This window comes from Salmo salar, chromosome 01 (assembly GCF_965601325.2).
Source record: "Salmo salar chromosome 01, fSalSal1, whole genome shotgun sequence".
Taxonomy (NCBI): Eukaryota; Metazoa; Chordata; class Actinopteri; order Salmoniformes; family Salmonidae; genus Salmo; species Salmo salar.
The window spans coordinates 145,109,944-145,211,206 of record NC_138291.1 but is presented as its reverse complement, the minus strand read 5'-3'; the positions used below and the strand labels follow the sequence as shown (position 1 = coordinate 145,211,206).

Genomic DNA, 101,263 nt, shown 5'->3' with positions numbered 1-101,263 from the left:
TCTTGATCAAATTACAATAAAACCGATAGACTTCACTTTCTTTCGATCTATCATTCGGGTCAGTCGACGTGCGTCTACCAGTTCTGGCATGTTCTCCCCTAAACCACGAAGACTCATTCGAGACGTCAGAGATAACGCTTCCTGGGTGTGATCATCATCAAAATCTTCCTTCATCAAGGGGTCAAGTAAGCTTGGTGACATTTTGCACAAGTGGCCCTACATGAAAAACAATGACAGTAATCTAATCATTGTACGAACTAGAAAGAGTTTTGTGGTAAATTAGGTAACTACCTTGTTTGTATGATCAACTATAGCAATAACTCACTTATTTTACATAGGCAGACTTGTTCCAACTTTATTTATCTTTGCCGCAATGGTTTATGGGTAATCCGGAGTGCAGCCAGCCATCCAGCTCGATCGAAACGGCGTTGCTGAAAAAGTGGAAGTTACAAAGGTAAACAGGGACGCTGTCAACACAACACTAGCGAGAAACGATGGAATGGACCTCAACCGACAATTTTTCTACATCGATGTCTGTGGACACCGAGGATGTTACTATCTAGGCTAGCTAATGCCAATTGTTGAACAGCCACATAGGCTACGAGTCAAACAACAATTCGCCCGTTCAGTCTATTCAATTTCAGCAGTGCAATGAGTCTGAACGAACATTCATTGCAAGCACTGTCGTGGAGGAAGCTTTACTTGAGTCGAGCAAAACTGAAGGCTTCCAGTCGAACGTCTGCTCTACTGTCTGGGTTCGCTATGGTAAGGAATAAACTGGCCCAAAGTCAGATGCATAGCAGCAGAGGCAATTATTTGATGTGCCTAGCATGAGGACCAGCATCATACAAAACCAGAAACGTTATCTATTCATCATGTTGTATGGATTTCTTGCACTCCCTAGTTTAAAAAAAAGACAGCTCTGCTTCATTTTGGAAGGTCATGTTCCAGACAGCTTGTCTTGTTTGCTTATGTCACAATGTTCATCCCCCCCTTTCTTCTCTCAGGTAGCAATGGTGGAGGTTCAGTTGGACACAAGCTATCCATACCCACCTGGTCTCCTCATTGCCTTCAGTGCCTGCACCACAGTGTTGGTGGCTGTTCACCTCTTTGCCCTGATGGTTAGTACCTGCGTCCTGCCTAACAGAGGCAGTCAGTAATGTTCACAACCTCAACTCGGTGAAGGAGTCTCCACATGAGAGAATGCACCACCACATAGAGCTGGCCTGGGCCTTCTCCACAGTCATTGGCACCCTGCTCTTCCTAGCTGAGGTGGTGCTCCTCTGCTGGGTCAAATGTTTACCCATTAGGCCTAAGAACCACAACCCCAACAATGGGACCATATCTGCAGGTGTGGCTGCTGCCATCACCTCCACCTCCATCATGGTGCCTTTTGGCCTGATATTTATAGTCTTTGCTGTACATTTCTATCGTTCCCTTGTCAGCCACAAGACAGACAGGCAGTTCCAGGAGCTGGAGGAGTTATCCAACCTGACCAGGCTGCAGAATGAGCTGGACAGTAGAGGGGAGTCCCACTTGCCATCCCCCGGCTCTCATTTCCCATAAAGACTAACCTCTTGTTGATAATGTCTATTTCAAGCCAATCCTTTGTTGCCAATAGTTTTATTTCTATTAAAGCATTACATAATTTCAAAACATTTGATGTTACTCAGTTTCCAAATGTTCACATTTCTAGAGAAAAAAATAAATTAAAATAAAATAATTATTCCAGTCGATGTTACTTTTAACTGTGAAACTATACCAGTTAACACATCGGTGTCTTAAAGATGCATTCCAACCAATCGCAGCACTCCAACGAATAGCAGCTGTCAGCAATTCCAACACCACGGATAAGCTCATATTTGAAACGCATGAAAGCCATTACAAAAACAGAATTTCTATCCAAAAACAAAGCGATTAAATGGCTAAACAATTGAAAAGTGCGCAGGTACTTGCTACTGTGATTCCTGAAATGCAGAGCCTGTAGAATTATTTTTCTAATTAAAAATTATACTTTAGTTACATTGTTTGCTAACTCAGATGCTTAACTAGCTCTGTCTTATTGACCACCCAATATTGCGGTTAATAACTTTTTTTTAATAAAAAAAAGCTAAATTAGCCGTGCTATGAATACAACTCTCATCTGCTGTCGACATCAGGATACGATTTAAGAGCACTAGTTAGCTCCAAAAGTGGTTAGTAACTTTGGCTGCATGCTGACGGTGCATTCAGAGCCGTCCAGTGGCTAGCCACACTACAACCTTCATTTTACCAGGTTCCCATGAAGCAATTGCAATGACAGTCAACCACAACATACCCGAGAGTCTCCTGATTAGCACGGGGTAGTCTGTGTTTAATTTCATTGTGTATTAAAAACACAGTTTGTCATTGTGAGGGGATTACGCCAGTGGTTTGAAGGGGGAATTAGGCTTCCTGGGAAAACGTGGTCCAAGGTTGCAACAGTAACCAAGGGGGCCGGGGGCTAAGCAAAGGGTCATTTGGATTCGTAACATACCACACAAATTGCTGAATCGTATGAAATCATACAAATTGCTAAATTCATAACATATCACACAAAATGGATGACATAGCACACAATTGGATGAAGTCGTACAACAAAAACGGGTAGCACTTTTGTCTTGTGACCAGCACTTTCAAAACTACTGGCTGAAGTTACACAAGCGTTTGAGAATGCATCTTTCACTGGCACTTGGAGCATTTAGGCCAGTTTTGTTATTTGTTTTACCTTACAGATAATGGTAGGAGGGGGCTAAAGAGGCCTCTCATTAAAGGGATAGTTCACCCAAATTACAAAATGACACTGGTTTCCTTACCCTCTAAGCAGCCCAAGGACAAGGTATGAAAGCAATCTATGCTTTGGTTTCCCTGACACTGTTTCCACATGTTAAAGGTTTTAGCATTTGTGGCACAAATCACATTGGGTCAATATTAGCAATTTTCACACATCATGTCCAAATCATAAGAAAGTATCTAAAATTGATAGTAAAGCTCAAAAGTCACTTAGAAGTTTTGAACATGATGTGCAAAAAATTACTTGAATGGGATTTGTGCCTCAAATGCTAAAACGTTAGCTTGTGGAAACAGTCCCAGGGAAATTAAACCAAAGAATGGATTGCCGTCATACCTTGTCCATAGACTGCTTAAAGGGTAAGGAAACCAATATGTCATTCTGTAATTTGGGTAAACAATCCCTTTAACTACTATATTGTGACAAGGTGGCTTGCCTCATTGTATTCTATGAGCACCAATGAACGGGCACGTACCTCTGCCCAGGCGTTGCTGATGCATGCCAGATCTTACAACGCTTGGATAAGTATTTTAAGTACCAGCTAACCACATATGTTATAACAATCTGGTGTCCGAAGTCACAGTTGACGATGTGGCATGCAACCATTGGTTGATGCATGCAACGTCTGACCAGCAGAACTCGACCATTGTCTTACTTCTGTCAGTTCTGTATTCAACCTAATGTTCAGGTTTCAATTCATGTTTGAGAGATTAAATGTAAGCATCCTACTTAAGTTATTTTTAGTTTAATCGGTTTGCCAAATGTTGCTGCAAACTCTACAAAAAGTGTTTTCATAGTTGTAAACTGTGGTATTGAAATAGCATTTTGTGCCATGATTATTTGGTCGCAAAATATGAATGTGACTAGAAAAGCGTCAAGTTATTTTCACTGCTGTTTAAACAGTGAATACAGAGATTAACTGCACATTCTTTCTGAACACAATTGGCTTTGTAAAAGTGTTATCTGTAGCTTTCATTTTCTGTTCAAAGTGCACCTTTTGTGACTTGTTTGTTTGTACACTGAGTGGGTTGGTTTTGGCAAATGTAACTGTTTACTTTTTGTTTTGCTTCTAGGAATTTGTTTGTAATACCTAGAGTTGCCACTGGGGAATGATGACCAGATGGCACCATGATCTCATTACAAGTCAAATCATGTTCAGTGGTCCCGTTTTCATAGAAGTAAAATTACTAAAATCCTCCTCATGATGATGTGCTCTCTTTATTCGTTACATGATGGAATTTAACAGCATGGTAAGTGAGCATGGTGTCCAGAGATCAGCAGAGATGGAGCACTTTAGGGTGTTCTGATGTTCTTTGGCTTGTCCTATTCACCGTGGTATGTTGATTGTGTTTCCATTAAAACTGATCTCACATCCAACAGATGTACCTTAAATAGAGAAAAAGGGGACACCTCACCATACAGTGAATTGATATTCACATAAGCAGGAGGCTCAACACTTGCAACACCTGGTAAAGACAAACCTCTTAAAACACTTCAAAAGACAAAGTATGTACCTTAGGAATCGGGTATATTGTTGGTGTTGGTGCCTCCGCTCTTCCAAAGTCAGACACTGTTCCACATTTGGCCACTCCGTCCACCCAGAAGCCCTCATAAAGCTGACCTTTGTCCAGGTAAAAGAACTTCCCATGCCCATTTTTCTTCCCATACTTCCAGTTGCCTTCATACCTGTTTTCATTGGCTTCAAAACAAATGAGAGAAGTCGCAACCTGACATATAGTCTACGGCTAAATCCATTCAAACCCAAACAGAATTCATTCAAACCAAATGACAACTTTTTAGTGTTTCATTGAATTACATCCATATTGTCAAAATACACTAATGAAGATGCAATAAAACTTACTTCATCTTTCTCACCCATCCACTTGCATACTCTGGAAATCAACTTTTTGTCTTTCACACACCCCTGGCAACAGTCATTACTTTAAACATTTTTTAACCTTTATTTAACTAGGCAAGTCAGTTAAGAACAAATTCTTATTTACAATGACGGCCTACCGGGGAACAATGGGTTAACTGCCTTGTTCAGGGGCAGAATGACAGATTTCTTGTCAGCTCGGGGATTCGATCCAGCAACCTTTCGGTTACTGGCCCAATGCTTTCGGGGAACAATGGGTTAACTGCCTTGTTCAGGGGCAGAATGACAGATTTCTTGTCAGCTCGGGGATTCGATCCAGCAACCTTTCGGTTACTGGCCCAACCACTAGGCTACCTGCCGCCCCAGTCATGAGATAGTCTTAAATGTAAAATAATGTGCCCTTACCCAGACGAAGCATGCCCTGGCCGTGATGTTTGTTTTTCAGCCATTCTCCCTCATATATGTCCCCATTGTCATAATACATCCTGCCCCAGCCACTCCTCTGATCCTCACTCCATTCTCCCTCATAGCAGGCAGTGTCACTGTAGAAGTAGGTCCCAAACCCCTAAGGTAGATGAGAAGACATATAGAAACTTGCCCTTGTTTCACTGAGGCCAGGTGTCTTATAATAAATGAAGAAATAGAATAGGCCTAGGTTTACATTATTTACATTCTCAGCCTAACAATACAAACTTTGTCCTGTGTACATACATGCTTCTTGTCATTTTTCCATCCACCTGAGTATTCCCTTGAATACTCATTGGTTACAGACAGGAGTTTGCTGTAGGTCCCATATCCATCACGTTTGCCATATTTCCAGTCTCCATCATAAATGGCCCCGGCCTTCTTCCAAATTTGAGTTCCTTTGCCTAGAAAAATTAAATGAACAGTGAGAAAAGCCACCCAAATATTCATTGCACATAAAAAAAAGTAATAATAGGTCTAGCTGGTAACAAATTAAGTGGTGACCAATACTATTGAAGTTATAGTGGGGGAAAAAAAGAAGTAATCTACAGTACCTGACAAAACTTTGGTCACACCTACTCAATCCAAGGTTTTTCTTTATTTTTACTCTTTTCTACATTGTAGAATAATAGTGAAGACATCAAAACTATGAAATAACAGATATGGAATCATGTAGTAACCCCCAAAAAATGAATTAAAAGTGTTAAACAAATCCAAATATTTTATTTGAGATTCTTCGAAGTAGCCACCCTGCTTTGCACACTCTTGGTATTTTCTCAACCAGCTTCATGAGGTAGTCACCTGGAATGCATTTCAATTAACAGGTGTGCCTTGTTAAAAGTTCATTTCTGGAATTTCTTTCCTTAATGCGTTTGAGCCAATCAGTTGTGTTGTGACAGTGGTGTTATATAGAAGATAGCCCTATTTGGTAAAATACCAAGTCCATATTATGGCATGAACAGCTCAAATAAGCAAAGAGAAATGACAGGACATCATTACTATAAAATATGAAGGTCATTCAATATGGAAAATTTCAACAACTTTGAAAGTTTCTTCAAGTGCAAAAACCATCAAGCGCTATGCTGAAATTGGCTCTCATGAGGAATGCCACATGATTGATTTGATTAGGATCTATTTTAGTCCTCACTTGGACTAACCTTCCAAGAGTCCTTAAACATTAAAATACAATCACATTTTCACATACAACACTGTTACAGACTGACATATTGACCAGATAAATACTCTAACAGTCTAAAAAGATACATTGATTCTTCATCGACCATAGTCCAGCACAACTTTCCTGTGTATTATATTTAAATGGTTTTAAAGTAATGTTTGAATTTATATATTGAAAGGTTTCTGGTTTGCTCAGATAAATTATTCAATTTCTTTATTGCTCTAAATCGATAATGTTATTTTGCCTATCTCTCTTTTCTGTCTGTATAACACATGGTGGACAATCTATTCCTAGTATTTACTGAATGTCTGTCTCTTACCAACATTCTCTTTTGTCCAAATGATTTAATGATCCACTAAATCAAAGGCTGCACTAAAATCTAAAAATAGTACTCCACAAACCTGCCATTATCCATAGCATTGAGCCCCTGGTCAGTCATGTCAACCAATGCAGCGGTAGTGGAATGGTTTTTGCGATAAGCATGCTGATTGGCTGTAATCATATCATTCTTTTCCATGTACTCCCATATTTGTCTACTCACAATACCCTCCAATATCTTACTGAGTGAAGGGAGTAGACTAATTGGTTGACTATTGGGAGGAGTAATTGGTTCTTTGCTGTCTTTCAGGATAGAACACAGTTTAGCATGCCTCCATACATTTGCAAATGTCCCCTTTTCCAGTAACCAATTAAATATGTATTTCAGTGGAGCTGCTATCTGGGGAGCAGCATAGCGATGAAAGAAATTGGCCATAAGATCATAACCTGTAGATTTACCATTGGGTAATGACTTCAATAGGTTTAACACCTCTACTGACCGCATTTCTAGCTAAAAGAGCATGGTTTTTTTGCTCATAGTATGATCATCAATCCATTGGACAACAGCTTGTTTGGAAGTATGGGTGTTTACATTATCGCTCAGTAAATACATTTTCTTTGTAAAAAAAATAAATTGCAAAATGATTGGCAATGTCAGCTGGTTGTTATTGTTCTCCACACTAGATAGGTATGATGAAATAGATGTATCAAGTAAGCCATTCACTGTATTCCATACCTTTTTACAACCACTAAAAGCATTTTTGTAAAATATTATTTTTTTCTCGATTTAATTTAACTGCATAATTACGTAATGTTCTATAATTCTGTTCATCAAGTTCTAGTTCAGATTTGGCTGCTAAGACTTTTGCCAATTTCTTTGAGAAAAAGCCACACCCAGTTCCTCATCAATCCATGGAGATGGATGAGCCCCAACTGTACTACTGCTTACTGGGGCATGATGGTCCATTACCTCAGTGAGCAAATCAATAAAACATTCTGTAGTGTGATTTAAATCATCCTCTATATAAATCAGCTGTCAGGCGGTGGGTGTAGCTGGTGCACGAAGTCAGGCGCAGGAGAGCAGAGATGAGTGAAAAACGCACTTAAGAAATAGCGCACAGTACACATACCAATGTGCGAACAATAGCGGTTGCCACAAAGCACAGGTGAAATCAGCACCCAGAAAAAAAACCCAGCCAGAAACGTACTGACCTGAACAATACACATTCACACACAAAGACAAATGGGAAACAGAGGGTTAAATACATGACCAGTAATTGGGAAATGAAAACCAGGTGTGTGGGAAACAAAGACAAAACCAATGGAAAATGAAAAGTGGACCGGCGACGGCTAGAAGACCGGCGACGGCTAGAAGACCGGCGACGGCTAGAAGACCGGCGACGTCGACCCCCGAGCGCCGCCTGAACAAGGAGAGGAATCGACTTCGGCGGAAGTCGTGACATCAGCTCCCAGGGTACAGCAGCCAAATCATTCAAAAATAGCTCATGATTACATTTTATTTTATTTATCATGACCACAAACCTTGGGGTTTCTTTGGAACGTTGGTGTTCATGGTAATGGCCACAATATTATGGTCTGTCCAGCCCACTAGCATTGATCTGACTGTTAAGCATTGCAATGGTATATTAGAGAAGATCAGATCAATGCATGTATCCAAACGGTGACCCAACTTGATGATCTAGTAGTATCATTAACCATTTGTTTCAAACCACAGTTCTCAGCACATCTCATCAATTTAGTTCTATTCAAATTATTATGATCCTTCCAATTTATATTAAAATCACCCAAGATAAATACATCTCTGTTACTATCTGTGGCCTGGTCAAACCCAGGTCATAAGTCATCCATATAGGACACCTTAGAGCTAGGTCTATACACACATCCTACCAATATGGGTGCCTGGTGAGGCAGATGTACTTGTGCCCATAGTGCCTCTATTTGACATACATTGTCATCCCTCCTCTCAAAAGGTATATGATTCTGAATGTACAGTGTTACACCCCCACCATTCCTATTCCTGCCCCTTCTAAGTTGACTATATCCATGAATGTTAATTTGCCCATCATTTACAAATCAGGAAAGGAAGACCCAGAGTTACCTCTGCTGCATGAGTTACCAGCCTCAGAAATTGCAGCCCAAATAAATGCTTCACAGAGTTCAAGTAACAGACACATCTCAACATCAACTGTTCAGAGGAGACTGCGTGAGTCAGGCCTTCATGGTCGAATTTCTGCAATGAAACCACTACCAAAGGACACCAATAAGAAGAAGAGACTTGCTTTGGCCAAGAAACATGAGCAATGGACATTAGACTGGTGGAAATCTGTCCTTTGGTCTGAGGAGTCTAAATGTGAGATTTTTGGATCCAACCGCTGTGTCTTTGTGAGACGCAGAGTAGGTGAACAGATGATCTCCACATGTGGTTCCCACCCTGAAGCATGGAGGAGGAGGTGAGATGGTGTGGGGGTGCTTTGCTGGTGACACTGTCTGTGATTTATTTAGAATTCAAGGCACACTTAACCAGCATGGCCACCACAGAATTCTGCAGCGATACACCATCCCATCTGGTTTGCGCTTAGTGGGACTATCATTTGTTTTTCAACAGGACAATGACCTAACACACCTCCAGGATGTGTAAGGGCTATTTGACCAAGAAGGAGAGTGGTGGAGTGCTGCATCAGATGACCTGGCCTCCACAATCACCCGACCTCAACTCAATTGAGATGGTTTGGGATGAGTTGGACCGCAGAGTGAAGGAAAAGCAGCCAACAAGTGATCAGCATATGTGGGAACTCCTTCAAGACTGTTGGAAAAGCATTCCATGTGAAGCTGGTTGAGAGAATGCCAAGATGGTATTATTCTACAATATAGAAAATAGAAAAATAAAGAAAAACCCTTGAATGAGTAGATGTGTCCAAACTCTTGACTGGTACTGTACGTTCTTAGAATCAGTTGAAAGATTTTAAATAAAAAAAATGGAGAGAACCAGTCACAGCCTATGTGTCTGAACGGTGACACAGTAAGCCTAATACTTGGTGTGTGCAAAATCTATGTCATGCAACAGTAGTACCATGCTTCTTGCTGTCCAGCCAATCCCCTGTGTATTCATCTCCATTGACTGAATAAACAGTGTGTCGCAGTCCACACTTTTGTGCCTTTCTGTCCCATAATTTTGACAGGGGCACCACCTTTCCAGGTTTCTTCAGATGAGGCATGGCTGTAAGCAAAACATACATGATTTTCAAACATTGTTTGAAAAAGTTATTAATTTAAAGGCACAATCCTTAATCAATTTACAGCAGAACTGCAGTCCCACCACCACCTGGTTTGGAGGATGCTGTAGAAATAGATTTATCTGGTAACCACTAGACTACTGCTATGGATGCAAAGACTTGACAGTCCATTCATGGTACAGGTAGGTGAAAATAGTTTATCATTTGAAGCTAGCTATAGCTACATTGTTTGTTTACAATGACTGATCAAATGACAACCAAAACAGAAACAAAATAAGAACATTTCGCAGATTGTGCCAACTAAGTTAGCTAGCTAGCTAATGTGACATTTTTATACATTTACTTTTACAGCTAAAAATAAGTTATTAACCCAAATTGTACCTCGTATGTGTCCAAGCGAACGACTCCTTTTAGCTCAGTCCACTTGTCTTTTCAATTTTCAAAGTGAAGTAAAATGTAACATTAGGTCAATATAGGTGGTTAGCTAGCTAGGTGGTAAAAGACATGCGAGGCAACAATGACCAAGCGTCCTATCCCCATAGCAACCAACTTGCATAGATGTACAAATACTAGATTTCGTTCAGGCTGAGAAACTTTCTCAGTTTTTGTAAATGTGTCATTATATTTCCCTCAAAATCATTATTCAAAACATTCATGCAAATACAGTTCTGTTTATGAAAATGTTACTGTAGTAGGGGTTCCTGTCTAGTAAGTTTATTTCTGCACTTTAGAACAAGTGACGACACAAATGTACATTTGACAGTAGTAGGCAGTCGGGCGCATGCGCTCAAAATGAAATAAGAAAATAATCGTGGACAGCTGTACTAGCCGTTGGAGGTTCTGTACGGTGGGAGTCGGCGAGTGCCGCTTACTGACACAATGTCACTGCAAAGGTGTCAAACTGAATGGGGAGAAATTGACCAAGAATATCAACAGTTACAGGTAGGCCTATGTGAAGCCAGTTTGATAACTAGCTAGGTGCGTGGCATGACGTGGACTACAGCTAGTTCAGAAAGAGAGGTTGGAGGATGATAACTGATATAACGTTACTATTGTCAGCTCAGCTAGCTTTCTAGCTAACCCAGCCAACATGGCTAGAAGCTAGCTAGCATACTAACTTGATAAAGGGTTTCATCAGGTATTTTTGTAAACGATATGTTGTATTTAGGAGCTTTCCAATATAACGTTAACTAATTCATTTCCTGCGGTATCTGCAAGTCAGATGTACTTGAATTGGTACAGCTAGCTTTTAATATACGCACATGTTAGCTAACGTTAATTATCTAGCAATAATGTTAGCCTGTTTAAAGTCCTTATAACCAGCAAGTTAACTAGCTAACTCCGATTAATAACAATGATTAGGTAACGTTGGTGGATTTCACTAAAACGCAACTAAGTTTTCACCTCGGCGCAGTTAAATCAGTCAACCAATGCGGATAAGTAGCAAATAAGTGTCACTTAACTCCGGGTGTAGTCGTCTTCCTTGCTCTTATTTCCTTAATTGCTACCACTTGAAACGACTGGATAGGTTTCAATGACATTGTAATGTTGCCTTCCATCCACCTGTCATATTCTGCTAGACCAGGGACCATAGAGAGAGGAAATAAAGTAAGCCACTGAGACGGCCTCAAACTGCAAGAATAAAAGGGGGGGGGGGGGGGGGGGGGGGGTCTGTCCTAGACCTTATCCATCGCGGCTTTTCTAAATTCAGACTTTGAAAATAATTGCCTGACAGTTATCAACATATCTGAGTACTGGTGAGCAATGTGCAGTCATTTGTTTTCCATTTTTATTTCTAGGAAACTCACAAAGTGTACAGACAGAAGCTCGAGGAGCTCACCAACCTCCAGGCAACATGCAGCAGTGCCATTAGTAAACAGAGGAAGGGTCTAAAAGACCTCCGCCACAGTCTGCGCAAGTAAGTAGCCTACTATTAGTGCTGGCAGCTTGCAGTTATTGACAAAGAATGGTCCAGTCTTGTTTTCCTGTACCAAATGTCCTCAATTAGGACCTGAGCATTTAGTGTTTTGTTCTATTACAGATGTACAAAAACAAGCGATGAGAAAGAAACGGAACTGATCAAAGACATCCAAATGCAAATTAAAGACAAAGAACATTTCTTCTTTGATATGGAAGCCTATTTGCCAAAGAAGAATGGGTCAGTGTATTTGAGGACATGGTTCTTTTTTGGTTGGTTACAGATTTTACGCAGTTTGTCATTAGAGGGTGTAAAAGTATGTTGTAAAATATTTCTCTTTTCAGATTGTACTTAAATTTGGTCCTTGGTAATGTGAATGTCACACTCCTCAGCAACCAGGCTAAGTAAGTGTGTTGCTTCAGCTTTAGCAAAATATCTGTATTCAGTCACATCCGTTTGGTTGCTGCGTCTGATTCCTTGTTGCTTCTTTTCGCTCGAGCAGATTTGCCTACAAAGATGAATATGAGAAGTTCAAGCTTTGTATGACAATAATCTTGATGTTTGCTGCCATAACCTGTCTCTTCTTGTTCAATTACCGGTGAGTTGATTATATTATACATTTTCATGTTTCCTCATAGCATCGCTTAATGTTTTGTTAAAGCAAGGTAGTTGTAAATGTCTGTTTTGTTTCAGTGTCACAGATGAAATCTTCAACTTCTTGCTGGTTTGGTACTATTGCACTTTGACCATAAGGGAAAGCATCCTCATGAGCAATGGGTCCAGGTGAGCTACTAAGCTTTTTATGTGACTGAATTATTTATTTACTCCATGAGATTCAAATACTAGACTAGCATGTTGACCTAGTTCTGCTTCTTTATTCTAATTCCACTCAATGTGTCCTTTCAGGATTAAAGGGTGGTGGGTCTCCCATCATTACGTCTCTACCTTCCTATCAGGTGTAATGCTTACCTGGTAAGTCCTTTTTATTTATTTTCAACTTTGAACACTTTCATTAATTGCGGTCGATCAAAATCGATTGACAGTTACCCTCAAAGGTTGCCTGACGAGCAGTTTGATTGATAAATGTTATTTGATCGCCTGTATTGATTGGTTCCTCTGTTTCTTCTCAAAGGCCAGAGGGGTCCATGTATCAGATGTTCAGAAGTCAATTCCTTGCCTTCTCCATTTATCAGAGTAAGCATCTACTTTCTCATTTTATCTTCGTATGTGTTGAGTTTTTTTGAAAACAATTCGCAAAGTGTAAGTCTGTCATTACTCATACATGATTAATTGTAAAAGTATTTGATTCATTTGTTGAAATTCATCACTGTGTTTTTCAGGCTTTGTGCAGTTTCTTCAATATTACTACCAAAGTGGCTGCTTATACAGGTTACGAGCTTTGGGGGAAAGAAATCAGTTGGACCTCACAGTGGGTAAGATGAGTTCCTTTTCAGTTAAGACAGTTTCTAAGGCTTGCTTATTGGTTATGACTTGGGAAAGCTTTTGAACCATTAAGTCACAACCAAAATTATTGGCACCCTTGATTAAAAAATATATATATATTAAAAAAAGGCTGTATAAAATAAATAATACAAATACTGAGCTATATTGTATGTTAAGAAAAAACAGAACATTGTGCGTTTGCATTTGTTGGATGAAATGGAGCTCTTTGGCCACGCACACCAGTGGTGGGTTTAGCGTCGAAAAAAGGATGCATATACAGAAAAGAACTCCATACCTACTGTAAAATATAGTGGGGGGGGTTTTGCTTAATTAAATTGTCGCCAGCAGCACAGTTAGTAACCAACGGTCTGGTTAACATTGAAACCAGCTGTGCTAGGGCAAGTAAAATGGTCAGAGTGAGGTGTTCTCTCATTTACGTCTGGAAGTAGCAAGCAAGCTAGCTAACTTTACCCAGTTAACTTGGGTGCTTGACTGCCGTTGTGAGGTCAGAACGTTCACATAAACCCTATTCCTTGGCCAGAGTGTGCAGTGTGCGCTCAAACGCTCCAAGAGTAAAACGCTCAGAATTTACGAACGGACAATCTGACAACGCTCTGAATTTACGAACGCCCAGGGCGCACTCTGGCACTCCAGAGTGAATTTATGAACGCACCCCAATAATCTGGAAATATTCTCTATGGAGGAATGATCTCTTAAAATCCCTTCCAATGTGTTCTCCAATCTCATAAAACACTTTAGAAAAAGGCTCTGTGCCGTTATTCTTGCAAGGGGAGGGTGCAGGAGTATTGAAAACACGGGTGCCAATAATTCTGACCCCTATCTTTTTGAGAATACTTTTTTATTACTTGTGAAGTAAAATATTTATCTCTGAGCAGTTGTATTAGTATAAAGTAATATAATTTTTGCATACAATATCTCAGTATTTCATATAATGTTTTTTTTTTTCTTATCTTGATCAAGGGTGCCAGTAATTTCAGTCATTCCTGTAAATCAAATAACCATGTGTTGGTGACCAATAAAATGTTATTGCGAGTGTAGCGAAATGCTTGTGCTTCTAGTTCCGACAGTGCAGTAGTATCTAACAGTACTCTAACAATTCCACAACTACCTATTACACACAAATCTAAGTAAAGGGATGAGCAATTACCGAGTGGCATAGGCAAAATGGTATAGAATACAGTATATACATATGAGAAGAGTAATGCAAGATATGTAAACATTATTGAAGTGGCCAATGATTTCAAGTCTGTATGTGGGCAGCAGCCTCTCTGTGCTAGTGATGGTTGTTTAACAGTATGATGGCCTTGAGAAAGAAGCTGTCTCTCTGTCCCAGCTTTGATGCACCTCGCCTTCTGGATGATAGCGGGGTGAACAGGCAGTGGGTCGGGTGGTTGTTGTCCTTGATCCTTTTGGCCTTCCTATGACATCGGGTGCTGTAGGTGTCATGGAGGGAAGGTAGTTTGCCCCCGTGTGATGCATTGTGCAGACTGCACCACCCTCTGGAGAGCCTTGCGTTTGTGGGCACTGCAGCTGCCGTACCAGGCGGTGATACAGCCCGACAGGATGCTCTCAATTGTGCATCTGTAAAGGTTTTAGGTGTTAAGCCACATTTCTTTAGCCTCCTGAGGTTGAAGAGGCACTGTTGCGCCTTCACCACACTATCTGTGTGGGTGGACCATTTCAGTTTGTCTGATGTGTACGCCGAGGAACTTGAAGACTTCCACCTTCTCCACTGCTGTCCTGTCGATGTGGATAGGGGGGTGCTCCCTCTGCTGTTTCCTGAAGTCCACGATCAGCTCCTTTTGTTTTGTTGCCGTTGAGTGAGAGTTTGTTTTCCTGACACCACACTCAGTGCCCTCACCTCCTCCCTGTAGGCAGTCTCGTCGTTGTTGGTAATCAAGCCCACTACTGTTGTGTCGTCTGCAAACTTGATGATTGAGTTGGAGGCGTGCATGTCCATGCTGTCATGGGTGAACAGAGTACAGGAGGGGGCTGAGCACGACCCTTGTGGGGATGTGTTGAGGATCAGCGAAGAGGTGTTGTTTCCTACCTTCATCACTTGGGGGAGACCCGTCAGGAAGTCCAGGACCCAATTGCACAGGGCGGGGTTGAGACCCAGGGCCTCAAGCTTAATGATGAGCTTGCAGGTTTACTATGGTGCTGAATGCTGAGCTGTAGTCAATGAACATCATTCTTACATGGGTATTCCTCTTGTCCAGATGGGATAGGGCAGTGTGATGGTGATTGCATCGTCTGTGGACCTATTGGGGTGGTAAGCAAATTGAAGTGGTTCTAGGGTGGCAGGTAAGGTGGAGTTGAGTCTCCCAAAGCACTTTATGATGACTGAAGTGAGTGCTACTGGGCGATAGTAATTTAGTTCAGTTCAGCATTCTTGGGTACAGGAACAATGGTGGCCATCTTGAAGCATGTGGGGACAGCAGACTGGGATGGGGGGAGATTGACTATGTCCATAAACACACCAGTCAGCTGGTCTGCACGTGCTCGGGCTAGGGATGCCATCTTGGCCGGCAGCCTTGCAAGGGTTAACACGTTTAAATGTCTTACTCACGTTGGCCGTGGAGAGGGAGAGCCCACAGTCCTTGGTAGTGGGCTGCGTTGGTGGCACTGTATTATCCTCAAAGCAGGCAAAGAAGGTGTTTAGTTTGTCTGGAAGCAAGATGTGGCTGGTTTTCTTTTTGTAGTCTGTTTGCCTGTAGACTCTGCCACATACGTCTCGTGTCTGAGCCGTTGAATTGCAACTCCACTTTGTCCCTATACCGACATTTCGCTTGTTTGATTGGCTTGCGGTGGGAATAATTACACTGTTTGTATTCCGCCATATTCCCTGTACAAGACATTTGCATGTGTGTTAATAGTTCTTACAAAGAAGTGGGCCACAAGCAACCCCATGACTGGAAAAATGGGACAAAGGTGGTGCTTTACCCTTGAGCAAGTTGCTACTCTTCCATGTTGAGTGATGTCCCAGTTGTCGGAATGCCCTGCATGAGTTCACACATGTCCTCTTTGATTAAAAGTTTACATTTCTACTGCCCAAAATTCCAATTATGATAGACTGTAGAAAAATGTATTTAGTAAAATCTTGCTTACCAGAGGGAGCTAATGGACAACATTTTGCAATCAGTTTGCAGCTTCCCTTTGAACATAGTATTGTTCAAGAGGATAAAGGTTTTGTCCCTCTTGTTTAGCTGTTTTTGATATAGCTTACTTTACTCTACAATGCGTTTTAGTCTAATGATTAACCTGTACTCCTGACAAAGTTAGTTGAACTGGATGTAAACATACTGTCTTTCGGGAAGTTTATGCATTATTCAATGTTTTGGATTTTCCACCATTTATTAATTGTTTCTTTTTTGCAGAGGGGTTCCAGTCATGGATGTGGAGAGGGCTCACCTTCCTCTTGCCATTCCTCTTCTTCGGACATGTAAGTCTAACACAACTGTACTAAAATGGTTATCCAGGGATGAGGTCTGAGTGTGTGCCAGCTTGTTTCACACAGACTAGGATGAGGCATTATGGGGGAAGAGAGTGGAGTGGGGAGACTTAAAAGATGGTATTGCAAAATCTGTCACACTTGTAAAATAAGTGTTGCCCAACATGATTGCAAAGCTTACATTTTGTTCCTTATTTCAGCTAAGATGGTTATTTCAGCTGTTTATACTTTTACATGTACACACGCCAGCTGCCATGCTTGTGTTCTTGAATAAGGTTTTAGGTCTTAGACTGAGCTTTTCTCTCTCAATCCCATTCACAGTTCTGGCAGCTGTACAATGCTTTGACCCTGTTTCGGTTGGCAGGACATAAAGACTGTAAAGAGTGGCAGGTAAGGACAGAAATTCTACCATCCAATCTCTGTAAAATCCCTTGTTTTCAAATAGAATACAGTACAACATGCCTCTACATCCACCCCTGTCTCGTTACAAGACTACTCTCTACTCAGTCACTGGCCACATCATCATGATGATGCAAAATGCATCCATTTTGTGTCATCATGAAGTAGCTGGCGACACTTTGCTTCTTAAAAGCCCAATATCTTGGAAACTTCACTACTGACATGCCACATTTTTGGAACTGTGTATAAAAATCCCTTTAAGAATGACACCTGTGACTTCATTGTACTAGATGTCATCAATGGAAGGTTTAACTTCCAGTGTCAGAGTAGTCTTGTAAAGATTTTCAGCAAAAATTGGATTTCTTATTTAATGCCTTTTTGTGTCTTTCAGGTATTTATGTTGGCACTGACATTTCTTGTCCTATTCCTGGGGAATTTTCTTACCACATTGAAAGTTGTTCGCCAAAAAGTCCAGGAAAACCCAGAGAAAGTGCAAAAGCAAGAGTGAATACGAGTCTGACTACAGCTCAGACTCCCAAGTGACCATGAAACAAATGGCACTTTGAAACGCACAATCGATGGAAATATGGACTGCAGAGGGTTTTTGCCAGGAAAAGACGGAGTGAAGAGACTGATGTGTGTCTCAGCCTTGATGACAGCTGCAACATTAACCAATAACCTTGGCTGAATGTGCTTTTGTTTCCAATAGTTTGTCGTTGTCCTTGCTACCCATGCAATCACAACACAGAGCGGCCTTCTTCTGGCAGATGAACCACTGCGATCCTGGACCATTTGAGGCTTGATCCTGTAGATTTAGTGTAATTGGACAGACTTATTCATTATGGTGTGGATGTATTTAGGACGGAGCATGAACTACATGTACAGAGATCCACTCTTTAAACTATATGCAACTAAACAAAGACGGGTAGCATTAGGTCATGAGAAGAGGTTAGATTACCTACAAAGTATATGTACTGTCAATATTTCACACAGCTGTTTTTGGTATGGAATATTTGAATACATCCACGGCACATTCATTTTTACTGTTCACAACTACAAGTGTCTGTCGTTTTGATATTTTTTTCAGTAAAGATGCATTGAACTATACAATTCTCCCGGTGTGCTGTTTGAAAGTAAACCAGTTTCTTTTCTCTGGATATTGACATGTTGATGCAGGTCCAACTTATATAAAGAAGTAAAGCCTGCTTTTTATTTCAGCAATGTACCAGCTAAGACTTGTTAACTGATCATAGACATTTACAAACTTTAACAGCAGCCATTTACTACCATTGTTGGGTTGATTTGGCAACCATAAATTGCACAGCTGTACTATTTTAAATAATGAATATAGTAATACATGTCAAGGTTTTAGTATACAAGGATTTTCTTTCCCTTCTGTAATGCACCTTGTTAAACTGAGTTCCTGGTGTTGTAACTTCTCACAGTGGATTCAGAATTAAGACACAAATCCATCTTTAAATAAATCCTGTAATCTAGTTGAAAATGATAACCCTTTCAATTAATGATTATTTGAGACCTGTCCAATTCAGGCTGTGCTGGTTGTTTTGAGTTCACCTTTGTCACAGTATGCTGTAAAGGTCTACTTCAAACAATTACTGCTATGAGCACTGGTACTTTGAGCAAATGATTGGGAATAATGTCTTCAGTACAAATGTGCAGGCATGATCAAGTTCTATAACTCTGCTGACATACCGTATGTATTGTAACGCATCAACTCTGAACTAAGGCAAAATCTCATGAGCTTGTGTATCCCTTTTCAGTGTCATTTAATTTTGAGCTGTAGTGTTAAATCTGAACAACTTTATTACTTAGTGACAGCGCGCTCTAATGCCTCATCTCTCCCTGTAGCCTGTCACAATTACTTGATTTGTTCCATTTGGAATCAAGTGTTCTGTTTTGTTATTGAGAAAATCTAAGGTCTTAGATATTAGTCTTGTTTCCGTAAAGAAGAAAAATCAATTCTACGCTCGAAGGGAGCCACTCTTTTTGTTATACTTGTAGGCAAAAACCTGTTATTGACCATTAGACCAAAATATTACATTCTGTTTGTAACATCAAAACTGCCGCAATGCACTATACAACAGCACCTATTTCCTCATGTTGTGGTATTGGTTTCATGTCATAAGACTGTACCTTGTGCCTAAACGTATCACTGTAACAAGAGACAATGGACTAAGTGATTATTGCTTCTGTCTCTGATTACATCTGATTAAAGGATGTTATCTGAGAGGCATTTTATTTACATTGATATAAGGCCCTGTGTTTTGGAACTAGCAAATATTAATTGATAAGTCATGTAACAAACGTATTTGCTTAGCAAAGAAATATATACATCAGCTTTCACATTTTATTCAGTTGCCTAGCTACAGTACTACTGTAGGACACATTGCTATGTCAGTATTTTTTTCATAGCAACCACCACTAGTGGGCACTGTCATTAAACTTTAGAAAACTGCAATAGATATTTGTCCAGACTCCAGCTCTGAAAGGAACTGATGTCTATCAGCTTTCAACCACAGTAGTAAATGGTTGTAAATTGTCCTGACAATGTAAAAGGTGCAGACTACTTATCATCCTCTGCAGAAAGGGTAAGTCGCTTACATGAACATGTGTAATGGCAGTGGTGTAAAGTATTCAAGTAGTTTTTTGAGTATCTCTACTTTACCATTTATGTTTGACTACTTTTACTCCACTACATTCATAAAGAAAATGTAATTTTTATGCCATACTTTTTCCCTGACACACAAACGTACTTGTTACATTTCAAATGCTTAGCAGGACAGGAAAATGTTCAAATTCACACACTTATCAAGTGTAGGCCGTCATTGTAAATAAGAATTTGTTCTTAACTGACTTGCCTAGTTAAATGTTTTTCTTTAAAAACACCCCTGGTCATCCCCACTGCCTCTGATCTGGTGGGCTCACTGAACATATGTTTTGTTTGTAAATTGTCTTAGTGTTGGAGTGTGCCCCTGGCTATCTTTTAAATAAAAAAAGAAAACCATGCTATCTGGTTTGCTTATTTATTACAAGGAATGTGAAGTGATTTATACTTTTACTTTTGATACTTACAGTACCAGTCAAAAGTTTGGACATCTACTCATTAAGGTTTTTCTTTTTACTCTTTTCTACAATGTAGAATAATAGTGAAGACATCAAAACTATGAAATAACATATGGAATCATTTGGTAACCAAAAAAAGTGTTAAATCAAAATATTTTATATTTGAGATTCTTCAAAGTAGTCACCCTTTGCCTTGACAGCTTTGCACACTCTTGGCATTCTCTCAACCAGCGTTGAGGTATGGAATGCATTTCAATTAAGAGGTGTGCCATTTTTGGAATTTCTTTCCTTAATGCGTTTGAGCCAATCAGCTGTGTTGTGACAAGGTAGGGGGGGTATACAGAAGATAGCCCTATTTGGTAAAAGACCAAGTCCATATTATGTATTTTGATTTAACACTTTTTTGGTTACTACATAATTCCATGTGTTATTTCATAGTTTTGATGTCTTCACTATTGTTCTACAATGTAGAAATCGTACAAATAAAGAAAAACCCATAAACTTTTGACTGGTACTGTAAATATATTTAAAAACAAATGCTTTTAGACTTTTACTCAAGTAGTATTTTACCGGGTGACTTCCACTTTTACTTGAGTCATTTTCTGTTCGGGTATTTTTACTTTTACTCAAGTATGAGAACTGGGTACTTCTTCCACCACTGTGTAATGGGCAAACTATTCCTTGAGTAGGTATATATTTATAGACGACTTCATGAAACAAATCTTGCCAGGTGATAAAGTGATCAGTGGAACAAAGCTCTTCCTAGGAATTGAACTGCTAAAGAAATTGACATTCAACCTCTCAATGATGGATGGTGAGACAAGCTTGAATGTTAAGTCCCCTATTTAGGGGACTATGAGCAGTTCTTGGACCGGTTCCGACTGACATTTGTGTGTATGGGCGCTCTGTGAACCGCGCAACATGTACAGGCAGAATTGAAGCGTTCATGTAAGCCAATGATGAGATCATAGAGATCCTATTAAATTAAATTCAAATTCTATGGCTGAGATGCAGTAGGTGTAATTGTAACAGTGTAGGTTCCGTCCCTCTCTTCGCCCCACACATCAACAACTGACACCCCACGAAGCATCGTTACCCATCGCGCCACAAAAGCCGCGGCCCTTGCAACGCAAGGGGCAACCCTACTTCAAGTCTCAGAGCGAGTGATGTCACCGATTGAAACGCTATTAGCGCGCACCACCGCTAACTAACTAGCCATTTCACATCGGTTACACTCACCCCCCCTTTGACCTCCTCCTTTTCCGCAGCAACCAATGATCCGGGTCACGGCACCAATGTAACAGTGTAGGTTCCGTCCCTCTCTTCGCCCCAACCCGGGCTCGAACCAGGGACCCTTGCACACATCAACAACTGACACCCACCGAAGCATCGTTACCCATCGCGCCACAAGAGCCACGGCCCTTGCAACGCAAGGGGCAACCCTACTTCAAGTCTCAGAGCGAGTGACATCACCGATTGAAACGCTATTAGCGCGCACCACCGCTAACTAACTAGCCATTTCACATCGGTTACAAAATCTGACACCTCATTTGCATAGAGAGCAACACGTCACATTTTCTGGCCTATCCAGACAAGGGATCGATTTCCTCTGGCTGTGAACCTCGCAGCTCAGCTTACAATATGGCATATGAAACGGGAAAGCAACTGCAGCAAAAGCAGTGTCATCTTGCTGTGATGTTCTCAGATGGATTTAGAGATCAACATGAAAAAACCCAATCACTTCGTAGAATTCAAACAAGAGCACTTTTTCTTGTTCACAGGGGGACTAAATCACTTTGTGCTTAAAGCTGAAGTTGTAACGAGTTAGCAGGCATTTGAATGGCGTCTCTGGGCAGAAATGGTACCAATTTTGTACTGCCGCTAAGTACAGTTGAAGTCAGAAGTTTACATACACTTAGGTTGGAGTCACTAAAACTTGTTTTTTAACCACTCCACAAATTTCTTGTTAAGAAACTATAGTTTTGGCAAGTCGATTAGGACATCTACTTTGTGCATGACACAAGTAATTTTTCCAAAAATTGTTTACAGACAGATTATTTCACTTATAATTCACTGTAACAATTCCAGTGGGTCAGAAGTTTACATACACTAAGTTGCACGTGCCTTTAAACAGCTTGGGAAATTCCAGAAAATTATGTCATGGCTTTAGAAGCTTCTGATAGGCTAATTGACATCATTTGAAACAATTGGAGGTGTACCTGTGGATGTATTTTAAGGCCTACCTTCAAACTCAGTGCCTCTTTGCTTGACATCATGGGAAAATCAAAAGAAATCAGCCAAGACCTAAGAAAAAAAATTGTAGACCTCCACAAGTCTGGTTCAATTCCCAAACGCCTCAAGGTACCACGTTCATCTGTACAAAATACCAAAGTCAAACAATTTAAAGGCAATGCTACCAAATACTAATTGAGTGTATGTAAACTTCTGACCCACTGGGAATGTGATGAAAGAAATAAAAGCTGAAATAAATCATTCTCTGAACTATTATTCTGACATTTCACATTCTTAAAATAAAGTGGTGATCCTAACTGACCTAAGACAGGTAATTTTTACTAGGATTAAATGTCAGGAATAGTGAAAAACTGAGTTTAAATGTATTTGGCTAAGGTGTATGTAAACTTCTGACTTCAACTGTATGATCATATTTATTTTCTATTTAGAAGGTGAAATATTATAGTAAGTCGTTTATAATTTGAGCATTTCAACCATTTCCAGCCCTATTCACCCACTTTTGTTGAATAGGGGAAAAATCATATATGATTTGTCATATTTGTATCATATTTGTACTGTGTACATGAGCTTGTGTCCTTAAAAGTGATTACAACTCAGCAATTTCTAAATATTTTTACCCAAATGGTGAGATTTTAATCTTTCTGGCAGTATAAGCATTATTTGGTATTGTTTATGGCCCTCTCATGATAAATAATTACTTTGGTATGTCTATTTAGGCAGAAATCTACATTTTGATATTACATTTAACTGGTTAAAAATAAACGAATAAATCACAGAAGACCAGCAATGGGTACAACAAATTATTTATAAAAGTAAAAATATCAATTCAGTAACTGATAAAAAGGATATTTAAAATTCTATGATACACAATCTCGATCTACTTCTATCATATTCCCACTTATACTTTGGCCTAACGTGGAGACAAAACCACTCTGGAATCCCAGGATAGACCTTGCGCCCACAGAACTAGCAGGATTACCATCTCGACCCAAGCAGACATTAGTTCAGTGTTGAATATCATTGTCCAGATCCCAAGGGCATGAGTTGGCTGGGGATGGTGTCTCTAGACAGGCACTTGATGAAATTGAATTAGGATGACCCAGGATGTGGCAAGCAGTTGTTTATAATAGACAAGCAGCAGATGGTGTAGATTTTACATGTAAGACCAGGGGACAGGGTGTCCTGTTGTGTCAATTGACTTCAAGCCTCTGTCCTTTCACTAAGAGGTCACAGGACGACACAATGCCTCTTCCTCGTACGGTGTTTTGCTCTGCGGCTGGATGCCAGGGCTTTTTTAGTGGCCTCTCTGAAAATGTCCTCCACGTTTTCACGATATTTGGCTGAACACTCCAGATAAAGCTCAGCACTCATGTGCCGCCTGGTGTCCTCACCCTGTGGAACCAAACAAAGAGTACTAATTGGAAGACGGGAGTACTGGATCAGAATTGGAGACTGACACACAGGGCAAATCAGGTGGACTAGGATCAAACATTTGAGAAGCAATTGAAGGCCATGATCCATAATTCAAATTAAATGGTTAAAGTCAAAGCTGCACACTGCAAGTTATATGGATAAATCTGTCATCAGGAGGACAGGTTGATCCTCACCTGTATGTAAGTAATGGGAGCCTGGTCCATGGCTTTGAGCCTCCTGGTACGTTCCTTATCCTTTCTCAGGTCAGTCTTACAGCCAATCAGAATGACAGGAACATCGCGACAGAAGTGGTTCACTTCCGGGTACCACTTTGTGAGTCAGCAGATCACAAAAGTGAATGTAGGGGTCAGAGGTCAAGGTAGGAAGGTGGTCAAAATATCACATTGGGATTGCAAAAAACACTTCATAGACAGGTTGTTTGGTTTGGCTCTACGTCCATTGCATCACACACCCAGGTATCGGTTCTACAAATAGGTGTGTTTTCTTTTGTGTTTACTTCCTCCCTCCCTTGCTGTAGTGTTTTATGCTTGCAATGTCTCACTCTGACTGCATTCCCCATGTCTTTATCACACTTTGCATTCATGGCTCTGTATTGACATTTCCCTGCTCATTGAGGGAGGCTTCCAGCACAGTCCCAGTTTGTGCTGTGGTTGATTCACATGTAGCGAGGGGAGTCAAAAGAAAGTACACCACTATATCAAAGTCAATCATTTACAGTCATTCATCAAACTAAATTCCTACCTAGACATGACGTCTAACCACTGATAAGAGGTGAACTCACACAATCCTTTTCCACCTCTCTGTAGTGACTAATGTTGGGTTTGTTGTACAAACCACACTCAGTTAATGTTAGTTTCATTATGCACTGTACTGGGGTCCTAGCAAAACACACCAGCCTGTCAAATTCACTCTGTGGTTAGCTGCTTTAGCGTTGGATGTTGTTGGGCAGAATATGAATGTCATTGGCTGTCACTGCATAATGTAATATCGTTGATGAATCATGGTCAGTGAGCTTACTTTGATTAAGACATTTTCAAAACTGGTGGGGTTGGTTACGTCATAACAGACTAACACCAGGTTGGCATTCTGATAGGAGAGTGGCCTCAAACGATCGTAGTCATCTTGGCCTGAAAAAGGTACACAGAAATACACAATGTTAAGTGTTTGATTACATTTTTTCAAGAAAATAGAGACAATAGTAAACAAGGATCTGATCCATTGGGTTTATCCTTGCAGTCCAAGAATGAAAAAAAAAAATGGCACATTCATAAAATAACGATGTTAAAAGTATGTCAAATTAAAAATGTTCCACTTTTATCAACAACAAAAAAACTCTAGTATGGAACAAGTTGATACAGAACCATGCTGGGGGTGAGTTATAAAACCACATCCTGACTTCAACTTCCATTTCCTGTAAAATAAAGTGGCTGGTGCAGCAGTTAGGGTAAGCTGATGACTCACAGTGAACACTGTGAACACTGTGCTTGGACGTGATACTATGTTCCAGGAACAACCTAAGTAGCCTTCCCTGTAGCTCAGTTGGTAGAGCATGGTGTTTGCAACACCAGGGTTGTGGGTTCGATTCCCACGGGGGGCCAGCACAGAAAAAGTGTATGAAATTGTATGAAATGTATGCATTCACTACTGTAAGTCGCTCTGGATAAGAGCGTCTGCTAAATGACTAAAATGTAAAATGTAGATCATTCTGCCAATTATTAGTCAATACGTGTCATGTATATATCTAGAGGGGAGTGGAATATCCAGTATTGATAGAGAACACGTATAAAGTCATTTCTGAAACTAATTTCTCAGGAAGCCAAGTATCCTACAAGTCTGGATTAAAACCCCAAAATCCATAACAAGGAGCTGAAAGACTAGAAATCAAGTTTGACATGATCCTAATCAAATAAAAAAAACTTTTCAACAGAGTAAGGTATTATTTTGAAGCTACTTGCAAGTAACAATAAAACAAAGATTTTCAATTCAATATCTAGCCATTTCATCTGATAATCTGAGGTTTCGTTGACAATGTCTAGTTAAAAGTTTCAAAGACCAGTCAGATGACAAACACAGATAGAAACAGCATTTCTGTCTATAGATGAGCCTAGGCCACATCCTGTCACAACAGCTTTCTACAAAACTGCTGCTTATCAGTGCTGCAGGAGGGCAAGGTGTAATGCTCAGTGAGATGTCGTGTCATACTCATAGTTTACCAAAAATGTTTTATTAACTACAAAGTCAGACAGTATTCTACAAAAATCCACTATGACATTTCAACACAACACCTTGTTCGGGAAAAAGGAGCCAGTCAGATAAAAGTCATAAGACATGTTCAGTGCTCATCCTAGTCCAATGTTAGTTTTTACTGCTTATTCTCCATAAAACAAGAGTATCTTTTTAAAACGGATGGCTATATTAGTTTCTAATTGAAACCCTTCCAGAATCTCTGTTTTGAACCCACTGTTTTGAATGCATTGATGTCAGACACAATTCTATCCTTCTCTAGCTTTATTTTCCACCTAGCTGATCAAAGATCTGCTATCAGAATACCTCTGCTTGAGCATGACAGGCAAGGTGACTCCACATTCACACCCCACACACTGCATATCTGCCCATGTGCAGAACTTAACTTAACCCTCTGTTAGATCTATAGATACTTAATAATACTTACCAGCTGTGTCATAGAGGTTTAGTCGAATCTCTTTCCCTCCAAACTTGACTGTGGTGACATATTTCTCAAACACAGACGGAGCATACTTCTGTTAAACAGAAATGACAAAGGGAGAAAGAAATTCCGTATTTCAATCATTGGGATAATATTAAAGCACATAATTGAGACATAATAGAACCAAAACTGGATACAGTGCCATAGAACACTACATGTATTCAAAATCTGTCTCGGACAAAACCCTAATTATGTTACAACATTATTTTTGGAGATGGAAGCCTATATTTAGAATAGTGTTATTTCTCTGTTCTCAAATACCATGATTTTGTTTGGGAGTGTCAATGTGGTGAAAAAGGAATATATTTGCCTTAATTAATTATTTGAAAGGTTCATGTTTATGCTGGAACTTTGGCATTACACGCATTTCAGTCTGAACTTGTATAATGAACTAAACAAATCTGCTGACCAAAATTAAATGGAGATGTCAATAGAATAACTGTTTTATTTATATTAAGACATTTTAGTAAGATGAAATATATAAACAATATACTTTTATATAAATTTCATGATAGAGAAGACTACGATCATTAGACTACTCATAACATTTTAGTTTCACAGCCAACCCGAGCATGGCTTGGTGATGACACCCTCAATAGGGCACAAATGAATCAGGACTGCATAATTGAATATATTTTTTAAAGGGTGATTATCTTAATCTAAACAATAAAATTCAAAACACATTTACCTTCTTATACTCTTATATTTAAAGAGACGCCTTGCTGTCCTTACCTCTGGAAAGTCTCCTTTGGCATAGACCATTAGAAGGGATGTTTTCCCACAACCCCCATCACCCACAATAACAATTTTGAGTTCTTCTCCCTTCTTAGCGGTGCCATTGCTTGTCATAGTACCATTCTGTGTCATATCTCTTCTGTACGGTCCAACAGGTCGCCGTCAGACAGAAGTCAGGGTAACGTCAGTTCCTCCAAACAGAGTCCAAACACATGTCAGTGTTGCACGATAAGTTAATTTAAAGAAACTCAGCTTGGCTAAGTGAGAAGAATAAGTGAGTGAAAAAGGCAGAAACAAAGTTCAGGCTCATCTTAACCAGGTCTTTCCCTCTGCTCACCACTTCTTGTTCCTGTCCAAACACTTCTCACCCGCATCAATTTGTTCACCGGAAGAGTCTCTGTGGTAAGACCTGTCACACAATAGTCAACAGCAGTGCTCTCTCACCTTCCCACTCTGTAGTCATCTGGCCTATCCCATAACATCACTAGGTGGGGCTGAGGCTCACACAGAGGCACTGTCTCTATTTGAAAAGGTGTATTGAGTGTGCTTCTGCAAAGTTCTGAATAGTTCACTCTCCTCTGTGCCCTCCTCCTCCCTCTCAGAGAAGAAATCAATAATGATCAGTGGTATCTGAGAAGTATTGGTGCTCTGTGATATAGAGGGCTATTATTGCAAGGACTCTGATGAAGAGTGGGGTTAGATGGGGTCAGGGATCACACAGGCCTTTGATGGATCTGTGCCACCTTGAATTCTAGAGCTCTCTTATTTTACTTAGAGTTAGGGATATAACCACTATGGATGAAAAGGCTATTCTATGTCACCCTGTGTGCCTTCACTGGGCCTCTGAAATTATACTGAAAATGTGACCACTAAACCACAATAAATGTAAGTTGGCAGTTTAGTACTCAAGATACTTTTTTCTTAGCGTAAAGATGCAATTTGCTTTTAGAAATCATCTCTGAGATGTCTTCTTCATTTTGACAGTTGTCAGTAATTTTAAACCACCAACAATTTCAAAAACGCAAAGACAACACAAGACAGCCATCTTATTGATTTATATTTATTTGCAATTCAAAATGATATTTTGATGAACATTTCAAAAGTAAGAGCAAGCATGAAAGACCATTAGGCAAGCAAATATATATTTTAAAACAGCTTCTTACAAAAGTAACATGATATTTTGATTAACATTTTATAAAAAGAAAGTACATTTGAAAGACCATTGGGTAAACTGTTAAACATTTTTTTTTTTATGTTTAAATGCGTACTTTTATGTAACTCTTTTCAACCTAGTGCTTCATTGCCACCTACAGGAATGCCACCAAAAGGGATATTTCATTTTGGCTTCTGACAGGCAGTATGCGTGTGAAAAACAATAAGGAGAGAAAAAGTATATTAGACATCTATTTGGTTTAGATATCATACAGTTTGTGGCAAAATAAATAGACCCAAAGAAAAATAAAGTCAACTTCAATATACACACAATATCTACATTTGTATCAGTGGATTTTGTCATGCATTTCTAATCTAAATTATGGGATTTATGTGAAGTGATATGTTATATGAATAATAACGTTGGCTATATTCTGTTATTATTGCACCAATAACAGTTAATCAATTTCTCTTATATTTATTCAGCCCTTTGGAGAAGACAGGCAGCTGCCCTTTTGAAGGACTAGGCCTATAACACTCCTATGCTCTCAAGCGGTTATGGAGCAGGGAAAAGACTATTCAGAAAAGAGAGTGAACGCATATGAATAATGTAGGCCCTTGGTTTAAATACATTCATAAACATTCAATATTCGCATTAAATTGGAGTAAAATATAGTTTTGACTAGCGGTACTAAAATGGCCGCTCTCTCTCTTCTGTCCATTTCGTACTGTGTGCAAATGGTGACGCTGCAGTCGAGGCCAAACTCGAGGAAATCTTGACGGCCTCCACATAATGTATTCGCCTCCAACACTATCCAAATCAAAATTATCCATGGGATTCATTTTGATTTAGATTGTGTTGTAGGCGAATAAATGTAAGCAACATTTTTGTTTAAATCTTACAATTGTATCTTTATTTTCCTGTGACATAGGCCTACTGAATTAACACAATTTATGAGCTAAAATGCCATCGTGCACGCAACAGAAATCAACGGGAGTAGCCCAATTTGATCATAGTAAAGCCCTCCCTAATATATTATATTTCTGTGGGACTGCAATCCAGATTAGAACGGTCAAAATGTGATTCGAAAAATAGACATGTAGAATGTATAGTCTATGTTAAACGTTTATAACGGTAAATATACATTTTGTAACTTTTAACAGTGTTTAGTCAATTGGCAAATTATCTAAATTACCATGGGTCTATTTATTTTGAAGTCTATTTTAGTTTGTCTATAGGCTCCAGGCGATGAATGCTGGTTGAATACATTTTCAATGTATTATTCTAAATGAAATTCAAAACAATGGTGCAGTAACCTGTGTCTAGTTCTCCAAATACATTCCAAAACATTTTTTATACAACTATCGAAAGCAGTATTATCCCCAAAATATATCAACATGAATTGACTTATGCTATCATTTTAACTATTAACAGATTGACATAAAGGCCTAAATAGATACCCATCTTGCCTGCATAGAACAGCTTGACGTGCAACGGTCCGAGTATTAGGCTCTGTATTTACGAATGTGCAAAGAGAAATAGTGTAGCCTACTGTACTGCGAGCAGTCGTTGGTCTTCTGCACAAGAGGCCCATTCCCTTTTCCCCCTGGGTGTGCGTTTATGTTCCTTCAATGCTTGCGTAATGCTAACATTGCACAAAAACAGCTGGCCGGCTTTGCCATACAAAAAAACTTCACTATGATTCAGTCGGATTTTTAATAGAGGTCTGCCGGTCATAGACATTTGCGTAACTCTTTTTTTTTTAAACTTTCCACTCTAGTTGCTTCTATAATAGTAAAAACACGTCCTGCAATAATTTGAACACTGAGGAACGAATGGTCTGCATGGTTATATTCTATATGTTATATTCTCTACAAGAAAGGCCCATCAATTGCTGGTATGCCCAACGCATCAATGTTGTTTTCAGAGGGTGTAAACAACACGTCGTTGGATGGCTGGTTTAGGCTAGTTTAGCCTCGTGACCTTATGGTTCGACGATCCTTTTACCCTTGGCCAATTACGCAGCAATTGTGCAATGCATATTGAACCCTTCCTGGAAAACCCAGCTCCTCTAAAGTTGACTAAAACAATTCCGACATGTAGACTGTTCTCTGTTTTTGACAGTGAGGTTATTCAACCGCTGTGTTGATCAAGAGACTAAGATTGATCAGCATTATGCATGGCATAGACTACTGTACGCATAGCAACTGTAGCCAGACGAGCACACCTGGAGACCCTTACTCAGGGAAAACAACCTCACCACACACACTGTTTTGGTCCCATTGTTCTGCTTCACCTATAGGATGGATTACATCTTGCTTGTCTGACATGTAACATCTTCTGAGTAGCTGATCAACACCTCGAAATACAACATCGAACAATTATCTTGAAGGGGAAATAGAGAGCACGAAGAAGTCTGAAATCCCTTTTGAGTATCCTGAACGAAATACAGCACTATGTTCGAAATCGTTTCTTCTGACCTTATATGGCTGTGTGGGTGCAGTTCTCTCAGACGCGTGGCAACCGGCCAGATTCTCAGATTACTGTCGTTCGCCAAAACCGGTTTAGATCTACCAGCAACTAGACTGAATGTGCCATGTTTCTCCGCTCTGTCGTTTGAATTCTGCTGTAGCCTACACTCTTTTACACACACACACCCGTTGAAGTCATATTTCTTGCGCACCATTGAAATGCTACATTTCCAGTGGGCAAACAGAGACCTGTATGGGAGACTCAGTTATTTTTTGCGACTGACTATTTCGCCCAGCAATGGCGCAGCAACATAACCAGCACATAGTGATCTCGTTTGTCTATGAAGAAGCCATTTTGAAATTGAGAACAGAACAGCAGAGAAGCCATTAAACAACAGTACATATAAAAAGGTCGTTTTTGGACAAGTGGGAGCAATGAGATGTCTACAAGATTAATGACCCCTTAAAGCATTTCAGTGCTCCCAATAAGACATCTTTCTATTGGATTACATGTTTAATTAACTGTAAGTGTATGATTAGTATTTAATTCCAACAATATAATACTTGTTAAGATAAACTTGGATAAATACATCCTTGGTGAACCTGCTTCTTAAAACAATCAACTTTCCCATTATTGTTGTTTAGAACTATAGTCTATGCTTTGAGACAGCTCAAAATCCATTACCTTTAAAATTACAAGCTTTCCATGGCAGTATGTTATGTCGTGTAGCTTCACTTTTAACATCTTCAAATTCGAGGGTGAGGGATTTGACTGCAATTCTGTCATCAGGAAGAGAGAGGGGAGTTGGTTTGCATATTGCTCTCACTGATGCTGATGGAAGATTTTCAGCATTTGTTATTCGTTGGTCAAATAGCAGTAAAGACTAAGTCAAAAGCTTCAAGTGAAATAGTTTTGGGCTAATTGTTTTCTTCCTTTTTAGGTGTTGCAACCCCACCCCTCCCTTAATCCAATATTAGAGGATCCGAAGATGGGAATGAAAACGTTCCATTTAGGCCTGATAAATGTATTTCATCACAATGTTAAGGTAAATATTTTCATTAGTTTCATTTTTCATCTGCTTCCTGTTGGATTCAGTATCTATGTGGTTAGCCTTTGGAGATACTAATAAGTAGGATTGTGTCTGGAATTCTACAGAAATAAAAATATGCCCTTGAAGCAAGGTCAGGTAAATGTTACCCTCACATTCGTTCTGTCTAATGCCCCAAAAATGGTAGGCCTATAGGCTTCTCCTTACTATGAACCTTTATCATTTGACACATTTAGTGCATGAGCCATCATTTGAAGGAAGAATACTTACTGATTTTCAGGGCATTAAAGGTATCTGTTGTGTAACTAGATGCTGTAGCCTACCATGTGAAAGAGAAGCACCCACTCTTTAATGTAGAAAAAGGGGGTTAGTTGAGAACAAACAGCCAATTTCCAGATTCAGCATTTTTGAGAAAGGCCATTTGCTCTCTGGCCTGTTTTGTGCTGACATTAGAGCAGCAAATATACTTAGCCTCTGATGGATACAGTTAAAACAGCATGCAAATTAATGTATTGAAGAGAGGTGGCAATTCTACTGACACCATTACTCATAAATGATAATGTATGATAGAAGTCAATGAATAAACATAATTCTGATATTTTAATAACAGTAACTGCACATTTCCTACATTTAAAAATTTACAAAAGTTAATAATGTAATTTACAAATGCTATCATACATGGCCATTTACAGTGCAAAATGCCATTACAATGTCATTATACTTTCTCTTCATAGCAACTACAAGCTGTTTATTCACTATTTTTTACTTTAGAATCAAATACTTTTATGGGTGTGCCATGACCTAGTTAGGACAAAGATGGATTCCAAGCAGAGGAGGAAAAAAAGGTTAAAAATGTCAAAGGGATAACATCCAGTATTTTATCTTCCTTCTTCTCAATCCTGTCAATGAGGAATCATTGTAATTTATCATAGTCCATAAAGAGATGAGGAAATCAAGTATAAGATCCCTTTTGGAACAAAGGAAACCCATATTTGCCATTGAGTCCCATTTCAGGAAAATGGCTGCTGAGCGCGCGCTCAGCCCCCTCTCTGCTCACTGTTAAAGGATTCCTCAGCCGTGCCTCTAATAGCAGAAGCTAAAATGGAGCTTCGCTCTGATTGGCCAGTGGAACTGCTACTGTTAACCAGCCAATTGCCCAAGCACTGCAAAATATCATATCATGCAATGGATGGTACATCTCCTTAGCATACTTAACACAAAAGCTCAAAAAGACAATCGATCAGATTAATAATGCAAAACGTGTCGGCTAAGATAAATGGTTCGTTTTCAATCTCCCCATATGTGGCTTTTGGATATTATAAGGGTATTACAGACTATAAGTGCATAGGTTATAATGTAGTCCTAGTCTGCAGTCGCAAACTGTTTTTGAGTAATGTTTTATTTACGTAATATATTGTAAACAGACCCAACCGTTTTCCTGAGATACACCATTAGCACAGCTCTAGGGTCAGGCTTTAAAATTCCTTTGGCTAACCTTTTCAATCAGGAATTAAAACGTAATACTGACCCTAGATCTGTGCTTAGACAGAACTTGCGTCTACCTTCTATGTCCATCTTGTTTGCCGTTTGAGTAAATGTAGGCGGTAGATTCAACACTTATTACATGCCCAATGTGCGAGCTATAGCTACTATACAATTACTTTAAATATTTACATTAAAATGCAATACATATCTTGATTTATTAATGTGACTTTGTGTTTAAAAGTGTCCAATAATATTCCAAAATATACACATACGTAAAGAACCTCGAATCGAAAGTGCGAATGGTATGAGGGAAGGGAAGCTCAATAGTGGTGTATTGTGGGAGAGACCGAAACCCCAGACTGGAGGCACAATATGTGTTGGCTCGCAAAAAGGAGACAGTATCCTTTAAATCATGTAGTGTAATCAGTGGGAGGTAAACGATCTCGCCGTTTGATTATTAAAATATCGTTCGATCGGATAAATCATGTCCAAGCCAGGGGAAAGAAACAGGCTAAACGAAGACCATGGCAGAAAGCAGAGTTCAAGTAAGCCTGCTCTTTTTTTTTTTCTTTCCTCTGTAATGTCTGTTTCGGTTACTGGGATACTCTTCTGACCCCCATTTTCTTCCTCAGTATTTGCAATTCAAGCATCTACTACTGTAGCCTATCGCTACAATGTAACGAGTGTTCGTGCGTGAGTCTGTTGCTCTCATCTTCTTGAAATTTCTACACAGGTTTGGCGAACGGCATGGACAACCACCATCCCGTTTGCAGTTCGGGAGAGAAACGAAGTCACCATTGGAGAAGTTTCAAGTTGATTATTGACCCAGCGTTGAAAAAGGGATCGCACAAACTGTATCGTTACGATGGAACGACTTTTAACATGCCCGTAAGTGTTACATCCGTATTAGAAAAGAGAAACCCCTTCACTACATTGTTGCAGAGTGTTTGCCTCAAAGATTGACACAATGTACGTTGTTAGTGGGCAGGACACGTTACTTTCTGCACCTGACACAGTGCATCAAAAGTGTCACTATCCCGTCGCTACAAACGCAGTCAAGGGTTTATGTAAAAAAAGAAACTCTAATCAACTTGATTGGTCGGCAATCGACCTGTTATAATATTCCTGCTTGTCAGAACTTTGAATGGTTAGGCTACATTTTATCATTCATTCTACAGAACCCTGGGATGCCACCCGTTGATATCGTCCGAGACCCGAGAATCGGTCGTCTCTGGACAAAGTACAAGGAGATCGATCTGCCGGTTCCGAAGTTTAAGGTAGGCTAATGAGTTTACCACTGAGATCTTAACCGAATATGCAATGATTTAGACATTTTCGGGCTGTTACAGCCTTCTAAAGTTCCGAAGTTTTAGGTATGCAGACACACCCCCTCGCTGATGTTGATTGTGTCATGTTTTTTATTTAGGGCTCCAGGCAGGCAGCACATGCTACTGTCCCTTTATAGAATACACATTTTGCATGATGTAGCCTATGTCAACACCATTCTATTGTGGTTATTTGGTTTTTCAAAATGTGAACAGCAGCTGTCCTAAAATGATGACATTTAATCAGGTATACATGCATTTTATTTTTGTTTGTAACATTGAAGCCTGTAACTCTGGTTTCAATGGCTAATGGATAAATATGCTGTAGCATAAATAAATGTAACATTCATAATTTAATGCAACTATTTTATTTCTCCAGATTGACGAATGTTACATCGGCCGTGTTCCACCCAAGGAGGTGACATTTGCAAGGTTGAATGATAACATCAGAGAAGGTTTTTTGACTGACATGTGCAAGAAATTTGGAGACATAGAAGAGGTGGAAATTCTATACAATCCGAAGAACAAAAAGCATTTAGGAATAGCTAAAGTTATTTTTGGAACTGTAAAAGCAGCCAAGGATGCTGTCCAGACTCTACAGAACACGTCTGTCATGGGCAACATCATCCACGTGGAGCTGGATCCTAAAGGTAAGCAATCTTTGCATGGGCTAAATATATGAGTATTTATAAATGATGTGCAAATAATTCTCAGTTGTAGAAACTACATTTACGCATATGTGGTAACTTGATCCTTTATTTATAAGGTGTCACTAATTTAACTTTTGGAGGAGAACATTTAGTCACGTGTATACATTTACCTCTGGTTGCTTGGTTATCAGAGTAATTGCATCTCAATGTCAGTACGATTTACATGGGATTCAGCCCACGAGCATCAAAACGGTGTACAAACTGCAGAACGGTATTATTTTGACTAGAATACAAATACAAATGAAACACTGTTTAGGCCTATATTGGTTTTGACTTGTTTATTTGATTTATATCTGCTTATTTCAGTAATCATTTAATTAGTTATACTTGTAGTTGTTTATTTCTTCTTTCTGTGCACAGGGACGGGCTATAATCAAACAGTTAGGCTTGAAATATGTTAAACTACAGCCAAAATATAGTTGCTTAATTTCAGCCTATAATTAAACAATATTTTACCTGTTCATGCTAGCTGCATTTTACAATCTTAATATCTTTGGCTGTAGCCATTAATATCGGTAATGAAGGACTTGTGCATATTTCAAAATGGAATATCATGTATCTTATTTAAAATTGACACATCAAGAACCTGCAACAGTTGTATTCTCTTAAAGAGACAGTGGTTCCTCTCATGTCAGCAGAAGGTGCTCAGTTATGCATTTGGTTTATACGCCTACCGGTAGCCTATTCAGTAGCCTATATAGATAGGCTGGAGATCAAGCAGAAAATCTTAGGCCTACTGAGTACTGTCAATTTATTATATTTTCACCTGCCAGCAGTAGTAGGCATATATCCCGGAAATTGATTTTTCAATTAGGCTAATGAACTCCATGTGTAGCTGGTGATTTAAAACTTCCATGAAATGTCACAAGAAAAATTTCCTTGTTATAAATCATGCAGAAACTCCTCCAAACCATAATTTTCTGTTTTCAAGTTTTATAAAATAAATTGTATAATAGTGTCTTCAGAAAGTATTCATACCCCTTGAGTTATTCCACATTTGGTTGTGTTTCAGCCTGAATTCATGTTGGATGAAAAAAATATATAATTCTCATCCATCTACACACAATACCCCATAATGGCAAAGTGAAAACATGTTTTTAGAAATGTTTGCAAATCTATCTCATTTACATAAGCATTCATACACCTGAGTCAGGAGAAGTAGAAGCACCTTTGGTAGCGATTACAGCTGTGTGTCTTTCTGGGTAAGTCTCTAAGAGCTTTCCACACCTGGATTGTGCAACATTTGTCCATTTTATTATTTTCAAAAATGTTCAAGCTCTGTCATATTGGTTGTTGATCATTGCTAGACAACCATTTTCAGGTCCTGCCATGTATTTTCAAGTAGATTTAAGTCAACTGTTATTCGGACACTCATGAACATTCACTGTGTTCTTGGTAAGCAACTCCAGTATAGATTTTGCCTTTAGGTTATTGTCCTGCTGAAAGGTGAATTCTTCTCCCAGTGTGTGGTGGAAAGCAAACTGAACCAGGTTTTGCCATTAGGATTTTGCCTGTGCTTAGCGCCATTCAGTTTATTTTTTTATCCTGAAAAAGTCCCCCGTCATTAAATATTACAAGCATACCCATAACATGATGCAGCCACCAATTTGCTTGAACATATGGAGAATGGTACACAGTATTGTGTTGTATTGGATTTGCCCCAAACATAATTTTGTACTCAGGACAAAAAGTGTATTGCTTTGCCACATTTGTTGCAGTATTTCTTTAGTGCTGTTGCAAACAGGATGCATGTTTTGGAATATTTGTATTCTGTACAGGCTTCCTTCTTTTCACTCTGTCAATTAGGTTATTATTGTGAAGTCACTACAATGTTGTTGATCCATCCTCAGTTTTCTCCTATCACAACCATTAAACTCTAACTGTTTTAAAGTTACCATTGGCCTCATTGTGAAATCCCTGAGGTTTCCTTCCACTCCGGCAACTGAGTTAGGAAGGACACTTGTTTTCTTGTAGTGACTGGGTGTATTGATAAACCATCCAAAGTGTAATAATTCAATTCATCATGCTCAAAGGGATATTCAATGTCTATTTTTTTTATTTGTACCCATCTACCAATAGGTGCCCTTCTTTGAGAGGCATTGGAAAACCTCCCTGGTCTGTGTGGTTGCATCTGTGTTTGAAATTCACTGCTCGACTGAGGGACCTTACAATTATCTGTATGTGTGGAGTACAGAGCTTGAAGTAGTCATTCAAAAATCATGTTAAACACTATCATTGCACATAGAGTCCATGCAACTTATAATTTTAATTGTTAAGCACGTTTTCTACTCCGGAATTGTATGATTGCCATAACAAAGGGGTTGAATACTTATTGACTCAAGACATTTCAGCTTTTCATATTTTATTTATTTTTTGAAAAATTTCAAACAACATAATTCCACTATAACATTATGGGGATTTTAGGTAGGCCAGTGACAACTCAATTGAAACCATTTTAAATTCAGGCTGTAACACAACAAAATGTGGAAAAAGTCGAGGGGTGTAAAGGCACTATATATCACATTATTTTGTATTTATTGCTGTGCATGATGTTCTTTTTACTCACCTAAGGCGTCAACTAAAGGGTAACTGAGAAATATAATTTTCTATTTCAGTAAGGTGCCACCAAACTTTTATTGTACCATATCTTAACCTTATCCATTCAGGAGAGAATCGCCTTCGATACTTCCAGCTACTTCTGAATGGCACCTTCACCCCTCGGACACTTCCGGTGGGAGGAGAAGTGTCCCCTCGTAGCCTGGCAGAGGCTCTTCTGGTAAGACCACCATTTTTGTGTTGATGTTTAGCAGCACTTATGTTGTATTTGAGAAAATGTGCAAGTGTTCCATAACAGGCTCACAGGAAAGGTAAGCATGTTTAATTTGTCTGAACATTCTATTTGATGTACCTTTTGTAGTACTCGTCTCTCTGCAGTGCCAACTGATAGACAAGGCCCTAGTCCCTTGAATTGATTTTAAAGTTCTGAGCATAATCCTGAGTCTCCCAACTTTCAAGGAAAACTCCAACCAAAAATGTTTTTTTGGTGTTTGTCCATTGTTGACTTAGTTTTCGAGATATGTAATTTTAAAAATGCAGAAATCATCCCTGTATGTTCCGTAGTCAATATATACTGCAGAATAGCCAGTGTGAGTTTATTGTATCTCACCAGAAATGTAATTCAGTTGAAGACCTAGTTAAGTAATTACTGTCAGTAGTTTTTCCAGCTTCAAAGGTTTGTTTGGTGAATCTTTTTGCTCTATGCCTGAATCATTTACCCATTTCAGAAAGATGTGGTTTATTACATCTAATAAAGAATATATATATATATATTAATTATATGGCAATGTTTTTATATAACCTCCTTTCATACAGCCCCTTTACCACGTTCTTGCAAATTGTAACTTGCAAATTGTGATGGGTGGGGTGTGTTGTAAAACCATGGGGGCTGTTGGCATTTCAAATTAGGGAGGTGTTACATTTTATTTTACCATTATTTTACTAGGCAAGTCAGTTAAGAACAAATTCTTATTTTCAATGATGACCTAGGAAGAGTGGGGTTAACTGCCTTGTTCAGGGGCAGAATGACAGATTTTTACCTTGTCAGCTCGGGGATTCGATCTTGCAACCTTTCGGTTACTAGTCCAACGCTCTAACCACTAGGCTACCTGCCGACGTGTTAACGAATTTACCTACAAAAAAGCACAGAACCATTTACACAGACACAATACCTGTATTTTTGTTACATGGTCTGTGAAAATGCAGGAATCATGTCTAGGTCTTTAGGTGGCTTTTCATTTGCTATGTTTTTCACCCCCTGCCCCTTTCAGATCTAACAAAAAGCATGTAAAAAGAAGTAGGCATGGTAAATTAGTGGGATTTTGGTCTGTGTATGAAAGGTATAATTGTTACTGCCCTGTACTCAAGTGAGTCCCAGTGAACCCCTAGCCAATCTAAACTGACACCCTTATCTCTAATCTCTATCAGTGCAGCAGGTGGTAAAATGGGGCCCAGGAAAGAATGTTGTCAAGAACGTCTGCCTGCCTGCCTGCAGAGAAAAGGGGCTGCCTGTACTTTGAGCCGTAGCCCTACTGCCCAGCTGCTCCTGCAATCACTGCTAGGCTGTCTTTAGCTGTTTCAATTAATACATAATGGGAAGTGTTGCAAAAACTCTAATTTGACCATTCATCTTTAGATATAACTGTTGGCCTGTAAAGTGAAATCATACCTATGGCGCTGATAATCTGATGTTATATACAGTCAGGCCCAAAGTTTTTGGCACCCTTGATTAGCAAAAAAATATAGTATAAAATAAATAATACAAATACTGAGCTGTATTTAATGCCACATTTTTTTACAAGGAATATTTTATTTTAATGGGAGTCAAAATGAATGGCACCTCTGTTTTTCAATACCTCACCATGTGCGGATAATGACAGTGAGACTTTAAAAAATATATATTTTTGAGTTTGGAGAACACACTGGGTGGGATCTTAGACCATTCCTCTGTACAGAATCTTTCCAGATCCTTGATATCCTTTGTCTGCGCTTATGGCAAAGATGTCATTTCAGCTAAACCTAGGGTATGGCAAAGTGACGGGGGGGATTCCACCCGCTAATACTGCTAAACTGCATTTGCCTTTTAATCGGGATTAGAATGATTTAGTAGCCTATTTTACATTGTTGGTGTTGAGCTAGGGTATGGCGACTGCCATAACCAATGTACTTCCCTGGCTTATGGACTGTCCTCTTCCATTCAACCACAGGTTTTCAATGGGGTTCAAGCCGAAGACTGAGATAGCTAATGCAAAATGTTCATTTTTGTGGATTTTAATGTGTGCTTGGTTATTGTCTTGCTGGAAGATCCACTTGTGGCCAAGTTTCAGCCTCATGGTAGAGGAAACCAGGTTTTTTGGCTAAAATGCCCTAGTACTGGGTAAAGTTCATGATGCTGTTGACCTTAACAAGGGCCCCAGGACCAGTGGAAGCAAAATGGCTCCATAAGATAAAAGATCCACCACCATATTTTACACTAGGTATGGGGTTCTGTTCTTCATATGCATTTTTCTTGTGACGCCAAACTGGTGTGCGTGGCCAAAGAGCTTTATTTTCATGTCATCCAACAAATGTAAACGCCTGGAGATTGCTAAACGGGATAGACACTTGGATTTGAACCTGTGCAATGGTCAGATTACATGGAGGTGGATCTCTATGGCCACACAAACCATGTTTCCATCCACAGTTTTTATGCAAATAAACTGATATCGTATGAAAAAAAATCATAATCATCTGTGATGGAAACAGGCGATTTCGGTACATTTTCTAAATGCCGACCGATTAATTATTCGTTCGACCTGGGATCATTTTGTGTCTAAAATTAGTTATGCGAGAAATGGCAGTGGAAATGCCTTTATGTGCAAATATTTCAATAATAACCATCATATCGAGGTAAACTTGGAGTCACGTGATGATATGGTGTGTGTGTGTGGGTCTTCCCACTACGACTCGAGAAACCATGCAGGTTAATAGATTACAGATAAAATGTAAGTTAGGATGTACTTCACTGGGTGGTGAAAGTGCATGGTGATGAGCTTGATGCTCCTTTCCAATAAATATCTAGGGTCTTATTCTGATGACATGATGCTTCACTGTCATTTGATAAATAGAAATTCTTGCTCTTATCCAAAGTAATCTCATGCAGACTAGCCTACTCGCACTGCATCTGCTAGTTCTTGGCTAGAGCGCACTTGCCAAGACCAGACATGAGTTAACACAACAGTTTTTGTTAAACTAGTTGAAATTTGTTGAAATGCAATGGAAACACATTGAACTTTTTATTTTTATTCAGTACATGAAAACGTAAGTGGAAAAATTACATTTTCTGTGCACTACGTCATCACACATTTCACATTTTATCCGCAAGTCAGTTTTGTGGAAACGCACCACTGATGGGTAAATGCATATATTTTCTTTATGCAGATTTGAGAATATTTGCATGCAGATATGTTGCCCATTGGATGGGAACCTAGCTACAGAGGGCAGTCCAAAAGCACAGACTAAGGATATCAAGGATCTAGAAAGATTATGTATGGAGGAATGGTCTAAGATCCCTGTGTTCTCCAATCTCATTAAACCTTTTTATAAAAAGGCTGTGGCATTATCCTTGCAAGGTGAGATATTCAAAACAGGGGTGCCAATAATTTTGACCCATCTTTTTTGGAGAAGAATATGTATTGCTTGTTAAAATATATTTCTCTGAGCAATTGTATTAGTATAATATAATTACCCAATTTTCTTTTTAGCATACTGCACAATAAAGCTCAGTATTTGTATTTATGGTTTTTTTTTTTTTTTTGCTCATCTTTATCAAGGGTGGCAATAATTTAATTAATTTGACCCGACTGTGTTTCATCACTGCTTTCTGTGAGTGGGTTTCCTAAGCAGATTTTGGTGTGTCCCTCCCCAGGCCTGTGAACCCTTGCGCCGGCTCTCTGAGAGCAGCTCATCTGCTGCAGTGGGAGGCACAGTGACCCCCAGCGGCGCCGCCACCAACACCACCCCATTGTCCCAGGACACGGCTTACTCTAGCCTAAGGCAAGACACGCCGCAGTCCCAGGGCACCCCTCATACCCCTCGCCAGACCAGCACCCCCTTCTCTCAGGACTCCAGCTATTCCAGCAGACAGGGCACCCCAGCCTACCAGTCTAGCCGGACCGAAGGCTCCGGAAGCTACAAGTCTCGCAGACACGAGAGCAAGTTCCAGGATGCCTACAACCGGAGACCGGAGAGGCGCTACGTCCATGGCGCTGGGGGATCGGGATCCTCCTCATCCTCCTCCTCTTACCGAGGCAATTTTGAACAGTCTGCCTTTAAGCAGCACCAACCTGCCCCACCTGAACCCCCTCCCTCTGCCTCATCCTTTGCCCACACACCTCCTCCCCCTTCCAGTGCCAGCTTTAAGTCAGCCTTCTCCCCCTACCAGCAGGCCCCCATGCCCCCTGCGTTCCCCCCCTCAGAACCTCCGATCCACCAGCCTGTCCAGCGGGAGGTGGAGTACCGGAGACCCCCCCAGCCCCCCATGGCCCCTGCCACTGACTTCATGCCAATCAAGGATAAGCCAGGTACTCCACCCATTCCAGAACCCCCACCTGAACCCAAGGCCCACCCCAGCACCCCCCTTGCCCGGAAACCAGAGCACTGCCCACCTTCTCCTGGCACCCCTTCGCTGGAGTCAGAGCGAAATAGCCTGGACTCCCGTATCGAGATGCTGCTGAAGGAGAAAAGGACAAAGCTTCCCTTCCTTCCTGGAGGCGACTCATCAGACACTGAGGTGCGTATGGAGGGGAGCCCCATCTCCTCCTCTTCCTCTCAGCTGTCCCCCATCCCTCCTTATGGGGGCACCCACACCTCTCGGCCCTCTAGCACAGGCCTGGAGGACGTCAGCCCCACGCCCCTGCCTGACTCCGATGATGAGGAGCCCATCCCTGGAACAGGCTTGCTCCTCGAGAGGGTCATCTCCCCAGACCATCTCCATGGGATGAACACCACTGACCTGAAGGATGGTCGCCTCGGAAACCACACACCCACAGACAAAGTGGAGGTAAGAACAAACAGTATCATCCTAACTTTGGGTAGATGCACTGTTTTTAGAAAGTTAGGGATGGAAAGGGGGAATAGAGGGTCCATTCTATACATGACATGTTATTTGCCAGAGTAGTAGTATTGCTATGGAGATGTCTGCTTGCAGCCTGATCTATTTGGCAGTTATAGAGGGGGCACAGGAAGTAAACAGGCCCGCACTTTGGTTCGTTTCATTCTTGTGCTACTAGAGGAAATGGTTTATACTGGTTTCACAGCAAACAGTGACTGTTATTTTATGGGTTTCTTTCAAACTTGGTATGCTGTGAAGTTATCAACAACATACTGGGATACAGAACGTTTGAGTAGTTTGTTTTTCCCCTGCCATCAGAACTCTCAAAGAAATACACTTCATACTTTTCATGTACTTTGACGATCTATTTCCATGGTCTTTCTGTTTGTTTGGCTTTGTGTTTAAAAAAAACATGTATTAATCATTTTGCAAAAATGCAAAGCTCCTAAAGTTGCTAGTTAATTCTCTACATGGCACAATTAAACATTGCAGCCAGCCCTCCAAAGTGTGGACATGTATCAGAGAAACATCAAACAAAGGCTTTAAAACCTGATCCCAGAGCAATTTGACAGGCAAAGTAAGTGGCAATACAGTTGCGGTACAATTTTAGGGCCTAATAGGGCCTCTATCGGTTCAACTAGTCTTTCATAGTCAAAGAAAAGTACTTTAGGAAGTAATTATTCTCTTGATGAGTAAACAGTTATTTTCCTCATGTTTTATACTCACTGTTTGTAACTAGCTTGTGCCCTGGTAGTAGTAGACCCACACCCAGTGATGTGACTGGGAAAGAGAAACCGGACTCCTTCTGCTGTTGGGGAATAGAGAACACTTTCACTTCCTCTTTTTAAAGCTCATTGGACACGTTGTCAGGGGAGGAGTAGCCTACAGGGCCTGCTGGCCTTTGGCCCCATTCAACACTCAACACTTACTGGTTCTGTTGAGCCTGACATTCAGGATTGGCCACATAGCCCTGTATGTTTCATGTTATCATAAAGCAAACATTTCAATAATATGACCAGTTTGGCACACACGCCACTCCCCAGGCTTTTTAAGTCTTTATGATATTGTTTGTTTCATGAATCATGATTTCATTGCCACCCAGATATGGTTTGTTTAACAATGATGGCTATTATTAATGGGTTGGGGGAAACATTCGTCATTTTATTCATGCTTGTGTTCAGAATCCATTTAAGTTACTAGGGCGATTCCGGTGTTTTGGGCATTGCATTTTTCACACAAAATCACTACTTTAATGTCTCACAGAATGGACAAGCAAAATGTAAATGAAACTTTTGATTTGTGCGTCAATAGTAGCCCTTGGGGGAGTGTATACCCCAAAAAGTGGACTTGTAAATATTGACATGTTGGAGAAATAAAGCAATTATGAAGTGCGTTTATGGATGTTACGTGAAATGGACAAGCTTTTTGGGGAGACTGAAAATATTAGCAAAAGTCTGAGTTGCTAAGTCTTAGGTCAAACAGAACAGATAGATGGCAATAAAAACAATACCATAGAGGCTCAGAATAAGTTAGAGGAAAAACTAAAAGAAATTGAGGAACTTATTCAACGAAGATCAAGTGTAATATATTATAATAAAAAAGCATACTGGATGGAAAATGTGGAAAAATGTACAATGCATTTAAAAAAAAAAAATTCTTCAACGTAGAAATGCTACCAAAATTAATTGACTAAAACTTGTTACAAATGATGGGGTCACCTATGGTTCACCAAATTATATTTTGAAAGAGGAAGCAAAGTTCTTTAAGCATAGGTTTTTGTTTGTTGCCTCCATCTATTAATAATGTAATATTAACAGCAATACAGAAATACTCATGTGAAGGTGAAATTACAGAGGAGGAACTTATTGATGCAATTAAAGCCTTTAAGTCCAGTAAAACTCCAGGGCTGGATGGCATACCAGTTGAGGTATACCAAACCTTTTTTGATATACTCAGATGACCGTTATTAGCATGTTTTAACCACTCCTATAAAAATGGTAGATTATCAGACACTCAAGGTCTGATTTCATTATTACTGAAACAGGATACAAGTGGGAAATAAAGATCCAGTCCATTAAAAAAATTGGAGGCTTTCAGTGTTGTTACATTTACATTTTAGTCATTTAGCAGACGCTCTTATCCAGAGCGACTTACAGTAGTGAATGCATACATTTCATTTCATGCATCTTTTTTTATTTTTATTTTTTATTTTTTTGTACTGGCCCCCGTGGGAATCGAACCCACAACCCTGGCGTTGCACACACCATGCTGGCGTTGCAAACACCATGCTCTACCAACTGAGCCACAGGGAAGACCGTGATGTTGTGATGCAAAATGTATAGCACATAGGTATAGTTAAGTATTAATTCTAATCAGACAGGTTTTTAACATGGACGATATATTGGAGAAAATATAAGGCAAGTACTGTAAACAATACAACACTATGAAAAATCTGGGAAACCAGGCCTGCTATTCATAGCAGACTTTGAAAAGGCTTTTGATAAAGTACGACTGGAGTTTCTATATAAATGTCTGGAACATTTCAATTTTGGAGAATCTCTTATAAAATGGGTTAAAGTTATGTATAGTAACCCTAGGTATAAAATAGTAAATAATGGCTACTTCTCAGAAAATGTTAAACTGTTGAGAGGAGTAAACCAAGGTTGTCCACTATCAGCATATCTATTTATTATAGCCATCAAAATGTTAGCTATTAATATCAGATCCAACAATAATATCAAGGGATTAGAAATACAAGGCTTAAAAACAAAGGTGTTATTGTACGCTGATGATTCATGTTCTTTTAAATCCACAATTTGGATCCCTCAATAGAGGATATAGATATATTTTCTAACCTCTCTGGATTTCAACCAAATTATAAGTGTATTACGTATTGAAGCACAAAAATGATGTGCTCATTGTGTGGAGGCTTACCATTTGACTCTATCAGGTCATATACTGTATAGAGAGATCCTGACACCTTGTCCTTTCCCTCTCCCACAGAGCCATCAGTCTTCTGGGGAAGACATGGAGATCTCGGATGAGGACGACATGCCAGGCACACCCACGCACAGTGGCGACTGTGCCAAAGGCATCGTGGTCCACTCTGCTGTGTCCCCCATGCAGTCTATGCCCCTCCCACCCCCCGGCTTTCATCCTCTACCCCCTCAAGCAGGCTTCGGTCTTCCACACCACCTCTCTGCCGTCCCGGGCCCACACCTGGCATCTGGAGTGCCCCACCCCATGCTGCCTCACCTCTACCCCCATGGCATGGTGCCCATGATGCAGATGGAGCTGATGAGCTGCCTGCCTCAATGGGGCAGCGTTCACATGTCCTTCCAGATGCAGACCCAAATGCTGAGTCGCATGGCCCAGACCCGGGGGCCCTACCCCTACCCACACTTCATGAACACCGGAGGGACGACTTCAGCTGGGTCAGCAGCCATGCAGTTTGGGGGTCCCTACCTACCCTTGTCCATGAGTAGCACCCCAGCTGCCAGTGCAGGGGGCCACGGGCAGCAACCTTGGCCCCATCCCAGCATGCCCAAGTTCAACCCTGCCGTTCCTCCACCGGGCTACGAGGCTAAGAAGGAGGATCCTCACAAGGCCACCGTGGAAGGGGTGCTGCTGGTCATCGTCAAGGAGCTGAAGGCCATCATGAAGAGGGACCTCAACCGTAAGATGGTGGAGGTGGTGGCCTTTAGGGCCTTTGACGAGTGGTGGGATAAAAAAGAACACTCAGCCAAGGTGAGTCATACTTCAAATCCAGCTCCTATCTAGTCTCACTTCAGTCTCACGTGAACAGTCAATTGTGTTCATGAGAGTGGACCATTTTTTTATATTTTTTATTATTATTATTTTTTTTAACTAAGCCTGTCAATGTTGGTTTAGCTCAAATATATATCCCTCAGTGTTTTTGTGGCCATTGTTGCTTGGATACAAAATTAATGTTGTTAGGAAAGCCTAAATTAGAACTCCTGGAATGTTTTGTATCAGAAAAGCTCAACTAACCTCATATTTTTGCGAAGTCGAGGTTATGAGGTAAAATGTATTTGAATGTGTTGAAATGATGGACTCTTGACAACAAGGTAGGTATAACAGAGCTATATATTTAGAGAATTTGGTTAGTTGAAATGGGTGAAATCGTTGAGTATGAAGGACATTGCTGTGTGAACTGGCTAGGTTGTTGTACTTTGCTATTTCACAAACTCTAGCTACCATTTTAATTGCAATGACATGACTATTCAAGCCAGGTATTCTCCTGCGTTAACTAGCCAGATAGCAAACAGGCTTTCATGTGAGTACCATGTTGTTCCTTCCCCCAGGCGTCCCTGACCCCGGTGAAGGCTGGCGAGGAGGAGAAGGAGAAGCCCAAGCCCAAAGAGACCATGGGCTCCAGTCTACTGGAGAACTGGAACAAGGGAGAAGGCCTAGGCTATGAGGGAATGGGCCTGGGCATCGGCCTCCGAGGAGCCATCCGCCTGCCCTCCTTCAAGGTACCACCAGCCACTTTTAGGATTGACTAAGAATATGTCTAAAGGGCTCTGGTGCTTTGTAAAATCGTTCAACAGTTGTATTTGTCAGAGATGATTAATGTGTGTGTGTCTTCAGGTGAAGAGGAAGGACCCACCTGATGCCACCTCCACCGGGGACACTAAGCGAGCGCGACCCTCCACGCCTGTGGACGATGAGCTGGAGGACATAGCGGAGCTTCCAGAAGACGGGTCCAGGATGGACGAGGACAGCGCGGCATTACGGAGGCGACATGCGCGGCCGCTGGAGCTGGACAGCGAGGGAGAGGAGGAAGTAGAGACTTCTGGGAAAGAGGAGTCTCTGTCCGATAGGGAGGAGGAGCCTGACGAGACAGAGGCCTCTGAGAGGTTGTCATCGGGCAAGGTGAGCTGTCAATCAAATGACCACATGTCCTAGAATGGTAGACGAACTGTTGACCATCACAACCTTCAACAGGTGCTTCAGCTCATTGGGAGAAGGCAACCTGAGGCATCATACTGTAGACCAATGCTTTTAATAATAGCTTTTAACCTCTGTGATTGGACCTTTCAGGAGAGTGGAGAGGAAGAGGATGAGGACGAAGATGAGGCGGCCTCAACCAGTGATGGTGAATCATCGGAGTCGTCGGATGAGGGTAAATCCACGCTCATGTCAATGACCATAGTTATTGGGTACTGTGTGTAAACTCTGCCTCTGTAACTTGTCCTATTCTCTCTCCTCCTCGCTCCCACAGATGTTGCCAGTTCAGCATCCTCGAAAGTTGTCTCTGACTCCTCTGCGAGTGGGGACTCCTCTGACTATGATTCCAGTTCAGAGGAGGAGGCAGAAGAAGAGGAGGAGGAAGAGGAGGAGGCGGCGGTAGACGTGGAGAGTCTACCGGATAAAGACGAGGACCGGGTTCGGACATCTTCGTCCTCATCCTCCTCTTCGTCTTCATCATCTGAGGAGGAGGTGGAACCCAAGGCGCCCAGCACGCCCTTAGGTCCTCCCCCAGAGGACGAGCCCTCCGAGCTGGCTGGTTTAGAGGAAGACCAGAGGCCTAGGGAGGGGCTGAAGCTCAAGCCCAACCACAGATCCCTCAGCGAGGTGGAGGGAGCAGCGGAGCCTGGCCGGACCAGCCTGGAGGACCTCAGGCCACCTTCACCCAAAGGAGTCCCAGGTCTTAACCCTCTCCTGTTACCTAACCACACAAGCTTTGTGTTTCAGATGCCATTTCAGATGTTACACTCTGCATATTGCTTTTAACTGACAGATTGTCATGACATGTTGGTTGTCTTTCAGCTGAGGAGTCGGACCTTGACGTGGAAGTCGCCATCCCTGTATTGAAGACAGAGCCCCAGGATGATGTTACTAACCTGCGGCCACCCACCCCGACAGGCTCCCTGGCTGACAGCGACCAGGACTCTCGACCCAAGGCCCACACAGAGGACAAGGATCTGCCCTATACGCCAGGTAGAGGGGCTTCCACATCCCTGGAGCCCGACACAGCCCTCCCTAGATCCCTAGTAGTCCCACCTATGCACCTCCCCCTCCCCCCTTCCCCAGCCATGGGAGGCCACTCCCTCCTGCTACCGCCTCCCTGCCCCATGCCGGACCTCCCGTTTAGGGCCAGGCTGTCCACAGACGAGGATGTGCCCCGCACCCCTGGCAGGGACCTGATGGACCGGGCAAGGGGCCTGGGCAAGTCCCAGAACAGCACTGAGAACGTGCCCGTCACGCCTGGCAGCGATGCCCCTCTGACTGGCAGCAGCCTGGTCAGCCTCAGCTCCCCCCACATATCCGGCAGCCCCTTCTCCTACCCTGCCCAGTCCCCCGTCCTGAGTGCAGGTATCCCCCGAACCCCTGGCAGAGATCTGACCTTTACCCCTGTCTTCCCAGACCCCACAGCCCTGGCTGCTGGCCTTCCCATCCACCGGAAAGCCTCTTCAGAAAGCCCGCTGTTCAAGGAGCCTCCACTCAGCACCCTGGCCAGCCAGACCCTGCCCCCCGACTCCCTCCAGGGACAGGCCTTAACCAGCGTGCCAAAAGACCTGCCTGCTGTCCCGGCCTTAGACCTCCCAGTGCCCCCGGACGTAACCCCGCCTAAGAGGAAGCCTGGGCGACCCAAGAGTAAAAAGGCTGCAGCACTGGCAGCTCTGGCAGCACTGACTTCTCCTAAGACTGAGTCTATGGAGCTCTCGGTGACTCCCACCTCCATGCCCCCCTTTTTGCCTCACGATGCCCAGCTCCGAGAACTCTCTGCAGACACGGCTGCTGCAGCCACTCTTCCTGACATCCCCGGCTGCGCTGGGCTAGACTCCTCCACAGTGGGCCTGGACTTCCGGGAAGGGGAGCCAGAGCCGCATACGGTTCTGCCCCTTGACGACCGGTTCCTCCCCTATGAAGAAGAGGAGCACGTGCAGAAGCCTGCCCGTAAGGTGCGGCGAGGGTGGGAAGAGCTGCTGCTGGCTAGCCACTCCCCCGCGTTCACGCCGCCGCGGCCCCACTACGTCCCACGCTCGGAGTTTGAGGAGATGACCATCCTGTACGACATCTGGAACGACGGCATCGATGAGGAGGACATCCGGCACCTGCAGGTCACGTACGACAAGATGCTGCAGCAGGACAACGGCAACGACTGGCTCAACGACACGCTGTGGGTCCAGCACCCTCATATCCTTTACTACTGCCGTTGATAATATTACTGCCCATTTATTGCTAGTACATTCATATTTGCCTTTAACTGTATAGCAATGATAGGGCCCTCTGATGCCTCTCTACTCGAATACAAACAAGCTAGTCTTTTTTTGTCCTAAAGTGTTGTTCCTTTATTGTCCTTTTTTCCCTGTTCTTTTTAGTATTGCTTAGTCATCAAGCAATTTAGATAGTTGTACATTTAGAAATGCTTGGTCATGGTTCTACCAACCCAAGGTTTAGCCTTTTCCAAAAGTATTTTGGAATGATTTCCCTTGACTCCCCTGCACCTACCAACATCCCAGCGGTGAAGAGGAAGAGGAGGGACGACGGCATGAGGGATCACATGACTGGCTGTGCCCGTAGCGAGGGCTACTACAAGATCGACAAGAAGGACAAGATCAAATACCTCAACAGCAACAAGCACCTGCTGGAGGAGGGGCCCATAGACATGCAGGTGGGTTTCAGCAGAGAGTGGGCTGATGGGCTTGAGTTCACATCAGCAAGGGTGTCTGTTCATCTGCGCGTTTGTGTTTCTCGACGCGTCTGTTTGCCTTAAGGTGGCGTTAGGAGCTCATTGTGTTTTCCTTCTTAATGTCACTCAATCTCCTTCTTTCCCTTACTCTGTCTCGCTCTGCAGGGCAAGAGTATTCCCGCGCAGCCCCTAGTCTCCACCAGAGCTGGCTCTGAGCGGAGGTCAGAACAGCGCCGCCTGCTGTCCTCTTTCAGCTGTGACAGCGACCTGCTCAAGTTCAACCAGCTGAAGGTACCAAAGGCCAAACACAGCCCACACACAACCACTGTTATTTTACTCTGTTAATGTGTCAATGCAATACTGTCACTTCAACTTGTCTTGTTTTATTTTACTCTTTCCCCAGTTCCGTAAGAAGAAGATTCGGTTCTGTAAGTCGCATATCCACGACTGGGGTTTGTTTGCTATGGAGCCAATTGCTGCTGACGAGATGGTGATTGAGTACGTGGGTCAGAACATCAGACAGGTGAGTAGAACTGTCTTCTCAGTCTGAGGGAGGTTATGTGCAGACGGGAAGCATTCTAGAGATTATCCGACAACACAGACGTGTACTTTGTGCCGGCTGCAAATCGTCATGTCCTACAGGTGAGTGTTAAGCAGGCTAAGTGTAAACCCATCCAATCCTCTGCCCAGGTGATTGCTGACATGAGGGAGAAACGCTACGAGGACGAGGGCATCGGGAGCAGCTACATGTTCCGTGTGGACCACGACACCATCATAGACGCCACCAAATGTGGCAACTTCGCCCGCTTCATCAACCACAGCTGCAATGTAAGTGTCTCCTCTCATTCAAAACTGAATCTAGTCAAGTGTCAATTCGTTGACCCAATTTCACATTGCTAGGCTAGCAAACACGTTGATGCTAACACCTCTGTTTTGTTCGTGTTCTCAGCCCAACTGCTACGCTAAGGTGATCACAGTGGAGTCCCAAAAGAAGATCGTCATCTACTCCCGACAACCCATCAATGTCAACGAGGAGATCACCTACGACTACAAGTTCCCCATCGAGGACGAGAAGATCCCCTGCTTGTGTGGGGCAGAGAACTGTAGGGGAACGTTGAACTAACGTTAGACCCTGGCCAAGGGGAAACTCCCGGAAAACAACAAGCACTGTTACCAACTAACGTTGTCCCCCATTCCCTGGACACACACACAGAGACACCATGCTAAAAACACAAGGACAAAAGAGGAGGGGTGGAAGAACCAGGAGATGGGTAAACAACCCATCATCTGGATACAGTGCAGCTACCTGTCTGGGACTCTTTTTATACATGCAGATATTTACTCAAGATTGTTTACGATTCCAGGTGCTCTTTAAAATGGACATAAACATGGGTTTTCTACTACTCTGCCAGTGATCCTTTGAATTTCCACAATGCTGTACACCATCTGGCTTCCTGGTGCAGCACTCTTAATTGTTTTGTGTTCCATTCAGCATGGTTCCCCCCAGGTCTGGTCTTGGCTTGTACAGTTTTACCTACTCCAACTTTTCTCATAAGCTTTACGGAGACCACGTGGAACGTAGCCCCCCCCCCCCCCCATTTTCTATGTTCACACACACACTTCTAGCTCTAGCTGCTCATTAATACTGTTGACACGCACAATGAAAACACTTGGCCGTGGGAGGGACACCGCTTCCCCCATGGGAGATGACACTATTCTCACCATTTTGGTGGTCATAGTGGCACATACAGGAAGTAGGTTTCGGGTCCTGAGAACTGGGTTTGCTACCCAAGGACAAGCCTGCGGGGATGCCTCCATTTCCTTAACCCCCCCCCCCCCCCCCCCCCTCCCTTTTGTTTTCATTGTAAATGCAGAAAACTGATGTAATTGAAGCTACAGAATGAGTCATTGTGTCATCAATTCACCAACATGTGGAGATCACTGGAGTGCAGATGAATCCACACCTGCTCATTCCAGCAAATAATATGGAGTATGCTGCTGTCTGTTACTTTATTTAAACATGAAGGAATACGTTTTCAGAGATTTATAAAATGTTATTCCAATGGTTTTGCCATCCTTTGTCATTCAGAAATGACCCTTCATACTGTCTTGTCTTCCCCCCAAAACACTATTGTATTTTGTGTGCAATGAGTGAATGTACTGCCCTCTGTAGGCCATACTGTAGAAATAGGGAATGGGAAAATAATGCAAGATGGGTTCCTTAAAAAGTGAGCTTTTACACCATAGTGTAGTATAGTGTTTCCAAAAGCAACCATAGGCACATCATTCCTTCCATAGCAAACGTTGTTATCCCTGCACAGTGAGACTGCTGATGCAGATTGTATTGAAATGTTTGGACTTCATGATGCCTTCTCACCTCCAACATGACATCCATACATGTCAATCTGGTTGCTAAGGTTACCATGTTATAGAAGTTATTCACCATTTAAAAGACTGCTCTAAGGAAGTGTTCCGATCCGTACAGCTGATGAGTGAATAGCAATTTCAACTAGCATTATTAGCTTTAGGCTTTTTGTCAGGCTTAGATTTCTTCCTAAAGCTTATCCAATGCTGTCTGGAAGCCATACAGGTGTCCATTGCATTTCCAGTGTTAAATCTTGAGAAAAGCATTTATTCAATGCTCTATAAAGTTCACAACAGGAAAATGATAGTAAAAATAGGTGTAACCTAGGTAAATGTAATTCCAATGTTCTCACATGACTGCAGTTAAGAGGAACTTTTTACATTAGAATTACCTTGACAAAAGCCTTGGAATGGGGGGTGTGGCTAGAAAAGAAGGCAGTTTATAAATGTAAGTTAAACCACAAGTGTCATATACATGTCTAGCTTCTGGGGTTTCCATGACTACAGGGCAAAAGTGTTTCTGAAATCTGCCGCTTGCTACTGTGTTAATGCGCATGCACTATTATGAATTGCTGTCTACTTTCGCCTGTGTGAATGTGTTTGTATGACATGAATGTGTGTGGTGTACGTGACATTGTTTTTATTTTACTGGCTGGCGGTGTGTTGGTGGTGGCTGGTTTAGGTGTTCTCACCCCATGGTGCTTCTTTGTAACATGTCAGGTCCCTCCCGGTACAAGTTAGTTCAGTATTCTACTCAGTGTTTCTAATCTGAAACAACCCAATAGACCTTGCACTATCACCACCACACTAAGAACCCCAAGCTTCAATCTTCTGTTTGTGTATGTTTGTCGCGTGGGTATTGTCTCTTGTCATTCAGTTTCATGAATCATTGCTGTTTGTGAATGCACTGGAGGCTTGCACTTCTGCTTACGCCCTCCTAGCCAATCAGAAGTCTGACAACCAAGTAATTCATTGCTTCTCATTCAGTTGGATAGCTCATAGTGTCTTTTGTTAGTTTTTTTAACAACCGTGATGTTTATATTGTACAGGATCACTTGTATAGAAAAATACCTGAAGCTTTTCTTTTTTTTTTATCGTCATGGGGAATAAATAAAATGATGCATCTTTTTTATTTTTTAACAAAAGATTGAGTATTTGAAGTGGTCTTTTCAGGGATCAGTAAAAAAAAAAGTAATCTTTAAAAAAACATGGGTTTAATTGTTTATTTAAAGGAAAGGTGCATCTTGTACAGAACAAAAATCTCCATTTCCCTTTGAAAGATTGTTTCTTGTAGAAACGTCTTCATTTTTTTCTGCCCATTTCCTTTGTAATCTTAAAATGAATAAATACTTTAACTGTGAATATATATATATATATATTTTTGTTCCAGGGGATTTGCTACAGAAATACAGCTGAGAGATCTGTGTCAGACAGAGCTGGTGAAGCTGGTGGCAGTATTTTCAGCTTGTGTCAAGCTTTATTTAGTATTTTCTGTTGTAAATTCTATGAAAACTTGTTTGCAGTGTGGAGAAAGGAAAAAAACATGGTGCAGAAATGACATGGGAATGGGGTGGAATCATCAGCCTGTTTCTCATGTCTATTTATTACACAACAAATGTATGAAAAATAAAATCATAGAAAATAAAGCCTTTTTTCTTCTTCAAATGACTGAATGAATACATCAAATTTCAGACAGCAATTACTGGATGATTTTATGTACAGTAACCCAGTAGTATCAACTGACACACAGGACGTTGGAAATAACATTTCCTTCATGTTGGAAACCTCAATGGAGAATGCCTGCATACCTTCACCCATAATAAGCAACATGAATAAACCAACATTCAGAGACGTTGTCCTTTTGATAAAACAATGCCCTACTGTCTGTCAGTGTGTAGGCTACAGTTTGGTTCAGGACCAAATCATGTGATTTCTCCATTTCAAGCAGTCAGGCAGTGTCAATTCTAGGGATCCTATGGACTCCCAACAGTATTAAATCAGTAAGTGTATATCAATAGCATCAATCTCCAATCATAGCAATAGCATCAACCACTTAACAGGTATGGTCAGTAAAGCAATGTAATAAGACTACATATGATTTATGGTCATGTACCAAAATACAAAGATACTGGTCTGGTGTTCTGCAAGAAATGTAAAAGATCCTAGGGGTTGATCTAGAATTGGACCCAGTCTTTCTACTGTTAGGTCTACCTAGTAGGCATGTTACTTCTGTGGGTAAGAGGAGGCTTTACAACATCCTTACCTTCGCAGCGAGGAAAAACATCCTTTTACAGTGGATTAGTGATAAAGTTCCTTCTATTAAAGATTGGCATAAGATACTATTTGAATGGGTGCCACTGGAATATTTGACATGTACATTGCATTCTAAGACAGATCAGTTCTACAAAGTATGGGAACCTTACCTAAATTACCTAGAACCTGAAGTATCAGCTATTATGCTGCAAGGATTCTCTTAGAATGGTGGTGATCTATGTATTTCATAACTACACTGTATGTATGTATGTATGTATGTGTGTGTGTATGTATGCGTATGTATGGGTGAGTGTGTGTATATGTATGTGTGTATGTATATATGTATGTTTGTGTGTATGTATGTGTGTGTATGTATGTGTGTGTATGTATATATATATATATATATATATATATATACATACATGTATATGTGTGTGTATGTATGTATGTGTGTGTATGTATATGTATATATATGCAGGTATGTGTAAGTGAGTGCTGTTTTTTGCTTTGTCTTTGTTGTTGTATCTCTTAATATGGGTGAAAACTGTGAAACTCCAATAAAAATACTGTTACAAAAAAAAAAGACTACATATGATTGAGGCCTCCCATGACCTCATTCTCAACCATCCGGACTGACGGAGACAGAGTGGCCTCTGTGTGTCTGCCCTCTGCCACCCCAAGTCAGTGACAGGAGGTGGATGGTGTGACCAGCAGTAGGGGAACAATACAGTCGGCATGGATACACAGGTCAGGCTGTCAGGCTCCCCGGGATCACCATTCTCTTTATCGTATTGGATTTGGTCAACCGCCAGAACTGAACAAAGTGTGAGATGTTGTAATGCCACTACTTTATCAATCCACACCTCACTCATACAACCCCCCAGTATAAGCATGTCATACCAGTCACTCTGAGTGAGTCACCCCTGGTAGTTGCAGAGCAGTGGTGTGACATGGGGAAGTTCTTCTGATGACCGTTTCAAGTGGATCAAATTCATGCAAAATAAAGGGAGGGAAGGCAGGCAGTGAAATAATATCTCTGCTACCTGCCAATAGCAGTTGCTGAGGGAATATACAGCAATGTCATATGGCCACCAGGGGGAATATAAACACTGAGTTCAAATTCAATTATTTATTTTAATTAACATTAATATAGTAGGTCAGGTAGTGATTGAATGCAGTACAATCAGAGATGCATACACGGTAGCATTGATGAACAACATTTTAGTACTGTCACCAGTACTAGATCTAGTCTACACAATGTTATGAATTGAACTGTTAAACATGTAATGAAACATTAAACCATTTCTAATTGAATGCAATGACAGTGATATGATGAAAACATACAGTGGTCAATCACAGTAAACAGTACTCTTTTTTTTCACAGTATTTTATGTATCCTCTGTAAAAGAAAATCTATGGTATTGGCAACTTCAGAGTTTCTCGGCTATGATGCTGTCCCACAAGTAGAGAGAGTGTAAAGCTAGCATGAACAAAACAGCCCTAAGCAAAGAGCTAGAGCCCATAGATGAGCCCAACTGTTAAAGTCAGTTGAAGGAGAAGTATTGAGAGTGCTGGGCTATAGAGGTGATTGGCCATCGCTGTAAGCAGTTTGGCATCTTTGGAGGCGTAGACGCTGCGACTGAAGGTGGGATGGATGTGTCGGAAGTTATCATGGAGATGTGCTACAAATTCTTCATCCTCCTCTGTGGAGAAAATCCCAGTGACAAACTGTTCAAACTAGGGAAGAAGAAACACATTAACAGGGTGGTTATTTATAAACTGTGATGTAATTAAGCATGATCATTCATTCATTAGATTCATCAGATCATTCATGGTACTGTTTTCCATCACTAGTAACAATCCTAGTATAGCTGTTCGCCCAGGGTTGTTCCATGGTCACAGTATCCTGGTGGAACACAACAATCAGGCTGGTTCTACCAGGGTATGGTGAAAGCATAGATTCAGGACTTTTTCGCTAGCACAAACTGGAATATGTCCCGGGATTCATCCGATGGCATTGAGGAGTTTACCACATCAGTCACCGGCTTCATTAATAAGTGCATCAACAACGTCGTCCCCACAGTGACCGTACGTACATATCCCAAACAGAAGTCATGGATTACAGGCAACATCCGCACTGAGCTAAAGGCTAGAGCTGACGCTTTCAAGGAGCGGGACACTAATCCGAACACTTATAAGAAATCCTGCTACGCCCTCAGACGAACCATCAAACAGGCAAAATGTCAATACAGGACCAATATCTAAATCATACTACATTGGCTCTGACATTCGTCGGATGTGGCAGGGCTTGCAAGCTATCACAGATTACAAAGGGAAACCCAGCCACGAGCTGTCCAGTGACGCAAGCCTACCAGACGAGCTTAGTACCATCTATGCGCTTCGAGGCTAGCAACACTGAACTATGCATGAGAGCACCAGCAGTTCCGGACGACTGATCACGCCCTCCGTAGCCGATGTGAGTAAGACCTTTGAACAGGTTAACATTCACAAGGCTGCAGGGTGAGACGGATTATCAGGACGCGTACTCAGAGTGATCAACTGGTAAGTGTCTTCATTGACATTTTCAACCTCTCCCTCACCCAGTCTGTAATACCTAAACGTTTCAAGTAGACCACCATAGTTCTTGTGTCCAAGAATGCCAAGGAAATGACTATCGCCCCATAGCACTACCACCTGTAGCCATGAAATGCTTTGAAAGGCTGGTCATGGCTCACATCAACACCATCATCCCAGACACCCTGGACACACTCCAATTTGCATACCGTACCAACAGATCCACAGATGACGCAATCTCTGTTGCACTTCACACTGCCCATTCCCACCTTCACAAAAAGAACACCTACGTGGGAATGCTGTTCATTGACTACATACAGCACAGCTCTGCGATCAACACCATTGTGCCCTCGAAGTTCATCACTAAGCTGACCCTAGGATTAAACACCTCCCTCTGCAACTGGATCCTGGACTTCCTGACGGGCCGCCCCCAGGTGGTGAGGGTAGGCAACAATAAATCCGCCCTTTGACCCTCAACACGGGGGCTCCTCAGGGGTGTGTGCTTAGTCCCCTCCTGTACTCCTCCCTGTTCACCCACAACTGCGTAGACGCACACGACTTAAACACCATCATTCAATTTGCTGCCTACACAACGGTGGTAGGCCTGGTCACCAAAAACGATGAAACAGCCTACAGGGAGGTGGTCATAGACCTGGCAGTGTAGTGCAAGAACAGCAACCTCTCCCTCAACGTCAGCAAGACAAAGGAGCTGATCGTGGACTACAGGAAACGGAGGGCCAAGCACGCCCCCATCCACATCGACGGGGCTGTTGTGGAGCAGGTCGAGAGCTTTAAGTTCCTCGGTATCCACATCACTAAGAAACTATCATGGCCCGCAAACATCAGCGCAGTTGTGAAGAGGGAACAACAATGTCTCTTCCTACTCAGGAGACTGAAAAGATTTGACATGGGCCCTCAGATCCTCAAATAGTTCGACAGCTGCACCATTGAGAGTATCTTGACTGGTTGCATCACCGCTTGGTATGGCAACCGCTTGGCATCCGATCGCAAAGCGCTATAGAGGGTAATGCGTACGGCCCAGTACATCGTTGGGGCCAGGCTTCCTGCCATCCAGGACCTCTATACCAGGCAGTGTCAGAGGAAGTCCCTATCAATTGTCAAAGACTCCAGGCACCCAAGTCATAGACTGTTCTCTCTGCTCCCGCACAGCAAGTCTGGAACCAGCAGGACCCTGAACAGCTACCCCCAAGCTATAAGACTGTTAAACAGTTAAATAGTTAACCAAAAACTCCCTGGAATATCTGCATTGACCCTTTTTAACTCATCACATACGCTGCTGTTACTGTTTATTATCTATCCTGTTGCCTAGTCACTTTATCCCTACCTATATGTACATATCAATTACCTTGTACCTCTGCACATAGACTCAGTACTGGTACCCCGTGTATATAGCCAAGTTATGGTTACTCATTGTGTTGTTCACAAAGCATGTAAAAAATACAATTTGATTTGATTTGAGATTAAACCCATTTCATGAGTGTCCTTCCTTTCAGTAGTGCTTGCTTACCTGTGACCATGAGATATAGGTAGGGACTTCATACATGGTCCATATAACGGCTTGAGAACAAGGTGGAGTGGTGAGGCTACCATGGTAGCGGTAGTACTGGGACAAATGGCTCTCAGGCAGAAGGCCGATCAATGGGAATGGCTTGACTGTAGCCGTTTGACCTAGGAGAGGGAGAAAGACCTTTATTAAACGTTTATTAAACCCTACATGGGACTGAAGCATGTTCAGTCACCACACTATATATATATATACTGAACAAAAATATAAACGCAACATGCAAAAATGTCAACGATTTTACTGAGTTACAGTTCATATAAGGAAATCAGTCAGTAGGCCCTAAACTATGGATTTTATATGACTGGGCAGGGGCGAATGAGTTTTTCCCCACAAAAAGGGCTTTATTACAGACAGAAATACTCAGTTTCATCAGCTGCCCAGCTGGCTGGTCTCAGACGATCCCGCAGGTGAAGAAGCCGGGTGAGGACGTCTTGGGCTGGCGTGGTTACACGTGGTCTGCAGTTCCGAGGACAGTTGGTCGTACTCCCAAATTCTCTAAAATGATGTTGGAGGTGGCTTATGGTAGAGAAATTAACATTCAATTATCTGACAATAGCTCTGGTGGACATTCCTGCAGTCAGCCTACCAACGGCACGCTCCCTCAAAACTTGTGACATCTGTGGCATTGTGTTGTGTGACAAACCTGCACATTTTAGAGTGGCCTTTTATTGTCCCCAGCACAACATGCATCTGTGTAATGATAATGCAGTTTAATCAGCTTCTTGATATTCCACACCTATCAGGTGGATGGATTATCTTGGCAAAGGAGAAATGCTCACTAACAGGGATGTCAACAAATTTGTGCCCAAAATTGGAGAGAAATAATATTTCTTTGCTGATGTGAAATTTCTTGGATCTTTTATTTCAGCTAATGAAACATGGGACCAACGCTTTACATGTTGCGTTGATATTTTTGTTCAGTGTACATTAGAGTACTTATGTTTCTACAGACCTTTGTAGGCAATGGAGGGAAGTAGTCGTGATATGCGTCCAAAGTGTACATTTTCAATGTAATAAAGCTGCAAGAAGTTAGAGGTTTAGAATATATGACTTCATCATGACAAAATAAACAGATATTTTTTTAAATATGCTCTAAAATGAACTACATAAAGTATTTAACTATAGTTTACATCAATAAAGAACGCAAGAACTGCAAGGCCAGTTGGGTCATCCAAGGCAGATGTCAAATTGGGGTGACTTGACTTCATGTTGACTATGTGCATCTGCAAAAGAAAATGCACTGTCAATTAAATATAAAACCAGGATGCAGGCACTGACAGCTGCTATTTATTTTGTTCACCAAAGATATCCACCCTTCAGTGTAAAGTTGACTGGATGTAAAGAGAACCATCACCCACACTTACCTCCATTGGATACCTGTGCCTGTCCACAGTGTGCTCTGAGCCGTTGGTGTTGAGGCTTCCCCAGTGAAAGTGGAGCTGGATGGTGTGGTACGTCCCAGGAAGACCTCCACCACTCACAGACATCCCATTCCCAACCTCCAACACAACTGCATACAAACACACAGACCACTTATAAACGTCTACACAAAATGCACAACCCATTCTCACACATACATTCTCACAAGCACACACATAGTTGTCCTGTGATGTAATAAGAAACGGGACACGTAGGCTAAAGTCGCTAAGTAGACAATAACTACTCAGTAGACACACCTCCTCACAAATCAATTTCTACGGTAATGATAGAGGATATTCACCAGAGTGCCCATTGTTTTTCAGTTTCCAGTGTCCTGTATGAACAGCATGAAAACCATCCAGATGTAAAGCCTCCAGTGACTCATTTCTGGTCATATGATGATCCAGGTTGATTGGAGAGTGATGTTCTTCAAGTATTGGGTGGCAGGATGGGAACGCGTCTCCCCATGCATATGGATCTGAGGAGGACACAAAAACACACGCTGATGGCATTCAAAGTGTAAGTCTACAGTCACCATAGAGTTAACACGATAAGAATATTACTATATTTTTTATTAAAATATCGATTTGAAATCTACCGAAAATAATTTGAGAAAAAACATTTAAAAGTGCATTGTCTCTACATTGAATAAACATAGACACTTACCACAATAACTCTCATCATAACAGAAGTCCACTGAAAACGTAAAACAAGGAGGATATCAACTGTAAAGCGTTCTTACCCATGACGTAATACACACTCAAACAGCTGCCTACCTTGGATAATATCAAGGACAAGCCGGATACTCACCGGTGTGTGAACCTGTAATAAACATCACTAGGAAAGTTATGATTGCCAAAATCATTTTTGCGCCAATAAATGAGCACAGCATTTCAATAGGTCTAGTTAATGTCTAAATAAAAATGACAGAGGCAGGTCTAATCGGTGCTTAGGGATCTGTGCAAATGCCAAGCTTAAATAGGACTGGGAAAGTGAATGCTGAGGGCTTTTTCTTTCTTTCTCTGTTTGGTCAGTGGAGTGTGTCATTGCCAGTGGTCTTTACTGATGAATGTCACATAACGGGACATTGATGTGAGGGAAGCTTGCCAACTCTCGGCTGAGCACCGATGCCCCCAAGCGGTAAGGTCAATTGTTTTTTAATTTTTTTATAAAAACGATTAAGTAGCAGGTTGGAATATGTAAAATGTTATCACTGTTTATTTTGTCAGTGTATCTCCTAGTGGTCTGCCGATAAAGGGTGCCTGTCGAAGGAACGGACAGCTATAGGTGTATAGGCCTAAGATCAGGTGAAAACATATGCTGCAATATGCTACTGATGCTTGACACGGTCTGAATAGTAAATCGTACATCTTTTGGTTTCAGCCTCACTGCGAAGATAAGTTGCCTTATTGGAGCAAAGACTGATAAACCCATCTATTGCCAGGGAGGAGAATTAATTAACGGACAGGGCTCCCCTTATTCCCTTCTCTGTCAGCAACACACAACTGACCGTTTAGGGATTTCCCACTTCTCACCTTAATCCCCCTGACATTTGGTTACAGTGGCTGAGGGATTTCCTTGACCAATCAAGAGAACTCAGTGAAATGCCAAGACTGATGAAACACATATACAGTACCTTCGGAAAGTATGCAGACCCATAGCAAAGGGCAAACCTTTTCCACATTGTCTTACATTACAGCCTTATTCTAAAATGGATTAAATAAATAACCTCTTTAGCAATCTACACACAATACCCCATAATGGAGGAAGCGAAAACAGTATTTTCTTGTGTTCAAATTTATACAAAAATTAAAAACAGAAATACCTTATTTACATAAGTATTCAGACCCTTTGCTATGAGACTCGAAATTGAGCTCAGGTGCATCCTGTTTCCATTGATTGTCCGTGAGATGTTTCTACAACTTGGAGTCCACTTGTGGTAAATTCTATTGATTGGACATGATTTAGAAAGGCACACATCTGTCTATATAAGGTCCCGCAGTTGACAGTGCATGTTAGAGCAAAAACCAAGCCATGAGGTCGAAGGAATTGTCCGTAGAGCTCAGACAGGATTGTGTCGAGGCACAGATCTGGGGAAGGGTCCCAAAATAATTATGCAGCATTGGTCACGAAGAACACAGTGGCCGCCATCATTCTTAAATGGAAGGAGTTTGGAACCATCAAGACTCTTGCTGGAGCTGGCTGCCCGGCCAAACTGAGCAATGGGGGGGGGGGAGAGAAAGGCCTTGGTCAGGGAGGTGACCAATAACCGATGGTCACTCTGACAGAGCTCTAGAGTTCCTCTGTGGAGATGGGAGAACCTTCCAGAAGGACAACCATCTCTGCAGCACTCCACCAATCAGGCTTTATGGTAGAGTAGCCAGACGGAAGCCACTCCAGAGCCAGGACATTAATCCAATCAAACATCTCTGGAGACCTGAAAATAGCTGTGCAGCAACGCTCCCCATCCAACCTGACAGACCTTGAAAGGATCTGCAGAGAAGAATGGGAGAAACTCCCCAAATACAGGTTTGTCAAGCTTGTAGCGTCATACACAAGAAAACTCAAGGCTGTAATCGATGCCAAAGGTGCTTCAACAAAGTACCGAGTAAAGGGTCTGAATACTTACGTAAATGTGATAGAAAAAAAATATACAAATCCTGTTTTTGCTTTGTCATTATGGGGTATTGTATGTAGATTGAGGGGGTGGGGGGACAATTTAATCAATTTTAGAATAAGGCTGTAACGTAACAAAATGTGGAAAAAGTCAAGGGCAGAAGCAGGTAGCCCTATTCACCCACTGCAGTCAAGTGCGCAGTCAACCATCGGTCTCAAGTTCTCTGCTAAAACTACAGGCTTAACCTTCCCTGGGTCCTTACCCGAATTGAGACAACAGGCATCTGTCCTTCATGATACAATTTATTTGGCATTTGGTTAGATCTACATCTACCTCAGAAAAATACATAAAAGCACCCTGCAAAATAAGCAACAAAAATTTTACAATTTAAAAGCTATGAAATTAAAGAGAATACAATTAAATGTATCAACGGTTGCATTTTACATGTTCTAACTCATTGAACATGTCGATAACAAAATCAACTACAGTTTAAATACAGCAGTTGGGGTTGGAGCAGGGGTTCCAATGCATTCATCTATATCAACCTGTAGGCAAGCCTCTGAGCTAAGCCTGGGCAAAGATGAGCAGAACTTTGTTTAAATGATAAAATCTGTTTGCTTTTTCACTACTGCGTGTTGGAAATCTCAGCATGCCTAAAGACTAAAACATGCACTATAGGCCCTAAAACAAGCTGAAAACACACTCAAACCAAATATTGAGATCTGACCCCCAAACATGCATGCACACACCAAAGTTTATTTTTTTAACAATTCAAGACATGATTTCCTTGGATAATCCACAGAAGGATTGTCTATGCTAAAAAATAAAATAAAAGTAATACAAAACAACTTGAGACCTACCAAAGAGAGAAAAAAGGAAATGCTACATACAACCATACATAAAACACAAAGCTGCAATTCTCAAGATATATCTTCAACCATTTCATTGCTGCTGGTGATAGACTAAAGCCATATAGATGACCATGCTATGCAGATCCTGGCTGGTAAGGGCTTGAACTAAACTGACTCCAAAATCATCATAGGGGCCTTTGTGCTTTCATAGGCCTGGCATTGTAGCCTTCCTACTCCGATGACCATTCAATGCCACAGGTGAACAAGCAACATGGCTCACACAGGTCTACAGTATATACACATCAGGAGTGTATAGAATGATTGTCATAATGGGGACAAATTGTGGTTTTCCTAGTAGCTTTTTCACTACTGCGTTAGACTTTCCTGTCCGTCATCATGAAACAGAAGAAAGGGGGTTGACCACTCAATCCCATATAGGCTACTACTAAAACCTAAACAGGTAAATCCCCAATGTCATGTTATAGTGTGAATCTTAAATACACTGACATGACAATGTACATTGGTAAGAAAAGAAATACAGCAGATCCAATGGCTTTCAAAAATTAGAATTGATGAATGTGTACATAAACCCTCACACATACGTAGAGACAGTTGAAGACAGAATTCATTTAGTATTAATTGTTAATATCATTTCATGAGAACACTTTTTTAGTGTAAGAAGTTTACTTTTACAAATTTCACGAGGGGGTATAAAATGGTAAGTTACCCTTACACATCGCTAGGAGCTACAACTGAAAAGCAAACCGTCATTCACCATTCATTGACATTCTCTTTCATGAGGTGAACTCATTGACTAAGGTGGGGGGACCCATCATCAATGTTCAGATCCCACAACAAACAAGTCACAGCCTACTTCTTACCCAAGAAAAGGGCACAATACTCAACCTACTTCAATTAGAACTCATAAAATGAAATTCAATACTGTAGCAAGACTATTTGAAAAGTTGTAGCATTTACCTCGGAAAACAAAGTAATAGCAGTGTGTTAGTTGGAGCTAACACTAACCGTACCTAAAGATTTTTGCAAGGTTAAAAAAACCTTTTGTAGCAGAACCTTTCATTTTCCTATTCAAATGTGTGCCATCAATCTGGAAGACGTCTTAGCATATCAGATTGATTGGAGAGCGCAGAAATCCCAGTTCGGAGGCGGTGCTTGTGATGGAAAAATAATGCATTTCATTCATGGAGGAGACTTGGATATCTAGTAGGGAGGGAGAGCAGAAGCATTCGATGCTTCGAGTTGTGTGTGATGCTCTCTAAGTCCAACAAATGACAATCCAAGCTCTGCCTCCAGGATATAAGCAAAAGGACGGAAGCCATCTACCCCCTCCATTATTACCTGCTGTAATGCCTGAGGGAGTACTTACATCAGGGGCAATCTGGAGCATCAAGCTCAAACAATACAATTGAAAAGCTTTGTCCAATGAAAAGTAGAAGTGGAAACTCAACCTCCTCGGCCCGGTGTAGTGCTGTTAGTTCTCTGTACAGAATAATCAGTCGTCAAGATCCTTCTTCACCGGTCTGTGTTCACCTGTAGTAAAGTGGTCTGCTTCACACCATTTTCTCCAAGTTCAACTGACAGACACCCGACCGATTTCAGTTCACCTGTTTAAGAAACACACCAGTCCGATTCTCCTCACCGCTGCACACCTCAAGGAGTAGACTGGTCCCTCAATCCATCCTGATAGTCTCTACCCTCTATCTATTGCCATTCCAGTCTCTTCTCACCCTCTCCTCTAACTAATGGACCAGTCCGCTCCAGTCCACCCTCCATATGATGGACTCGTCTGACACTGTCCACCTCTCTCAATCTGTGGGTCCAGACGTAGCAGTTCCCCTCCCCCTCATCTCAGTCCTATACCATGGTGCTGAGGGATGAGCTGCTGCTGCAGTCTGCAGGCATGGAGTCAGGGGCGTGGCCGTCAGTGGGGGTGTCAGGCTCAACCAGGAGGGTACTGCTGTCGATGGAGTCCTCCCGCTCCTGGGAGGACAATGGCACAGAGTCTGGCTCGGGGACAGGTGGGGCTGGGGCATCTGTCATGGCATCTACCACATCCCTCATCTGACTTGGGATCATCTGAACTCCATGGCGTGCTGTGGAGAACAGTGAGGACAGGGTTCAGAAACAGCTAGATACTTAACATTGTATCTAATAATAATCACAACTGTTCTATCACAGGAAGTGAGTAAATCACAGTAACAACAGGGTGGTCCATAAGTTATTTTAGGCCTACCCAGGTCCATATAGAGAAAGCTGTCGGGGTTGAAGGAGGCTTCGTAGGGAGGAGGGGGGTCGTCTGGGTGCTGGATGTCTGGGTATTTGTAGGCAGCGTAGGGTGGGGGAGGTTCCTGGAAATGAAATGCACCTCCCTCTCCATCATCAGAGAGGTGCAGGGGAGTGAGACCAGTGCCAAAAGCATCTGGGCCATAGTCAAAGCCTGGGACTCGCCGCCCAAGGTTGAAATGATGCACTGAGGATAGAGAGAAGGAGACAACATTTCCACTAATTGAAACCAATGTAGACGGATACTCACAAAATAAAATGTGAATACACTGAAGTACCCGAGACTAATACAGGCTAGCTAGGAGAGGTGTTCCGGGTTTGTTAAAAAGCCAAAAAGGGCTGTTTTTTCAAGGGATGGCAGTGAGCTTGGTGACATACGTTGTTCGTATGAGTGCGATTATATGCTGCTTACGGTTTCCTCCAATGAGTGTTTCGATGCGCTCGCGTCGTCGCTGCCGGAGCCTGTGCACCATGAACAGCAGCAGAGAGAGGATGAGGAAGGAAGAGACACAGCTGACGATCAGACGCATCCCACTGGCCATGGAGTCAAACAGGTTGCTGCCTTCTGAAAGACAGAGTGTCCACATTTTAATACAATTCAAATGTCCTTAATTTTATTACAACCGTTTCTCAACTTTTGTCCTTTTACTTCCATCTTCTGAAACTACAGGGACAAACATTGAGGCACATGACAAGTGAGATGTGTTAAGAGCGCCACCTTGTGGGACATTCACAAACATCCATAGTTTATTTTTTTTTTAAATAATTAAATAGGGAATTGTGTGAGTATTTAGGCAGTACCTGGGTCCAGGCAGGTGAACTTGCAGCACTCCTTGGGGTCCTTGCCGAAGTGCTTGCAGCCCTCCGGCCGATTACACAGTGCAGCCACACACATCTCTGGCTCGCCGTCGTGACATGTGCAGCTCAGGCACGGGTCTTCCCCCTTAGGCGTGAAGTAGTACCCCTCAGTCACCACCTGGTCCTTTATGTCCACACATGTCTGCCCTGTTAAAATTAAATCAAAGGTTTACAACCAGAACCAAACAAAAACTATACCTACAGAGGATGCTGGACTTCCCTAATTTACATACGCATTACAGCACGCATTACAGCACACAATATTTTTGATACAGAATTATGACTCAAACAACCAGATTTCCACTGAGCATCTACACTTGTTACAATCAAGCTACTTTGATCTCCTGTGAAGCTGCAAAGGTCATTGGGTTTTAATAAGAGCAGACATACTCCTCTTGCACAGGAAAGGGAACTTCTTGTAGCAGTTCTCGGCATGCCAGCTGTGAAGGCCGCGCTCGTTCATGCTCTTGATCTGGAAGCGCTGCAGCTGGGCACAGAATACGTTGTCCTGAGTGGGAGATGCCTCTCCAAATTTAGTCAGGCCCTCCGGGGGGAGGAACACCTGCATCGACCCTGAAGAGGAACAGAGAAGGGAACAAGATGAACCTAAACCAAATACAGGTTCATTGGTTTGGTTGTTTGAGCATGACAATGAGTGCTCCTTGAGTTCAACTGCGCCATTCTGCCTATTTTCATTCATATTAACTGCACCCACCTTTATAAGCCACCTCCCAACGGCCCTCCAGTGAATGGTTCCGATTGGTTATGACATACTGGTAACCCACCCAGAACCTGAATCAGAGAGAAATTGGATGAAATAATGACTATGGGAGAGTAAAGCATCAGCCTTCAGATCAACACTATATCACGTCATGTAACCCATCCTTAGCAAACACATACTCACTTGCACTGGTCTCTGCGCTCGCACACTTTCTCGTCGAAATCCACCTCGATCTTGAGGATGAACTGCAGTTCCTCGTTGGTAACAAAAGTCGCCAACGAGCCATTGACTTTCTGGCATGTGTCCACAGCTTGCCAGTAGTTCTCGTTCCTCAGGTATACTTTGTAGCAGCTGGCTGTCTTCTCGTAGTGATGCCACCCACTTGGGCACTTCTCTGTGGAGGGGAAAGGTGCTTTAGCGCTCCTCCAGTGTCCAGTAACAAAGCTTTCCATCTGTTCTTTTAGCAACACTTCCAGTAGTTTAGATATTGTTTTAAAATCTCTCTAGCTCATCTTAGATGAGTACTGAGTGAATGACTGATGGAGGTAGTTAGGTGGGGTCTTACTGTTAAAGCGCATAGGCTGGGCCACACCAATGACATCTTCCACTTGGTCAAACTCATTGGCAAAGTGAAACGTCTCATCCTTCATGGCTGTAAGGGAGGATCCGAGAGAGAGAGATACCAGAGTAAGCAGTGTTTCAATAAAAGGAATGTAGTGGCTACTGGCTGAAGATCATAAAAAAAACCTTCTGAAGACAACTTCGTTTGGACTCAAGGAACTTCTTATTAGGGGATGGAGAAACTGCCTTTAGCCCAGTCACAGGTCATCAACATTAGTTATTTCTCGTGACAAGAAATAGTCAAATGTTGACTGCTTTTGCTACAATTTATCAAATAATGTAATATGCACACAGTCCAGATGAAACAAGATGGCCGTGTTATGGAGGTCAGATGCTGTGTGTGTACCAAATCCTTCCCAGAATTCCTATAATGCAGCCAGCGATCAGTGCTAGTTCAGGAATTAAGTAGCGGAAACAATAGGATTTCCTTCTATCGCTTACTACTGCAATATCTAACCACATTAAAGTTCTACAGCTGCACCATTGAAAGCATCTTAGCTTGCTGCATCACAGCTTGGTATGGCAACTGCACAGTCCTCGATTGCAAGGCGTTACAGAGGGTGGTGCGGACGGCCCAGTACATCACTGGGGCTGAGCTCCCTGCCATCCAGGACCTCTATACCAGGCGGTGACAGAGGAAGGCCCGGAAAAATTGGCAAAGAGCCCAGCCACCCAAGCCATAGACTGTTCTCTCTGCTACCACACAAAAAGCTGTACCGGAGCACCAAGTCTAGGACCAAAAGGCACCTGAATAGCTTCAACCCCCAAGCCATAAGACTGCTGAACAGTTAATCAAAATGGTTAACCAGACTTAATACCCTTTTTTGCACCGACTCTTACACGGACTATGCTCACTCACTGGACCCTACCCACATGCTCACACTCCACATACACTGCTGTTACTCTGTTAATCTATCCTAAATGCATAGTCACTTTAACCCCTACCTACATGTACATATTACATCTACCTCATAGCCCTGCACATTGACTCGGTACTGGTACCCCTTGTATTTGGCCTTATTTATTGTGTAACTTCTACTTGTTTGCAAATTCTTTTTTTTACATGTTTTGTATTGTTGGGAAAGGGCTCGTAAGTAAGCATTTCACAGTGGTCTACACCTGTTGTATTTGGCGCATGTGAAGTTTTTTTATTTGATCTCCCCAAAACTGATCAAAAAACAAAGCTCTAAATGAAAGACGTTAACAAAACATATGCACGTATGAGTTTGTTGGTTCCCATGACATTTAGAAAGTTGTTTTCTAAGAAATCTAGAGCTGCTCTGACTGCTGTTCAAGATGAGCCTTATAGTATTGTGGGGAATGTAAGAATTCTCTGTCCTTCACTTTGGAGCATGCAACACAATATAAATGGACATAGAGTATCATGATTGTTAGGGAGGGGGACTAGAGTTCAGGATGAGGTCTAGGTACAGGGTTGAAGAGGTGTTACTCACGGGGGCAGTCCAACTCATCGCTCTTGTCCTCACAAGCAGTCCAGCCGTCACACTGCCAGGACAAGGGGATGCATTGCATCTTCCCACTGAGGCAGGCAAACTGCCCAGGGCTGCAGCGCAGCTCTGAAACACAGCACAGAGGGAGGCTAACATCACACAGCGCCCCCAGTAGTTTTGACATGGCCACTGCAACACAGCTCTTGGTCTCTCAGTTTTGCTTACCAACTATAAAAACACGAGTCTATAGAAGACTGAGCATTTCCAGCTTTTAGGATCATTACTTAGACACCTGCCCCTGTCTAGTGATAAATAAGAATTAAGGTTTCACCATTTATCATAAACATTACATTAACAATGCAACCGATGCTTAAAATAATGAACGGTTTCTGGGAAACAAAATTAATAAAAAGAAAGCATCAAGGGAAAAACAAAATATTTATTGGAATTCAGTTATGCAGCAATCTCTCAAGTATTCTGACGGAGTTCAATTCAGGTCTGGTGGTTAAAATAAAAATCAGAGCAGATACTAGCTATTAAACAAGATAAATCCGTATAACTAGAAACAAACAGGGGTCATCATTGTGAGTGCTATTGAGAACTGTGCTTAGAAACTAAAATATGAGAAACAGGAGAAATGAGGGACATGTATCAGGGCATAACAATTACCTAAAATAGGCCTCTATAAACAAAAAATGTATAGCCTAAGACGAGACATAGGCCTACTATATACATTTATGGCTAGACACTAAAATAAAGGTAAGTGCCAAAATAAAATAAATGAGGGATACAAAGTATTTTGAAAGCAGGTGCTTCCACACAGGTGTGGTTCCTGAGTTAATTAAGCAATTAACATTCCATCATTCTTAGGGTCATGTATAAGAATGCCCAATTGCCCATTAAATTTGGCTACAATGGCTAGAAGAGAGGGATCACAAAGGAGCATAGGGGGTTTAAAGGGTGTGCGTGTCTCAGTCATCAGATCTCAACCCAATTTAACACTTATGGGAGATTCTGGAGCGTCTGGGATCGTTTTCCAACATCAACAAAACACCAAATGCTTGTGGAAGTATGGTGTTGCATCCCTCCAATAGAGTTCCACACACTTCAAATCTATGCCATTGCACACTGAAGCGGTTCTGGTGGCTCAACGCCCTATTAAAGACACTTGTTGGCGTTTCCTTTATTTTGGTAGTTCTGTATATTCCTTAGTAACAGAGAAGCAGAGTTAAGTGGGTCAGCGTCTCTGTGCCATGTGTGATTAACATGAGACGTGCCACAGCATCAGGGGTTATCCTGTGAGAAGGTATTAGGCCTAGCTTTCTAAAGCAGTTAGAACTCTTCTCACTATGGCCCTGAGCAGATATAGGCCTGGCTTCTAGACAATCAAACTGGATACTTTGAAGGTAGTTCAATATTGTTAAAGGAGTTGAATGCATAAAAAATAAAAAATAAAAGAGTAAATATCTGAGTTCAATGGAAAAACAAAGCACTGCTGTGAATGGGAAAATTCAACAGAGGCACAAGCTGAGGATCGAGATGAGTAACCCAAATAGCTGGAGCCTGGCAGACCTATACATCCACTGCACTAAGAGGAGATGCTGCTTACCTGACAATAATCTTGCCAGAGCTAGCCGTGGACCTGAAACAAAACAAAAAAGCAATTTCTGATGAACTAACCCGTTGAATCTCAAAATTCCCAGTTTGGAATGTTCCACCACAAAGGGAAGGGAAAAGTTTGGAGTGAACTGTATGATGACAGAGAAATGACAACATGTGGAAAAACGTTTTACAGAAAATGTCATTGGTATTTCACGTCGCACTCACTAGATACCATTGCTGAGCAAAGATCAATGTAACCAAGGAAACTCTGGGTATTTAACCATCTGTTATTTTGATGATTGGGTTGACCCAAAAGTCACCAGGACCACCCACTCTTCCAATAAAGCCATACATTGTGTGTGTATGTATGTATGTATGTATGTATGTATGTATGTATGTATATATATATATATAAAAATAATGTAGCCTAGCCTATTCACAACTAAGCAAGTCGGCCAAAACCACCCGTGTTTGTATTTATTAAAGGCCCCAATTAGCTGCCAAGGCAGCAGCTACTCTTCCTGGGATCCAGCAAGATTAAGGCAGTTATATATTACATTTCATAACACTTTACCCAATACATTTAGTGTTCCCACAGGCCACTACTCAACTATCCCATATTTACAATACAACATCCATGTGCACGTGTGTAGAGTGCGTGTTTTATCATGTGTGCGTCTCAAAGTCCCTGCTGTTCCATAAGGTGTATTTTTATCAGTTTTTTTTTTTTTTACAATCCGATTCTACTGCTTGCATCAGTTACCCGATGTGGAATAGAGTTCCATGTAGCCATGGCTCTATGTAGTACTGTGCGCCTCCCATAGTCTGTTCTGGACTTGTTATAATTTCTACCCGGCACAGCCAGAAGAGGACTAGCCAACCCTCATATCTAGAGAGGAACCAGGCTTTCTTCCTAGGTTCTGGCCTTTCTAGGGAATTTCCTCGCCAATGTACTTCTACACCTGCAATGCTTGCGGTTTGGGGTTTTAGGCTGGGTTTCTGTACAGCACTTTGTGACATCAGCTGATGTAAGAAGGGCTTTCTAAATACATTTTATTGATTGAAGAGACCTCTGGTGGCATGTCTTGTGGGGTATGCATGGGTGTCCAAGCTGTGTGCAAGTAATTTAAACAGACACCTCGGTGCATTCAGCATGTCAATCTCTCCTCCACTTTGAGCTATGAGATTTACATGCATACTAGTAATATTAGCTCTCCGTGTTAGAGGTCGACCGATTAATCGGAATGGCCAATTAATTAGGGCCAATTTCAAGTTTTCATAACAATCGGAAATCGGTATTTTTGGACGCCGATTTGGCCAATTTTTTTTTTTTACCTTTATTTAACTAGGCAAGTCAGTTAAGAACACATTCTTATTTTCAATGACGGCCTAGGAACGGTGGGTTAACTGCCTTGTTCAGGGGCAGAACGACAGATTTTTACCTTGTCAGCTCAGGGATTCAATCTTGCAACCTTACGGTTAACTAGTCCAACGCTCTAACCACCTGCTTTACATTGCACTCCACGAGGAGCCTGCCTGTTACGCGAATGCAGTAAGAAGCCAAGGTAAGTTGCTAGCTAGCATTAAACTTATGATTGTTTTTTATAAACTTATCTTATAAAAACAATCAATCACTAGTTAAACTAGTAATATCATCAACCATGTGTAGTTATCTAGCCTGTCCTGCGTTGCATATAATTGCTTAGGTATACGTTGCTCCAACCATAAACATCAATGCCTTTCTTAAAATCAATACACAAGTATATATTTTTAAACCTGCATATTTAGTTAATATTGCCTGCTAACATGAATTTATTTTAACTAGGGAAAATGTGTCACTTCTCTTGCAAACAAAGTCAGGGTATATGCAGCAGTTTGGGCCACCTGGCTCGTTGCGAACTGTGAAGACTATTTCTTCCTAACAAAGACAGCCAACTTCGCCAAATGGGGGATGATTTAACAAAAGCGCATTTGCGAAAAAAGCACAATCGTTGCACGACTGTACCTAACCATAAACATCAATGCCTTTCTTAAAATCAATACACAGAAGTATATATTTTTAAAACTGCATATTTAGCTAAAGGAAATCCAGGTTAGCAGGCAATATTAACCAGGTGAAATTGTGTTATTTTGCAATCATTGCACGCAGTCAGGGTATATGCAACAGTTTGGGCCGCCTGGCTCGTTGCGAACTAATCTGCCATAATTTTATGTAATTATGACATAACATTGAAGGTTGTGCAATGTAACAGGAATAACCTTTTGTTTTCGAGATGATAGTTTCTGGATTCGACCATATTAATGACCTAAGGCTCGTATTTCTGTGTGTTATTATGTTATAATTAAGTCTATGATTTGATAGAGCAGTCTGACTGAGCGATGGTAGGCAGCAGCAGGCTCGTAAGCATTCATTGAAAATAGCACTTTCGTGCGTTTTGCCAGCAGCCCTTCGCAATGCATTGCACTGTTTATGACTTCAAGCCTGTCAACTCCCAAGATGAGGCTGGTGTAACCGATGTGAAATGGCTAGCTAGTTAGCCGGGTGAGCGCCAATAGCGTTTCAAACGTCACTCGCTCTGAGACTTGGAGTAGTTGTTTCCCCTTGCTCTACATGGGTAACGCTGCTTCGAGGGTGGCTTTTGGCGATGTGTTCCTGGTTCAAGCCCAGGTAGGAGCGAGGAGAGGGACGATAGCTATACTGTTACACTGGCAATACTAAAGTGCCTATAAGAACATCCAATAGTCAAAGGTATATGAAATACAAATCGTATAGAGAGAAATAGTCCTATAATTCCAATAATAACTACAACCTAAAACTTCTTACCTGGGAATATTGAAGACTCATGTTGAAAGGAACCACCAGCTTTCATATGTTCCCATGATCTGAGCAAGGCATTTAAACGTTAGCTTTCTTACATGGCACATAATGCCCTTTTTCTTTCTTCTCCAACACTTTGTTTTTGCATTATTTAAACCAAATTGAACATGTTTCATTATTTATTTGAGGCTAAATTGATTTTATTGATGTATTATAATAAGTTAAAATAAGTGTTCATTCAGTATTGTTGTAATTGTCATTGAGCCACAGGTCTTCCCTGTGGCTCAGTTGGTAGAGCATGGTGTTTGCAACGCCAGGGTTGTGGGTTCGATTCCCACGGGGGGCCAGTACGGAGAAAAAAAATAAAAAATGTATGAAATTAAATGTATGCATTCACTACTGCAAGTCGCTCTGGATAAGAGCGTCTGCTAAAATGACTAAAATGTATTACAAATAAATAAATAGAAAAACCGGCATCGGCTTTTTTTGGTCCTCCAATAATCGGTATCGGTGTTGAAAAATCATAGTCGGTCGACCTCTACTCCGTGTACATTTAAGTGCCAGCCATGCTGCCCTGTTCTGAGCCAATTGTAATTTTCAGAGGTCTCTCTGTGGTACCTGACCACACGACTGGTGCGACAGAACTAGAACCTGTAGGACCTGCCTTGTTGATAGTGTTGTTAAGAAGGCAGAGCACCGCTTTATTATGGACATACAACAGTAGCTAAGATGGGGAGAAGTATCAAAATGTTTTGACCATGACAGTTTACAATCCAGAGTTACTCCAAGCAGTTTAGTCACCTCAACCTGCTCAAATTCCACATTTATTACAAGATTTAGTTGAGGTTTAGTGAATGTGTCCCAAATACAATGCTTTTAGTTTTTGAAATATTTAGGATTAACTTATTCCTTGCCACCCATTCTGAAACTAACTGCAGCTCTTTGTTAAGTCTTGCAGTGATTTCACTCGCTACAGTAGCTGATGTATGCGAATGACTCAACACTATGCACATAGACACTGGCTTTACTTAAAGCCAGTGGTAATTCATTAGTAAAGACTGAAATTTGTAAGGGGCCTAGACAGCTGCCCTGGGGAATTCCTGATTCTACCTGGATTATGTTAGAGGCTTCCATTAAAAAGAACACCCTCTGAGTTCTGTTAGACAGGCAACTCTATCCACAATATAGCAGGGGGGTGTAAAGCCATAACACAGACAATGATTGATAATGTCGTAAAAGCAGTACTGAAGTCTAACAAAACAGATCCAACAATCTTTATCAATTTCGCTCAGCCAATCAGTTATTTGTGTAAGTGCCATGCTTGTTGAATGTCCTTCCCTATCAAGCTCTCACCCAGCCCCCGAATTAAAACCTTGAGGTTAAGTCAATAATAGGTTCTTCCACCACTTGCAGTTTAACAGGTGATGGTTTATGAGGTTAGACAAATACACTACTTGGACAAAAGTGTTTGGACACCTGATATTGCAAAACCATGGGCATTAATATGAAGTTGGTCCCCCCTTTGCTGCTATAAAAGCCTCCACTCTTCTGGGAAGGCTTTCCACTAGATGTTGGAACATTGCTGCGGGGACTTGCTTCCATTCAGCCACAAGAGCATTTGTGAGGTCGGGCACTGAAAATGGGCGATTAAGCCTGGCTCGCAGTCAACGTTCAAATTCATCACAAAGGTGTTCAGGTCAGGGCTCTGCAGGCCAATCAATTTCTTCCACACCATCAACAAACCATTTCTGTATGGACCTTACTTTGTGCAAGGGGGCATTGTCATGCTGAAACAGGAAAGGGCATTCCCCACACAGTTGCCACAAAGCAAGAAGCACAGAACTGTCTACAATGTCATTGTATGCTGTAGCGTTAAGATTTCCCTGCACTGGAACTTAGGGGCCTAGCCCAAACCATAAACAGCCCCAGACCGTTCTTCCTCCTCCAAACTCTACAGTTGGCACTATGCAGTCGGCCAAGTAGAATTCTCCTGGCATGCGCCAAATCCAGATTTGTCCGTCGGACTGCCAGATGGTGAAGCGCGATTCATCACTCCAGAGAACGCGTTTCCACTGCTCCAAGAGTCCAACGGCGGCAAGCTTTACACCACTCTAGCCGACGCTTGGCATTGCACATGGTGAACTTAGGCTTGTGTGCAGCTGCTCGGCCATGGAAACCCATTTCATGAAGCTCCCAACGAACAGGGGCAGTTTGGAACTGGGTAGTGAGTTTTGCAACAGAGGACAGACAATTTTTGCGCAGTACGCGCTTTAGAACTCAGTGGTCCCATTCTGTAAGCTTGTGTGGCCTACCACTTCATGGCTGAGCCGTTGCTGCTCCTAGATGTTTCCACTTCCCAATAACAGCACTTACAGTTGACCGGGGCAGCTCTAGCAGGGCAGAAATTTGACGAACTGACTTGTTGGAAAAGTGGCATTCTATGACGGTGCCACGTTGAAAGTCTCTGAGCTCTTCAGTAAGGCCATTCTACTGCCAATGTTGGGTCTATGGAGAGTGCATGGCGGTGTGCTTGATGTTATACACCGGTCAGCAACAGATGTGGCTGAAATAGCAAATCCACTAATTTGAAGGTTTGTCCACATATTTTTGACCAAAAATAATGTTTCAAGGCAATAAGCAACAATAGCTAGTCTAAATTATCTTTAGGTTACTTATTGGGACAATGAAACAATAGCTAACAAAAAACAGCAGATGGCCCAGTCTTGTGTTGCTCCTGCGACATAGCAACCTAAAGTTAGCTTTGCATGCCTGTTTGCACGCTGAAATGCAGCTTGCGAATTACACAAAACAAAAAAGCAACAATTTCAAAGATTTTACTGAGTTACAGTTCATAAGGAAATCAGTCAATTGAAATAAATTCATTAGGCTCCTATCTATGGAATTCACATGACTGGGAATACAGATATGCAACTGTTGGTCACAGATACCTTAAATTAAAAAGATAGGGGCATGGATAAGAAAACCATTCAGTATCTAATGTGATCATCATCTGCCTCATGCAGCACGACACAGCACTTTTGCATAGAGTTGATCAGGCTGTTGATTGTAGTCTGTAGAATGTTGTCCCGCTCCTCTTCAAATGGCTGTGTGAAGTTGCTGGATATTGCTGGAAACTGGAACACGCAGTCATGCACGTCGTTCCAGAGCATCCCAAACATGCTCAATGGGTGACATGTCTGGTGAGTATGCAGGCCATGGAAGAACTGGGACATTTTCAGCTTCCAGGAATTGTGTTCAGATCCTTGCAACCTGGGGCTGTGCATTTTGCTGAAACATGAGGTGACGGTGGTGGATGAATGGCCCAAAAATGAGCCTCAGGATTTTGTCATAGTATCGCTGTGCATTAAAAAAAAAAGATGAATCAGCTGTCCGGTTGGCTGGTCTCAGACGATTCCGCAGGTGAAGAAGCCGGATGTGGAGGTCCTGGGCTGGCGTGGTTACACATGGTCTGCGGTTGTGAGGCCAGTTGGGCGTACAGACAAATTCTCTAAAATGACATTGGAGGCGGCTTACGGTAGAAAAAGAAACATTCAACTGCACGCTCCCTCAAAACATCTGTGGCATTGTGTTGCGTGACAAACTGACAAATTAGTGGCCTTTTTATCTCCAGCACAAGGTGCACCTGTGTAATGATCATGCTGTTTAAGCAGCTTTTTTTATATGCCACACCTGTTAGGCGGATGGATTATATTGGCAAATGGGAGAAATGCTCACCAACAGGGATATAAACAAATTTGTGCACAAAATTTGAGAGAAATAAGCTTTTTGTGCGCACGGAAAATTTCTGGGATCTTATTTTAGCTCATGAAACCAACACTTTACATGTTGCGATCATATTTTTGTTCAGTATAGCTAGCTAGTAGTGTTGCACGGTAAACCGAAACTTCTCTACTTTTCGATATTAGATCATGAAAAATGTGTTACTTTCAGTACTTGTGTCAAATGTCTCATAGATCAAGCTCCATTTATCAGCGCTGCCGACCCCTTACTATAGCTCACAGTTCCTGCTCCACTTACTCATTGCTAACTGTAGCCGGTCCTGAGGAACCGCTTCACTCACTGGGAGTCTGGGCTGCATCATGTCAGCTCCTCACTCATGCTACACAGAAGTTAACACTTGAATAATACGACACGGCGTGTAAAAATGTTCAAACTTAACGAAACAATATCCACACAGGCTAGAACACAAATGTAAACTGATACCAGTAGCTTCCAGCTTTGTATGCCAACTTTCCTTGTTAGCTGACAGCTAAAATCAATTCACTACCTTAGTACTTTGCGATAATATGCAAACCATAGCACAAAATATGCTGATTGATTTCAAAGCTGATTGACAACAAAAAAACATGAATTCACTTATTCGGTCTCTCTCCCAAAGATTATCGCCGACCCCCTCTTGCCTAGAGAATAACAATTAATTGTCCCAATGGAAGGAAAACTGATTGTCATCTGTAGCCCCATGTAATCAGCCAAAACAAGCTCAATAAGCCAGTGCATGCATTCCTATTGAATATGCATTCAACGGTATTGTGGATAGGCTATATCTTGTTCATCAATAGAGATTTACCATTCAAATAAAATGCTTACCATATTGTTATGTAGTTAGATTGGTAAAAACAATCAATTTGACTTTGTATGATTGCATAATTGATTCATGAATGCATAAATGGCTGTCTGAAAAATGACGTAAAAAAATTCCAATGTAATGCCATTGAACTCAAAAGATGTCCAACAATTGAACAGGGCCCAGTTTCCCGATAGCGATGGAATTTAGGCTTACGATTGTTTTAACGATTCCTCGTTCCAACAATGGCCGAAGACTTAACATGCATTTGCCGAAACACCAAGCAGGGAGAACATTCACTACGTGCGTCGTTGAGGCATACAGTCGATACTGATAGGAACAAAAGAAAGTCAGCGCTGCTCTCAGATCAGCTTTATCCATTCAAATCTTACCTTAACATTATAATTATTCCACAATACTGACGATGGGTCTGCTCCTAGAAAGATATTACCACGGCTGCAAATTTTGAGGCGGCTTATGCTAATGCTTAGTTTACCCTTAAATAATGCACTAAATAAAGATGTGGCACATCATTGCACACGTGTTGTTACACATCATAAAACAGAGGTAAAAATGACAGACAGTAGGCAGCCTACAATTAGCAAAATAGATCTCAATTGAATGAAAATGAAACTGATTTCAATATTGTTGAATTATATATGCTTATGTAACCTTTCTGAATGCAGTCATCAATAAAGGTAAAAAAAAAAAATAAAAAAAGTATGCCTTAGTTACTTTGAAGAACTACAGAAACGTGATCAGATGACTTGGAATGAAATAAAGTAATTAAATAAAACAAAAGTAATATACAAAACAGAAATATTTTATTCATGTAAAGTAATGTAAATAAATGGTTAATGGTGATAAGCAATAATGGGCGGTCACTACCATCATTGGACTTAATTGTTTTAAACCCAATCGAAACGGAACACGTGATTATGTTTTAATAATCGAAACGAACTGATTTAAAAAACACTAACTGCTCAGCACTATTCGCTTGTTTTTAACAATTGCAAAGTCATTGGCAACTGTCTTTGTAGTCAACTTCTTAAAACGATCGGCGGTCAGAGACAGATAAACATATTGATTTTATGTTTAGCAGAGATCTGTGGTGACCCGGTAGGTGGGGAAAGCGTCTAAAGCTAGTTATTCTACTGGCGGTCGGTAAATAACGAGCGTTTTCATGTGCAACTTTAGTAACTTAACGATGGGTTTGGGAAACAGCTCGGAGATTTAGCGATAATCAGGCCCAGAGCAGTAACGTTTGCAAATTTACAAGCGCGATTCTGTGACTAATATTGTTTGCCATGGTATCGAGTTTTGTGATACTAAACCTGTTATCGAAGTCAAAATGCTAGTATGGTGACAAGACTAGTTAGTACTGGGTTCTGGAAATAAAGTGCAGCACCCACATTCACGCAACTACAGCTAACGACGTTAGCTAACTAAAGCTGCTAACTAGTAGCGTTAATGCTAAACTTTCATCAGGCTAGTTATAACTTGTAAACGTTCTCTCCAGCAAAGTGTTAACCATACCGACGATGGAACTGCAAAATATAGCTAACTAGTTACAACTCAATATTGAATAATGTCGCCATATAACTCATTTTAAAATAACATGATTTACGTTAGATAACTACGCAGTAGTGGGCTAGTGAGCCCACACCGCGGTCTGTTCACCAAAGGCAGCGGCAAAAAATTGAGACCAGTGGATAAGCTAGCTAGAAACGCCATTTACACTAGCTAAATTCCCGTACAATTAGGCCTACCATAGCTCACGGGTATAACTTTACATACATAAGCAAGCTAGCTGGCAACCAATTGTATTTCACCGGTCTTACCTGTTCGTGGTGGGTCTGTTAAAGTGAGGACGAAGAGCAAAGAGAGAAGGACGTAACTGCTGCTGTCAGCCTTTGGCAACATTTATCCTCCATTCATAGTAACTCCTCTACTCAGAAATAAAATAAACCGAGATCCAACGTTTGCTTCGAACCTATCAGCGCCAAAGGTAGTTCCTAGCCATTCAAAAATATGAAAATATATGGTAGATAACGAGCTACATCCTCATTATTAAGCCCTGTTTTTCATTCGGCCTGTCCAACAATGTATTCCAGAACGGAAAAAAACAAGATGGCTCCGTCCTCCCATCACAACAATCCCAAACGGCCACAAAGCCTATCAGCTGGTGGGTTGGAGGCGGAGTTTTCTAAAGTTATTGTCATACAGTCATTGGTTATTGTATGCGAAATGTGTTACAGTAACCTGTGTCCAGAGTGATAGAGTATTAATTTTCTATTAATCGGTTTGTTTTGAGTCATTGCAAATAATGCTACACCTTAACCTAACGGACAGCATAATTGTTCTTTTTTTAACCTTTATTTTATCAGGGAGTCATACAGAGATCAAGGTCTCTTTTACAGATGAGCCATTAACTACATAAAATAGAAACATCAAAGTATAAATATAAATGCCAGCAGAAAGAAAAACACGATAATAAAAAAAAACCCACATCGATCAGTAATAAGGTCCTCAATCAGCTTTATGAATTGCTAAAGGCACCAGAACATCAAATGTAATAACCTTTTAAAAGATTGTTCCACAAATAAGGTGGAAGACCAAAGGAATTTCCAGAGTTGGCTATCCCTGAGACCGGATGTTGTAATCGTATGTCTAAAGTTTAGTGGGACTGCTACAGGGCTCTATATATGAAAACATAGCAATGTTTCAACCTACGTGACATCAGAGGCCAACCAACTTTCTGGTAGAAAATGCAGTGATAAGTACTACAATTACCGCCTTTATAATAAGTATTGTAAACATATTTATCATGGGTATTAAAATGTCATGAATCCTTATGAAAATGGATGACGCCCGAGTTTCCGATTAGTAATTACAAATTGAATGATCGTTCAAAAGAAAATTCCCAGTCCGAGCTCATTTTCCCCCACCGAGTTATCATGAACGCACCATTATGGCATACATAAATGGCTCTGCTTTTGAGAAATTAAACGTTCCATTATGACACAAATGTATATCATAGAAACAAACTTCATACGTAATTGCCTACGTTTACGATGATAAAATATTGAATGTTAGTAACATTGACCACATGTGTATCTTTGATATTCAACTATGAACGGAGTTCAACATGGTGTCGATAATGGTGTAATAATTCGGGTCTGACTAGCCATGGATGACTCACTGGTGCTGAAGAAACGGGGATATACACTGGGCATCAGTTTAGGCGAGGGGTCATACGCCAAAGTAAAATCTGCTTATTCCGAGCGTCTTAAGACCAATGTTGCTATCAAAATTATTAACAGAAGAAAGGCGCCAGCGGATTTTTTGGAGAAGTTCTTACCACGGGAACTGGAGATCCTTGCATCCCTAAATCACCGAAACATCGTCAAGACCTTCGAGATATTCGAGACTTCAGAAGGGAAGGTGTACATGATTATGGAGCTTGGTGTGCAAGGGGACCTACTAGAGTTCATCAAATTCAGGGGTGCTTTGCCCGAGGATTTCACCAGAAAACTGTTCAAACAACTGTCACTTGCAATACAATTTGCACACGACCTAGATGTTGTTCACAGAGACCTGAAATGTGAAAACCTGCTATTGGACAAAGACTTCAACCTCAAAGTGTCCGACTTTGGATTTGCCAGGAGGATCAATTATGATGATGCTGGACAAATGATTCTCAGCAAAACATTCTGTGGCTCTGCAGCCTATGCAGCACCAGAGGTATTACAGGGGCTCCCATACAACGCCAAAGTGTATGACGTTTGGAGTATGGGGGTCGTTCTATTCATCATGCTCTGTGGGTCTATGCCCTATGATGACTCCAATATTAAGAAGATGCTGAAGATTCAGAAAGAGCATCGCGTTGACTTCCCACGCAGCAAAACTGTCCCTACAGAGTGCAAAGACCTGATGTATCGCATGCTTAACCCAGATGTGGCCCAGAGGATAGAGGTCGATGATATCCTTGACCATGTATGGGTGCAGTCAAAATCCAAATCACATGATGGTAGTAAGAGACGAGAAGATGGGCCTTCATCTGAAGCTGCTTGCTCCAAAAAAGAAAGGAAGGGTGAAAGTAGTAAGCATCCTCATGGCAATGAGAACAAGAAAGGGGCAAAAGTGGAGGTTGAGCCCGAATTGGGCCCTAAACTTTCTGTGGAGGGCAAAGAGGCAGCTGAACCATCTAAGCACACCAAGAAAGAATCATCCCCAGATGCAAGGAATGACATCCCTGCTGATTCATGTTGAAATGCTGGATTTATTCCACCAAATGAGTTACAAATAAATGAAGCATACATCTTTGTTAAGATTAACCATATAGACTTAGTTACATTTCTCCAGATGTTGAGTCTGCTGTGATAAAAGGTGAGTGTCAACATTTCAGGTTTACAAACAAATCACTCGAAGGCATTTTTTAGGTTGAAGACTGAAATATTATATTTCAGAAAGAGGCATACAAAAGAGGCTTACATGAACATTATATTTACAAAAACCAATGAGGCCTCATCGTAACATTCACTAAAATTCTAATAATTTTAGTCTATGTACAATTATGGGATCTCTGGAACCCAGATTTCAGTAATCCAGTCTTGGAAGGTTTCTAACACAGTACATGCAATGCCTTTCTTTCCAACACCCTAAGAACAGTAATGACCTGAGCTTTGCAACTATCCTTGAATTCAGAGTTTGCATTTCGACTCTATGCCCTTTGTGCACAGACTGTTCCAGTCATAAAAGTCAAGTCAATAAAATCCAGGGGGAGGGCATGGGGTGGGGTAGAGAGAAACACCCCATGGCCAGTAATTTGCTTGAGTTCACTTCCTCAAGATAACTGTCCTTCCTCAATTTTGCTTCACCACGGTCAGAAGAAGTCAGAGGCTTTCCTCCTCTTGGGAAGCTGCAGTAGGTCGTCTGTGATGGACGCTGGGTCCTGGGAGGCGGGGGTCCTGGATTTGCTTGGTGTCGGAGTGCCTGAGGGAGTGGCTGGACCACCCAGGGGGGTTTTGGAGCCTGCTCCTCTGTGTGTGGGCGATGGTGTGTAGCTTGCCCTTAGAGCTTTATCTGTGTATTTGCTGGAGGTCCGGTTTACAAGCCTCTGAAGGGCAGGGGTCAATGCTGGGCTCAGGCCTTTTGGTGTGAGACTGCAAGACAGAAATTAGGTCCAAAATAATTAATACAACCATTTAAAAATGACTAAGAATTGTGTATAACCAGTGGTGGAAAAAGTACCCAACTGTCATACTTCAGTAAATGTAAAAGATACAGTAATAGAAAATGAGTCATCCAGTAAAATACTACTTGAGTAAAAGTCTAAAAGTATTTAGTTTAAGTATCAAAATTAAATGTAATTGCTAAAATATACTTAAGTATAAAAATTAAAAGTATAAATTGTTTCAAATTCCTTATTAAGCAAACCAGCACAATTTTTTACTTTATCTTTTTAATTTACGGATAGCCAGGGACACACTCCAACACTCAGAGATAATTTACAAATGAAGCATTTGTGTTTAGTGAGTCCGCCAGATCAGATGCAGTAGGGATGACCAGGGATTTTCCCTTTAAGAGCGTGAATTGGACAATTTTCCTGTCCTGTTTAGCATTCAGAATGTAGTAGTACTTTTGGGTGTCAGGGAAAATGTATGGCATAGAAAGTACATTATTTTCTTTAGGAATGGAGTGAAGTCAAAAATATGAATAGTAAAGATACCCAAAAAGTACTTTACACCACTATGTATAACAAGAGGTCATAGAAATGAGCTATGAGAAAAAAGAAGAAAAAAAAAAACACATCATCTTTTGCTAAATACAAAAGACCAAAACAATGCACTTATGTAAATCATCCATCAGTTTTTACCTTGCAAGATTTTCTGTGACCTTTCGCAATGCTTCTTTCTTCTTTGCCCGGTTTTTGGCTGCAGCCTCATTGGCCATTTTCAAACCCAACCGCTCTCTTCTTCCTGGTTCTGGAATCTGTGTGTGAAATTCTCTCAGGTTAATCAATTATTCCAAACAAACCATTTTGGGGAGTAAACGCAGCAAAATAGAAATAAAGAACGGTCAGTCATCGTCTTGTACCTTGAACGATGGGCCGATATTCCGCTCTTGAAACGGCGAGTCAGACCCATCCAAGCGAAAGGGTGTGCTCTCTATCTCACCCCAGGTCATCAGGGGGGACTCAGCCATACCTGATAGGACAATATCAGGTTAGAGGAGTTTGGTTTTTATGCAGTTGAGTGTTTTATGGAAGCCTCCAACATCAACAAATGCTGGAAAAACATCTATTACCCAAAATCTAAGTATTTCTGATAGTTATTTTCTAGTTGATAATATTGAAAATGATCTATACTTGAACATAGCATAAATACTTACCTGGGGAAGGGCAGGGAGTTCCTTCAAACCCATATCCGTTAACATTAGGGGAATCCTGGGCATTAAGCTCTTTGCCATCTGGGCCTACTTTACCCTGTTTGAACTGGAGAAACACTAGCAATGTCAGATAAATCATTCAGGATCAATCCACTTCATCTGATCTTTAGATAGCCTGATCTTAACATTACTCAACTTTAAACCCCTTCACTAAAAATAGGATAAAACCATTTACTTAAAACCAATAACTTGTCAGACAAGGACTTTACCTGTGCATTGAGGGCTGCAGCCTGCTGAAGCTGGCATTTGTTAAGGGCTTTGCTGAAGGGGTCTCCCACAAAACGAGTGTTCTTGTGAATCACCTCCCTAGGCTTCTTGAAGAGGGTGTCATCATCCTTGACACCTTATTAAAAAAGATAACTCAAGTAATTCAACCTCAAACACAATTAATTCAATCATCCTACACATACAGTGCATTCGGAAAGTATTCAGATCCCTTCACTTTTACACATTGTGTGACGTTACAGCCTCATTCTAAAATGGGTTAAACACACATCTTTCCTCATCAATCTACACACAATATCCCATAATGACAAAGCGAAACAGGTATTTAGAATATTTGAAAATGTATTAAAAATACATAAGTATTCAGACCCGTTACTCAGTACTTTGTTGAAGCACATTTTGGAATGTACTGCATGGTGTTGGCAGGTGTGACTCCATGGCTTCATGCACCTCATACAGAGCACATTATAATTAAGCAAGATAACAGGAACATTTCTCATGCAGGGAAACATAAATCCTCACCCTCTGGATAGTACATAAGGGCATTCTTTGCTTTGTACTCCCAGGTCTCTAGTCCTGCCTTTACACACTCAAGGGCTTGCTTCTCTGATGACGGCAGGGCAAGGTTTTCTTCATGCCGCTAAAAACAACAGGCTGTTATATAATCTCTGTTAATTGAAGGTAAAAAAATATCATTGCTTTCAAATCAAGACATAACACTCCATGAGCATTACATACTTACACATTTGAGTAGTGTGCAATTCACATCAACAAAACGAGAGTTCAAACTATCAAAGGAGCGATTACGTCAAGTGTACCTGTTTAAATTCAGCCTCCGCCTCATATAACCACGAATGCCTCAACTTCTCCTTGTCTTCTGCTAGAACCATGATCTGCTCAAAGGATGCATTATCCTCGCTTGTGTTCTTAGCCAGGAAACGATCAAGACATGGCAGCTCTTTCTCCTCCTCATCTCCTTCCTTATTCACTACAAAATATCGACAAACACAGGGATGAAGTATTATTGCTGTAATTACATTTGTTACATTGATAGGAGGGGTTGAGTTGAAGGGTGGGATTAAAAACAACAAGATAACTAATGTAAAATATACCATGACTGTAAAATATATATAGGTTCAGAACTTTAGTGAAACAGCACTGTTTAAAATATATGGCAAAACAAATCAAACTGGATGGTCTTCAGAGATAGATGAGATGGGTTGATGGTAGCTGAAGGATGGGATTAAAAAACAAACAAAAGGTAACTATTGTAAAATACATTGTGTCCATAAAATGTATATAGTATATATAAACTGGTTGTAGAAGCCAAAGTGTTGTTGTCCATCAGTTTACTCCAATTAGGGGAGAGGTTAAGAGAAAATATATATATTTTTAAATATGGGGGATTGGAAGTGATGCATACAATTACATTGATGGAAGCTACACTCTGCAGTATTAAAGCTGATCCAGCCCCTAAAAATGTGTGTGTGTATGTATGCATGCATGTATATAAAAAGACCAATAAAAAAAGTTATTTACATAGTACTATATAATAAATCAACTTTACATAGTACCATGTCCCGTGTTGCTCAGTTGGTAGAGCATGGCACTTGCAATGCCAGAGTTGTGGGTTTGATTCCCATGGGGGACCAGTACTAAAATGTATTATATAATAAATCAACAATCCAATGACCACTAGATCATAACAGCAGGAAGTGCTACTTTCTACATAGTCTTGAGAGCTAATGTAATGGTTTTCATAGTTAAAAGTTCGGTGTCTTCAGACTGAGTAGTGCTGTGAGTTGTGCCATTCTCAGTCACTATAGTGAACAAGAACTTACCGCTGTCTGCTCCTTTCTTGGTTTTCCCCAGTACAGAAGAGGGCGATCCAGGACGACCCTCTGGTGTCTCAAAAGAAGCTGGAGTAACATCTAAACAATCAAGTGGGGGGATATTAGTATAACACCACTGCTGCATTCATAGACAACAAGTGCATTATGCAAAAAAAGTGTAGAGCGGACAGTTTACTTATCTTACTCACATGGGGCATTGGAGAGTGGTGTGGACTTGGCTAAAGATGACCCATATTTAATGGATATCTCCCTCATCTTCCCAAGATCCCCATTTTCCTCAGCTTCAAGGTAGTCCTTCTGCGCTTGTAACTTTGTCACATCTGGAAAAAAGTCCCTCTGGATGATCTTCTCTAAATTCTGTTGAAAGTCAAACGCATGAAAACAAGTTAGGAAGTCATTGGCAAATGTCAAAAGTATGTGGACACTTGCTCGTCAAACATCTCATTCCAAAATCATGGCCATTCATATGGAGTTGGTCCCCCCTTTGCTGCTATAACTGCCCCCACTCTTCTGGGAAGGCTTTCCACAAGATAATGGAACATTGCAGCGGGGACTTGTATCCATTCAGCCACAAGAGCATTAGTAAGGTCGAGCACTGATGTTGGGCGATTAAGCCTGGCTCGCAGTCGGAGTTCCAATTCATTCCGAAGGTGTTCGATAGGGTTGAGGTCAGGGCTCTGTGCAGGCCAGTCAAGTTCTTCCACACCAATCTCAACAAACCATTTCTGTATGGACCTCACTTTGTGCAAGGGGGCATTGTCATGCTGAAACAGGAAAGGGACTTCCCCAAACAGTTGGAAGCACAGAAATGTCTAGAATGTCATTGTATGCTGTAGTGTTCACTGGAACTGAGGGGCCTTGCCCGAACCATGAAAAACATCCCCAGACCATTCTTCCTCCTCCACCAAACTTTACAGTTGGCATGCATTGGGGCAGGTAGCGTTCTCCTTGCACCCTGATTCATCCATCGGACTAGATAGTAAAGCATGATTCATCACTCCAGAGAACGATATTCCACTGTTTCAGAGTCCACTTGGCATTGCACATGGTCATTTTAGGCTTGTGTGCAGCTGCTCAGCCATGGAAACCCATTTCATGAAGCTTCCAACTAACAGTTCTTGCCGATTTTGCTTCCAGGGGCAGTTTGGAACTCGGTAGTGAGTGTTGCAACGGAGGACAGACAATTTTTACACGCTACGCGCTTCTGCACTCGGCGGTCCCGTTCTGTGAGCTTGTGTGGCCTACCACTTCATGGCTGGGCCGTTGTTGCTTCACAATGACAGCACTTACAGTTGAACGGGGCAGCTCTAGCAGGGCAGAAATGTTATTAACTAACTTGTTGGAAAGGTTGCATCTTATGATGGTGCCATGTTGAAAGTCACTGAGCTCTTCAGTAAGGCCATTCTATCCAATGGAGATTGCATGGCTGTGTGTTCGATTTTATATACCTGTCAGCAACGGGTGTGGCTGAAATTGCCGAATCCACTCATTTGAAGGGGTGCCTACATTTAGTCATTTAGCAGACGCTCTTATCCAGAGCGACTTACAGTAGTGATGCATTTGTTTTTGTTTGACTGGCCCCCCGTGGGAATCGAACCCACAACCCTGGCGTTGCACACACCATGCTGGCGTTGCAAACACCATGCTCTACCAACTGAGCCACCGGGAATCAGGTGTAGTGTATAACATCACTAGTATGTGTGTTTAATCACCTTTACCTGTATTGACCTTTAAAAAAAAAACTCATATTTGCACTAACACTACAGGCTTACTGCATTATAAACCAGCTGCAGGTAACGTTAGGATAGAATCTGCACTGGTTAACTACCTACTGTAATATAACTTAGCTGTCTGTTCCACAACGGTACGTTACCTCTATGTAGTTCTCTTCATCGAGCACCTTTCGATTTGTTTTCTTTGTTTCCTCGGGTGGCTGTCGAAGAGCAACTGTTGTTACAGGATTAGCTGGGACAAGGGTTCTAGACATCAGCGCCTTTCCAAATCCTTCCATTGTCGGTGGCTACTAGAAGCTAGAGAAATGCTCTGGGGGCCTTGGCTTCTGTTTGTTAGCTAACGTTAGCTAGCTAGCCAAACCTCGCTGGAAAAACACGGATTATAAAAAAAATCCCGTTATAAACTCAAAAGAGCACCTGAAAATAGACCTCTGTGAATACCTTACTTGAATTCGCGTAGTAAAACTATCAAGAGTTCTTAGCTAATGTTTTGCTAATCAAGGAACCTCAAGCGAACAACGTACACAACTCGACTGCGTGACTTCATCCGAAATTCTTCTTCGATGAGTTATAAGGCTGGTTGGCATCCAATAAATATTGCATTACCGCCACCTACTAGACTGGAGTAGTTGGCGGTATATAAATAAATGCCATAAATAAATAACATACTCCACTATTTAAATCTATTTAGTCCTACTTCAGGCCAACAGCCTGAAAGGATGGGACACCACCACTTAGCACTCTGTAACTCTTCTGACATCGAATCTCGCACAGCCAAATACCTCTCTGCAGCCTCCACCACAACCTCTATTTTCTGCGACTTATGTTCCATCCCTGCAGTACAGTTGATAACCATTGTATAAATGCCAAGTCCAATCTTACTGAAACATACAGTACCAGTCAAAAGTTTGGACACACCTACTCATTCGAGGGTTTTTCTTTATTTGTACTATTTTCTACATTGTAGGATAATAGTGAAGACACCAAAACTATGAACTCATGTAGTAACCCAAAAAGTCTTAAACAAACCAAAATATATTTTATATTTGAGATTCTTCAAAGGTGCCACCCTTTGCCTTGATGACAGCTTTGCACACTCTTGGCATTCTCTCAACCAGCTTCACCTGGAATGCTTTTCCAACAGTCTTGAAGGAGTTCCTACATATGCTGAGCACTTGTTTGCTGATTTTCCTTCACTCTGCGGTCCAACTCATCCCAAACCATTTCAAATGGGTTGAGGTCGGGTGATTGTGGAGGCCAGGACATCTGATGCAGCACTCTATCACTCTCCTTCTTGGTCAAATAGCCCTTACACAGCCTGGAGGTGTGCTGGGTCACTGTCCTGTTGAAAAACGAATGATAGTCCCACTAAGCGCAAACCAGATGGGATGGCGTATCGCTGCAGAATGCTGGTTAAGAGTGCCTTGAATTCTAAATAAATCCCTGAGAGTTTCACCAGCAAAGCATCCCCACATCATCACACCTCCTCCTCCATGATTCACGGTGGGAACCACACATGATGAGATCATCCATTCACCTACTTTCCGTCTCACAAAGACACGGCGGTTGGAACCAAAAATCTCAAATTTGGACTCATCAGACCAAAGGACAGATTTCCACCGGTCTATGTCCATTGCTCATGTTTCTTGGCCCAAGCAAGTCTCTTTTTATTATTGATGTCCTTTAGCAGTGGTTTCATTGCAGCAATTCGACAATGAAGGCCTGATTCACGCAGTCTCCTCTGAACAGTTGATGTTAAGATGTGTCTGTGAAGCATTTATTTGGGCTGCATTTTCTGAGGCTGGTAACTCTAATGAACATATCCTCTGCAGCAGAGTTAACTCTGGATCTTCCTTTCCTGTGGCGATCCTCATGCGAGCCAGTTTTATCATAGCGCTTGATGGTTTTTGTGACTGCACTTGAAGAAACTTTCTAAGTTCTTGAAATTTTCCGCATTGACTGACCATGTCTTAAAGTAATGATGGATTGTAATTTTTCTTTGCTTATTTGAGCTGTTCTTGCCATAATATGGACTTGGTATTTTACCAAATAGGGCTATCTTCTGTATACCACCTCTACCTTGTCACAACATAACTGATTGGCTCAAACCCATTAAGAAGGAAAGAAATTCCACAAATTAAGTTTTAACAAGGCACACCTGTTAAATGAAATGCATTCCAGGTGACTACCTCATGAAGCTGGTTGAGAGAATGCCAAGAGTGTGCATAGCTGTCATCAAGGCAAAGGGTGGCTACTTTGAAGAATCCCAAAAATAAAATATGATTCCATGTGTTATTTCATAGTTTTAATGTCTTCACTGAATAGGTGTGTCCAAACCTTTGACTGGTACTGTATATATACATATATTTTAATTACCCTATCATCTAACTCTATACTCATTAAAACCCATCACCTTATTCCACTACTTTAATAACCCTATCTGATCCTACCCCAGGCCAATGGCCTGAGAGGACAGGACACTACCACACGCTGTAACTCTTCTGAAGTCAAAACTGGTACCCCCAAGTACTTCTCTGCAGCTGCCACCACAAAATCTATATTCTGTGATTTACATTCCATTTCTGCGGTACAGTTGATAACCATTCCTATGAACTCTAAGAAGCCAACCTTACTGAAGCATATATCACTCATTGGCCTATCCCTCTGTGCTGGCACAGATCTACTATTCACAGGATCCCTCACCCTTGACCCATCCTCCTCTACTTTCTTCACTGCCTCAGCATACGACACCTTCTGCACTACTCTAACTCTAGCCACCTCAACCTGCCTCTCTCGTACCGGACACTTCCAATTCCCAGCGACACGGGAACCCCTACAGTTGACACACAAACTTTATCCACTGAAACTACACAATCCTCTATCCCATGCCCTCCTGCACACTTCCCACATCTTAGAATCTCCCTCCTACACACAGCTGCTACATGACCATAAGCATTGCAACTAAAGATTCTTACTCAAAATTCAAAAGGACTGACAGTGACTCCTCTGTTTCACCTTACTCACCACTGGCTCTGCGTCGCACCAAACGGCAGGCGTTACAAACACCGGGAATCTTCAACTTTAATTGCTCCATCTCCACACTTAACACTACCCCAGAAACCACTCCTTTCAATGGTGCCCTGTTCCTAAGAGCAAAGCAGGAAACAGATCTTGACCCAAGTTGCGTGACATGGAGCGCCTGCTCCCTCTGGTCAGAAGAAACACAAACACATATCACAAGCCGGGTACAGGTTACCTTCACTGATTCAACTGCACCCAACTCCTTTCCCACCATGTCTTGTTTTGCACAAAATAATACAATTAAGTGCGACAGGATCTTTCTAAACGTAGCTCTTTATTAGCTAGCTATAACTGGCATGTTCATGTGTTTCCGGCCATGATCAACTGAAAATGACTACCGTCGTATCAGAGCTGAGTATGATATGACAGTAGAATGCAACCAATTACAATTCAGTATGTTGATACATGAATATTATATCCCCCTTCTTTAAAAAAAAAGATAAATGTTCTACATATGTTCTCTGTAGTTTGAACTCAAGGTAAGTAACCATTTATACTGCATACTGCACCGACTGCATCAGCATAACACACTCTGAAACAATGATTCAACATACTGTTACTTTTAGAACAAAGATTTCTCAGCAACTCAGCTTTTCACTGTATCATTGACATCTCAACATTTCAAACAAATACAATACCAAAGCATTTCAAGTTAATTTGTCAATAACAAGTTTACAGTCTGGAACTCTTTTATGGCAGCGATCTGCCTACAACCTTTGACATTTCACAGGTCTAGGACAACTCTAGGCTTGACCTCTTCCTGACCTTGTGTGATATGATGCTGAGCAAGCTTCTATGTCAGTCAACAGTTATTGTGGTATTGCAGGTAAGTATGGTTTATGTTGTGTGTGTGTTTAATCCATCACGTTTTCTTTCAGGGAAACAGTTAATCTAGTCAGTGTGTTGTTCTTTTGTGGTCAGTAGGTGATGACGATTACGGTGGTACACCGCTCCTTCTGCGGTGCGGACGTGATATGAATGACGACTGCTGGCTTCCAGTGGCCATGCTCCAGGATTCTGACTCTCCGTTGTTCAGTGGTGGCAGTGGTCTCGCTGACCTGTCGTAGTATCGCTTCTGGTGTTGTTGTCTCTGTGCACGGTTTGCATGCATTTCCTTGTAGCTGACGACCTCAGGTTGCAGCTGCTGGTTGGTGCTGGGAAGGATTGAGCGAAGTCTGCGGCTCATCAACAGCTGGGCTGGTGATTTGAAGTTGTCAACTGGAGTGTTGCGGTATTCAAGGAGACTGAGGTAGGGGTCTCTCTTGTCTGCTTTTGCTTTGTCCATGAGTGATTTAGCAATCTGCACAGATTTTTCATCAAGGCCATTACTTTGAGGGTAATGTGGGCTTGTGGTGACGTGTGTGAACTCCCATGCTTTTGTGAAGGATTCAAACTCATTTGATTTGTAACAGGGCCCATTGTCAGATATTAAAGTCTCTACAATGCCATGCCTGGCAAAGGCTGCTTTCAGCTTGTGGTTCACAGCTGCAGGTGTGGTGGTGCTGTGAAGCTTGTCGAGTTCGAACTATCTGCTGTAGTATTCCACTGTTATGATGTAGTCCTCGTTGTTCCAGGTGAACACATTGGTTGCCACGACCTGCCAGGGTCGGTCTGGGATACAGTGAGGTAACATTGGCTCTTTGGTGTTTGAGGGGAGTCGTTCAAGACAGGTGGGGAATTTACCAACAATGTCCTCTATTTGTTTGCACATTCCCGGCCAAAACAAAATGTCCCGTGCTCTCTGTTTGCACTTTTCCATGCCCATGTGTCCAGCATGGATCTTTGTCAAAATTTCTTCTCTGAGACTGGTAGGAATGATGATTTTCTCTCCTTTCAAAATGATTCTGTTGATCTGTGATATTTCATCACGATGGTTCCAGAACTCTGAAATGCTCAGAGGGGATTTTTTCCTCTCCTCAGGCCATCCATCCTGTATGACTTTCCTCAGCTGTGTGGGTTGTGGGTCCTCTTCTGTTTCCGCTCAGATCTCCTTCAGTTTTGTGTCACTAACTGGTAAGTTGCTGTACACAGTGTGCACCTGCATGTCCATGTCTTCACTGAGGCAGCTGTCCTTGTAGGTAAGAAACTTCCTGGAGAGTGTGTCTGCGACAGTGATGTCTTTGCCTGGCATGGTGAGTGATTGTGAAGTCGTATTTTTGTAGTTGAAGGATCATTCTCTGTAGCCTTGGCGGGGCTGGGCTAGCGGTTCCTTATGACTGACTCAAGGGGCTTGTGGTTGGATTCCACAATGACTTGTCGTCCATAGACGTCCTGATGGAAATGCTTAGATCCTAACAGAATGGCGTACAGCTCCTTTTCGATTTGAGAGTAGTTGATTTCACTACTCTCAAAGAGATTTGGAAGCGTAGCCGATGTGCTTTCCTTCTTGCAGTAGCACTGCACCTAGTCCATACTTCAACACATCCACTTGGAGTCTGAGCTCTTTGTTGGGGTCATAGTAGGCAAGGATTGGTCCTGGTTCTCTTGTGATCAAGTCTTTCACTTTCTGGAAAGCAATGCCGTGTTGCTTGTCCTAGAGAAACTCACTGGACTGCTTTAGCAGCTGACGCAGGGGTGCATTAGCATTGGAGAGGCTGGGTGCGAACTTTGCTAAGTAGTTGACCATGCCAAGCACTGTTTCCAGCTCTGTGCGGTTCTTTGGTGGCCCCATTTCCTTTATGGCTGAGATCTTCTGTGGGTCTGGCTTGATTCTATTCACTGTGAGAAGATGTCCGAAGTAGCTGACCTCTGTAGCGCCGACTAAGTGTCCATGTGTTGTAAATGTCTCTCCCTTTTTCACCGATCCAGAGGAGCAGGTAGCTTCACTTCTCCTCTTCTCCTCTTTCCTTCAGAGGACCAGTGAACATTAGCTCCACATGCTGTTTGAACTTACGCCATGCAGTGGGTAAGTTTGTAGACCGCCAGTCCATTCGAGGTGAAGGAACTCCAGCAAAATCCATATATTCTTCCTTTTACTCTGACACCATGTCTTGTTTTGCACACTTTGTACAAAATAATAAAATGCAGTACGACAGGATCTTTCTAAATGTAGCTCTTTATTAGCTAGCTATAACTGGCAAGTTCATGTGTCGCTGGCCATGATCAACTGAAAATGACCTCACGACCTGGGTGGTATTAACCAATCATAGCGCAGTATGATACGACCGTAGAAAACAAACAATTACAATACAGTATGTTGACATATATGAATATTAAACCACCCACCCTTAATCCAAAAATGTCACTCCTACTGGACCAAACATTTCTTTATCATAACCATGTTTATCAATACAAGCTCCTTACAACACCTTCTACCCCTCCATTTCACTTCCAGATCTAGAACTGGCATCCAGCTCACTCTGTTTGAACTTGACACCAATCTTCCTCGACATACCTTCGCCCTTCTTTTTGCTAGCTTCAACAGATTCAAACCCATCCTCTGTCTCCCTTAGTCTTTTCAATTTCCTCTCTCTTTCCCTCCAATCCTCTTCCCGACTCCTGAAAATGTGTAACTTTTCCAAGCCAAAATCTACTTTTAGCCTCCTCGAGAGACATGCAAAGCCCTGTACTCCCTCTACTTCAAACTCGAGCCTCCTTTCTACTCTCATTATCCAGGGACAGTTTCTCTGTCACTGGAAATGTCTGTCAGTGACGCTTTTAGAATTATTCTAGCCTTCATCATTGCATTGGATAAGGTATCCAAAAATGTCTAGAAAATGTCTACAAGGGCATAATACGGTACACCATTTTCTAGTCTTCCAGGTCTTGCACACCAAATGCTGTTCTTTTTTGTCGCCTCCACTTCGCTCTTCGGTTTTTAAACCATACCTATCGAAATAAAAGTAAATTAGGCTACATTGACAAAACATTTTAAAACTTAATGAAACCAAAATATTTATAAACAGACAAAAAAAAAACACAAGGAGCCTACCTCTACTCGCTCTTCGCGTAAATGAGTGCGTTGTGCCAGTTTTTCCCTCGCGTTAACATCTGGATACTGGTTCTGAAGGAACATCTCCTCCAGAGCATCCAGCTGGTCCTCAGTGAATATGGTGCGGTGTCGCCGTGTTCGCCTCTGGACCTGACTGAAGGAGGGCTCCTCTCTGTTAGTGTTTCCTCCTGGCCTGCATGGCTCTGGAAACATTCTTCTGGACCATGCATACTGCCAAGCTGAATTAAAATAACTTTACATGTAAAGGTCAACGCATAAACGTCTATACACCTACCTGGCTAATGGTAAAAACAACTGATCTGCTAGACATAATCATCAAACAAACATGAGAGAGAAAAATGAAGAGTGATCATAGTGTCAAAATTGTCGTAGGTTTAGGTCTTACTTTCAGGAGGATAGTCAGCCTGGAACACCTCTCCACAGTGGGAGCAGTACCAGCAGCATGAGCAGGTGTGCTGTGAAGGTTCTATGTGCCTCCCAGCAGGAATACTCTCTGATCTTACTCCATCCTCACCTGGTACAGTGTTGTGGGTCACATCAGACTGCCTGCTCTCCTCATTGTTAATTGGAAATCTGTTCAGTATATTATCAATGGTGAATGGAAACTTCTGTCTCTCCATCCTGCTTGACCTCTCCATGACAAGATTTCTGCCCAAAGAATTCACTTCAAATTCAACCTAGTGTTTAAAGTGCCAGCCAAGGCAGTCAGTTAATGCTTTTGGGTGAAGCATATACCTTACAGTGTGGCTCATTCTCCACTGTGCTCAACCACAGACCCACTCATTCTGATTTTATAACAGAAATTTAGGAAGAAAAAAAAGAGAGGAAAAAAAACATAATCCCCCTATGGACTAGACAAATACAAAATGGTTGAAACTTAATTCCCAGCTAATCTGGGCAGTTTTGTGAGGGGGTTAGGGAGGATGGGACTTCAGCTAATCTGGCCCCATTGCTTTGCTTTCTGAAAAAGAAATCAGATTTCTCTGTATTAAATTAGGGGTAGAGAGCTTCTAAGATCCTTATTGTTGTGGTTTTAGAGAAAAATAGATTGCTTGGTATTAGAAACCTGGTCTTAAAGATTAACCCTTTGGTGTAACCAAGGACCTATTGGGGATTAGCCCCTGAATTTGAACACTTGCTGTCCTCGTTGATTTGTGCTCAGAGTTTATTCCAAGACACGAGGCTACACATCTGGTTTTCAATCAATCTGAATCATACAATTCCAATACAAAGGTCTACATGTTTACAATCTTTATTTATCCATTAAATAGAGACAATGAAATTTGGTGATTTTTTTGCTGTCACAGTACCAATCCTCACCACACAACACACAAGGCATGCTGGGAGCAGCAAAGGGTCAGCTGTAGAGCAGAGTGGTTTCAGCATGTTTGAGCATTACAGCCATTCACAAAGGCAGCATATTCAGAGGTGAAATATCATTCAGAATGTACAGGTATGGATAGCCAAGGCTTCTGACAATCTCTCTCTGTTAGTATTCACAACATGAGAACTGGACCTTATCTATGAAGTGCAGTCATTCAGCCTGACTTTTCTGACAATGTGCAAGGCTGAGGTAAAGCTATTACAGGTTGTATTTATTCTCCAACAAATCCTTTGATTTCATATAAGGCAACACAACACCTTTTTATCAAGGAATTAATGGATTTTCAAAATCTGTCCTAAGCTCCTCAGATAAGGGTTTTTTGAAAACAGATAACAATAAACATCACCTCATCCCTTTCACTGGGGTTTAATGGCCAGCAGATTGTTGATGTATAGTTTTTAGAGCTGTTGAGATAGCTATCTCTGGTCTTTGTGATTTTTCAATGAAAGACATTGTATCACATCCACATAGGTTTAATGGTGTTAAATTCATTACTGGGGATTAGTATGATAGAAGCGCCTTATATTGTTGTTGTCAAAGGCAATTGGTTTGTAAAAACTTAGAATCCTCTTGTGGAAAATATAAAATAAACATAAAACAACACATCCTTGCCCAACGGCACATTCTAATGGTGTAACATCTAGCCGGAAGATTGGTTAGACCAATATTATTTTCTAGACTGCAAGAGGATCAAGCAAACTTCTGAACTAAATAGCTGAGAAATGACATATGGATGTAAATGAAATAATACTCTGTGCTTGCAGTTACCAGCATTAGGCGGATCAGGGTTATTTAGAAACTCGGAATGTGGTACCAAATGATTGAAATTGTCACATATTTTCAAGTGAGTGCGGAATGGTTTACATACGGTTCAGTAAGCCTAGCCTGTAATAAATCAGTGTGAGGCAGATTACGAAATTGCTGCAATGCCACCTAAGCGCTCTTGAATGAGTTGGATAATAAGTTCTTTAACCCGAACATGAAAATCAAAACAAGTTTTGGCCAAACACGTGTCCTGAGGTGTGGAATGTGAGTGAGTACAAGGATTTGACATTGCTGTGTGGAATGTGTTCAAAGTTCCTTCCCCTATGCTGAGTGGAAAAATGACTATTCTGCTCTCTGGAGATACTCAAGCCATGGGACTGATTTCTTAAACATTTTATAGAATAGAAAGGGAAATAGGGTGGCTATATGTGAGGCTATACACTATTATGTAGTCCTAGGGGTGCCTTTAGTGAAAATTGGGGAATTAAACAACGGTAGACTGTAAAAAGTCATTCGTTCTGCTAACTCCATTTTTTGTGGAAACCCGTTGCCTAGAACTATTCAAGTAACCCAACTGAGGGTATGCAGTGTCCAGTACTTAAAGTAATAAAGTGACATCGTATTTGTCAGTTCCCCAGCTGTCTTCCCAGCTTCTGCATTAATGTGTATGTTGTTGTTATACCCATGTGCTGACGCTATACCTCTCTTGTTACCTGTCTGTTCCGCATTAAACGTTCAGCTCCCGTACCCGCTTCTCATCTCCAGCGTCGATTCTATCAAATATGTTTTATTGCCTCACAGGTGATATGGATTATAATATTTATTTCAGGGTCTTTGTTATACTCTCTGTAATCTTACCTTTCTAAATGGACAAACTTTCATGTTGTCTGTTGTGTACCTTGTTAGGATGCCTTCTTTCCAGTGGGGCCCAATACAATGGAGAGCTGCAGGTGACAAGTCAGTGGCCAGAGGTGCTTGAACTGGCTGAAAGCAACCAGAGGTCTTAATTCAACAGTTCATCTCGGCATTGAAGAGGGTACAACTTTTTCAGTGTTTTTAGATTTTTTTTTTTTATTATTATAGGTCAGTAGTCCAACAGGTTTTTATTTAGTACGATGCCCCCAAATACAAGCTGAGATACAAATACATGATATCAAGCCATTTGCAGTTTCAACTGTAAACAATACAATCTTTGAATATATGGAATGTAAAGGGAAGGTGTGATCTGCAGAGATGATGCCTGCTTCTCTCTACACTGCTTAATGTCAACATTTTGTGTCCCTTGCTTTTTGGGGCTACTTTGCTTTTTTCTTAGGAGGCCCTTGGGATCACAATTATTACTGCAACCCAGAAGACTCAGATAGCCTATGGTGCTTTGTTATTGCCAAGAGGAAACTATACAAAGACAAACTTGTGCCAGCGACCTCTGCCAATGTATTTTTGATTATCTACACTCAGATTCTGGGGCCTGGTGTGAAGAGTGCTCTCTAATGATAATTTGATTGTTTTCAACACTATTATTTGAGGTCAATCAGTTCAGTCAACAACTTGGTCTCATGTGTTTTGGTGGGAAAGCTTTTCACGTTCTTCCACAATTTCTAATCTCACAAAACAAAGTAACGGCCTTGACTTATTCACAACACATGTGCATGTTTTTAGAAATAAAGATAATAATTCCCCTCAGTGGGACAGTATTATCAGTGGCATACCGACGTTTCACAGTGCAGTTTTATAGCCATTATCATGCTATTCTACACATTTTGCAATGAGGCTGAGAGAATGTTGAATTTTTAAAGGTAATTTCATGCAATTCTGCGTATATTGCCATAGGGCAGAGAAAAAGTTGTAGTTTTATAGCTTATCTCATGCTATTCTACACATTTTGCAATGAGAATGAGATCAAATGTTGCAGTTTTACAGCTTTTGCCATGGCGTGTTCATATGCTATCTGGGGAGGGGCTGCCCAGATCCCGGAGTTGGCAGGGCGTTCCATTATCATCAGCTGCTAAATTGGTTCACATGGCTGATATCCTGAGAATGAGTGACAATCAAATTAAACTAATTGGAGTGCTTACAACTGGACAAAAACATTTTTTTTGAGAATACAACACAGAAATACAGACAAATTACTGTCAATACCAGAGGTGGCCAGCCTCGCTTCACTGATCCCTGATTTACTTGGTAAGAGGACTTCTATTCCAGCCCAGCAACTACACATTTGATTATCAACTAATTAGGTTTTATGAATTGAATCAGGTGTGTTAGTACTGGGCTGGAATAGAAGCCTGCACATCCAGCAGGGTTGGCCTGTTCCAGTTGTAATTGGTTTATATG

The 101,263-nt window shown here is 41.6% G+C and overlaps 9 protein-coding genes across 15 annotated transcripts; 4 read left to right on the top strand and 5 right to left on the bottom strand.

Moving 5' to 3' along the window:
• The first annotated feature begins 391 nt into the window (after nt 1-391).
• Nucleotides 392-1,656, top strand: orai1b (ORAI calcium release-activated calcium modulator 1b). Its single transcript, XM_014130732.3, is given in 3 exon segments — nt 392-765; nt 1,008-1,144; nt 1,146-1,656. Coding segments are annotated over 3 exon segments (672 nt in total). The 5' UTR covers nt 392-651; the 3' UTR covers nt 1,567-1,656.
• A 2,352-nt stretch (nt 1,657-4,008) lies between these two features.
• morn3 (MORN repeat containing 3) lies at nt 4,009-10,441 on the bottom strand. Its single transcript, XM_014130721.3, has 6 exons — nt 10,281-10,441; nt 9,737-9,883; nt 5,397-5,554; nt 5,091-5,250; nt 4,324-4,508; nt 4,009-4,195 (listed from the first exon to the last, which is right to left on the bottom strand). Exons 2-6 carry the CDS (start codon nt 9,879-9,881, stop codon nt 4,133-4,135), a joined length of 711 nt encoding a protein of 236 aa, XP_013986196.1. The 5' UTR covers nt 9,882-9,883; nt 10,281-10,441; the 3' UTR covers nt 4,009-4,132.
• Nucleotides 10,442-10,671: 230 nt separating this feature from the next.
• On the top strand, nt 10,672-18,241 carry LOC106564569 (transmembrane protein 120B). The gene is made up of 12 exons (XM_014130715.3): nt 10,672-10,841; nt 11,699-11,817; nt 11,941-12,057; nt 12,162-12,221; nt 12,320-12,415; nt 12,511-12,600; nt 12,724-12,789; nt 12,950-13,011; nt 13,158-13,250; nt 16,659-16,723; nt 17,054-17,122; nt 17,523-18,241. Exons 1-12 carry the CDS (start codon nt 10,779-10,781, stop codon nt 17,637-17,639), a joined length of 1,017 nt encoding a protein of 338 aa, XP_013986190.1. The 5' UTR covers nt 10,672-10,778; the 3' UTR covers nt 17,640-18,241.
• Nucleotides 18,242-23,254: 5,013 nt separating this feature from the next.
• Nucleotides 23,255-27,838, bottom strand: rhof (ras homolog family member F). The gene is made up of 5 exons (XM_014130687.3): nt 27,360-27,838; nt 26,574-26,661; nt 24,920-25,029; nt 24,076-24,210; nt 23,255-23,860 (listed from the first exon to the last, which is right to left on the bottom strand). Exons 1-5 carry the CDS (start codon nt 27,492-27,494, stop codon nt 23,696-23,698), a joined length of 633 nt encoding a protein of 210 aa, XP_013986162.1. The 5' UTR covers nt 27,495-27,838; the 3' UTR covers nt 23,255-23,695.
• A 2,442-nt stretch (nt 27,839-30,280) lies between these two features.
• Nucleotides 30,281-54,873, top strand: setd1ba (SET domain containing 1B, histone lysine methyltransferase a). Of its 4 annotated transcripts, none has more exons than XM_014130662.3 (18): nt 30,281-31,510; nt 31,928-32,032; nt 34,254-34,408; nt 34,699-34,797; nt 35,225-35,495; nt 38,222-38,331; nt 42,019-43,152; nt 46,207-46,950; nt 47,529-47,699; nt 47,815-48,099; nt 48,268-48,349; nt 48,449-48,874; nt 48,997-50,367; nt 50,679-50,845; nt 51,029-51,154; nt 51,267-51,386; nt 51,554-51,691; nt 51,813-54,873. In XM_014130662.3, exons 3-18 carry the CDS (start codon nt 34,268-34,270, stop codon nt 51,984-51,986), a joined length of 5,559 nt encoding a protein of 1,852 aa, XP_013986137.2. In that variant the 5' UTR covers nt 30,281-31,510; nt 31,928-32,032; nt 34,254-34,267; the 3' UTR covers nt 51,987-54,873. The 4 variants fall into 4 exon arrangements, with proteins under 4 accessions (XP_013986137.2, XP_082811425.1, XP_013986129.2 ...); XM_014130675.3 differs by lacking the exons at nt 30,281-31,510; nt 31,928-32,032 and adding an exon at nt 32,081-34,065 and having other exon boundaries at nt 48,997-49,167; nt 49,594-50,367; XM_082955299.1 differs by lacking the exon at nt 30,281-31,510 and having other exon boundaries at nt 31,776-32,032.
• Nucleotides 54,874-56,635: 1,762 nt separating this feature from the next.
• On the bottom strand, nt 56,636-62,090 carry car15 (carbonic anhydrase 15). Its single transcript, XM_014133370.3, has 8 exons — nt 61,869-62,090; nt 61,725-61,754; nt 61,360-61,536; nt 61,004-61,149; nt 60,770-60,862; nt 60,592-60,658; nt 59,583-59,743; nt 56,636-57,217 (listed from the first exon to the last, which is right to left on the bottom strand). The coding sequence occupies exons 1-8, from the start codon at nt 61,948-61,950 to the stop codon at nt 56,993-56,995; spliced, it is 981 nt and encodes a 326-aa protein (XP_013988845.1). The 5' UTR covers nt 61,951-62,090; the 3' UTR covers nt 56,636-56,992.
• A 1,871-nt stretch (nt 62,091-63,961) lies between these two features.
• On the bottom strand, nt 63,962-81,657 carry LOC106564385 (integral membrane protein DGCR2/IDD). Of its 4 annotated transcripts, none has more exons than XM_014130462.3 (11): nt 81,328-81,657; nt 72,091-72,123; nt 70,485-70,607; nt 68,975-69,061; nt 68,593-68,803; nt 68,404-68,480; nt 68,079-68,261; nt 67,632-67,835; nt 67,243-67,395; nt 66,781-67,017; nt 63,962-66,640 (listed from the first exon to the last, which is right to left on the bottom strand). In XM_014130462.3, exons 1-11 carry the CDS (start codon nt 81,407-81,409, stop codon nt 66,402-66,404), a joined length of 1,629 nt encoding a protein of 542 aa, XP_013985937.1. In that variant the 5' UTR covers nt 81,410-81,657; the 3' UTR covers nt 63,962-66,401. The 4 variants fall into 4 exon arrangements, with proteins under 4 accessions (XP_013985937.1, XP_013985944.1, XP_013985954.1 ...); XM_014130469.3 differs by having other exon boundaries at nt 67,243-67,392; XM_014130479.3 differs by lacking the exon at nt 72,091-72,123 and having other exon boundaries at nt 81,328-81,656.
• Nucleotides 81,658-82,265: 608 nt separating this feature from the next.
• On the top strand, nt 82,266-83,758 carry LOC106564460 (testis-specific serine/threonine-protein kinase 1-like). Its single transcript, XM_014130567.2, has one exon. The coding sequence runs from the start codon at nt 82,676-82,678 to the stop codon at nt 83,756-83,758; it is 1,083 nt and encodes a 360-aa protein (XP_013986042.1). The 5' UTR covers nt 82,266-82,675.
• On the bottom strand, nt 83,749-90,344 carry LOC106564444 (splicing factor ESS-2 homolog). Its single transcript, XM_014130548.3, has 10 exons — nt 89,888-90,344; nt 88,203-88,371; nt 88,003-88,092; nt 86,980-87,149; nt 86,684-86,801; nt 86,146-86,279; nt 85,880-85,982; nt 85,586-85,695; nt 85,365-85,480; nt 83,749-84,651 (listed from the first exon to the last, which is right to left on the bottom strand). The coding sequence occupies exons 1-10, from the start codon at nt 90,023-90,025 to the stop codon at nt 84,372-84,374; spliced, it is 1,428 nt and encodes a 475-aa protein (XP_013986023.1). The 5' UTR covers nt 90,026-90,344; the 3' UTR covers nt 83,749-84,371.
• Between the last annotated feature and the right edge of the window lie 10,919 nt (nt 90,345-101,263).

Coding starts and splice junctions, on each gene's coding strand:
- LOC106564385 (XM_014130462.3), bottom strand. CDS start 81,409: ATGTTGCCAAAGGCTGACAGCAGCAGTTACGTCCTTCTCTCTTTGCTC. Junction 70,608..72,090: donor TCTGGCAAGATTATTGTCAG/GTAAGCAGCATC, acceptor GCTGTGTTTCAG/AGCTGCGCTGCAGCCCTGGG. Junction 69,062..70,484: donor CGATGAGTTGGACTGCCCCC/GTGAGTAACACC, acceptor CCTCCCTTACAG/CCATGAAGGATGAGACGTTT.
- rhof (XM_014130687.3), bottom strand. CDS start 27,494: ATGACACAGAATGGTACTATGACAAGCAATGGCACCGCTAAGAAGGGA. Junction 26,662..27,359: donor CCAAAGGAGACTTTCCAGAG/GTAAGGACAGCA, acceptor TCTGTTTAACAG/AAGTATGCTCCGTCTGTGTT. Junction 25,030..26,573: donor AAACCTCTATGACACAGCTG/GTAAGTATTATT, acceptor TACCTTTTTCAG/GCCAAGATGACTACGATCGT.
- LOC106564444 (XM_014130548.3), bottom strand. CDS start 90,025: ATGGAAGGATTTGGAAAGGCGCTGATGTCTAGAACCCTTGTCCCAGCT. Junction 85,696..85,879: donor AACTCCCTGCCCTTCCCCAG/GTAAGTATTTAT, acceptor TTGTCCTATCAG/GTATGGCTGAGTCCCCCCTG. Junction 85,481..85,585: donor ATATCGGCCCATCGTTCAAG/GTACAAGACGAT, acceptor TTTCACACACAG/ATTCCAGAACCAGGAAGAAG.
- LOC106564460 (XM_014130567.2), top strand. CDS start 82,676: ATGGATGACTCACTGGTGCTGAAGAAACGGGGATATACACTGGGCATC.
- morn3 (XM_014130721.3), bottom strand. CDS start 9,881: ATGCCTCATCTGAAGAAACCTGGAAAGGTGGTGCCCCTGTCAAAATTA. Junction 5,251..5,396: donor GGAAAAATGACAAGAAGCAT/GTATGTACACAG, acceptor CATCTACCTTAG/GGGTTTGGGACCTACTTCTA. Junction 4,196..4,323: donor CAATATACCCGATTCCTAAG/GTACATACTTTG, acceptor TCTCTATTTAAG/GTACATCTGTTGGATGTGAG.
- setd1ba (XM_014130654.3), top strand. CDS start 34,005: ATGTCCAAGCCAGGGGAAAGAAACAGGCTAAACGAAGACCATGGCAGA. Junction 47,700..47,814: donor TCCGCCTGCCCTCCTTCAAG/GTACCACCAGCC, acceptor GTGTGTCTTCAG/GTGAAGAGGAAGGACCCACC. Junction 51,692..51,812: donor TCATCAACCACAGCTGCAAT/GTAAGTGTCTCC, acceptor TCGTGTTCTCAG/CCCAACTGCTACGCTAAGGT.
- LOC106564569 (XM_014130715.3), top strand. CDS start 10,779: ATGTCACTGCAAAGGTGTCAAACTGAATGGGGAGAAATTGACCAAGAA. Junction 10,842..11,698: donor AAGAATATCAACAGTTACAG/GTAGGCCTATGT, acceptor TTTTATTTCTAG/GAAACTCACAAAGTGTACAG. Junction 12,416..12,510: donor CTCTTCTTGTTCAATTACCG/GTGAGTTGATTA, acceptor GTTTTGTTTCAG/TGTCACAGATGAAATCTTCA.
- car15 (XM_014133370.3), bottom strand. CDS start 61,950: ATGCTGTGCTCATTTATTGGCGCAAAAATGATTTTGGCAATCATAACT. Junction 61,537..61,724: donor TTATGATGAGAGTTATTGTG/GTAAGTGTCTAT, acceptor TGTCCTCCTCAG/ATCCATATGCATGGGGAGAC. Junction 57,218..59,582: donor CCTATATCTCATGGTCACAG/GTAAGCAAGCAC, acceptor CTTCTTCCCTAG/TTTGAACAGTTTGTCACTGG.